At 46.2% G+C, this 144,179-nt stretch overlaps 2 protein-coding genes and 2 long non-coding RNA genes across 7 annotated transcripts; 2 read left to right on the top strand and 2 right to left on the bottom strand.

The window, feature by feature from the left end:
- The first annotated feature begins 20,189 nt into the window (after positions 1–20,189).
- Positions 20,190–40,017, top strand: TRAF5 (TNF receptor associated factor 5). The gene is made up of 10 exons (XM_030872951.2): positions 20,190–20,407; positions 21,392–21,449; positions 23,113–23,214; positions 25,582–25,746; positions 26,379–26,456; positions 26,775–26,849; positions 31,150–31,242; positions 34,919–35,059; positions 36,443–36,611; positions 37,245–40,017. Exons 1-10 carry the CDS (start codon positions 20,190–20,192, stop codon positions 37,820–37,822), a joined length of 1,677 nt encoding a protein of 558 aa, XP_030728811.1. The 3' UTR covers positions 37,823–40,017.
- Positions 22,453–47,705, bottom strand: LOC115861812 (uncharacterized). 2 transcript variants are annotated; one of them, XR_009563070.1, is made up of 4 exons: positions 47,568–47,705; positions 44,728–44,796; positions 25,588–25,740; positions 22,453–25,163 (listed from the first exon to the last, which is right to left on the bottom strand). It is a non-coding gene; the product is annotated as an uncharacterized lncRNA (long non-coding RNA). The 2 variants fall into 2 exon arrangements; XR_009563069.1 differs by having other exon boundaries at positions 22,453–25,230.
- On the top strand, positions 46,476–105,590 carry LOC115861809 (uncharacterized). Of its 3 annotated transcripts, XR_009563066.1 has the most exons (6): positions 46,476–46,633; positions 55,747–55,846; positions 88,250–88,486; positions 99,627–99,714; positions 101,880–103,306; positions 104,954–105,590. It is a non-coding gene; the product is annotated as an uncharacterized lncRNA (long non-coding RNA). The 3 variants fall into 3 exon arrangements; XR_009563068.1 differs by lacking the exon at positions 101,880–103,306; XR_009563067.1 differs by lacking the exons at positions 101,880–103,306; positions 104,954–105,590 and adding an exon at positions 100,047–101,871.
- Positions 85,599–88,813, bottom strand: RD3 (RD3 regulator of GUCY2D). Its single transcript, XM_030872954.2, has 2 exons — positions 88,050–88,813; positions 85,599–85,923 (listed from the first exon to the last, which is right to left on the bottom strand). The coding sequence occupies exons 1-2, from the start codon at positions 88,343–88,345 to the stop codon at positions 85,632–85,634; spliced, it is 588 nt and encodes a 195-aa protein (XP_030728814.1). The 5' UTR covers positions 88,346–88,813; the 3' UTR covers positions 85,599–85,631.
- Positions 105,591–144,179: the final 38,589 nt, after the last annotated feature.

The following is a 144,179-nucleotide window of genomic DNA, read 5'->3' on the forward strand; positions in this document are numbered from 1 at the left end:
AGACCAGCCTTAGGGCGAAGGCTGGAAGGAAGGAAGGTTCTCCTCTCCTGTGAGGAATGGCAAAAAGGCCAGAGAGGCGGGAGAGTAAGGGGTGGGGAGGGAGATAACCTGGAGAAGTGGGTGGGACCTCGGTAGCTCAGTTAAGGGTTTGGAACTGTGAGAGTAACGGGAGGCTGTGGAAAATCTGTGTGAGTGAGAACACCTTGGCTTTTTCAGAGGCTAATCAGGCTGCTGTGTGAGGGATGCTTTGGGGGAGTGAGTGGGTGAGGGGAGGCCAGCCACAGTAGGGGATGTGAGGGGAGACCAGCCACAGGAGGGGAGGGGAGGGGAGACCAGCCACAGGAGGGGAGGGGAGACAAGTAATAGGAGGCTGGTGCAGAGGCCCAGGGGAGAGGGATGTGGCTTGAATCGGGGGTTGGTTGTGAGGGAGGAGAGAGGGCACTACCAGCAATGATACCAGTTGTCTGGTGACAACAGCAAGATAAAAAGCGGCCCTTCACCGAGAGGGACCACTGGAGAGAGGAAGCCACCACATTTTGGATGTGGTGGCTTTGGAGTGCCTGTGAGACATTGAAAAGGAAACACTAGGAAGGCAGTAACATGTGGGTCTAGATGCAGTGGAGAGAGACATTGGGCGTCGTTAGTTCGTATGTGGTCTTTGATGCCAGGACAGTGTGGTTTCAGGGAAGCTAAAGGGGAAAAAATATTTTAAAGTGTGTGTTTGGGTTCGGGATGGGGGTCGGGGTCCCTAACATCAGATGTTTCTGGGAAGCCACTTAAGATGAAGATGGAAAATTGACCATTGGCTTAAGTGACCCAGGAGTCCCTGGGTCCTGGGTGAGAGCAGTTTGGGGGGCTTGGTGGGGTGTGAGCCAGGCCGGAGTGGGCTGAGCGTTGAAGAGAGGCCGGTGGAGATAGTCACTCCGCTGTGAGAGGGGGAGGATGAGTCAGGAGGTTTGGCTGTGAGAGGAAGCAGAGCTCGAACCTTAGAGAAATATGAGAGTGAGAATTTGGGGGGTTGCTTGCATCTCAGGAGAGATTTGTGATTGTGTGAGCGCTGATAGAAGAAGCCAGCTGAAAGGGGGAGGCTGACGGAGAAGCAGCCTCTTCCCATCAGAAAACCCCTGAGGAGGCAGGAGGCTGGGACAGGTGGAGAGCTTGTCCTGGTGCAGAGGCCACCTCTGCGGGGGCCCTGGGGGGGGGGCGGAGGAAGGGCAGAGCAGGGTCCCCCTGCACAGAGGGCCGGATGTGTAGGCCTGTTGGCAGGAAGTGGAGGTATCTCTGCTCTGAAAACTTCTATTTTCTGTGCAATAGGAAATGAGGTTTCCTGGGGAGACGGGGAGTGTGGTCAAGGTCTGTGCAGAAGAGAACGGTGTGAAACAGATGTTGAAAACAAGAGAATGAGCTGAAAGGGAAACTGGCCCAGAACTCTGTTACCTGATGAAGTCTCTGGAAAAGGAATCCAGCAAATGTGATTTTAGATCTCTAGCACCTTGTGAGGCACCTCGCTGAGGGCCCCGTACCTGTTTTTTTTGTTGTTGTTGTTTGTTTGTTTGTTTTTTGCGGTACGCGGGCCTCTCATTGTTGTGGCCGCTCCCGTTGCGGAGCACAGGTTCCGGATGCGCAGGCCCAGTGGCCATGGCTCACGGGCCCAGCCGCTCCGCGGCATGTGGGATCTTCCCGGATTGGGGCACGAACCTGTGTCCCCTGCATCGGCAGGCAGACTCTCAACCACTGCGCCACCAGGGAAGACCCCCGTACCTGTTTTTTGAATAAAAAGTCCTTCTCAAGAATGAGGGGCTCAAGATCTCTATTTTCTTTCTAATCAGACAAATATTTTGCACTGCTCTGTCCCTTTGGTCTTTCCCCACATCTTGCCATGTTGATATTGTCTAGGATTTTAGTTCTATGATAATTATAGATTCAGTTCTATGATATTCTTTTTTTATTGTCCTTAGTCCTTTAGACAATTGTTTCATGATTTTCATTTTCCATACCTCTTATCACATCTTCTTAGATTGAATTATTTGAACACTTCTTCCATGATTGTTTTCTAAGTAGAAGTTTTTGTGGCAAAAGAAGAAAGAAGTCCTTCTCAGCATTTTCTCTCTTTCGCAGGTACCTGGCTGCCCACTGGGACACCTCACCCAGGGGCTAGTTCACATTGGTGGGAGTAAGGAGCACTGTTCAGGCTCCACTCTTCCAGCCCCGGATAGCTAGACCCTCCCCCTCCTTACACTGACTACACCCCCCCCCCCCCAAGTCAGCCATCATTAGCCAGCTTTGCCTTCTCTAGCTGTGACTGGTAGAATTTCAGGACTCAGAATGGGTTGAGATGAAGTGTTAGGCCCTGGGGAGCATGTTCCGTGGGAGAGAGCCTGTCCTGCTTTCTGCAGAAACTGTAAGGCTGCTGTTCAGTCTTCCCATGAGTACTTACTGAGTGCCTATCATATGCCCAGTTCTAAGTACTGCTACCTCAGGAAGCAGAAGAAACATTCTTGCCCTCATGGAGCTTATATTCTGGCAGGAAGATAGTAAAGAAGCAAGCGTATACAAAGCTACATGGTAATAAGCGCTTTGGAGAAAAATGCAGCAGGTGATGACGGGGCTGCCGGGGATGTTGCTACTCTACGTGGGTCGGTGAAGCCCTCACTTGTGAAGTAACACCTGAGCAGGTACCAGAAGTGAGGAATAAGCTATTCAGGTGTCAGGCAGAAGAGCATTCCAGGCAGGGCGGCAGCACGCAGAAGGCTCTCCTACTAGTCAAGAAGAAGCGAGGCTGGTGTCACTGGAGTGTGTGAACAGAGGAAAGCGCTGGGAAATGGGGACAGAGAATGGAGGCCAGATCACAGGACTCTGAGGACACTGGCTTTTACCCTGAGTGAGATGGGGCCTTTGGAGCAGAGGAGTGACATATCTGACTTCTGTTTTTAAAAGGATCACTCTGACTGCTGGGTTGTGAATAGACTGTAAAGGGACAGGGGCAGAGGAAGAGACCAGCTAGGAGACGAGGGCTTTATCCAGTGGGGAGGTGACGGTGGCTTAGACTGGGATGGTTATGCTGACAGTAGAGAGAAGTAGGTAGATATGCTTGGAGGAAGAGCCAATAGGATTTGGTGTTGTGGGATGGAGAGTGAGAGGTGCCAAGGATGATTCCAGAATTCTTGGTCCAAGCAACAGGGTGACTGGCGGTACTGGTTTACTGAGGTGGGGGAAGGCGGTATAGGAGGAGCAGGCTGGGTGGGGCTGGATGTCTTACGTTTGAGATGCTCAGTGAACAAACATGGAGCTATGGACTAGGCAGTCGGGATGACTCGAGTTCAGGATGGGGGTCCAGGCTGCAAATAGGAACCAGGGCATTGTCAGCCTTAGATGGCATCCAAGGCAGGAGCCGAGATGGGCTCACCAAGAGCACAAGTGTAGATGGAAGAGAGCAGAGGTCCAGCACCAGCCTAGGTGCCCGAGAGGTGGGGCAGTGAGGAGTGGCCAGCAAGGAGAAAGTGACCCGGAAGCCGGTACGGTGGTCTAGCTCGGCTTGTCTCACACTGTAACGGGCTGCAAAATCGAACCTGAGAACTCATTAAAAAAGCAGACTTCTAGCTACCGCTGAGAGATCCTGATTCTGAAACATATTAATTAGGCCACGCTAAACTATTGTAACAAATAGTACCCCAAAGCAGAGGTCTGTTTCTCTGGGGTATGGTGTCCAAGCCAGCATTTTTATCATGTTCCAGGGCACATTCTTAGCAGAGCATCCAGGGACCCAACCACTTCGGAAACTGGTGCTGTGCTTTGTGCCTAGACATGCTCCCTACTGGACTGAAAACATCTTGGGAACAGGAACTTGGGGTCCTGTCCCACTTGCACCCCTTCCCACAATAGAATGAGGTTCAGACCTCTGCATGCAGCAGGCACTGAATAAATGCTGGCCAGGAGTGAAGAATGGACAAGCATGAGTATTAAGCACTTATTTTTGTGCCAGACACTGTGTGCTGGTAATTTATGTAGATTAATACGTTTAATATTAACTGAGCCTTAGAGGCAGGTGCTATTGTCCTATTTTGCAGATGAAGAGAGGTGACACAGGTAAGTGAATGGCAGAAAAGATTGAACCCCAGTGGTGAGGTTCCAGAGCTGGTCTCTAACCAGCAGGCTCTACTGCCTCTCATCAAGACCTCCCTTTCGGTACCAGTTGGGTTGTGGTACCTTTACTTCTGGACATGACATGGAGTAAAGAGTACTGGATTTGTAGTCAAAAAGCCTAGATTCAAGTTCCTGCTCCATCACATGTTAGCTGTGTAATTTGGGGCATAGGTGCTTCACAACTTGGGGCCTCAAGTACTTCATCAGAAATATGACCATGATATTCCTATGGGGTTAGTGTGAGGACTGGGTGTGACATTGTATGTGAAAGTACAAATTGCAAAGCACTAGTACATATTATTATTAACTTGAAAAAACCAAACTGTAGAACCCCTACAATTACCCAGAAGAGCTGCCAGAGGGGTGTAGATTGTAGGCAACCCAACAGGCCTTGCTTAACCAGACAGGTTCTCTGTACAAATCCTTTATTTATGGATTTGGTTTTTCTTGAGATTTGGTTTGATAAGTTTCACTGTTTTTAAAAACAACTGTGAAACTTCTGGCTAGCTGATCCCTTAAGTCCTTCCACAGCTGACTGGCTCAGTTGTTGGGGGAAGCCACTCCTCAGATTCTGTCTGCTTTTCTTGGGTCCCCTTCCTGGACTCCCCACCTGCTTTCCCTCTTCTGTCGTCCTGATCAAGCCCATCAGTCCCAATAGCCCAACATCAACCGTTGAACTGAGGGGACTCTAGGCTGCCTGCCCATGTGTGGGCTGGCCGTCTGGGGTGTGCCTGGGGTAACGGACCTCGGGAAGCTTCTCCCCCCAGGGCTGGGGGGAGAGGGCCGCCTTCGGTCCCGTGTGCTTCCTCCCCAGACCTGGGCCAGAGCTGGCCTCACAGCTGGTCAGGAGGGGATTGCCCATCTGCCTTTCCCAGGACATCGACTCATGCCCCAGCCACAGAGTCTTCCAGAGCTCTGGGGGCTGTTGGCAGTCGACAGTACTTCACACATCTGTGGTCAGCTTTGGAGGTACGAACCTAACGCAGTGGGAGGTGTGTGTGAGCCTTGTGGGAAGATGAGGCACAGCTCCAATGATGTTGGCCTTTGGTAGCTAAAAGTCACCAAAAGGTCAAGCCAAGGTTTCTGGATCCTCCTTAGCCCGTCTGTTCTGTAGCCTGCCTAGGGTGGTCTCCGGTCTCTCCCCTTTCCTTAGAGCACCCTTAGGCCATGGAGGGTGGGGCCTGGCTCAGTCCCTGCTTAAAAATGCTTCTGAGTGCCAAGCTAAATCTGAACTGTTGTCCGTTGGCTGTGTATTCCAGCTTCCATGTCACTCCACTTGCAGGGTCTGTGGAATCTCCATCACTTTCTGAGAGCCTCTTTGTGGGAGCAAAAGGCCCATCAGGAAGGGAGACGGGAGGGAGAATGGAGTCTGAGATGGTAGCCCCGTGCCTCGATGAAGCAGGGATGCTCACTCACACTGGGAAATGCAGTCTGGCTGAGGGTGAGGGAGCCTTTCAAATGAGGCGGGTGGGAGCTGTGGCAAGAGAGCTGACCCAGCCTCAGGGGAGCCCTGTGGGGGGAGCCGCCTGGAGGTGTGGTCTGGGCCTCAGGAGAACCAAAAGGTACGTGTCCCCCCCCACCCCCGGGGAGTTTTGAGAAGGACGTGTCAAATGCCACGTAAATGGCCAGAGGGCAACAGTTTAGGAGAGACTAATTGTCAAATCTGATTATGTGGTTACAGTTTAGATCATCAAATGAATATAACTGTGCTTTTCCAAACTACCTTCATGGGGCCTCACCTCCTACCCCAGCACCCAGATGATTTGGGCCTCCGGCTTGTTCAAGGGCAGAGTACAGGTGAACTTGGGAGATGTTTCATTCAGAAACTGGGGATGATAATAATAATGTGTACATCATAGGGTTGCTGTCAGGATGAAAATGAGACAATGCATATAAACTCGCTGGCTCTGAGCCTGCACGTCGCCTCAGTAAGTGTAATCGCGACCCATGTCCAGTTCCAGCCCTTAGGTTCCATTCACATCTTTTCATATCGCCCCCTTGCTGTCCGTCTGCTTCATTCCGATTTGTCCTAGGTTGTCTTCATGGCCCTCCTTCCAATAGCCCTTTTCCACTGAGGCCTTACATTGATCCCGAATTTCCCTTCTTCTGTACCAAATGTTGATGGAGTGATCTGTGCCGGGCCTCGGCTGGCTCTGAAGGTCTGAAGACTAATGAGGACAGCCCCACCCTCGAGCAGCTTGCTGAGCCGAACCCGGACAGCAGTGGGGACTGTGATGGGCGTGGAGCTGAGGCAGAGGGTCAAAGCTTTGACTTGAGTCAGAGCTTCTTATAGAGGAAGCTCTTGCATGGGAAGGTCAGCAGTCTTTATTATTTCCCTCTTGCTCTAACTTCCGAGAGCAAATCTCGGAGGTCTTCTGCAGCATCACCTGGAGCCAGGTGGACTCTGGTTGGTTCTAAGCAGGAGAGAGTTCCCTTCAAGGCTTCCCTGAGTGAGACTGATGTTAAAGCAGCAGCGGCCACAGAGTCAGGAGGGCCTCAGGAATGCCCTTCAGCCCCTGACCCCCCCTTCTCTCCACCAGCAGTGCTTTGCTGCACTCCCAGAGGAAATGAGGAACCAGAGGTCTCCTGACAACTTGGAGAGACATCACACTTCTCTTCAAAGGAATTAAAACCATACCCACATCATTCTCCATCCCGTGTCCAAGAAAACCCTCTCTGCAAAAGTGTAAGGAAAAGAAAAGACACCCTCCTCTGCCTCTGCGACACCAAAGCCAGCCATCGTGTGGATGGGACAGTTGGGTTTGGGGGGCTGTTGTCACATGTCATCTGGCTGTGGTGGGATCACCTGCTCCCTGCATGGTCTCCCTGTCACGTTAGACCTGATGGGAAATGACCTCTTTACACCTGAGTTTCTCCAAGGCCCTTCCTCTTTGTCTAACCTGCATAGTTAAAGGTTGATGAAAATAAAACCAGTCTGTCCTGGAGGTCACACAGTGGTTGTGTTGTTGTGTTAGGCTGTGGGAACAGCGGAGAGGAAGAGAAGCATGAGCGGGGGCAGAGGCCAGCAGTTGTCTTGAGGGGTTTCACCTTTAGGAGCTTTCTGGGCCGTTGCAGACAGAGGCTTTGGTAACAACTTTGGGCCCATCTCCATTCTCTGTGCCAGTGGAGGCAGCGTGCTAGATAAAGGGCTTTTCTTTTTCTTCTTCCTCTTTTGCTACCTCCTCCTCCTCTTCTTCTTTCTTTTCTTTTCTTTTTTTTTTTGTTGTTGTTTTGTTTTTCATTTTTCTGGTAGTAACCATTCTTCCTGGAAGAGCAGCATCTCAGAATTCAAGGACCAGGTGTGACTTTGATAAAGGGAACTTCCTGTCCTTCAACAGGTGGGCATCTGGCCATACCAGCCAAGGCTGTTCTCTATTAGATCACTGCCCAGGGCACAGGTTCGGGCATCTCCCTGAGTCACAGCATCTTGGGATTTCACATTTTAACTTTTCCTCATCAATAACCAACATCTCCCCTCCTTTAATTTAAGCCCAGGACCTGTCACTGGGTCTCGGGTGGGTTTGGGGAATAACATATTTGCACCTGCCCCCTGTTAACGTGAACCTCGGGGAGTCGGCTTCTTAAGGTCCTGGCGAGGCCTGAGCAGAACTGAGAAATGGGTTGTTTGGCTCCTGGCAGCCCACCCTATAACTGGCAGCTTCATGGGCTGGTGTGTTGTTACCCATCTGTTGCCCTTGGCTCAAGGACCATCCTGGGGCACCTGGCCAGCCTTTGTGCCCCCATCTTATCACCCGGGTCTCACCTCCCAAAGGAAGCAATCTCTCTTGACTGTCAGTACCCTTTCTTACAAAGGGGCCTCTGGAAGGGCTACAGGCCTCTCCCACAGTCCTCAGACTCCCCCATCCAGGCACCGAGGTACATTTAACAACACCCCCTGGACCCTAAGAACTGCTGTCAAATCCAGTCATTAGCAGTAGGGATCTCAGACCTAGTAGTGGGTGCAAGGTCACACAGGCTGAATGGGAGTTAACTTTGGGGGAAGCAGCACTGATTAAATCCCAAATAGGGAGAAACACGGGGCTGTGCTGTAGCAGTGGGTGTGATGGGGAAGGACCAGACAGCAGACCCCAGTACTAGCTTCCAGGAGTTCATGCGCTGCTGGCTCTCTGGGATGTCTTATCTCGCCAGACCTTACGTTCCTGACATAGATCTAAGCCTGTTATGTCAAATGTCATCACTAAAATGACAACCAAATTACTTGCAAAGTAAAAAATAAATAAATAAATAAAAATTAGCACCTTGGGCAGTGTTAAAACAATTATTGAGACCACAAAGAAAATGTGGCCATTCCTCAGAATCATATAATTTATTCTGGAAGAGATGTTAGATGTCGGCTGGTCTGAGTCACCCCCATTACTCTAAGATTGTCCCTAAGGCACCCCAACCTGGATATGTCTCCTCCCGGCATCCTTCACTTTCTTCTCTCCTTCATCCTCTCCCATTGGTGCCATGATTTACTCAGCCCTCCAAACTGGAACCTGGGGTCATCCTCCATGTCCTCTCACTCGGCCCTTCCATCAAACCCATTTCTGAATCTATGCATTTTCTCTCAAGAATGCCTCACGAACATAGCTTCTTTTTGCCCCTGCCTTAGATCAGGCTGTCGTCATCCTCTTTGGTCTGTTTTAGTAGCTTCTTCCCCTCAACTCCCCGCCTGGGCCTGTCCTTCATGTCTGTCGTCCCTAAAGAGATGAAAACCATGGAGTGAAAACTGGACTTCCTGACCAGCATACACTCAGGGCTCTTCACAACGTGCTCTTCCCCCCCTTCCACACACACATCTCACGGAGACCTTTCTAGGTGTTCCCAGCTGGGAATTTAGTGGCACAGGGGATAGCAAAACGGGGAAGCCAAACAGGACACTCGGAGTGAGGCAACTCCAAGATGACTCGTAGCGGGAAGCTGCCCACCCCCTCTAGAGCAGAAGGGACCAAGAGAGGAGATGGTGTTTCCAGAGCTTGGGAGCCAGGGACCTGCCTGGTGGAGCTAGTTCACAGAGAGAGGGGCCATTGGTGGGGATTAAAGCCGTGGAGGAGCCCAGTCACTGTTGAGATGCTGCCTGACACTGAGGGATGCAGGAGAAATGGTCTACTACTCCCTGCCTCTTACCCTGCAGTCTCCTGCCCGTGTCTCTCATTGGCTGAATGGAGCCAGAAGCCAGGGGACTATGGAAACACAGTTTTTGGGGGGCCAGCCCCCTTGACGATGCAGACCAGGGCAGAGGCAGGGCAGAGGATGGATCTGAGAGCAAACAGGCGGATGACTGGCGTGTTCCCCTAATTTCACTTCAGCTACAGTTAATCATTAACTGTTCCTGAACTTTGTGATACCCTCTGGGAAATTGTTTTATCTCCTTCATTTAGAAAATGCCTCCTCCTTCTTCAAGACCAGCGGAGATGTTTTCTTCTCTCTGGAATCAGCACAGACACCTCAGAAAGCATTAGCTACCCCTCATCTGGGCTCCAGCAGCTTGTTTAAATCTCTCTTGGGGGGACTAGCCGCGAGGGTATTGCCATATATCATTCCTGGGTCTGATTTCCTCTGCTCCACTTGGAGACCCTCAAGGACAGATGTGTTGTCACAGGTCTCCGCATTCTCAGGACCCAACCCAGGACAAGTACATGCTGAGTGTGTGCTGGGATGTACAAACAAGGGATCTGTGGGAGTGTCTTCCCACGGGTCACAGCTGGTGAGTGGCAGAGCAGGAGCTGAGCCCAGGTCTCTGGCCCTGTACCCTGTTCACTCTGTGATTTGATCTTGAACTTTCAAGAATCAGAACTTGAAAACCCTGAAGACAGTTCCTGAGCTTATGTGCTATGAAGTAAAATATAATACATAAAAGCATTCCTGAGTTTTCCAAACCTTCATTAATCTATACAAGATGCTGGGGGACTGTGGACATAGTGTGGACAGACAGACCTTCCTTTTTTGTGTGTTAAACCTGAGAGTGAATTCTGCTAGACATGTGTCCTTTTTATTGTAACGAAAAGCCAAACTCATGCTGCTTCAGAATGTTAGATTATGTATTATGTGTTCCCCAAAAATGAGTCAGAAGAAATATCTAAGTAAAGAGGGACAGTGGGGTCGGGTTGAGGGCCTAGATATACCAGATATTAAAGTACATGACAAAGCTTCTCAAAAAAAGGAAGAAAGGAGGGAAGGAAGGAAGGAAGGAGGAAAGGAAGGAAGGAGGGAGGGAGGGAATATTTTAAATCGTGACATCCTAGCCTTTCTTTGGAATTTCTAGAAAATTCTCAGGGAAAAGATGCATCAATTTATGAAGCTTAAAAATGGCATTTAAAATAAACTCAAAAAGAGTTCTTAGGTAGCAGATGGGATATGATTTTCTCTTGTCTTTCTTGGTTTGAGTTAATAACTCTTCAGCAGGAGGACCATTATAATTCCATCAATGGCAGGAATAGACACTGTTTACTGCAGTAAGGAGATATACACGCTCTAATAGTAATTTTGATGATTTTTTTTCTTATTTATAAGAACCGAAATCTTTTGCTGTTCCTGTTACATAAGCTATCATACCCAGAGGGGAAAGATTTTAATAAAATGGAGCTCTTATTTCCACTAAATAGCAACCTGGGAATGACAGAGTACCAGCTGGAAATGTTGAATTGCTTAGAGAAATATATTTGTTAGACAAAGAAACGTCAACCTTTATAGTTCTATTATTGGGGCTGTCTAATGTCAGCCAGCGCAGTGCATTGATTCCATTTTTGGAGCTGAGTCACAGGCCTGAAGGAGCTTCAGAGGATGGAGACAGACCCTGCCCTGGGAAACTTCACTGCTCGGTTTCCGTATAAGAACATCCCCCTGACACTTCTCAAGTCCATATTGTAGAGCAAAACACAAGTGCTTATTTTTTTTTATCTAATGAGATAAAAACTCGATTGCATAGAAAACAAGTATTGGACAAAACGACACTGGAGAGTGAACAAGGTCAGCGGATGACTTAGGCCTGCTGACCAGGGCCGGGTAAGACACACAGTGGTAGGGAGAGTGTGGCCGGGCTGTCCTGTCCTCCACTGGCCATCCAGCAGGAGCAAGGAGACTGTCTGTGAGGGTCACATGCTGGGCCTGCCAGTACAAAGACTGACAAGGAGCAGGCCACCGGGCAGCCTGATAGACCAATGGTCCCAAAAGCGGGCTTCAGGGGCCCCGGGGTGCTGGAGCAGGTCTTACTGGGACATGGGTTTCCTATAGCTAATCGGCTCTTGCATCATTCAGGTATGTTCAGGCACAGAATTGACAACTTAGACTTGGAATTTTTCCCCAAGGAGAGCAGACTGTTAAGCATTTACCACCACACCACTGCCTGGGGCTCCCTGAGACCCTTTCAGGGGATCTGCATGGGCAAAACTATCTGCATAATAATACTAAGATGTCGCTTTCCATCTTTACTCTCCTTTAATGAGTATACAGTGGTGTTTTCCAGAAGCTACATGACACGTGTTAATGCAACAGACTGAATGCAGAGTAGATAAGAGAATCCAGCTATCTTCTCTTAAGCCCAAACTGATATGTGCAAAAACGTAAAAAAAAAAAAAAAAAAGCCACTCTTCTCACTAATCTTTTTTCTTTCGGAAAATGATTATTTTTCATAAAAATATTATTTATGTTAACATATAATTGGCTCATTATTATCTTAAAGTGAATTAATAAAGAAATATTTTCTTTAATTCCTCAATTTTACTCTCAGGTATGGTAAATGTTAATAAATATAACTGACATAAGCAAAAACTCTTTGGGAGTCCTCAAATTATTTTTAACATTTTTATTGGAGTATAATTGCTTTACAATGTTGTGTTAGTTTCTGTTGTATAATAAAGTGAATCAGCCATATGCATATGTATATCCCCATATCCCCTCCCTCTTGCATCTCCCTCCCACCCTCCTTATCCCACCCCTCTAAGTGGTCGCAAAGCACGGAGCTGATCTCCCTGTGCTATGCAGCTGCTTCCCACTAGCTATCTATTTTACACTTGGTAGTGTATATATGTCAATGTTACTCTCTCACTACGTCCCAGCTTACCCTTCCCCATCCCCGTGTCTTCAAGTCCATTGTCTATGTCTGCCTCTTTTTTCCTGTCCTGCCCCTAGGTTCTCCAGAACCGTTTTTTGTTGTTATTTGTTTGTTTGTTTTTAGACTCCATATATATGTGTTAGCATATGGTATTTGTTTTTCTCTTTCTGACTTACTACATTCTGTATGACAGACTCTAGGTCCATCCACCTCACTACAAATAACTCAATTTCGTTTCTTTTTATGGCTGAGTAATATTCCATTGTATATATGTGCCACATCTTCTTTATCCATTCATCTGTCGATGGATACTTAGGTTGCTTCCACGTCCTGGCTATTGTAAATAGTGCTGCAATGAACATTGGGGTGCATGTGTCTTTTGAATTATGGTTTTCTCCGGGTATATGCCCAGTAGTGGGATTGCTGGGTCATATGGTCGTTCTGATTTTAGATTTTTAAGGAACCTCCATACTATTCTCCATAGTGGCTGTATCAATTTACATTCCACCCTTTTTTCCACACCCTCTCCAGCATTTATTGTTTGTAGATTTTTTGATGATGGCCATTCTGACCGGTGTGAGGTGATACCTCATTGTAGTTTTGACTTGCGTTTCTCTAATGATTCGTGATGTTGAGCATCCTTTCATGTGTTTGTTGGAAATCTGTACATCTTCTTTGGAGAAATGTCTATTTAGATCTCTGCCCATTTTTGGATTGGGTTGTTTTGATATTGAGCTGCTTGTACATTTTGGAAATTAATCCTTTGTCAGTTGCTTAGTTTGCAAATATTTTTTCCCATTCTGAGGGTTGTCTTTTCGTCTTGTTTATGGTTTCCTTTGCTGTGCAAAAGCTTTTAAGTTTCATTAGCTCCCATTTGTTTATTTTTGTTTTTATTTCCATTTCTCTAGGAGGTGGGTCAAAAAGGATCTTGCTGTGATTTATGTCATAGAGTGTTCTGCCTATGTTTTCCTCTAAGAGTTTTATAGTGTCTGGCCTTACATTTAAGTCTTTAATCCATTTTGAGTTTATTTTTGTGTATGGTGTTAGGGCGTGTTCTAATTTCATTGTTTTACATATAGCTGTCCAGTTTTCCCAGCACCACTTATTGAAGAGGCTGTCTTTTCTCCATTGTATATTCCTGCCTCCTTTATCAAAAATAAGGTGACCATATGTGTATGGGTTTATCTCTGGGCTCTCTATCCTGTTCCATTGATTTATATTTCTGTTTTTGTGCCAGTACCATACTGTCTGGATTACTGTAGCTCTGTAGTGTAGTCCAAAGTCAGGGAGCCTGATTCCTCCAGCTCCATTGTTCTTTCTCAAGATTGCTTTGGCTATTTGGAGTCTTTTGTGTTTCCATACATATTTTGAAATTTTTTGTTCTAGTTCTGTGAAAAATGCCATTGGTAGTTTGAGAGAGATTGCACTGAATCTGTAGATTGCTTTGGGTAGTATAGTCATTTTCACAATGTTGATTCTTCCAATCCAAGAACATGGTATATCTCTCCCTCTGTCTGTATCATCTTTGATTTCTTTCATCAGTGTCTTATAGTTTTCTGCATACAGGCATTTTGTCTCCTTAGGTAGGTTTATTACTAGCTATTTTATTCTTTTTGTTGTAGTGGTAAATGGGAGTGTTTCTTTAATTTCTCTTTCTGATTTTTCAACATTAGTGTATAGGAATGCAACAGATTTCTGTGCATTAATTTTGTATCCTGCTACCTTACCAAATTCATTGATTAGCTCTAGTAGTTTTCTGGTAGCATCTTTAGGATACTCTATGTATAGTATCATGTCATCTGCAAACAGTGACAGCTTTATTTCTTCTTTTCTGATTTGGATTCGTTTTATTTATTTTTCTTCTCTGATTGCTGTGGCTAAAACTTCCAAGACTATGTTGAATAATAGTGGTGAGTGGGCAACCTTGTCTTGTTCCTGATCTTAGAGCAAATGGTTTCAGTTTTCCACCATTGAGAATGATGCTGGCTGTGGGTTTGTCATATATGGCCTTTATTATGTTGACTTAGGTTCCCTCTGTGCCTACTTTCTGCAGAGTTTTTATCATAAGTGGGTGTTGAATTTTGTCAAAAGCTTTTTCTGCATCTATTGAGATTATCATATGGTTTTTATCCTTCAGTTTGTTAATACGGTGTATCACATTGATTGATTTGTGTATATTGAAGAATCCTTGCATTCCTGGATTAAAGCCCACTTGATCATGGTGTATGATCCTTTTGATGTGCTGTTGGATTCTGTTTGCTAGTATTTTGTTGAGGATTTTTGCATCTATGTTCATCAGTGATACTGGCCTGTAGCTTTCTTTTTTTGTGACATCTTTGTCTGGTTTTGGTATCCGGGTGATGGTGGCCTTGTAAAATGATTTTGGGAGTGTTCCTTCCTCTGCTATATTTTGGAAGAGTTTGAGAAGGATAGGTGTTAGCTCTTCTCTAAATGTTTGATAGAATTTGCCTGTGAAGCCATCTGGTCCTGGACTTTTGTTTGTTGGAAGATTTTTAATCACAGTTTCAATTTCAGTGCTTTTGATTGGTCTGTTTATATTTTCTGTTTCTTCCTGGCTCAGCCTTGGAAGGTTGTGCTTTTCTAAGAATTTGTCCATTTCTTCCAGGTTGTCCATTTTTTTGGCCTATAGTTGCTTGTAGTAATCTCTCTTGATCCTTTGTATTTCTCCAGTGTCAGTTGTTACTTCTCCTTTTTCATTTCTACTTCTGTTGGTTTGAGTCTTCTCCCTTTTTCTCTTGATGAGTCTGGCTAATGATTTATCAATTTTGTTTATCTTCTCAAAGAACCAGCTTTTAGTTTTATTGTTCCTTGCTATTGTTTCCTTCATTTCTTTTTCATTTATTTCTGATCTGATCTTTATGATTTCTTTCCTTCTGCTAACATTGGGGTTTTTTGTTCTTCTTTCTTTAATTGCTTTATGTGTAAGTTTAGGTTGTTTACTTGAGATTTTTCTTGTTTCTTGAGGTAGGATTGTATTGCTATAAACTTCCCTCTTAGAACTGCTTTTGCTGCCTTCCATAGGTTTTGCACCATTGTGTTTTCATTGTCATTTGTCTCTAGGTATTTTTTGATTTCCTCTTTGATTTCTTCAGCAATGTCTTGGTTATTTAGTAGTGTATTGTTTAGCCTCCATGTGTTTGTATTTTTTACAGTTTTTTTTCCTATAATTGATGCCTAGTCTCATAGCATTCTGGTTGGAAATGATACTTGATATGATTTCAATTTTTAAAAATTTACCAAGGTTTGATTTGTGACCCAAGATATGGTCTATCCTGGAGAATGTTCCATGCACACTTGAGAAGAAGGTGTATTCTGTTGTTTTTGGATGGAATAGCCTATAAATATCAATTAAGTTCACCTTGTTTAATGTGTCATTTAAACCTTGTGTTTCCTTATTTATTTTCATTTTGGATGATCTGTCCATTGGTGAAAGTGGGGTGTTAAAGTCCCCTACTATGATTGTGTTACTGTCCATTTCCCTTTTATGGCTGTTAGCATTTGCCTTATGTATTGAGATGCTCCTATGTTGGGTGAATAAATATTTACAATTGTTATATCTTCTTCTTGGATTGATCCCTTGATCATTATGTATTGTCCTTCTTTATCTCTTTTGATAGTCTTTATTTTAGTCTATTTTGTCTGATATCAGAAATGCTACTCCAGCTTTCTTTTGATTTTCTTTTGCGTGGAATATCTTTTTCCATCCCCTCACTTTCAGTCTGTATGTGTCCCTAGGTCTGAAGTGCGTTTCTTGTAGACAGCATATATAAGGGTCTTGTTTTTGTATCCATTCAGCCAGTCTGTGTCTTTTGGTTGGAGTGTTTAATCCATTTACATTTAAGGTAATTATCAATATGTATGTTCCTACTACCATTTTATTAATTGTTTTGGGTTTGTTTTTGTAGGTCTTTTCCTTCTCTTGTGTTTCCTGCCTAGAGAACTTCCTTTAGCATTTGTTGTAAAGCTGGTTTGGTGGTGCTGAATTCTCTTAACTTTTGCTTGTCTGTAAAGATTTTAATTTCTCCATCGAATCTGAATGAGGTCCTTGCTAGGTAGCGTAATCTTGGTTGTAGGTTTTTCCCTTTCATCACTTCAAATGTGTCCTGCCACCCACTTCTGGCTTTCAGAGTCTGAACGATTAGCTGTTAACCTTATGGGGATTCTCTTGTATGTTATTTGTTGCTTTTCCCTTGCTGCTTTTAATATTTTTCTTTGTATTTAATTTTTGAAAGTTTGGTTAATATGTCTCGGCCATGTTTCTCTTTGGGTGTATCCTTTATGGTACCCTCTGTGCTTCCTGGACTTGATTATTTCCTTTTTCATCTTAGGGAAGTTTTCAACTATAATCTCTTCAAATATTTCCTCAAACCCTTTCTTTCTCTCTTCTTCTTCTGGGACCCCTATAATTCGAACGTTGGTGTATTTAATGTTGTTCCAGAGGTCTCTGAGACTGTAGTCAATTCTTTTCATTCTTTTTTCTTTATTCTGCTCCCTGGCAGTATTTCCACCATTTTATCTTCCAGCTCACTTATCTGTTTTTCTGTTTCAGTTATGCTGCTACTGATTCCTTCTAGAGTATTTTAAATTTTGGATCATCTTTACGATCATTACCCTGAATTCGTTTTCAGGTAAGTTGCCTATTTCATCTTCATTTATTTGGTCTTGTAGGTTTTTACCTTTCTCCTTCGTCTGTAACATAGTTTTTGTCATTTCTTTTTTTTTTTTTTTGATGGGTGGTGCTGTATTCCTGTCTTACTAGTTGTTTGACCTGAGATGTCCAGCACTGGAGTTTGCAGGCAGTTGGATAGAGTCAGGTCTTGGTGCTGAGATGAGGACCTCTGGGAGGCCTCACTCTGATTAATATTCCCTGGGGTCTGAGGTTCTCTGTTAGTCCAGCGATTTGGACTCGGAGCTCCCACCACAGGAGCTCAGGCCTGACCTCTGGCCTGGGAACCAAGATCCCACAGCCTTTGTGGTGTGGTAAAAAAAAAAAAAAAGAAACAAAGAAACAAAGAAACAAAAGGAGCAGTAAAATATCAAAGAATAAAGAACAAAGTAAAATAAGAAATATAGGGCTTCCCTGGTGGCGCAGCGGTTGGGAGTCCGCCTGCCGATGCAGGGGACACGGGTTCGTGCCTCGGTCCGGGAAGATCCCACATGCCGCAGAGCGGCTGGGCCCGTGAGCCACAGCCGCTGAGCCTGCGCGTCCAGAGCCTGTGCTCCGCAACGGGAGAGGCCACAACAGTGAGAGCCCCTTGTACCGCAAAAAAATATAATAAAAATAAGAAAGATAAAAAATATATTAGGAAAAATAAAAGTATAATTGAAACAACTGGTTGCTGGGGGTTCCTCCTGTGCACTTAGGTGTCTGTGGTCCCTCACCAGTGCCTAGTAGGTGCCCTAGTTGTCCTCACATTTTTTAAGAGATTTTATTTTGTAGAGTGATTTTTGGTTCACAGCAAAATTGACTGGAAGGTAGAGAAAGACAGAGACACAGATGAGCACATTAAATTCTTGTGCTAGGAAATAGGATAGAATGTAGTGGAGGGGAACCCAAACTGAGTTTTGTACATCCTGCTCCCTTGTTCTGGGGGCTCAACAGACCTGCTGCTTTAGAGTATATCTCTGAGGGTCCAAATTTAGATGCTCTGTGACATAGACACAAGTGTGATCTTGAGAGAGAATCCTACAGGGGCATAGGACGTGAATTGTTCTCCTCCCTTGGGACTAGAGGACACAGGACAGATTAGGGCAGTTTGGAATAGGTTCTCCCCCTTCTCTGAGAGAAAGGTGAGTCTTGGTTATTAGGTTGTTTGTGTACATCAAGTGCTGTGCCTCTTCATCATCATAATTAAAACTTTTTTGTTAAATCTCAAGAGTAAACAACGTCAAAGGGGGAACAATCACATCTTGTTCTGCTCACCTACCACCCTTGAAATTCTGCAGGAAACATGCAGGGAGGAAAACGTGGGGCTTTGGTCTCAAACCCCAGGACAAAGAAGAAAATCCCCTGGTCTGCTGGGCTTCTCCAGAGAGCAAGCTTTATTTGCTGAAAGAGGCCAGTTGCTTCCTCTGCTCCATTCATCCAGGCCACAGCCCGGACTCAGCAGCTGACCTGGGCAGAGCTTAGGGTTGAATGGGGCTGCCCATCTCTTGCCTACGTGGTCAGGCCACACAGCTGCTCCCAGGCCCAGCTGAACTTGTCAGCTCCAGGAGAATCATGAGGGATCCCAAGAACAAGCCATCCTGAAGGCCAAGCCTTCCTGTACCACAGCCACATGGAGGGATGTCACCCCCAAGGACCACCCATCCTTTCACTGTTTGCAGACACTGAAACCACGACTCCTGGCACTGTGCCAAAAGTAGCAGCATGCCTGCAGGGCAGACAGACTGTTGTTAACCTGGGGACCCCTGGTGGGGGTCCCAAGGGTCCTTAAGGGTACACATGTAAGACGTGTGTGCTATTTTATAGGGAGAAGGTCTAGAGTTTTCATCAAATTTTCAAAGCCAGGGGAAGTCCTTGCTCAGAAAAGGTTAAGAATCACTATGTTATGACTCATTTATTTTGTAACTGGAAGCTTGCACCTCTTAATTTCCCTCACCTATTAGAAAAGAAAAAAGGATCACTATGTTAGAGGCCAGTACTACTTAGAGCTGCCCGGCTGAGGGTCTCACAAAAAGTCCATTGAATAACTTTAACTCAACAAATAGCTGAGTTGTTCTCCACGCCTGGCTTAGTGCCAAGGGCTGGAAACGCAACAGTGAGCAAGACCAGATGCTATCTGTGTGTCACTGAGGAGCATAGATATAAATAAAATAATCACACAAGTGCGTGTCCAATCTCAAATCAAGCGTTGCTCTGAAGGAATGGAACCTGGTTCTATGACAGATATAACAGTGGATGAATGGGTTTTTGGTTTTGTATATTTTTAAAATATTTGGATGGGTAATATATCCATACTCAAAAATTCAAAAGGATTATAAGCAAAAAATCCACCCCCCCCCCCCCCACACACACTTACCTTTATCCCCTAGCCACTCCCTGGAAGCCTTGCATGTTTTACAGACTGATGAGGAGACCTCCTGCTGTCAGACCAGGGGGAGAAGAAAAGGCTTACCTGAGAATATGAAGCTTGCAATGAAATTTGAAGCATGAATATGAGTTAACTAAATGAGGAGGCCTGGAAGGGGATAGTGGAAGCACGGAGGCAACAGCTCGTGCAAAGGCCCTGTGGCAGAAGGCAGCATGATATATTGGAAGAACTAAAAGAAGGCCTGTGTAGTTGGAGTGCAGGAAGCAAGGGGAGGAGAGGTCCAGGATGCTACTGGGTGGGGAGGATGCATTCTTGTAGCCTGCTTAGCACCACGGGCTTTAACCTAAGAGCGCTGGGAAGCCACTGAATGATGAGGGGAGGTAATCTTCCATCATACTTGTATTTTGAAAATATCACCCTGGCTGTATGGAGAATGGATTGGAGGGGAAAGCAGTTAATGGGCGTTTATTTAGCTCAGGTGAGAAATGGTGTGGCTTAGTGGTGGTGGTGTATTTATATATTTTGCAAGGAATGTACTAGTATACAATTTGTTTCAATTTTCTCAAATGAGTGGAAGAAAAATCCATAACCAGAGTTTACTCAGAATGTAGTTAACACCTGGCTATATTTTGCCCAAGCATGTAGCCACACTGAAGGATAATTTAGCATCCTTTTGATGGACAGTGGGCTGAAGTCTCACTGAATTGCGCTAGAAGTTATCTGGTCCAGCCTCCCGCTGAGCGCCCCAAAGCCACCTCCCCTCTGCAGGAGCCCTCCAGTGGCAGGAGATTGTTACTATGGTTACAAAGTCATAACAGAATGACCCTGTGGGTGATGTTCACTAATCAGGGAACAGATGATTCAAACACCTGATGGCTGTAGTTGCTGTGGTGTTCGCACACTGAATTTTCCTTCTCTTCTCCTGATCCCCCAGAATGGCTTGTTCTGAGGAGCAAGGAGGTGTCCCCTGTGGCTTCATCCGCCAGAATTCTGGTAACTCCACGTCTTTGGACTTTGAGCCAGATGCAGAGTACCAGTTTGTGGAGCAGCTGGAAGAGCGCTACAGATGTGCCTTCTGCCGCTCAGTGCTTCACAACCCCCACCAGACGGGCTGTGGGCACCGCTTCTGCCAGCACTGCATCCTGTCCCTGAGGTGAGCGCTCAGGGCCTGCGCTCCGGCCAGAAGCGGACAGGGCTGTTCCTGGGATCTACGTGTCATCTGTGGCCGCTCAACTGTAATCGTGGTTTCGGGAATTGCTGTGGTTGGCCACAGAACCACGAATATGAGGACGGGCCCTCCCAGCACCCTTCTCTGAGAGCCTGAGGAAGAATCTTCATTTTTTTCCATCTTATTGATAGTCACCTTTTCTGAAAATTCAGACCACACCTGTTTTGCACACGAAGGCAGACCTCAGTGCGCAGTCCATGTGGGGAAGGACCTGTATCTCATGGGGGTCTTTCCTGTAGGCGCCCTGACCTTTCCTTGCCTTGAGGCAGAGGTGGTGTCGCATCTGGAAGGTTCCTTGCCGCCGTGGATACTCTGTCGACTCCCCGGCAGCTGTAAAACGTGGGTTGTGCCATTTTGAGGTGGAGACCAGGAGAGACATGGAAGCAGGCCTTGGGGGTTTATACAGGGACGCCACGGAAGTTGTACCCTCCCAAGCTTGCAAAGGGGGTTATCACAGCACCTTCTCATTCATTCCTGGGTTTGTTCATTCAGCACCTGTGTGTTCCGGACACCCCGCTAAACCAAGCTCTAGTGCACAGAGGTGAAGAGCTGGAGGTCCAGTGTGACAGAGGACCCTCTATGTTCTAGTGAAGGTGCAAGTTGGGGTACAGTGTGATAGCACAAGGCTGCCGAGGGAACGTTGGCAGAGGACATTTGACCCTGTCTGCAGGACTCCCTCTTTGACTCACATCCTGGAGGATGAATGGGAGTTTCTCAGGCAGACTGAGGAGGTGCTGAAGTTGGGGTACTGGGGGGCCCCTTCTGGGAGGAGGGGACAGCATGAATAAAGACAGGGCCTGGCCTGCTCAGGGGGAACTGCAAGGGGGCGGCTGAAGCGCTGCGGCTGCTCTTGGATGGGCTGTTGAGGTCAACCCTTAATTCTGGCTTCATTTTGATTTTTCTTTCCAGAGAATTAAACGCAGTCCCACTCTGCCCTGTAGATAAGGAGGTGATCAAATCTCAGGAGGTAAGACAATCGTGCTTTGGGTTAGCAGTTCTCTGGGTGACGGAGCAGCCAGTGTCCTGGGTTGAATTGGACAGAGAAGTTAGAGCAGAAGAGCGGGAGGGGGACCTTCCTTGGAATCCATATTCCTCTACTGTGGGGTAAGGTGGGACCCCACTCCCACCCCTCTTTGAGAGAAGCTAGTTTGAGTCCTTACTGACCCCCCCAGGATTCTTCTCCCACTTCTTCTTTACCCTCTTCCTGTACTAGCTCCAGTTACCATGAGTCACTTGCAGAAATGAAACACCCTGCTTCCTGGAATCACTTTCTCATCTGTTTAGTCTCTAAAACTTTCTTTTATTATTATTATGTCTAACAATAGCTTTATTGAGATACAATGCATTTACCATAAAATTTGCCTTTAAAGTGTACATGTTTCTGGGGTGTGTGCCTAGGAGTGGAATGACTGGGTCTCATGGTAACTCTGTGTTTAACGTTCTGAGGCACTGCCAGGCTATTTTCCAAAGCAGCTGCACCATTTTACATTCTTACCAGGAAGGTATGAGAGTCCTAACTTCTTCACATCCTTACCAAAATACGTTGTGGTCCATCTTTTTTATTATAGTCTTCCTAGTTGGTATGAAGAGGTATCTCGTGGTTTTGATTCTCTAATGATTAATGACGCTGAGCATTTTTTCATGTGCTTGGCCATTTGGATATCTTCTTTGTAGAGATTCCTATTCAAATCCTTTGCCCATTTTTTAAGTGAATTGTTTGTCTTTTTAGTACAATGTTCATGCTCCTTCTCTCTGCTCTTATGATGCCTTTTCCAAATGCTTAGTTGTACTTGTGTCTGCCTCACGCACTAGGCCAGGGGTTGGCATACTACAACATGGGATTTGTTGGGATAAATCCAGCCTACCACCTGTTTCTGTGTGGTCTGTGAGCTAAGAATGGTTTTATATTTTTAAATCATTGAAAAAAATCAAAAGAAGGCTACACAGGAACTTTGTACTATTTTTTACAACTTCTTGTGAGTCTTTATTTCAAAACAAAAATTTATTTTATGAATCAAAAGAAGGATAATGTTTCGTGACATGTGAAAATTATATGAAATTCACGTTTCAGTGTCCATAAATGACGTTTTATTGGAACACAGGCATGCCCATTCATTTAAGTATCGGGTACAGTAGGGTTGAATAGTTGCAACAGAGAACATTGCAACGTGGTTGGCAAAGCTGAAAATATTTACTCTCTGACCCTTTACGGAGAAAGTTTGCCAACCCCTGGCTTGTGCTGAAAAATAAGTCAGCACAGCTTCAGTGACACCACCTGATGACTAATGCAAACGTTCACCCTGGGACAGGAAGCTGAAAGCATCACCCTCATCCACAGCCCCACCTCTTGACCTTTGAGCATGTGGGGTCAAGTTCACCACGAGATTCTCCTAGCTTCAGCCTACTGCACTAAGCATTAAATTACCTGGCTTGTATGTTTGGTGGCCTGTCAGATGTATCTGAGACAGCCTTTTCTTTTACGGTGGTGAATCTGGTATTTCCATTCCAACCACTGACTGGAAGTTTCCACCCAACTTTTGAGATGTACTTGAAGACCAAATTAATAATAGCTTCCTTCACGTTGCTCTAAAGCTTTGGAGTGTGTGAGACCTACTTTGTTTATCTTTTAGGTGTTTAAAGACAATTGCTGCAGAAGAGAAGTCCTCAATTTATATGTATTTTGCAAAAATGCTCCTGGATGTAATGCCAAGGTTATTCTGGGACGATACCAGGTTGGTATTACTGGTGGACAATATTTGCCTTTGCTATTTCTCCAGTGACATGTACTGAACATTTTTATGTGACAGTTAGTGGGCTAAGCATGGTACGGAGATTCATTGGGTTGCCCTCAGAGAATTCTTGTCTAGAGGTACACTTGGCTACAGTGCAGCCCACCGAGGGCTAAGGTGTGAAATTAATCTCACGTGAAGAGATTCATTTTGTATGGAACACATGGAGGACATACCATGTGTGCTAGACCTCAACTTGTGGGTTAGGGTTATTGATCCAAAAGAGAAGATGTGAGACATGCTGGGCAAAAGAAATGGTCGAGCAAGGACACGTCAGTTTTGGAAAACTGTGAAGGATTGGGGATTCCTAGGATGGGAGCCAGGGCATGACTGCAGAAAGACACAATTGTAAGGGTCCCTGCCTGGAAGCATTTGCAGGTGCTGGGGCGGGTGTCTCCTAGCCGCTGTGGGCCCTGCTGTCTTAGAGGTTGTGATCTAAGGCAGATGACACAGACCAGAACAGAGCTAGAATGTAGTGTAAAGGCGAAGCATTGGTATGAGATGCAAGCAAACGAGGTGTAGGGGAGGTGAAGGGTTGTCGAGTTCCTTTCAGATGAAGCTGTCCTACCTTGCTCTTGCATCCAGAGGTGGAAGGTTGTTAAATGGAAAGCAGGAAACGTGGCTTCGCCACAGCAAGCCCATGTCAGGTTCAATCACACTATGAATGAATACGAGGCAAGCATCTCTAGCTTCCAGGGAATTGCTAGGAGGATGCTACAAGTTTCCCTTCCCAGCCACACATTTTGGAATGTATTTCAGGTGATTCAGTCTTTTCCCCATCGTGCCTCTACACCCCTAGGCACTGAGCTCATAAATGTGTAAATGATTCCCTTGCTAACCCAAGAATTTCTCTGGAAGTTCACAGAAGGTTTTTGTGTTTTCCTAAGACAGTCCCTCGCCACTTGTTTTGATAGTCAGGTCCTAGAGCAAGCAGGGCCTCTTTACCAACTTTGTTGTCACTAAGCCTGTACAGGAAATGAGGCTCATTGATCAGCTCTAGTGACCAGATCCTCAGCTTCTGGAGAACAGTGGCTGGTTTATTTTCACCTGTTTCTTTTGTATTTCCTCTCATTCCCTGTTCTCCTTCACCTTGCGAGTAAGGTGTAGGATCTCACAGGTAGCAGAGTCTTGATGAATGTTGATGGTTTTGATGAGAGCTGAGGGGTAGCATCCATGGATTTTGGAGAAGATGTAGATGTCAGTTGTCACTGTCTCTCATTACTAGAGGCAAAGGAGAAAAGCTATAATATTTATTTACATCCTATAGTAAAACTGTGTGTTCTCTTAAGGGGTCAGCAAACTGTTTCTGTCAGGAGCCAGACAGTAAATATTTTAAGCTTTGCCAGCCATACAGTGTCTGTCGCAGCTACTCAGAGGGAAAGCAGCCATAGCCATTATGTGAGACATAGGTGTGGCTGTTCTCCATAAAACTTTATTTACAGAAACAAGTAGCAGGCCAGATTTGGCCCAAGGGCCATAGCTTGCCAACCCTGTTTTAAAGGATCTTGTGGTGGGGAACAAACTCCTTAGGATTTTGATACCTTGTCAGCACCACAGTAACTTGCAGTGTTATCCACAGGTTCTGTTAAGACATGCCTGCTTTTAAAAATCTGTAACATGAAGAACACTGTCTGAGTCACCATTCTCTAATATTCTGGTCAAGAACATTTCCTGACTTGACAAGGATGACCCATCCCAGCTTCTCCTGGGCCTGTGATCCTGTATTCCTTTATCGTTTTCTTTACCGCTTCTGGAAGAGCTTCCTCTCCCTCCCTTTCTTTCCTTTAGTCCTTCCCCTTCCTTCACTTACTTAGGAGGTAGCCTTCTCTTCTTCCCTCTTTGCCCTCTGTTCCGGCTTTTACCATCTGCTGTGCAGAGATTAGTACTTGGTGCTGGAGGTGGGGATGGAGGGTGCACAAAAGAAATGTCCTTGAGGAGCTGGTAAATTAATTGGCGTGTCTAAGGAAAATATTCAAGAGCTAACCTGAGAATATGAGCAGGTTAATAGGTAATCAAAGATAAACCCGGCATGCTTTCTTCCTCACGCATCTTCCCCTGTCCTCCAAACAAGGCTGGCTGTCACAGCCTCCGTGCAAGCAGCCTTCTCCATGCCCTGTGCTCAGCAGAGGCAGCGGGTGGCCTCTGCAGAGAGCCTGTGACAGAGGTTGTGCCCCCTGCCCCCCACCCCCGCAGTCCTTTCTCCTGCTGCCCCAGGGTCCTCACTCCCTCCCTCACTAGGCCTTGCACCAGGCTTCCCCTCCCACTGCCCTGCTCAGTGGGTCCCCACTGGCTTGTTGTTATCTGTCGCAGGACCACCTTCAGCACTGCTTATTCCAAGCTGTGCAGTGCTCTAATGAGAGCTGTCGGGAGCCAGTCCTTCGCAAAGATCTGAAAGAGCATTTGAGCGCAGACTGTCCGTTTCGAGAGGAAAAATGCCTTTATTGCAAAAAGGATGTGGCAGTCATCAATCTACAGGTAAAAAAAAAAAAAGAATCATCTTTATGGGACTAAATTCTGCCTCAGTGGTCACAGTGAATCAGGTGGGATACCGGAAGCACTTTTCTGGATTTATTTTTATGCAGAAAGAGGTCTAAAGAATAACTTCATCTGAGGGTTCTATAAAAAGCTAAAAACCTTCTTGGTGGGACTCTATTCATGTATCATTGGCAAAAATGTTGTTTGAGCACCTGCTGAGTGTGAGTGGTCCAGGAGTGATGCTAGGCGCTGGGTCCCAAGGAGGTGACCACACTGTCTGTCCTCAGGATGCTCTGACCTAAGAGGCAGGATGCCGGCATAAGACAAGAGCATGGGGTACCCTTTACATGTACCAAAGGAGCCAAGCCAGTGACTCCCATAGTCTGTCCTCTGTCAGTCCCATGTCCTCTGACCTTCTTTAAAAGAATTGGAAAATTGAACTGAATTGAATTCACTTATACCAAGAAGGCAGCCATCTAGAACGCTTTTTGGAACTAGGCCATACCTTCCTACAGAGGGTAAGCCACATAGCATAGATCCCCAAAGGGACATATGTATACACACTCTGAGGCCATACAGGGAGCCTTTGGAAGCAAGGCTGGCTTTATTTCAGCACACTTTTTCTGTTTCAGAATCATGAGGAAAACTTGTGTCCTGAGTACCCAGTATCTTGTCCCAACAAGTGTTTGCAGATTATTCCAAGAACTGAGGTAACTGTAAATAATTCTCTTAGTAGATTTTATGTAAGATAGAGTTTCAGTAATCACTGTAGTGTGTGTTTGATCAAACCCCATAAGCAGGGGCCCAAGGCTTAAATTATCCTCACGATAACCATGGTTCTGTCTTCCCTCCCCTTCTCCCTGAGAATTCTTCTCTGTTTTCATCTTAGCTGTCCTTCCCCCAGGCTTCAGCATGGTGCTTCCTCCCTTCTTCCCAAGCCACCCTTGGCTCCCTGCTTGCTGCAGTTATACCAGGTAGCTGGAGAGTCGGGGATGCATTTCCCTAGCATGAGGCTGTCTGCTTTGTAGGTGGATGAACACCTTGCTGTGTGTCCTGAAGCTGAACAAGACTGTCCTTTCAAGCACTATGGCTGTACTGTAAAGGTATGGAATAATTGTTTCTGTCTACCTTCTACTGTATAATTCATTTGTTGAGTTCATTTTATTCTTGATTCCATTCAAGATGCAGAAGGACATTCACTTCTGAGAAACTTTAAGACTGGTGCTTGTAACTAGTGGCTACCAGTAGGGTGAGGCAAGATGGTGGTAGGGAATTAACAGGTACAAACTACTATGTATAAAATAAATAAGCTATAAGTATATATAATACAACACAGGGAATATAGCCAATATTTTATAATAACTATAAACAGAATAGAAAAAAGAAAAAAAGACTTGTATACAATACATAATACTAATACTTGTATTAGGGTTCTCCAGAGAAACAGAACAAATAATTTATATATACATAAAATTTATAATAGCTAATACCAACTATTTTGAGGTTTGGTTATATCTATGAAAATAAAATGTGACCCTCACATTGACCTTGCAATCCTACTGCTAGAAATTTATTTCACAGATATCCTTTCATAAGTATGCAATGATTACACACATATACAAACACACATGCAAACAAAGATATTTACAGTACTCCCCAGACTTCCGGGAAGATGGCGGAAGAGTAAGACGCGGAGATCACCTTCCTCTCCACAGATACACCAGAAATACATCTACGCGTGAAACAACTCCTACGGAGCACCTACTGAACGCTGGCAGAAGACCTCAAACCTCCCAAAAGGCAAGGAACCCCCCACGTACCTGGTTAGGGCAAAAGAAAAAACTAAACAGAGACAAAAGGATAGGGACGGGTCCTGCACCAGCGGGAGAGAGCTGTGAAGGAGGAAAAGTGTCCACACACTAGGAAGCCCCTTCGCGGGTGGAGACTTCGGGAGGCGGAGTGGGGGAGCTTGGGAGCCGCGGAGAAGAGCACAGCAACAGGGGTGCGGAGGACAAAGCGGAGAGATTCCAGCGCAGAGGATCGGGCCGACCGGCACTCACCAGCCGAGAGGCTTGTCTGCTGGCCCGCCGGGGCGGGCGGGACTGGGAGCTGAGGCTCCGGCTTTTGTCGGAGCGCCGGGAGAGGACTGAGGTTGGCGGCGTGAACACAGCCTGCAGGGCGTTGGTGCGCCGCGGCTGGCCGGGAGAGAGTCCGGGGAGGGGTCTGGAGCTGCCGAAGAGGCAAGAGACTTTTACGTCCCTCTTTGTTTCCTGGTGCACGAGGAGAGGGGATTAAGAGCGCTGCTTGGGAGAGCTCCAGGGACGGGCGCGAGCCGCGGCTAAGAGTGCGGAGCCCGGAGACGGACATGGGACGCTAAGGCCGCTGCTGCCGCAGCCAGGAGGCCTGTGTGCGAACACAGGTCACTAGCCACGCGCCCTTCCGGGGAGCCTGTGCAGCCCGCCACTGCCAGGGTCCCGGGATCCAGGGACGGCTCCCTCGGGAGAGCGCTCGGCGCGCCTCAGGCTGCAGCGTCACGCCGTCACGCCTCTGCCGCTGCAGGCCCGCCCCGCACTCCGTGACCCTCCCTACCCTCCGGCCTGGGTGAGCCAGAGCCTCCGAATCAGCGGCTCCTTTAACCCCATCCTGTCTGAGCGAAGAACAGATGCCCTCCAGTGACCTACACGCAGAGGCGGGGCCAAACCCAAAGCTGAGCCCCTGGGAGCTCTGAGAACAAAGAAGAGAAAGGGAAATCTCTCCCAGCAGCCTCAGAAGCAGCGGATTAAACCTCCACAATCAACTTGATATACCCTGCATCTGTGGAATACCTGAATAGACAACGAATCATCCCAAATTAAGGAGCCCTGTGGATGAAAGGCTCTTGGTGCTGCAGCCAGGAGTCAGTGCTGTGCCTCTGAGGTGGGAGAGCCAACTTCAGGACACTGGTCCACAAGAGGCCTCCCAGCTGCACATAATATCAAACGGCGAAAATCTCCCAGAGATCTCCATCTCAACGCCAGCACCCAGCTTCACTCAATGACCAGCAAGCTACAGTGCTGGACATCCTATGCCAAACAACTAGCAAGACAGGAACACAACCCCACCCATTAGCAGAGAGGCTGCCCAAAATCATAATAAGTCTACAGACACCCCAAAACACACCACCAGACGTGGACCTGCCCACCAGAAAGACAAGATCCAGCCTCATCCACCAGAACACAGGCACTAGTACCCTCCACCAGGAAGCCTACACAACCCACTGAACCAACCTTAGCCACTGGGGACAGACACAAAAAACAACAGGAACTACGAACCTTCAGCCTGCAAAAAAGGAGACCCCAAACACAGTAAGATAAGCAAAATGAAAAAACAGAAAAACACACAGCAGATGAAGGAGCAAGATAAAAACCCACCAGACCTACAGTACTCCCCCCTTGTCCATGGGGGTAGATTCCAAGATCCTCCACGGATGCCTGAAACCATGGTTACTACCAAACCCTATATATACTATGTTTTTCTTTCCTATACATACATACCTGTGATAAAGTTCAATTTACAAATTAGGCACAGTAGGAGCATATCTGAATTGCCAGCGTCATTTGGGGCCGTTATCGACTAAATAAGGGTTACTTGATGACAGCACTGCGATACTGCAACAGTTTATCTGATAACCAAGATGGCTAAGTGACGAATGGGTGGGTAGTATGTACGGCCTGGATACCTGGACTATGGGTTGACTCACCTCTGGGGCAGGACGGAGCAGGAAGGCACAAGATTTCACTACGCTACTCAGAACAGTTCACAATTTAAAGTATGAATTGTTTATTTCCGAAATTTTCTATTTAATATTTTTGGACCATGGTTGACCATGGGTAACTGAAACCACAGAAATTGAAACAGTGGCTAAATGGGGACTACTGTATATAGCCAAAAAAAAAAAAATCCAAAAACCCACAAAAAATGAAAAACAACCTATAAGTCCATCTCTGAAGTACTGCGTATATAATTATATATATATATTTTTCATATTTTGGAATACTATGCATCTGATAAAAAGAATGAGGTATATATTTTAAAAATTACATACAGTATGATCTCACTGTGTATGTATCTTCACTGACTCTGGTAGTGAGATTAGGGAATTGGGTGTGGAGACAGAGAGAAGGGGGCTTTTATTTTTCTTCTACATCTTGCTATATTGTTTGAGATAAGCATATATTTCTCTTATTTTAAAAAACTCTTATGAGAAACCTTTTTTAAAAAATCAGTGAAGAGTCCATAAATGTGTCACATAGCAAACCAGTGATTATCTTGGCTGAAGAAAGGATAGGGTTTACCTTCCTTGTGCACAAAATACAGAATTGTTTTCCACCTCTAAAAGGAATCTCCGTTTTTAAAAAATTTTATTTAAAATATTTATTTATTTATTGACTGCTTTGGGTCTTCGTTTCTGCATGTGCGCTTTCTCTATTTGCGGTGAGCGGGGCTTCCTTGCAGTGCGCGGGCTTCTCATTGCGGTGGCTTCTCTTGTTGCGGAGCACGGGCTCTAGGCGTGCGGGCTTCAGTAGTTGTGGCTCACGAGCCTAGTTGCTCCACGGCATGTGGGATCTTCCTGGACCAGGGATCGAACCTGTGTCCCCTGCATTGGCAGGTGGATTCTTAACCATTGCGCCACCAGGGAAGTCCCTAAAAGGAATCTTCTTTACAGTTAGGCCCAAACTTCCATTTGGATTGTATTCTAGGACTTGCTGGGGATGGCTGGGGAAGTTCTCTGGAGGAGGGGCCAACCCTAAACTGAAGGGAAATTGATGATGAGTGTTTGCTTAGAGTCTATGGGCCACCCATACCATTTGCTTTTACTAGTAATGCAGGCAGTCTGCAATGGAATTTTAATAAGGGAAGAAGTTTGCATTTCTTCTTGCAAACATATAATTTGACTTTGAAGGAAACAAATTTGCATGGGCTGAAATTACAATTAGGTTGCATACCTTCTGCCCGATAAAAGGACAGTGATAGAAGGCGGTAGAGAAGTGTGCTTGGTAGGAGGGAGAACTAATGGAGGCTTAAAACTGATCTGGGAGATAACCCACTAAGGAGGTAAGTTTTACATGGGAATAGTTGAGAGGTGGTAATAACTACACTTAACCCTCAGTCATATACTCCCAGGGCAAGGAACGAAATTAGTGCTGAGAACTTTGATAGTGGCCTGACTCTCTGTAAGTGTGTCATGGGTACTGTAGAATCCTAAAGCTGGAAAAGGGACCTGGGAGGGGTCATTCTCTCTGCAACCCACCATGAGACAAGTAAGCAAAGTTGTTAAAGTTCTGCTTTAGCAGAATATCCCACCACCACCCTCATTTTGGGAGCCTTTCAACAACCTGACTTATTTTTCTCTTCATATTAAAGGATAAACGAGGAAACCTGCAGGAGCATGAGCATTCAGCCTTACGGGACCACATGCTTCTGGTTTTAGAAAAGAACTTCCAGTTAGAAGAACAGGTAAATATTCAAGGGTTCAAGTATAAAGGGAGGCAACAGAATCGCTAGGATTTGTACTTGTTGGTATTTTTATATTCCTCTCTGTTTCAGTATAAGTCAACTGGAGGTAGATGTTTTTCTACTAAGTGGCCAGACTCACAGGCTTGTAGCACATTAAACTGGAAAGTGCCTTTGAGATCTTTGGGTTCAGCCCCCTCAACCAACAGATGAAGTAACTAAGCTCAAAGAAATTTTGATGTGTTTGTGATATTAAGGGACAGAATTCAATCTCAAACCCATGTCCCTGATTCTCAGTCCAGTGCTCCCCGTGTTACACCACACTGCCTCTCTGCAGCCTATCCACACACCTTGTGGTTATTACCTGGCACCTAGTAGGAACCTAGTAGATGTCTGGCGTTCTTAAATGAAATCAGTATTACCATGAAACAACATTTGACTATCTGTTCTAGGCACCGTGGGTTTTATATATTTTGTAATAAGTCTTAACTTATTAACTTTGCAACCTACTCATACGTGCATATTTATTTCACTGCAATCAATGCATACGTACATATTTATTTCACTGGGTTGTGATTATCAAGTGAAATTATGTGTGCAAATGCCAGCCGTAGTCCCTGGAATATTCATAGTGGACCTCAATAAATGCTGATTCTATTGAGTAATTATTCTAAAAGTTCATTATTTTGTTAGGGCATCTCAGAGGATCAGACTTTTCAAGCCCAGGTAGGGAAGAAAACCATCCAGCTGCAGAGAGGGAGCTGAATTTTATGGCTGCAGATTATTTTATGGTGTCTGATTCCATATTAAAGTAGGTGTGTGAGTTTCAGGGTCAGATCGTGGAGAAAATTAGAAAGACTGATTAAACTGTAACTGGTGGAAGGCATGCTGCCTAGGAGCCATTCCCAAGTTCTTTCTGTAGGAGTTGCCTCATTCGTCTATCCACTGATCCAACAAACACGTGCCATATGTCAGGTACAATGCTAGTTGCTAGGGACACTGAGTCAAGGAAGACACAGCACGCACCCTTGAAGAGCTCACAAAAATGTAAACAGATAAGATGCTGTGCCTTGTGGGACGTGCAATGGGGGTGCCCTGTGTTGGGGTACAGAGGCTGCAGCAGTTTGTCCTGTGGGAGTTGCAGAAGGCTTTTCAAGGTAACACATCCGAGCTGCATCATCTTGAAGGAAGAGAAGGTCCGTCAGTTAAAATGTTGTGGAAAGAGGATATTCCAGAAGGGGAAAGTTTATGCCAAGGCAGAGAGGCATGAGAGAGACTGATGGTCCAAGGAAATGGGGTTTGGGGGTAGAGAGACATCCAGGTGTGAGACAGGGAAAGGCTGAAGACTGGTGTGTTGGGTCCAGACTGCATTGGCCTTCCATGTAAGCTAAGAAGTTTCAAATATTTTACATTCAGTGATTTTTTAAATTTATTCATATTCTGCTCTATTTCAGAAAGGATTTAAGGGCCAAAGTTTGGACTAATGTTTGCCAGTAATAAGGATCTAAAAGACGTTTTTAAATAGGAAGATACTTGGTCAGCTAATTGTTTGGCTTTAAAAATACGACAGCTGGTGGTAGCATGGAAGATGGATAGAAGGAGAGAAGAGAATGAAGCCAAAGGGACCAGGCAGAAGGATGCTGCAGTAAACTAGACAGTGTGGCAGTAGAGCCTGCCAATTGTTGGGTGAGGGTCCTGGAGCCAGAAAGGCCTGAGTTCAAGACCTGGCTCCACACATCGGAGTTCGGGCAAGCTACTTAACCTCTGTCTTCCACAATTTTCTCATTTGTAAAATGGGGTCGTAGTGAGGGTCAAATTATATATGTGCACTCTTAGCACAGTGCCTGGCTAACAATAAGCAGTTCAGTATTAGGGGAAGTGATACTGGAGGTGGTAGTGGCTGGTGGTGATGCCGAAGGTGAAGGCTTGACCAAGGCTGTGTCAGTGGGGATGGAGGGAGGGCATTGAGAGACTTTTGCAGGTTGGAGTCACATGCTGTAGTTAAGGCAGGGAACTTGGTAACGTTATTAACTGAGATGGGCACTGCACACAGGAACAGGTTAGACGTGAGGGGGGCGGGGCAAGAGGAGACACTGAGTTTGCTTTTGGTCAAGGATGTCTGGTGCACATGTGGGAGTCAGCTCTTGGGGTATAAGTAGAAGATTTCGGGGCCAGAGATCAGATGGTTATTGCAGCCACTTATGCATTCATTTATAAAACATGTGTCAAATGCCCTCTGTGTGCCAGGCGCTGTGCTGGGCTTTGGGGATCTGGAAATAAGTGAAATGTAGCCTCAGCAATTTAGTGGAGAAAAAAATGACCAAATTAACCCAAAAAAAAGCAATAAGTCATGAAGGTAAGTTATGCTTCTGGAGTATGGTCAGAATGTCATGGAACTTAAGAGGTGGCCTAGGTAGGTGGTACTAGTGTGGAAGTATTTCTGGGAGGATATGCCCTTGAGTGAGGCTTAAAAAGTGGTCACTTCTAGGTGAAGGAGGAAGTGACCGAGAGCAGGGCCTGAAACAGAAGGTGTGTAGTGTGCGAATGGGCATGAGGCTGAAAAGGTGGCCAGGGGCAGATTTTGTAGGGCCCTGTACAGCCTGTAAAAGAAGGCCACTAGAGATGGTTAAATAGGAGGGGTGACCGGCCCAGATTTGTCACTTATTATTCTTCTGGTCACAGTATGGAGTATGATTTGGAGGAAAACAAGGCTAAAGACAGGGGGAGCATTCATTCATTCATCTATTTAACAAACATTTATCAAGCACCTACTGGTGCCAGGCACCAGCCCAGTTGTTGAGGTTCCAGTGGACGGTGGGACTCATGCCAGTCCAGCTCCCATAGAGCTTCTTTTCGGGTATGTGTTTGTTAGGGACAGTGTACGATCTGTTAGGAAGCTATCGTAGCAGCCCAGGTGAGAAATAACGCAGGCTGAAACAAGATGAGATGCAAGGAGAAATGGATGTAAGAGTTGTTTTGTTGTGTGTCAGAAGCTAAAGTTGGCAGGTATTGCTGATTAAGTGGGTGTAGGGATAAGAGAAGAGTTGTCGAGGATCACGCAAAGGTTTTTGGTTATTTTCCTCAAATTGATTATAAATTCTGAGAGGTGGTGTGTTTTGCCTACCACTTGCTAGCGGTATGCTGGGCAGGTTACTTAAACGCTCTGCCTCTGTTTCCTTATCTGTAAAGTGAAACTGATAGTCATACCCAACACATAGGATTCGTTGAGAATTAAAAGAGCTAAGGAATATAAGGGTTTGACAGACTCAGCAAATTTCAGCTATTACTATCGATGCTGTGCCTACAGCATCTAATGTGGTATGGCGATCAGGACTCTGCGGTTGTTTAATAAGTGCATGCTGAATGAAAGAGGAGAACCAGTTCGGCAAATGTAGTCAAGTGGTGTCACTAGCATTAGATGAGCCATCAAAGTGGGTTACATATAGAAAAGGCTGATGAGGAATCTATGGATCTTTCTTTTCTTTATTATTTTTTTTCAGAAGCACCTGCGAACATTTCTTAGAATTATATAGTAATCTACCTGTAAATATTTTCTATAAATATATGTGTGTATATCTTTCCTAGAAATACTTAACCTGCAATATTTTCCTAGAACTATATTTAAATTTTAACTTGTGTGCATACAGTTCAATGACCTCATTTATATTCCTGTTATTAGATTTCTGACTTATATAAGAGCCTAGAACAAAAAGAAAGTAAAATCCAGCAGCTAGCAGAAACCGTAAAGAAATTCGAAAAGGAGTTCAAGCAGTTTGCACAGTTGTTTGGCAAAAATGGAACTTTCCTCTCAAATATACAGGTAAGAAATGGCCTTTCTATTCATAATCAAGATTTAGCCTTCAACTAGCCGTGAGGATTTTTCTTTTAATTTTTAAATGGAAATAATTTCAAATGTCCAAGAATAAGATAGTGCAAAGAACACCTGTATATTCTGCATCCAGATTCACTCATTGTCAGTATTTTGCCCCATTTGCTTCATTCATCTCCCCCCTCCTCCTTCTTGTCCCAAACTCCCCCACCCTGTCCCTGTCACACACACCCCCGCCTCCCTTGGGTATTCTTTCTGAACCCTTTGAGAGTAAGTTGTCTATCTTATGGCCCTTTCCCCCTACATACTTCAGTATTTGTTTCCTAAGAATAAAGGTCCTCTTTTACATAACCCAGTACATTTAGCAATGTTAGTACATGTTTACACTGGTACAGTACTTTTCTATAATTTATGGCAATTAGGGCTGTAATCAATGTTGGGCTGATGTTAGTCACTTGATTTCAGATTCCCTGAGAGCGTCTGTAGTCCTGCATTTTGTAGTCAACAAAGTGAAACTATTAATTCCCCTGGGAAGAAAATGTTTTAAACATCACTAAAACATAGCAAAAATTACTTTGTGAATCATGAATGTTAAATAACCATAAACAAATTCCTAAAGAATAATGACTTTATTGTGATGATAAAATTTACAGTGGAAAATATTTCAAGATGTGATATGGGCAATCTTTTTGAAATCTGGATTATCCCAGAAAATGTAGGCCATATCATTTCCATATTTGTCAGCATACCATATGGATGTGTGTGTGAGTGTGTGTAGAAAAAAGGAAATCCACCATATGTTATTATCTCAATTCTGACCTCTTTCTAACACAAAAACCAGTCAAGAACGAAGGCACTAAGGGTAAGAGTGGAGGAGAAATATAGTTATAGTTTTATTTAGTCCCTTCCATCTAAAGAGAGCAACCAAATGTTCAGGCTTTAGCTCAGGCACTTCTGTACCACCTGTAGTGCTCAGGCCAGAACAGGTGGGCCTTCTTCCAGCGCATTCTCTGCCTTCTAGCAGAGTAGGAGTGAATCAGAAGAGTAGCATCTAAGAGAAGGAAGTGATAAGGCAAGGAGAGAACAGAAATATAAAGATAGGGTAGAGAACCAAGAGGAGAGACACCAAGGGAGGAGTAAAACTCAGATGAAGAACAGTTCAAAGATTTGAAACAGGAGCAGAGACGCTGTGGAGGGGGAGGAAGCTATTAGGTGATTCATCTCTCTGAGATCCTCATTGAATTTTCTCTTCTGGACTGTGCATTTTTCATTTCATTAATTGATTAATTAAAGGTGAAATGTTTGAGTTGAAAGATATAACCTTAACGAACTACTCAAATTTTTTTGACATGATGATCCACTTTGTACTGAAAGGTTCTTGCCAGTCACATTGACAAGTCTGCTTGGCTAGAAGTTCAGGTGCGTCAGTTATTACAAATGGCTAACCAGCAACAAAGTAAATTTGATCTGAGGCCTTTGGTGGAAGCGATTGATACAGTGAAACAGAAAATCACCCTGCTAGAAACCCATGATCAAAGATTAGGTATGTCGAATGTTTTATACTTATCTGTTGGTGATTCATTATTTCTACATGCATTCATGAAACAAGCAGCTGTCCAGGATCAATAATGGCTGAATCTGGTATTTGTGAAACAGAACAGCATGAGGTTCTGGCCACTCAGGCAAAAATGATGAAGGGCCATGAGCGGGAGCTGGAACAAGCAAGGGGTGGAAATGGGCCAGGAAATTCCAAGAACAGGGAGTGATGGTTTTTTAAGGAGAGTAGACAAAAATGAGAAGGGGAAAGATGTGGTGGGAACATTGTTTTAAGTATAGAAAAAGAGACACAGGCTTGGCTGTTTCAAAGCCTTCCCGTTAGAAAGCTGTGGGGCTTACCATGCAGATGCCCGCTAGCTCAGTACAGAGTGCATCTTCTCAACACTTTGGTGAGCCTCAGATCAAGAGGACGCATTTGGGTTTTCTTGGTGCCAATCTTGCCAAGACACAAGAATCACGGAGTTGATATTATTAATAGGAATTGTCCATTGGTGGACATTGAATTCAGTTCATCTTTGGGATGTCAGAATTTTCTTGGTTCTCTTCGGATAACAAAATTCCTCTTTGGGCAAATTTTAAAGACAACTTTAAGGCCTTCAGAGTCTTTTTTTCCTTGCAGTTGTTTTGGAAGGGGAGACTAACAAACATGATGCCCACATTAATATTCATAAAGCACAGCTGAATAAAAACGAAGAGCGATTTAAGCTGCTAGAAAGTGCCTGCTATAACGGAAAGCTCATCTGGAAGGTCACAGACTACAAGCTGAAGAAGAAGGAGGCGCTGGACGGACACACAGTATCCATCTTTAGCCAGCCCTTCTACACCAGCCGGTGTGGCTACAGGCTCTGCGCTAGAGCGTACCTGAATGGGGACGGGTCCGGGAAGGGGACGCATCTGTCGTTGTACTTTGTGGTGATGCGAGGGGAGTTTGACTCACTGTTGCAGTGGCCATTCAGGCAGAGGGTGACCCTGATGCTTTTGGACCAAAGTGGCAAAAGGAACCACATTATGGAGACCTTCAAGGCTGACCCCAATAGCAGCAGCTTTAAAAGACCCGATGGGGAGATGAACATTGCCTCTGGCTGTCCACGCTTCGTGGCTCATTCCACTTTGGAGAATGCCAAGAACACCTACATTAAAGATGACACCCTGTTCTTGAAAGTGGCTGTGGATCTAACTGACCTGGAGGATCTCTAATCACTGCTTCTGGGGTGATAAAAGGACTCCTTGAATCCAGAACCTTTGGTTAATGTAGTGACTGAATGTAGGCTCGACACACACTTGTATTTGGCTCTTTGCCCTTAATGTTTGAAGTCATTTTGAGATTTCTCAAGTGCTGTCTTCTTTTTACATTTTATTCTGTCCCAGTTTGAAACTGACAATACTTAGAATATCTTCTCATTATTTATATTTTTATATCTCTTGAAAGATGCTAATTTTCTTAAAGGTAAGGTCTGGGGCATACCTCTTTTACTGGTGCTTAGTGTGGGGTCTCAGGGTGGGCCCTCTATAATATTAAATGTCATTGAGGACACAGAAGTAGAATTTCCAGTTGAAAATGCTTTGGGTTTTTTTTTTTTTTTTTTTTTTGGTACGCGGACCTCTCACTGTTGTGGCCTCTCCCGTTGCGGAGCACAGGCTCCGGACGCGCAGGCTCAGCGGCCGTGGCTCACGGGCCCAGCCGCTCTGCGGCATGTGGGATCTTCCCGGACCAGGGCACGAACCTGTGTCCCCTGCATCGGCAGGCAGACTCTCAACCACTGCGCCACCAGGGAAGCCCCATGCTTTGGTATTTTATATTTGACCTTTTGATTCTAGACCTGACCGTAAGCCTGCAAAAACTATCTTTTAGGATAGGCTATTCCAGTTAGGTAGATGGGTAATGTACTTCAATCTGCCCAGTTTGGACCAGACTTTTTCTGGTTATATACTGTATTTGTGGAAATTACTACACCTTTAATATTTTCATGAAGTTTACCAGGAGTCAGCAAGCACAGTTTTGCAAGGATGCATAAGAAGTGGTGAATAGAGTAAGCATTTTCATTCCCCCTGTTGAAGTAAAGCAGAAAGCACGGCATAGTTTATACATAAGGAGGTACAGCCATCCAGCTAAAGTTCAGATTTTATTAGGTTCAAGCACATGAAAAAAACATTTTCAAACAAAATGATCAAATGTTATGAGTTTCGTAAGATTCAACTTAATAAATATATGTACATGTATACAAATAGTTTAAAGGTATTTGGTAAGAATAGTAAATTAATATGAGGATGGGCAGAATTTAGTATATGATGGAGAAGAAAATGTCAAAAATGGATAAGAGGAATTTAAAACGAGAACACCATTACAATTTCCTATGGGTGTTCGTATTCCCATCCGAAATTGATGGCTAAAAGCAGTATCTCCTATTCTTTTTGAGAGGAATTTTGAATCCATAAATTGATATGAAAATGGGCACTTATGTAAACTTGTGATGTTTCTTGTCGAAGTCCTGAGTACTTTGTGAAGAACAGAAATGATCGTGTTCTTCTACATCTATCTGTATGGGTCTGGGAGTGTAAATACAAGTCTACCTGAGTCCTTCTGACTCTTGATAAGCCTGAGCTTAACAAGAAACTACCCAGTTTTCCTGAGCCCTAACTCTTGTTATGCCACCGAGCATGGCCGACACTCAGCTGGCTCCCTTGAGCGTGCAAGGGCAAGCTGCTCACTCGGGTGATGACCACACACCTTAAAACTCTTGATCAGTTGACCTCACAGAAGCATATGATTTACACCAGTGGCTTCTGGAATAAATGGAACTTTCTTCATCTCTCCTGTGAAATTTCCAAGATACCAAAGACTCATACTGCACAAATCTTCCCAAAGGGTTAAATTCAAAGACCTAGGTTCACAATAGAAATCTGCTAAAGAACTACCCTGAGTCTGCTGGTGAACTGGGGTACAGCTGACGGTCAGCACATTCCCTCAGACAAACTCAGGAAGTGTTTCTCTAGACCCCAGAGCTGGACGCAGGTGGCGCTGTGTGCTTGTTTTCAATGTTTCTCATCAAGTCCAAAGTCATCCTTGTGTTCCTGAGGAACAGATCACACTGTTGTAACTAGTTTTAAGTCTTTGATGTGAAAAACATTTTAAAAAGCAAATTTATCAAAATACTGATTTTGTGCTTTAACCAACTTCTCTACATAAAAAATGTAAGTCATGGCATGGTTTGCCTTATGAGTTCAGAGTCCCTTCATCATTGAAACAGTGAACACAAAACAAGGTATTCTGAAATAAAAAGCACTTCTTTCTCACAAAATAAGAGTTGTGAATTTTGTTTTAAGGAAGTCGAGCCATGGAAACTTATTTTTCCTTTTTAATGATCTGAACGGTTATTTTTATTCTGTATCTGTAAGATTTAAATTTGTATTTCCATTTTCGTCTGATTTCAGTTCCTGATGAAAAGAAAACAATACACTAGGCATAAAAGGGGAGTCAACAACCTTGAGAAAGGTATGTGCAGGATTCAAATAGGGTGGGGAGGTGGGGTACATACTAATGCACCTTAACAGATCTGAATTCTAACCTCTGGTCTCCAGATGTGATGATTTCAGAGAAACAAGAAATAGTCACAGGGTCAATTCCAAGTGCCAGTCTTGAGTGCACAGAAATGGGACACAGAGCCACGAACCCTTTGTGATGGCCCTTGGACAATCGGTCCACACTGCAACTACCTCTTTTCTCTTGAAAGTGGTTGCAGACATCGGTCTTAATCTTACATAAGAATTCTGGGCTGGAGATAAAGCTTTGATGGATGCACAATAGAGGACCCGGTGGTGGAATCCCCTGGGAACACCACACTTTAGGGCGGAGGAAGAGGAATCTGCAAAGCATTTGGAGAAGAGGTCAGAGGTTAGAGAAGTACCAAGGGAGGTGGGAAGGGAACTGAATGTCAGCAGGGCCAAATGCCACCCTGAGAATAGCAGTCGCTCCCAGGGCACCACCCCCAGCACTCCTGAACTCATTATCTCCCCCAGGCTGCTCCCTCCTCTGTCTGTATCTTTGACCCTGGCCTTTGCCTTAAGCTGCAGACCCCTATATCCAAGTACCTGCTGAACATCTAAGCATGGAAGTCCCACAGGCACTTTCAAGTACACTTCACCAAAACTGAACTGAAGATCTTCCCAGTCTCCCCACCACTCTCAGCCTGTGACTCCTCCCGTTTCTACCACCCCAGTTAGTGACGTCAGCATCCAAGCCAGAGTCCGGACACTATGAATCCCCCCTCACTTTCCCCATCCAGTCACCCACCCAGTATGCCAACGGGACCTCCAAATAATTTCTTAAAACTATTCCTACTACTCTTATCCCTACTGCCTACTACTGCCCTATTTGCTGGCCTACAGTTTTTGCTTCACAACTATTCTCCCTGTTTTCTTCTTTTGCCTCTTTCAGATCCAACCTCACACTGACACCCGGTAATGTCTACAAAGAAAATCTGAGGGTGACTCTCCACCTCACCCCACCCACTGTGGCTCCATCACCCACAGGACAAAGCCCAGCCTCCTTGGTGTGGTGGGCAAGGCCCTGCATGCCTGCTTCTGCCTCTCCAGCCTCACCTCCTGACAGTCCTACTTGGCTTTTAGCAATAGCATTCTAAGCCGTTCTGACATTAGTGCTTGTGGTACATTTTTACCTAGAATACTCTTCTCTACCCTCACCGCCTCCTTTGCCTGGTGAATTCTTGCCCTTTAAGATTCTGCTTTGGCCTCACCTCCTCCAGGATGCCTTCTCAAACTAGCCCCTGCACTCAACCCCTACCCTCCACTAGGCCAAGAGCCCCTGCTCAGGGCTGTATACTTGCTTGTCTATAACTCAGTTCCTGCACTGTTCTTTTTTCCAGAAAACAAATGTTAATTGACTATATTTGTATCAGATTTTACGTTAGGTACAAATAGAACAGATGCTGTCCTTGTCCTCATAAAACATAATCTGGCGGTCACTACAGCGGTGAACCAAAACGCTCACTGTGCGCATGTTCCCAGCTGCCTCTGATAGACTTTGCCTCCTAACTTCTTTCTCCTGAGAAACATGTATGTCTCAGACCATTCTGAATGTCTGTGATGCAAAGTAGAAGAATAGGCAAAAAACATTTGAAGGGAGAGCCCTAGGGGCAAAATTTATGAAGACAAGCTAAACCAATCCACATAAGGATTGGGGAGAATCAAAGAAGAGAGAAAAGAGCAGTTCCTATGGGAACTGTTGGCAATTGTGACCTGGAGCCTGTTTGATGCTTTTATTCTTCCATGAGACCCACGTTAAAGACTAAAATACATGTTTGTATTATTTTTGGCTGTTTGAGTTACACTTGCTAGAATACAGCTCCACGTGGACATTAGACTCTGGCTCCAGGATTACAAATAAGTATATAACAATATAAGTTGTGATCAATGCCTTGAAGAAAATGACAGACTACAGTGAAAGAGTAATGGTGCCAGGTGGGGAGAACATGTACATACTTCGGGTTGTTGGGGAAGTCTTTATGCTGAGGTCACATGATATTCGGTGCTCATGTGACATGCTTCCTGGATGCTTGGCACTTTTGAACACCCTTATAAAATCTGAGCCATTTCCTGTGAGGAAACTTGCCTCCTTGCCCTCCTTTGCAGCACAGGAATGTGGCCCAGGCCCCACCAATCAGGCACAGTCATGCAAAACTTCAACTTGAAAGATGAAGTTGGAAAGATTCAACTTTTTGTTGGAAGAAGATTTGCAAGATGAAGAAAGAAATGTGCCAGACTCTGACTTCCCAGTGGTGAGTAGACCAGAGGCAGAGCTCCTGGAACCCAGTCCTTATTTCTGTAGGTTGTGTTTATAGAAGCTGCGGGTTTGGTGTCAAGTGGCCGCAGCGGTGGATTTTCACTAGTGCCTCTAGTGTGTTTGGGTATCATACCTGGCTTTGCTGTACCTGCATCTGGCCTCTGGTCTTCCTGGAGCTTCTGTGGGCGACATTATATTAATAAAGCCCCTGTAGCAGCTAGAGTGCACTGTGTTGTTTGTAACTAAGCCTGACTAAACCAAGCTGAGACCTGAAAGACGAGTGAGCCGTGGGAGGAGCAGGTGGGATGAGAATTCGGGGCAGAGTGCACTGAGGAATAAAAGAATTGGTTTAAGGAACTGAAGATAGGCCAGTGTGGTGGGAGTCCATTAGAAGAGGGGACAGTGGCACTAGATAAGGTTAGAAGAGGAGGCAGGGCCCAGAATCTAGTGCTGAAGTCATGCTGAGGAGTTTGTGATTTATGTGAAGTGCAATGAAAGTTGACCTGACGTGGGCAGGGGATCGCATGACCTGACTGACGTGTTCTAAAAAACTGCTCTATGTAGCGCATAGATAAGAAGGGGACAAGAGAGGACATGGGGAGAGTATTAAGTTTACACCATCCTGCAGTTGTTCACAGGTCTGTGTCCTTACTAGATCACAAACTCCTCGAAGCCAAAAAGCATGTCTAATTCAAAAGATGCTCAGTGTATTAAACTGAATTGTATATGAACACTAATGCACTGAATCTTTGTAACAAATCTGCTAGGCAGGTGTGATGCCCATTTCACAGATGGAAAAAAAACTGGTGATTGGAGAGAGCTGTGTGTTATGTGCTAGGCACTGTCCTAAGAATTCTACACACCCAATGTATATTAACACGCGAGGGCTTCCCTGGTGGCGCAGTGGTTAAGAATCCACCTGCCAAGGCAGGGGATATGGGTTCGAGCCCTGGTCCAGGAAGATCCCACATGCCGCAGAGCAACTAAGCCCGCGTACCACAGCTACTGAGCCCACATGCCAAAACTACTGAAGTCTGCGCACCTAGAGCCCGTGCTCCGCAACAAGAGAAGCCACCACAATGAGAAGACCAGGCACCGCAACGAAGAGTATCCCCTGCTCACCGCGACTAGAGAAAGCCCACATGCAGCAACGAAGACCCAACGCAGCCAAAAATAAAAATTAATTAATTTAAAAACAAACAAACATGCGAATCCTTGCAGCAATCTTATGGGGTATATGCTGTTTTATCCATGTTTACAGAGAGGCAATGGACACAGAGAGGTTATGTAATAAGCTCTAGGTTACGCAGCTAATAAGTGGTAAAGCCAGGATCTGAATCCAGGTAGGCTCGCTTCAGAGGCTCCACTCTTACTATGCAAGACTGCCTCATAGGGGTACTGATTAACTCTACATGCTTCTATAAAAATATAATTTAAATGAGTTACTATATAATAAGAGTAACCACTCGAATAAAGACCGAATGTATAACTTCCAAACCACTCTAGAGAAAAAAAATTGGAAAAAGAAACTTTATCAAACCAAAGACAGAAAAGAGAAGACAACAACAGGAAGCATGATACATAGATAAAACAAGTTAGAATTAAACCCAAACCCAAATTTATTAAACATAAATAAGAATGACTGAAATTTTACTATTAAAAGAGGAAATACCTCAAATATGGGGGACACATGTATATGCTTTTAAATATTAATCTAAAACAAAGCAGAGCTAACAACTCCTTTACTAGGTATATATTCAGAGACACTCTTGCACACGCGTACCAGAAAACACATACAAGAGAGTTTACCACCAGCACTGTCTGTAATAGTGAAAAACTTGGCGGGGGAAACCCCAAAGAAACAAGGCACAGCATGGATGTGGAGCAACGGAAACTCTCCCACATTGCTGTTGGAAGGGTAAATTGGTACCAGCTCCGGAGAACAATTTGGCAATATCAAATAAAGCTGAGCTGTGCAAACCCTTCCACCTTGCAATTCCATTTCCAGACATATAACCAAAAATTCTTGCCATGTGCCCAATAAGATGTGTACAAGAATTAACTTGTACCATAATGGCAAAAATCAGTAATCATTAAATTACTAGCAAAAGGAGAATGGATAAATTGCTTTATAGTCATACAATGGAATACTATTCAGCACTTAAGATGAAAAAACTAGAACTACATGAATCAACATGGATAACTTGCACAAATATAATTTTGGTGACAAAACAAAGTTACACAATGCTATCATTTATGTTAGGTTTAAAAAGCACATGAGACAATACTATATGTTACTTACATAGCTATATATAGCATGTATAAAAGCTTTCATGAGAATGGCAGATACCACATCCAGGGAAGGAGTTACCTTTGGGGAAGAAGAAAGGGAGAATGAGATTGCAGAAGGGTTCACAGGGGGCTCTAACTGAATAGGTAATACTAAAATCTGAAGCAAATATGGGAAAAATGCTAAAACGCAGTAGTTAGGTGGCTGGTATATAAGTGTTCGTTATATTATTCCCTGTAACTTTATACATGTTTGTTAATATTTCATATTAAACATTTTAAAGAAAATAAGCTTTCAACTCAAGATTCTACAGAAAGAACAGAATAAACCAGAGAAATAAGAAGGAAGAACTTAATGAAGGCATATATTAATGGAAGAGAAAAAACTTCTAAGACAGAAGTTATTAATAAAATCAAAAATTGGTTCAATAAATCTGAAGGAAAAAAAGACTCCAATAAAATATGTAGGAATGAATTAACAATATGAGATCAAAAAAATGTTAATAATACCACGGACAATTTTATACTAAATTTGAAAATGTAGATGTAACAGATACTTTTCCAGGAAAAAAAAAATTTATCCCTTAAAAGGCACCACTTCCAGATGGCTTTAAAGATGAGTTCTTCAAAATGTAAGTAACAAATCATTCACATGCTACGTCTATTCCAGGTCATATAAAAACTTAACCTGACTGATTCATTTTGAGACCTAGCAGAAACTGATATCAAAACTAGACAACTAAAGAAAACCAGAGGCCAATCTCACTTATGAATATAGAAAAAAAATCCTAAATTAAATACACAGCAAATTGCATCCAGCAATGTAATGGAAGAACTAGGATTGTAAGGATGGCTCAACATTAGAAAATCTATTACTGTAGTTCTGTTGTTGTAGAGTAATGGAGAAAAGCTGTATGATCATCTCTAAAACTAATACTGAAAGTACTTGGTAATTCTCAATACCCATTTCTGATTTTAAGAAACAAACAACTTGACAATCTAGGAAAAGAACTAAATGCCTTAATTTTTTAAAGAGGTATCTACCACAAACCTTTAGAAAACATTATGAACAAAACGTAGGATGCAATCCAAATAATTTCTGATAACAATAAAGTACACTTGAGGCTACTACAGCGCTGTACTGGATTCCAGGAAAAAGCCCAAATTGTTATTTACACATAAATGCTCACCTACAAAATCCAAGAGAATTCTTAAAAATACAAAGGTTCAGCGAGGTGAACACATAGATCAATATACCAAAAAAACAAATTATCCTGGGGTATAATAATAGTCCACTAGGAAGAGCAAACAAACTAGAACAGCATCCAAACCGCTAGGGAAAAACCTAAAAGGAAATGTTGCAAAACACCAAGAAAACTGCAAGCCTTCACCTGAATAACAAAGGAACACTTGAATCGACGGAGAAATAACCACCTTGCTCAATGGTAAGTCTCCATATTGCACAAGTATCAAATCTGGGCAAATTAGTCTACCGAAAACTTTGCCATTTGGCGACATCTATTACCGAATTTGAAATGGAATCTCAAACAAGTTGCGGGAAAACGCTGCCATTTGGTGACAATCTGTTACAGAATCTGGCCCTGCTTTGAGGTTCGTGACGTGTGTGAAAGCGCTCAGCGAAGAGTCAAACCGTGACTGAAAACCACCCGGCTACCCGCATCCCCCGCGGAAAACCGCGCGGCCGGAAGAACCACGTCGGCTCCGCCCACCTCGTGTCGCGGCCCGGGCGTTTCCGGTCGGCTGACGCATCCGCGACCCGAGGCGTCGCAGGTCCCACCTCGCGTACCAGAGCGGGGACGGGCGTCTGGCTCCGAGGCGCTGGCCGACCTGGTTCCTCAGCACCTGCGGGCCGGGGCTGCTGAGCCAGCCCAGAAAGGTCGTTTCCCTCGCAGTTTCCAGTAAGTGACGGTCCCAGTCGGAGCTGCGGCTAGAAAGAGGCCGCGCCGGCATTTTCTTACCCTCCTCCCTTAACCCCCCTATGAAGTCCCTCCCTGGCGTCCGGGTGACTCCAGTTCTGTCCGCTACCACTCCCAGCGCTCGAGGTTTCCCGAGAAGATGTGTCCTTTCTCATGAACGCTTCGTTGATCTTAAACGGGCGCCGACCTCTCACCTGTACACTGCAGGGTGTGTTCTTGGTCTGACATTCGTCTCAGCCCTTCCTCGTCCTGCCATAGTGACGGCCCCGCAGTTACACACCATGGTAATGCGCCCACCATCACTTCTTCCCCACCTGCCTCGGGGATATACACTTACTTTCTGCTTCAAAATCTTTCATCTTCTAACGAAAATCGGTTACCAAGGACCAGCCCTCTCAGCGCGGCGCCCCTATTCCCCTCTAAAAAGCCTTTTCTCATTAAATAATTGCAGCAGTTAAGGAAAGAATGCGTTAAGAGTAGGATCCTGACGTAAATGACACGCATTCTTTTATTTAATCATCGCAACAATCCTTAAGTAGATACAAATGAGGAAACTGAGGCACAGAAAAGTTAATTTGCTGGAGGTGACGTAGTTTGCGTGGGATGGAGTTGAAATTTGAATCCATTTTGTAGCTCGCTCCAAAGCTGGTGCAGTCACCCCTTCATCCTTCCCCAATCCTTTGCATCCCCCTTTTCGTTGCTTCTCCTGAGGAATTTTTTTTCTGAATGCTGTCTAGAACAGTGGTCCCCAACCTTTTTGGCACCAGGGACCGGTTTTGTGGAAGACAGTTTTTCCAAGGACGGGGGATGGGGTGGGGGATGGTTTCGGGATGATTCAAGTGCATTACATTTACTGTGCACTTTATTTTTATTATTATTATATTGTAATATATAATGAAATAATTGTACAACTCACCATAATGCAGAATCAGTGGGAGCCCTGAGCTTGTTTTCCTGCAACTAGAGGTCCCATCTGGGGGTGATGGGATGGCCTCAGCTCCACCTCAGCTCTTCAGGCATTAGATTCTCATAAAGAGCGTGCAACCTAGATTCCTCGCGTGCGCAGTTCACAGTAGGGTTCGCGCTCCTATGAGAATCTAACACCCTGCTGATCTGACAGGAGGCGGAGCTCAGGCGGTAATGCGAGCGATCGGGAGCGGCTGTAAATACAGATTAAGCTTCTTTGCCCTCTGCTGCTCACTTCCTGCTGTGCGGCCTGGTTCCTAACAGGCCAGGAACCAGTACTGGTTTGGGGACCCCTGGTCTAGAATATCCCAATTTATGGAAATTTGACCTCTTAAGAACTTTTTCAGAGCTTCTCACTCAGACCCTTGAGTGTTCCATTTTATCAGGCATGTAAGCTCTGAGTTTACACATCCCCAGTGTGTGCTTATGCCTCCTTACTTAAAAATGTACTCTTAACCCAGTATGTACTCATTAATCAGCCTTTCTCCCCTGCCTCAGTGTGACTGTCATTATCATGACCACTGTTCTCAGCAAACATTTGAGCAGCTAGTTTTTGTAAGATAATAAAGATAATTGCAGTTTCAAAGAACTTTAGTTCCTGACCTCAAGGAGACATATGACATTTATTCATAAAAAGTCCAAGAAAATAGCAGATAAACACTAAATCATTTGCACAGAAAGCAAATTCTACAGAAGTAACTTTGGACAAAAGAGTTTAAGTGCTAGACTTGTTTCCTTATCTGTAAAATGTTATTGTTAGGGGAGATTATTAAAAGTGTGTGAATCTAAATTCAGAAATGATTGTTCACTTTGTACTGAAGTGGGAACTGTTGGAGAGGCTGTATAGTGTGTTCTTGATACATTATAGTAGAGATGGAGATTAGTTTGAAGATTTCTCTTAGCACTCTGAACATCTGATAAGGGCTGTAGACCTTGCTCTGGAAATAAATTTCACATTTATACATCGTTTTATACTCAATTTTTAGGAGATTCATGACCCACCTCTTCCCTCCAAAGCCTATGGGTTAAAAAACCCTGATTTAGGGAGATAAAATGAACTGCAGTTCAAAAGGCAAGGCTAAGCCAGCTGTGGAGGGCGTTTATCTTATAGGCAATGGGGAACCATTGGAGGTTTAAGAAGATAAGTCTGGCAGCAGTATGAAGGGTGAATTAAAGTGGAGAAAGGCAGTAAGACTAGTTAGGTGGCAGGTAGAATAATGTAGGTAATTCAGAAGTATTTAAGGACAGTGCCAAGCAGTAAGGGAATGGGGGAAATTGGCAAAGACAAATCAAGAGGAGTTGGTATCTGACTGGATATGGAATTGGGTAAAGACAGGAAAGAGTCAATGATAACAAGGTTTGAGGTCTGTACAGCTGCAGATACATCCATTCTCTACTTTGTCTTCAGTTTTTTATTAGGTCATTCCTATAACATACGTGCTCTAAGAGGAGATATCACTACTGATGATGGACACCAAAAAGCATAATAAGGGAATTCTACACACAACACTATACTCACAAATTCAACAACTCAGATGAAATGGACCACTATCAAAACTACCAAAACTCACTCAAGAAGAAATAGACAGGCTTAATAGCTTTATAACTATTAAAGAAACTGAATTGGTATTTAAAAACCTTAAAAAAAAAAAAAGGAAGCTCCAGATCCATATAGTTTCACTGGCAAGTTTTACCAAACATTTAAGAACAAAATAATAGCCATTTTACACAAGCATTTCCAGAAGATAGAAGAGGAAGGAAAACTTCCCCACTCATTTTATGAAGCCAGCATTACCTGATACCAAAACCAGATAAAAACAGCACAAAAAGAAAACCAAATCAATATCCCTCATGAGCAAAGATGCAAAAATCCTCAAAAAAAATTAGCAAATTGAATTCAGCTACATATAAAAAGAAAAATACTTTTGACTGAGTGTCATTTATCCCAGGAGTTCAAGGCTTGCTCAACATTTGAAATCAATTAGTGTAATACACCATATTAACAGACTAAACAAGAAAAACTACTTGATCCTATTAATAGATGCAAGACAAAACAAAACAAAAAACCAACTGACAAAATTCGCCATGAACCTGACAGGTTCACCTGTATTCCTTAAGAAAAAAAAAAAACACATTTTTTTCTGTTCAACCAAGATGAGAAAAATCATACTTTGAGCCCCAGAGTCTTATCCAGATAGAGGTCATTGGTTCTTTAATAGCTGTAGAAACGTCCTCCATCTGTGACCCAGAGGACCAGCTGGTGTGACTTGCTTCATAAGAGGACTCAGTGACTGGAGCTTCTGACTAGTCGAGCTTTGCCTGGCCTGATTTGGACTTGGTGAGCAAGCAGTCTTGCTTGCTCCCCATCAGAGAAACTACATTGCTGAAATGGCAGAGAGATGGTGAAGCGTGAGGATGGACAGTACCATTTGATGTGGTCTTGGTAGTCTCTCCAAGAGATGGCACTATTTATCTATGCTTTTCTATCTTAAAAAATGTTGCACTTTTACAGACAGCGAACAAATGGAATGTGTACATTAAGTTTCAGAAAGGATGTAACTGTCTTCACATCAATGTTTAATACAAAACAAAACAACTCAGTGAACTAGGAGTAACAGGGAATCTGATAAAAGGCATCTACAAGACCTAGAACTAACATCATACTAAATGGTAAAAGACTGAATGTCTCCAACCCCCAAGATTAGGAACCACACAAAGATTATGTTTTCACTACTCCTATTTCATATTTCACTAGAAGTCCTAGCAATTGCAGTAAGGAAGAAAAAGAAAGAAAAGGCATTTTGATTGGAAAGGAAGGAATAAAATTGTCCCTATTTTCAGGTGACATAATTGTCTAGTAAAACTCTTAGTGCTAATAAGTGAATTTAGGAGGTTGCAGGATAAAAGGTTAACATACAAAAATAAATCATATTTCTGCACTAGCAGCGAACAACTGGAAACTGACCTGCTCCCGTCCCCCACAAGTGTAATACTTAGGTAATGTCTAAACCTAAAAAAACATGTGCAGGATCTATATGCTGAAAACTATGAAACACTGTTGAAAGAAATCAAAGAACGTTCATACTGTGTTCATGGATTAAAAGAATCAGTATAATTAAGATGTCAATTCTCCTTAAATTCATATATGCATTTAATGCAATTGTAATAATAAAACCCAGCAGAATTTTTGTAGATATAGTTGATTCTAAAGATATAAGGAGGGAACTTCCCTCGTGGTGCAGTGGTTAAGAATCTGCCTGCCAATGCAGGGAGCACCGGCTCGATCCCTGGTCTGGGAAAATCCCACATGCTGCAGAGCAGCTAAGCCTGTGTGTCACAACTACTGAGCCATGTGCCACAACTCCGAGCATCTGAAGCCCACGCTCCGCAACAAGAGAAGCCACTGCAATGAGAAGCCCGTGCACTGCAACGCAGAGTAGACCCCACTCTCTGCAACTAGAGAAAGCCGCTCACAGCAACGAAGACCCACCACAACCAAAAAATAAATAAAATTTTTTTAAATTAAAAAAAATAATGAAGTTATAAGGAAAGGTAAAAGAACCAGAATAGCAAAAATATTTTGCAAATGAATAGCAAAGTTGAAGAATTCAAACAATCTGATTTTAAGACTACTATAAAGCTACAGTAATGAAGACAGTGTGGTATTGGTGAAAGCATAGACACATAGACCAATGGAACAGAATAGAATCCAGAAATAGACCCACACAAATATGACCAGTTGATATTTTTCTTAAATAATAAACATTTATTTCTGACAGTGTAGGGGCTAGAAGTCTGAGAGCAGGGTGCCGTCATGGATGGATTATGGTAAGACCCTCTTCCTGGTTGCACATGACTGACAACTGATTTCTCACTGTGTTCCTTACTGGTGGAAGGGGCTAGGGAGATTTATGGGGTCTCTCTCTTTTTTTCTTCCAGTTGTACCGAGATATAATTGATATACAGCACTGTGTAAATTTAAGGTATACAGCATAATGATTTGGCTTACATACATCATGAAATGATTATCACAATAAGTTTAGTGAACATCCATCATTTCACATAGACACAAAATTTTAAAATATAGAAAAAAGTTTTTCTGTGATGAGAGTTTAGGATTTACTCTGGTAACAACTTTCGTGTATAACATACAGTGGTGTTAATTATATTTATCATGTTGTATATTATACCCTAGTACTTATTTATCTTATAATTGGAAGTTTGCACCTTCTGACCACCTTTATCAAATTCCCCCTCCCCCCACTCCCACCTCCGGTAACCAGAAATCAGATCTCTTTTTCTAAGAGTTTATTTGGTTTTGAAGAATAATTGACCTATAACACTACATTAGTTCCTGTTACACAACATAGTGATTTGGTATTTCTGTACATTTAAAAATGATCACCACAATAAGTCTAGTTATAATATGTCACCATACAGAAATATTGCGTAGTTATTGACTATATTCCCCACAATTTACATAGCAATCGATCTCTGTCTACCCTATCTACCTACCTGTCATCTATCTGTCTATCATCTATGATTGTTTTAGATGGCTGACCTCCTAAGATCAAATGAATTTTAACAACCCTACAATTTTACTCCCCCCACCCATGTGTACTGTTTTTGACATCATATTTTACATATTTTTGTTTTGTGTATCCCTTAACTACTTACTGCAAATGATTTTACTACTTTGTCTTTTAACCTTCCTATTAGTTTTATACATGGCTGATTTACTACCTTTACTAATGAGATCTTTACTTTTGTAATTGTCATGTTTCTAGGCCTTTTCTTTTTCACTTAAAAGAAGTCTCTTTAACATTTCTTGTAAACCTGGTTTGGTGGTGCTGAACTCTTAGTTTTTGCATGTCTGTAAAGCTTTTGATCTCTCCATCAAATGTGAATGAAAGCCTACTGGTCAGAGTATTCTTGGTTGTAGGCTTTTCCTTTCCATCAGTTTAAATGTATTGTGCCACTCCCTTCTGGCCTGCAGAGTTTCTGCTGAAAAGTCAACTGGTATCCTTATGGGATTTCCTTGTGTATAAGTTGTTACTTTTCCCATGCTGCTTTTATTCTCTCTTTGTATTTAGTTTTTGCCATTTTAATTACAGTGTGTCTTAGTGTGGTCCTGTTTGGGTTGATCGTCTTTGAGACTCTCTGTGCTTCCTGGACCTGGATGTCTGTTTCTTTTCTCAGATTAGGGGAGTTTTCAGCTATTATGTCTTCAAATATGTTCTCTGCCCCTTTCTCTCATCTTCTGGGATACTTATAATGCAAATGTTAGTACTCTTGATGTTGTCCCAGAGGTTTCTTAAACTGTCCTCACTTTTTTTTTTTTTTTCTTCTGTACGCAGGCCTCTCACTGTTGTGGCCTCTCCCGTTGCGGAGCACAAGCTCCGGACGTGCAGGCTCAGCGGCCATGGCTCACGGGCCCAGCCGCTCTGCGGCATGTGGGATCTTCCCGGACCAGGGCACGAACCCATGTCCCCTGCATTGGCAGGCGGACTCTCAACCACTGCACCACCAGGGAAGCTGGCCACACTCTTTTTATTCCACTTTCCTGGGGTTATCCTTCTTAAACATTTGTTACATATCCTTAGGTTCTTTCTCTAGCAATTGCAGAGAATGAAATAAATGAAATCGATATGTATATATGAATGTATAAGACTACAGTTTTTTTTTTGCGTTACGTGGGCCTCTCACTGTTGTGGCCTCTCCTGTTGTGGAGCACAGGCTCTGGACGTGCAGGCTCAGCGGCCATGGCTCACGGGCCCAGCCGCTCTGCGGCATGTGGGATCCTCCCGGACCGAGGCACGAATCCGTGTCCCCTGCATCGGCAGGCGGACTCTCAACCACTGCGCCACCAGGGAAGCCCGAGACTACAGTCTTATGTTACAGAAATAGATCACCAACTTGCTTCTCTAAAGTTAATGCATTTAATATAATAACATGCATACAAAAGAATATGTATAGGGCTTCCCTAAACTTTGTCACCTCTTCCCGTACATTTTGATAGTAGCTTTTTAAAAAAAATATTTATTTATGTATTTGTTTACTTGGTTGCACCAGGTCTTAGTTGTAGCAGGCAGGCTCCTTAGTTGTGGCACGTGAGCCCCTAGCCGCAGCATGCATGTGGGATCTAGTTCCCTGCCCAGGGATCTAACCCGGGCCCCCTGCATTGGGAGTGTGGAGTCCCAACAACTGCGCCACCAGGAAAGTCCCTTGATAGTAGTTTTATTACAAATGTATGTATCTATAAACATTATTATGTTTAGTTTGCCTAGTTTTGAGCTTTATAAAAATAGTATTATATCATATATAGTTTTCTGTGTCTAGATTTTTCACAAAATATTTTGTTTCTATGATTTATCTTTTCATATAGCTGTATTTCATAAATTTATACTGCTGTATAATATTTCATTGTTTGAATAAAGCACAATTTATCCATTGTCCCATGAATGGACATTTAGGATGTCTCTGATTTTTTTTTATTACAAACAAATATGTTATACATTTTTCCTGGTGCTCATGTGTAAATTTCTTTAGATTACATATCTAAGAATGAAATTGCTAAATTGAAAGGTATGCACAATGTGATACGCACAGTGTTGTTTGTGAACACAATGTGTGTTCAAACTGCTGAGATTCTAGGGTTGTTGTTATTATACTTTAATATAACGTATCCTTGTCTAACACATTTAATTTGGTTGTTCAAATCATTTATTGTCTTACTGGTATTTCATCTGCTTTTTCTACCAATTACAAAAGGTGTTTTAAAATCTTTCATTATGATTGTGCATTTGTCTATTTCTTGTACTTTTTTTGCAATGTTTGCTTCTTATATTTTGAAGCTGTGTTATTAGGTATATTTAAATTTTGAATTACTAACTCTTCTGGTGAATTTTACCTTTTATTATTATGGATTTACTTTCTTTATCTCAAGTAATATTTGTTACCTTAAAGTCAGTTTTATCTGCTAATAATATAGCTACACCAGCTTTTGGGGGGGATTAGGGGTTCATGTTTGTTTGGTATTTTTTTTCATTCTTTTACTTTCAGCTTTTCTGTATTTTTAATTTTAGATGTCTCTTTTAAACAGCATATAGTTGGGTTTTATTTTCTCATCCAGTCTGACACTCTTCATTTTTAAAAAATCTGGCCATTAAGAATTAATATAATTACTGATATATTTCTGTTACACCTACCATTATACTATGTACTTTCTATTTCTCCTACTTTGTATTTTTTTCCTTTTTGCCTTCTTTTTAATATATTTTATATTTCATTTTTTCCTTTAATTTGGGTTTCTTTTAATATTGGTTATCCTATAAATGATAACATACATCCTTGATTTATCAAAGACTCATGTTAGTTGGCACTTTTAACTTCTACTTAGATGAGGGAAGGATCTTAGAACACTTTGACTCCTTTACTCTCCTCCTGACTTTCACACCATTGTATCATATATTTTAATTCTACATAACTTTCAAATTCCAGAAAACAGTATCCCCCTAAGTCAGAAGCTAATTCATTAGAGTAAATATTTTTATTTTAAAAATGAAAGAAATGAACTTTCAAGTCAAGAAATTAGAAAAAGAACAACTAAAACACAACTGAAAGGAATATAGGAGAAAAAAGTAAAGATAAAACCTTTAGCGACTTTTAAGAGACAGGAAAAATAGACTGTAGGTTAATCCAAGAGCTGAATTTTTGAAAAATGCCAATAAAATGGTCAAACCTTGACAAACCTACTAAAAAAAAAGAAAATAAAGAAAATACAAACAAAAGTAAAACAGGGATATATAGATCAATAGATACATAGCTCTAAACACTTAAAGAGAATAATATGAACAACACTATGCTAAGGTATGAGTATTGATCTGTCCACAACACAGTTACACAGGAAATGTAAGTTTATTTTTCTATAATTCATCTCATTTTCTTCTTGAAGCCCTAGCTTATTGGAGAGGATGGAAACCTGATCTCAGCCAGTTTGGAATTTCTTCCTTTGAGTCAAGGAAGGGGACAGGTAGAGGAGTGAGGAGGTGGGAGGTGGTCTTTGTGTTTCCGAGGAATGGGTGAGGGGAAGATACTCACCTGGTCCTCAATGTTATCTGTTCACACAGGTATCTTCTGAGATGTCCATCATTCAGTCTGGTCCTCAGTCATTGATCCATACTATCTGCGACTGAGATGTCTTCATTCCTGTCTGCCTAGTCCTTTCAGGTATGGTGGCTCTCTCCCTGTTACATCCACGTCACATGTAGGAGCATGGGCATAATTCTGCTCCTCACTGCCATGCAGGGGTACTAAATGCAAGCCTCTTTAAAGCTTGGTCAGCATAATCTCCCCTCCCAGTCATTTCTTCTCTGATATCATGTGACTACTGCAAGGCTCAGAGTACAGCTTCTCTTTTCCCCTGCCTTAGGTTACTCATATTTGTGTGGATTTTTACTACTTCCCTGGTACTCTGTGAATCAGGATACAGGGCCTGTCTTTTGGGGATTTATCAATGTCTATATTCTTATTACTTCCCCACAATATCCTCTTCTTCCTTAGTCTGGGGGAATTTCTTTCTAGTCTTGGTGTAGCTCAGGGTGGGGTTCTAGGGAGGTGAGATTGAGTCTAGTTCTTTCCAGTTATATTTCTCCCAAATATTTTATCTATATATTGAACCTTCTCTATTTCCATAATGGCTTACATTTTTAGAAATCAAGTTCAAGAAGACTTCTTTTTTTCTGTTTACTACCCCGGTTTATCCCTTCCCTAAAACAACAAGCTCGCAACTGCCTAGCTGCTTAAAAGGAGTATGGGAGGAGGGATAAGGAAAAAAATGAACTAACAGGTGAAAAAAACAATATTTCAAAAATACCCTGTCACATAAAAACTTGTTGAGATGACAAATTTGTGGAATAATACTTGCTAATATCAAACACTTACTATGTACCATTGTTTTAAGAACTTTACATCTGTCAATCTAATCATCACAATAATAATTAAATAGGTATCATTACTATTCCGATTTTACAGATAAAGAAACTGAGATACAGAGATGTCAAGTAACTTAATTAAGTTTTGTTCAGTAGTGTCAGAGCTTGTACTCAAACCCAAGAAGTCTGGCTCTGTAGTCCGCTTTCTAAACTACTATGTCTTTGGTTCTCAAATGACTCCCCAAGGAACATACGGAAATGCATAGGGGGTGTGATTTAGTGTTTATAAAGACTGAGGAAAGTTACTGGCATTTAGTGAATAAAGACCCAAAATGTTAAATGTCCTGTAGTGTGAGGATGGTCCTGAACAATAAAGAATTGACCCATCCAAAATGTAGATAGAACTTCTATTGAGAAACACTACAGTGTACTGTACTACCTCTAAATTGCCAAGATTGACTCAAGAAGTTAAGAAAAAACTCATATAGATGACTATTCATGATAGAAGTTATAAATGTTATTAAAAAGTTAATAGGCAGATTTTCTACTTAGTTTTTATTTAAGGTTTTCAGGGAATAAGTGAGTTTCATAATATATATAATAATCTCTTCTAGAATATGAAAGGATATAGAATGCCTCTTTTTAAAAAATTTTTTATTTCTTTTAACATCTTTTTTGGAGCATAATTGCTTTACAATGTTATGTTAGTTTCTGCTGTATAACAAAGTGAATCAGCTATATGTATACATATATCCCCATATCCCCTCCCTCTTGCGTCTCCCTCCCACGCTCCTTTATCCCATCCCTCTAGGTGGTCACAAAGCACCAAGCTGATCTCCTTGTGCTATGCGGCTGCTTCCCACTAGCTCTTTACATTTGGTAGTGTATATATGTCAATGTCACTTTCTCACTTCATCCCAGGTTACCCTTCGCCCTCCCCGTGTCCTCAAGTCTATTCTCTGCGTTTGCATCTTTATTCCTGTCCTGCCCCTAAGTTCTTCAGAACCATTTTTTTTTTAGATTCCATATATATGTGTTAGCATACAGTATTTGTTTTTCTCTTTCTGACTTACTTCACTCTGTATGACACTCTGTATGACAGGTCCATCCACTTCACTACAAATAACTCAATTTCATTTCTTTTTATGGCTGAGTAATATTCCATTGTATATATGTGCCACATCTTCTTTATCCCTTCATCTGTCGATGGACACTTAGGTTGCTTCCATGTCCTGGCTATTGTAAATAATGCTACAATATAATGCCTTTTAATTGATTTTATGAAGCTTATAAAACACAAATTAGATTTTTAGAAATATTGCTAGAGACAAAGGGGGACATTTCATTATGATAAAAGCATCAATATATATCTGAAAGATACAACAATTATAAATGTATTCATACTGAAGTGGGTTGAATAGTATCCTCCCCAAAATTCAGGTCCACCCAGAACCTCAGAATGTGACCTTACTTGGAAACAGAGTCTTTGCAGATGTAATTATTTAAGATCATACTGGAATGGGGTAGGGGGAGGGACCTAAATCCAATGACTGGTGGTGTTAGAAGAAGAGGAGAAGGAATACATAAATGAATAAGGAAGAAGACCATGTGACTGCCAAGGCAGTGATACGAGTTATGCTGTGCCCAAGCTAAGAAACATGTGGGGGCACTAGAGGTTTGAAGAGGCAAGGTAGGGTTCATCCCTAGAGTCTGCAGTGGGAATATTGGCTCTGTCAAGTCTGATTTTGGACTTCTAGCTTCCAGAACTGTGAGAGAATAAATTTCTGTTGTTTTAAGCCACTTAGTTTTTGATAATTTGTTATGACAGCCCAGGAAACTAATACACCTAATAACAGAGCCCCAAGATACATGAAACAACAAGTTACAGAATTGAAAGGAGAAATAGACCATTCAAATTGTTGGGAAATATCAGTATCCTACTTTTAATAATTGATGGAAAAAATAGACAGAAAATCAGTAAGGATATAGAAGGCTTGAACAACACTATCAACCAGCTTGACATAAAAATATATCTATATAACACTTCACCCACAGCAACAGAATACAACAAGCTCATAAATTATTCTTCATAAATGTAAAAGGATTGAAACCACTCAAAGTATGTTTCTCTGATCACAATAGAATTAAATTAGAAAAATCAACAATATAATTTAGGGGATCTCCAAATATTTGGAAATTTTAAAACACACTATAAAATAACCCATGGGTCAAAAATGAAATCACAAGGGAAATTAGAAATTATTTTAAGCTTAAAAGAATATAAAAATTTATGGACTGCAGCTAAAGCAATGCTAAGAGGGAAACTTATAGCTTTAAATGCCTATATTAGAAAAGCAACAGGTGTCAAGTCAACAATCTAAGCTTTTAACTAAGGAAACTAAAACAAAAAGCAAATAACCCTAGGCAAGCAGAAAGAAGAAAATGATAAGGATCAAAGCCAAACATTAATGAAATAAAAACCAAAAAAAAATATAGAAAATCAGTGAAACCAAATGTCATTTCTTTGAAACAACAAACTGATTTCAAAAATCAGCAACAAAATTCATAAACCTTTAGCTATTCTGATCAAGAAAGAAAGGAGAGAAAAAACACAAAATAAGGAATGAAAGATAGGGCATGATTACTGACCATATAGAAACTAAAAGTATTATGAGAATATTATGAATGACTTTGTGCCAACAAATTAGACAGTTTAAATGGAGAAATTTTTATCAAGATGCAAATAACAAAACTAAGTCAAGAGAAAATAGAAAATCTGACTAGAACAATAGCAAGTAAAGAAAATGAATTGGTAATTAAAAATCTTCTCACAAGGAAAAGTGCAGGCCCAGATGGCTTCCCTGGTGAATTCTACCTAACATTTAATGAAGAAAGATTACCAGCCCTACGTTTTCAGAAAATAAAAGAGAAACAGTTCCCAATGCACTTATGAGACCACTATTACCCAGATATCAAAATCAGTCAAACACATCACAAGAAAATTACAGAGCAATTATTCCTCATGAATGTATACACAAAATTTCTTAATGAAATACTAGGAAACTGAATCCAGCAGTATTTAAAAAGGATTATACACTGTGTTCCGGGAATGTAGGTTTAGTACCCTCAAATCAATTAATGCAATATACCATATTAATCAAATAAACAACAAAAACCAGATTATCATGCCAGTAGACACAGAAAAAGAATTTGATGAAACCCAACACCCATTATTGATAAACACTTTCAACACACTAGGGATAGAAGGGAACTGCCTCAACCTGATAAAAGGTATCTACATGCTTAATCATACTTTTTGAGGAAAGACAATGTTTCCCCCGCAAAGATGCTTTCTCCCCTAAGGTTGAGAAAAAAGCAAAGATATCTCACATTTCAATATGTGCTTGTGGTTCTAACTAGTGCAGTGAAGCAAGAAAATTAAGTCATGCATATTGGAAAGAAAGACCTAAAACTTTATTTGTGTACATGTTCCTGAATATAGACAATCCTAAGTAATCTAAAGAAATAAGTAAACTACTGGAATAAACAAGTTTAGCAAGATCAATATAAAAAAATCAATTGTATTTCTATATGTTAGCAGTGAATTGTACAACAATAAAATTTAAAAAACAATTCCATTCCCATTAGCATCAGAAAGAATAAAATATATAGGAATAAACTTAACAAAAGAAGTGTAAGACATGCATTTCTGAAAGAAATGAAAGAAGATCTAAATAAATTGAGATATTCTATGTTCATAGATTAGAAGACTCAATATTGTTAAAATGGCCATTCTTCCCAATTTGATCTATAGATTCAATGCAATCCTTACTAAGGTTCCAGTAAGATTTTTTTGTATAAATTGACAAGCTGATCCTAAAATTTGTATGGAATTTCAAAGGACCTAGAATAGTTAAGATGACCTTGAAAAAGAACAAAGATTGAGGACTATTTGATTTTAAAACTTATGAAGCAACAGTAATCAAGATAGTGTGGTACTGGCATAAGGATAGACATATAGATCAATGAAACAGAATTGAGTCCAAGAATAAACCCTTACATTTATGGTCAGTTGATTTTTGACAAGCATGCCAAGGTAATTCAATGGGAGAAATGACATGTTTTCAACAGATGGTTCTGGGACAATATCCATGTGCAAACAAAACAAAACAAAGCTTAAATCCTTACCTCATGCCATATGCAAAATTTAACTGAAAATGGATTATAAGTTTAAATATAAGACCTAAAACTGTAAAACTTCTAGAAGATGACAAGGAATAAACTTTTGTGACTTTGAATTGGATAAATATTTGTTGGATATGACAAGAAAAACATGATACATAAAAGAAAAATGAATAAATTTGACTTCATAAAAATTAAAAACAACTGCTCTTTAAAAGACACCATTAAGGAAATGAAAAGACAAGCCACAGACTGGGAGAAAATATTTGTAAATCATATATCTGATAGAGGACTTATATCTGAATATATAAAGAACTCTTACAATTTGTTTTTTACAAATTTTATAATAAGAAAACAAATAATCCAGTTTTTTAAATGAATGAAATATTTGAATAGACCTTTAACCAAAGAAAACATACAGTGGCTAATATGTACATAAAAGATGCTTCACAACATTAGCTTTTAGTGAAATGCAAATGAAAACAACAATGAGATGTCACTACACAGCCACTAGAATGACTATCATAAAAAGGATTGATGATACCAAGGGTTGGCTGGTGAGGAAAGGGAGAAACTAGAACCCTCATATTTTACTGGTGGGAATATGAAATTGTGCAGCCACTTTAGAAAACAGTTCGGCATTTTCTTAAAAAATTAAACATAAACTTACCATTGGGCCCAGCAATTCTATTCCTATATACCCATCCAAGAAAAACATAAATATATGTATACACAAAGACTTATATGTGAATGTTCACAGCAGTGTTACTTATAATAGGCAGAGATTGGAAACAATCCAATTTCCCATCAGGGGACAATGAGGGAAAAACATTGTCCTTCCACATGCAAAAGACATTTTACCCCTCTCAGCTTTCGTTGTTTTCTTTTTTTTTTTTTTACTCCTCTAAGTTTTAGTTTCTTCATCTGAAAAGTAATATTAGAAACTTCTGCCTGAGATCTAAAATATCTGAGTAGAATTTCTAATATTCCTGGATCCAAATACCCAGTTTTGGTGAAAGTAGAAACAAAACTCAAGTTCATAATATTTCCTTGTTAGCATAGGTACAAGTATGATGGTGACATTGATTAAAATACAAAATTAAGCTACTGTATTTTCCAACTAATGGGGCACAATATTCTTGTAAAAATGAAGCAAGCTTTGGGCAGTTCTGTTGTCCTAGGCTTTCTTACTTTTCTTTTTTAGCAATTGCTGACTAGGAAAGTAGAAACCAACATAGAGAGGGGAGAAAGAATATCTATAGAGTGTGAGTGTAAAGTATGATTGGGATTGTAGAGATACAGGGATAGAGAACAACGCATATGTCCAGCCCCTCTGTATTCCAGGGTGTTCACATACATGCCGTGAACTGGGAAACTGGCATATTCCATAAATTGAGGGGTTTATATTTTTATTCTCATTTTCTAAATTGAGTATGTTATAAATACGTTATAGAGGTGGTCATTTAAAAAAGCCATCCCATGGATTAGATTTTTAAATGCCTTGTATAGAATTAGCAGAGCACTGTTTATGTCATTGATAACATTTGTTGATACCATCATCTCCATTTTTCAGCTGAAGAAACAAATTCAAAATGGTTGTGAGTTCAGGACTGAGTGATTCACTCAGAGCTGGCAGCGCTAGAAATAAAAACCCAGAGCACCTTTACTACTATCTGATTCTCTGCTGACACGCTTCTTAAATGAAATTCACAATTTCTAATAGGGAAAGCAGAGGCTGTAGGAGGAAGAAGGTGGACCAGATGGAGTCTTCTCTCTCTCTCTCTCGTTCTGTGATCTGGGCATTCTGTTCTGTTCCAGGATCATAATGACTCCTACAACAGTCCAGCCCCTCTGGGATTTGAGGGGACTACAGCTTTTAGGTCCCGATTTCTTGATCAGTGCTTGACTGAACATTAGAATCACCTGGGGAATATTTTAAAAATCATCCCCAACAGGCCACACCTGAAACCAATGAATTAAGCTAGGTTCTTCTGTAGTGGGACCCAGCCATCAATATATTTTAGAGCTCTCACGTGATTTCAATGTGCAGCCAAAGTTGAGAACCACTTCCTCTAAGTCAGTGCTTCTCAAACTTAAAATATTACTCATCTAGGGATCTTAAATGCAGGTCTCAAGATGGGGCTCAAGATTCTGCATATCTAGCAAGCTCTCAGATGATGTCTCTGATGGTGGTCTGACTACTGCACTTTAGGTAGCAAGAATCGAGACTACAGGGCTTCCCTGGTGGCACACTGGTTGAGAATCTGCCTGCCAATGCAGGGGACACGGGTTCAAGCCCTGGTATGGGAAGATCCCACATGCCGTGGAGCAGCTGGGCCCCTGAGTCACAATTACTGAGCCTGCGTGTCTGGAGCCTGTGCTCCGCAACAAGAGAGGCCACGATAGTGAGAGGCCCGCGCACCGCGATGAAGAGTGGCCCCTGCTTGCCACAACTAGAGAAAGCCCTCGCACAGAAACGAAGACCCAACACAGCCATAAATAAATTAATTAATTAATTAAAAAAAAAGAATCGAGACTACAGCAGTGATTCACAAGCCATCAAACCACTAGGGAAACTTGGAATAAACAGAGACATCAGTGCCTCACTCCAACCCATTAAAAACAACTTCCTCTGTTGGGTATAATTTTTGTTGTTTATGGACCTCTTGAGATGAACAAATGACCACCAACAAGTTCCAAGTAATCCAGGCAACCTGAGGATGGATGATACATGTGGCCCTACTGCCTCCTAAGATGTTTCAAGCCTGTTTACCCTGTGTGGTCATGACATCTAAGAAAGAGCACATACTTCCTTAGCTGAGGGTGATCCATAACCTGACCCACATAGGATGAAGACATCTCCTTCTGGACTTGGGAGACCTGAACTATGTAATTTTGGCCAGTACTCTTGAACTCTCCATGCTTTAGTTACCTTCTCTTTCTACCTCCCCCCTCCCCCCAGCCCCTGTGTCTCATGGAGGTACTATGAGAGTAAATGACACAGGACAAGGAGATGGGGTGGGGGTGGAGGGCAGAAAGAGGAGAATCACATGACAAATGGTGTGATGAGAGTTCGTTGCCTGGACTGTCTGGCTGTGGTTTGGCAGTTCCATGCCAGCACAACTTCTGCACTGGATCCACTTTCCCGCCATCTGACCGTGCTCCTGGGAGAGGCCCCACCTCACTATGACTCTGAGTTTTTTGGGGGCCAGGTGTCCAAGAGGATTGAGGTTTGCTTGATATGTGGCCTGTGAGAGACTCCTGAGGATGACTGCAGAACCGTGGGCCTCTGGCATCCAGGTCATTGAGGGACTGGAAGACTGCAGACTACATTCCAAAATCCATTGCCAGCTGGTCTAAGTATGGGATTTATTAAGATATCTACCCAGGAGTGGAATTGCTGGATCAAACGTCCCCTCCACCAGGAAACCTACATAAGCCCCAGAACTAACCTTACCCACTGGGGGCAGACACCAAAAACAATGGGAACTATGAACCTGCACCCTGTGAAAAGGAGACCCCAAACACAGTAAGATAAGCAAAATGAGAAGACAGAGAAATAAGCAGCAGATGAAGGAGCAAGGTAAAAACCCACCAGACCAAAAAAATGAAGAAGAAATAGGCAGCCTACCTGAAAAAGAATTAAGAGTAATGATAGTAAAGATGATCCAAAATCTTGGAAATGGAATGGAGAAATTAAAAGAAATGTTTAACAAGGACCTACAAGAACTAAAGAGCAAACAAACAATGATGAACAATGCGATAAATGTAATTATAAATCCTCTAGAAGGAATCAATAGCAGAATAAATGAGGCAGAAGAACAGATAAGTGACCTGGAAGATAAAATAGTGGAAATAACTACCACAGAGCAGAATAAAGAAAAAAGAATGAAAAGAATTGAGGACAGTCTCAGAGACCTCCGGGACAACATTAAACATATCAACATTCGAATTATAGGGGTCCCAGAAGAAGAAGAGAAAAAGAAAGGGTCTGAGAAAATATTTTAAGAGATTATAGTTGAAAACTTCCCTAACATGGGAAAGGAAATAGTCAATCAAGTTCAGGAAGCGCAGAGAGTTACATACAGGATAAATCTAAGGAAAAACATGCCAAGACACACATTAATCAAACTATCAAAAATTAAATACAAAGAAAAAGATATTAAAAACACCATGGGGAAAGCAACAAATAACATACAAGGGAATCTCCATAAGGTTAACAGCTGATCTTTCAGCAGAAACTCTACAAGCCAGAAGGGAGTAGCAGGACATATTTAAAGTGATGAAAGGGAAAAACCTACAACCAAGATTACTCTACCCAGCAAGGATCTCATTCAGATTCAGTGGAGAAATTGAAACCTTTATGGACAAGCAAGAGCTAAGAGAATTCAGCACCAACAAACCAGCTTTACAACAAATGCTAAAGGAACTTCTCTAGGCAGGAAACAAGAGAAGGAAAAGACCTACAATAACAAACCCAAAACAATTAAGAAAATGGTAATAGGAACATATATATTGATAATTATCTTAAATGTAAATGGATTAAATGCTCCAACCAAAAGACATAGACTGGCTAAATGGATACAAAAACAAGACCCATATATATGCTGTCTACAAGAGACCCACTTCAGACCTAGGCACACATGCAGACTGAAAGTGAGGGGATAGAAAAAGATATTCCATGCAAATGGAAATCAAAAGAAAGCTGGAGTAGCAATTCTCATATCAGACAAAATGGACTTTAAAATAAAGACTATTACAAGAGACAGAGAAGGACAGTACATAATGATCAAGGGATCAATCCAAGAAGAAGATATAACAATTATAAATATTTATGCACCCAACATAGGAGCACCTCAATACATAAGGCAAATGTTAACAGCCATAAAAGGGAAATCGACAGTAACACAATCACAGTAGGGGACTTTAACACCCCACTTTCACCAATGGACAGATCATCCAAAATGAAAATAAGTAAGGAAACATAAGCTTTAAATGACACATTAAGCAAGATGGACTTAATTGATATTTATAGGACATTCCATCGAAAAACAACAGAATACACTTTCTTCTCAAGTGCTCATGGAACATTCTCCAGGATAGATCATACCTTGGGACACAAATCAAGCCTTGGTAAATTTAAGAAAATTGAAGTCGTATCAGGTATCTTTTCCGACCACAGCACCATGAGACTAGATATCAATTACAGGAAAAAAAACTGTAAAAAATACACACACACAGAGGCTAAACAATACGCTACTAAATAACCAAGACATCGCTAAAGAAATCAAAGAGGAAATCAAAAAATACCTAGAAACAAATGACAGTGATTTGACCCAAAACCTATGGGATGCAGCAAAAGCAGTTCTAGGAGGGAAGTTTATAGCAATACAATCTTACCTCAAGAAACAAGAAAAATCTAAAGTAAACAACCTAACCTTACACATAAAGCAATTAGAAAAAGAAGAAGAAGAACAACAACAAAAAAAACCCCAAAGTTAGCAGAAGGAAAGAAATCATAAAGATCAGATCAGAAATAAACGAAAATGAAATGAAGGAAACAATAGCAAACATCAATAAAACTAAAAGCTGGTTCTTTGAGAAGATAAACAAAATTGATAAACCATTAGCCAGACTCATCAAGAAAAAAAAAGGGAGAAGACTCAAATCAACAGAAGTAGAAATGAAAAAGGAGAAGTAACAACTGACACTGCAGAAATACAAAGAATCTTGAGAGATTACTACAAGCAACTATATGCCAATAAAATGGGCAACCTGGAAGAAATGGACAAATTCTTAGAAAAGCACAACCTTCAGAGACTGAACTGGAAGAAATAGAAAATATAAACAGACCGATCACAAGCACTGAAATTGAAACTGTGATTAAAAATCTTCCAACAGGGCTTCCCTGGTGGCGCAGTGGTTGAGAGTCCGCCTGCCGATGCAGGGGACACGGGTTCATGCCCCGGTCCGGGAAGATCCCACATGCTACGGAGCGGCTGGGCCCGTGAGCCATGGCCGCTGAGCCTGCGCGTCCAGAGCCTGTGCTCCACAACGGGAGAAGCCACAACAGTGAGAGGCCCGCATACCGCAAAAAAAAAAAAAAAAAAAAAATCTTCCAACAAACAAAAGCCCAGGATCAGATGGCTTCACAGGCGAATTCTATCAAATATTTAGAGAAGAGAAAACACCTATCCTTCTCAAAATCTTCCAAAATATAGCAGAGGGAGGAACAGTCCCAAACTCATTCTATGAGGCCACCATAACCCTGATACTAAAACCAAACAAAGATGTCACAAAAAAAGAAAACTACAGGACAATATCACTGATGAACATTGATGCAAAAATCCTCAACAACATACTAGCAAAAGGAACACAACAGCACATTAAAAGGCTCATACACCATGATCAAGTGGGGTTTATCCCAGGAACGCAAGGATTCTTCAATATACACAAGTCAGTCAATCAATGTGATACACCATATTAACAAACTGAAGGAGAAAAACCATATGATAATCTCAATAGATGCAGAAAAAGCTTTCGACACAATTCAACACCCATTTATGATAAAAATTCTCCAGAAAGTAGGCATAGAGGGAACTTACCTCAACATAATAAAGGCCATATATGACAGACCCACAGCCAACATCATTCTCAATGGTGAAAAGCTGAAACCATTTACACTAAGATCAAGAACAAGACAAGGTTGCCCACTCTCACCACTATTATTCAAAATAATTTTGGAAGTTCTAGCCACAGCAGTCAGAGAAGAAAAAGAAATAAAAGGAATACAAATTGGAAAATAAGAAGTAAAACTGTCACTGTTTGCAAATGACATGATACTATACATAGAGAATCCTCAAGATGCCACCAGAAAACTACTAGAGCTAATCAATGAATTTGGTAGAGTAGCAGGATACAATATTAATGTACAGAAATCTCTTGCATTGCTATACACTAATGATGAAAAATCTGAAAGGGAAATTAAGGAAACACTCTCATTTACCATTGCAACAAAAAGAATAAAATACCTAGTAATAAACCTACCTAAGGAGACAAAACTATAAGACACTGATGAAAGAAACTAAGATGATACAAACAGATGGAGAGATATACCATGTTCTTGGATTGGAAGAATCAACATTGTGAAAACGATTATACTACCCAAAGCAATCTACAGATTCAATGCAATACCTATCAAACTACCAATGGCATTTTTCACAGAAATAGAACAAAAAATTGCACAATTTGTAAGGAAACACAAAAGACCCCAAATAGCCAAAGCAATCTTGAGAAAGAAAAACTGAGCTGGAGGAATCAGGCTCCTGGACTTCAGACTATACTACAAAGCTACAGTAATCAAGACAATATGGTACTAGCACAGAAACAGAAATATAAATCAATGGAACAGGTTAGAAAGCCCAGAGAAAAACTCATGCATATAGGATCACCTTATCTTTAATAAAGGAGGCAAGAATATACAATGGAGAAAAAACAGCCTCTTCAATAAGTGATGCTGGGAAAACTGGACAGCTACATGTAAAAGAATGAAATTAGAATACTTCCTAACACCATACACAAAAATAAGCTCAAAATGGATTAAAGACCTAAATGTAAGGCCAGACACAATAAAACTCTTAGAGGAAAAATAGGAAGAACACTCTTTGACATAAGTCACAGTAAGATCCTTTTTGACCCACTTCCTAGAGAAATGGAAATAAAAACAAAAATAGACAAATGGGACCTAATGAAACTTAAAAGTTTTAGTACAGCAAAGGACACCATAAACAAGACAAAAAGACAACCATCAGAATGGGAGAAAATATTTGCAAATGAATCAACAGACAAAGGATTAATCTCCAAAATATACAAGCAACTTATGCAGCTTAGTATCAGAAAGCAAAAACCCATTCCAAAAATGGGCAGAAGACCTAAATAGACATTTCTCCGAAGAAGATGTACAGATTGCTAAGAAACACATGAAAGGATGCTCAACATCACAAATCATTAGAGAAATGCAAATCAAAACTACAATGAGGTATCACCTCACACTGGGCAGAACGGCCATCATCAAAAAATCTGCAAACAATAAATGCTGGAGCGGGTGTGGAGAAAAGGGAAACCTCTTGCACTGTTGGTAGGAATATAAACTGATACAGCCACTATGTAGAACAGTATGGAGGTTCCTTAAAAAACTAAAAATAGAACTACCATAGGACTCAGCAATCCCACTACTGGGCATATACTCTGAGAAAACCATAATTCAAAAAGAGTCATGTACCACAATGTTCATTGCAGCACTATTTACAATAGCGAGGACATGGAAGCAACCTAAATGTCCATTGACAGGTGAATGGATAAAGAAGATGTGGCACATATATACAGTGGAATATTACTCAGCCATAAAAAGAAACGAAATTGAGTTATTTGTAGTGAGGTGGATGGACCTAGAGTCTGTCATACAGAGTGAAGTAAGTCAGAAAGAGAAAAACAAATACTGTATGCTAACACATATATATGGAATCTAAAAAAAAAAATTGGTTCTGAGGAACCCAGGGGCAGGACAGGAATAAAGACACAGACGTGGGGAATGGACTTGAGGACACGGGGAGAGGGAAGGGTAAGCTGGGACGAAGTGAGAGAGTGGCATGGACATATATACACTACCAAATGTAAAATAGATAGCTAGTGGGAAGCAGCTGCATAGCACAGGGAGATCAGCTCGGTGCTTTGTGACCACCTAGAGGGGTGGGATAGGGAGGGTGGGAGGGATACACAAGAGGGAGGAGATATGGGGATATATGTATATGTATAGATGGTTCACTTTGTTGTACAACAGAAACTAACACACCACTGTAAAGCAATCAGACTCCAACAAAGATGTAAAAAAAAAAAAAAAAAAATTGCTGTGATGAGCTCTGTGCTAGTACCAAGAATGGGAGCTCCAAAGTGCCAGGAAGTCCAGACACTGCTGGGGGGGGCAAAGGACGAACAGTTGCCCAGGACAAAGCCGAAGAGTCTCTTTGTCTTTGAGCTCTGATGCCTCCCCTTATACTCAGTGCCCCTCATGCTCAGGCGCTTCTCCTCCATGATTCCCCAAGGACCAAAGTGACCTCTCTCATAGTCCTTCCAGAATCCCTTCACTTGATTTACTTTATGGAGGTGGATGCCTCCCAGCCTGTGCCAGCCATTTTACATTTGACAGACGTATATTAGTGGTACAGGATCGAGCTATGAAATGGGGCAGGTCTTTTATGTGGCTGCAGTCAGATTTCAGTTGGGGCTGTAGTCGTCTGAAAGCATGATTGGGCTGGACCACGAAGATGGCTCCCTCACATGGCTGACTGTTGAGGCTGGCTGTCATCTGGGAGCTCATCTGGGGCTGTCAACCAACATGTGGCCTGTCCATGAGACTTGAGATTTTCACAGCATAGTGGCTTATTTCTGGGGGAGAGAGAGTGTTCCAAGGTCAAGCATTCCAGGCAGAAGCTACAAGGCTTGTAATGACTACCTTCGGAAGTTCCAGGATGTCACTTTTGCTTTATTCTATTGATCGTCACTATAGTCAGCCTACTTCAAAGGGAGGGGAATTAGACGCTATTTCTTGATGGTGTGTGACGAGACCACTTTGTAATACAGCATGCTGGATGGGTGATGTGGTTGTGACCATCTTTGGAAAATGGATAAAACTCTATAGAACCCTACCTAAAAATGGCTCCCTGTCCTGATGCTTCCCATGTCCCTTTCCTGCTTTATTTTTAAAATGTCTAAGAATACATAGCAAATAGTAGGCACTCAATATGACAACTAATTCCAAAATACGTTGAATGAATCATCAATCAAATAATATCTCAGGTGCTGTAGTCGGCACAGGGACTGTGCACCTAGTACAGTGCTTTGCCCTTTTAGAGCCTCAATACATGTGTGATGGGTTACCAAACTTGAAAATGCATAGAAAATAAAAACATCTCACTGCCTAATAAAAACCAGTCACCGTCAAGAGCTTAGACTGTAGCAGCATTCAATTTTCCTACAGTCCAACATTTCATACATTATGCAGCCCTAAACCACTGTTTGTTTGAAGAACTTGGTCTTTCATACTTTAGCTGAGAGCCAGTGACTTCGATCTGTCATAGAGCAGCAGAGCCACTGGGAAAAATGGCCTGCGCCCAGCCAAGGCCACAAAGCAGAGTGTTTGCGGACCAAGGTCTATGGCATCAAAGAAAGCTAGGTGGTCAGGTTGGGGTGCCCCCTCTTAGCTCAGTCCTCTTGGCCCTGAGGGATTTGGGATGGGTATTGGGAGGTAAAGCACCTCTTTGTGCCTCCCATTTCCTCACCCTTTTCTCAATGGACTTTGGTATGGCCTTTGGAAGCTAGGTCTTCCCATTGGATTCTGCTTTTGTATGTTTAAGTAGAAAAACTTTTCACATGTTGTGTTCAAAAACATATTATCTTTATTCTTAGTTTATGGTTTAATTTTTAATATTTAGGTCAGTAATCAGTTTGGACTTATTTTGATATATACTGGACGAGAATTTAAAAAATCTTTCCGAAATGTTTACCCAAATGTCCTGACACCGTTTATTTAATAATCTATCCTTTCCCATTGATTCATGATGCCATTTTTATCTTATACTTTTTAGTGGTTTTGAAGCAAGAGAACAACAAATCTATGTTTTAGAAAGAATATTGATTGCAAGAGATAGGAGCAGAATACTTGCTGCTAGAGCCACGTCAGATGTTAATTTGAGAAACACAAGGTGTTGGTCGGTTTGGAGCATTTCCTCTGGGGACGGGCACTGGTTCTAGGGTGGAGAAGCAGGGGAGGTTCAAGCAGAAAAGCTGAGCTCAAAGTGTGGACTGTGGACTTACAGAGTCCAAGGCGCTTTCAGGGGCTCTGAGAGATCAAACATTTTCATAAAAGTACTAAGAGGTTATTTTACATTTTCACTGTGTTAACATTTGCACCGATAGTACAAAAGCAGCGGTGGGTTTTTACTTACCAGCAGTTTTCTGCTGATAACTTAGCATGAATCAAGGCAGTGGTACCAAACTGTGCTAATAATAGTCATTGTGTTCTTCGCTGTCATGCGCTCACAGTAAAAGAAAGAAAAAGAAAGAAAGGAAGGAAGAAAGAAAGCCAGTTTCAAGAAGAATGCTCTTGATGAGGCAGTAAAAAGCATTAATTTTATTAAATCTCCATCCTTGTGTATTCATCTTTTTAATATTCTGTGTGACAAAATGGGAACTGCACATAAAGCACTTCTGCGGGCTGAAGGACAACGTTTTCTCAGGGAAAAGCACCGTGTGTTTGTTTGAGTTTCAAGCTGAAATAGCTGCTTTTTCACGGAACACCACACTTACTTCAGGGAAGGACTGACAAACATGGTTACCCAGCCTTGAGTATTTGGCAGATGTTTTCTCTTAAATGAATGAAGCGAGCTTGTCACTTCAAGGAAATAATCTGACTGTATTTGTTGCCACTGACAAAATATGAGTGCTCAAGAAAAAAATCAGAATTTTAGAAAACCTGTATCCACTACTCATTTTCCTCCTTTTTCTTACATCATGGGTTTGACAGTTTCCCCAAACTTAATAACTTTTCTGATGAGATTAATAGTGATATTAATGAATGTGGATTTTTAAACATTGTATAATTAAGTGAGTTAACTTTTTGAAGATCTGTGTAATTCAGTAGACCAGTATTTTTCAGATAATTGGTGCATGATGTTACAAAGTCATGCATGGGTAAAAGAGCCATTTAAAGTGCAAGATAGGCTAATGGATTTTAGCATAACAGAGTATGAAAATTGATATTATTTCAGGTTCCACATTGCAGCTAACATTTTTGTTATCTGAATTGTGGGCAATTTATTTGTTTTTAACTGTAAAATATGCATAACAAAATATGCATAACATAAAATTTATTAACCATTATTAAATGTATAGTTGAGTGGCATTAAATACATTTACATTGTTATGCAATTATCACCACCCTCCATCTCCAGAACTTTTTCATCATCTCATACTGAAACTCCATTCCCATGAAACAATAACTCCCCATTCCCCTCTCCCACCAGGACCTGAAAAAGCTATTAAAATATTGTCCCCCTTTTCTGGGACTTCCCTGGTGGCGCAGCGGTTAAGAATCCGCCTGCCGATGCAGGGGACATGGGTTCGATCCCTGGTCCAGGAAGATCCCACATGCTGTGGAGCAACTAAGCCCGTGCGCCACAACTACAGAGCCTGTGCTGTAGAGCCCGCGAGCCACAACTACTGAGCCCGTGCGCCACAACTACTGAAGCCCGTGCGCCTAGAGCCCGTGCTCCACAATGAGATGCCATCACAATGAGAAGCCCACGCACTGCAATGAAGAGTAGCCCCCGCTTGCTGCAACTAGAGAAAGCCCTCGTGCAGCAATGAAGACCAGACACAGCCAAAAAAAAAGAAAAAAAATGTTTCCCTTTTCTAACTATATGTCTGTGTGAGGTTGGATTTTCTTCGTATACTTCAATTTAGACAACTTATCACAACAGATTGAATGCAGAAGCTGATATAAGGAGTGATCTGCATTAGTTTCCCATTACTGTGTAACAGATATCCACAACCATAGAAACTTAAAACAACACGCATTTATCAGTTTCCAGGAGTCAGGAGTCTGGGTTCAGGTGAGCTTCTCAGGGTCTTTGCTCAGGGTCTCACAAGGCTAAAATCAAGACATTACCCAGAGGTGCAATCTTACCTGAGGCTCAGGGATCCTCAGTCAAGTGCGTTGGTTACTGGCCAAATGCAGTTGGCAAAATTTGTAGCACCAAAGTCCCTGGCTCATTGTTGGCCAGGGACTGCTCTCAGCAACCAGAGGCTACTCACAAGTCCTTGGCACGTGACAGCATTGGTCCTTGCCTCTCACAACACTGCAGCTCACTTCTCCAAAGCCAGCAGGAAAATCTTACTCCAGGGATTTCCCCGGACGTCCAGTGGTTAAGACTCTGCACTCCCAACGCAGGGGGCCCGGGGTCTAACCCTGGTCAGGGAACTAGATCCCGCATTCTGCAACTGCAGATCCCGCATGCCACAACTAAGACCTGGCACAGCCAAATAAATAAATAAATATTAAAAAAAAAAAAACCTTCAGTCTGCTATGATGGAGTCTTGTATAACAATGTAATCACGGGAGTGACTATATCTCACCTTTGCCAGATTCTTTTGGCAAGAAGCAAGTAACAATAAATGGAGTATAACCTTTAAAACTTGTGAATCACTAGGTTGTACCCCTGAAACTTATGTCATATTGTACATCGACTATATACCTCAATAAAAAAGGAAGCAAGTAACAGTTTCTCCCTCATTCGCTTGACTCATTGGGGTCACCTTAGGGTGTGTCCATCATTCCAGACATTAAAGATACGTGCAAAAACGTAAAACAGTGTTACTCTTCTTCCTATTTAAAAAATGTGTAATTAAAAATATGTTATTCATGCTAATATGTAATGAGTTTCTAGTTTTTATTTTAAATCAATTAGTAAAGCATTATACTTCTCAATTTAGTGTCTAATAAAGTAAATATTGATAGATATAATCCACGTAAACACAACTGTTTGGGCTCTTTAATAGATTTTAAGAGTATAAAGTGTCCTGGGAGAACTGTTAATATAATTAATCCTAATGGCAAACAGATTATGAACACCAAATAGCTGGAGTTTTCCAAATGCTTTTGCTGACCCACAGAAATACATGTTACGTTGTGACCCAGTATACATGTACGTATGCATATACATATATACACAGATGCATAACCAAGGCAAAAGTTTCATGAAGTAATACTTATTCTTACGTGTAGTGCACATTTCTACTGATTGTTTGTCTTCTAAAAATTCCTGGTCACAGTCCAACACATTGATTTCATAAACCACTCAATAGGTCAGGACCTGAAGTCTGAAAATTCTGACTGATCATTAGAACCACTTGAAAAGCATTTAAAAATATAGATTTCCAGGGCTAATAACTATTTATATGAACAGGCAAGGTCAAGGAAAGAGTGAATCTATGTTTCTCCTCCCTTGAAACACTGCTGTGAGAACAAGTCTGGGTTGTTATTTTTCTGATGATTAACTGATTTTGACCACCAAAGGACTGAGTCATGAGAGTACATTCTATGTTATTCAGCATCAGACAATAAATTCTAAGCAGAAGTGTCTCCAGGCAAAGAGAAGAGGTTACTGAAGTGTCCAGGGCTGTGCTTCTGGCAGCTCTGAGCTTGCTGCATTGTTCCTGGTGGGTAGGATCCTGCTGGGAAAGAATCAGTTTTCCAGGAATCCAGAGAAGTAGATTAAAGTCACTGCCACAGAGGCGGGAGGCCTCTGCAGCCGATGAGAAAGGGGTTCACATTCTGGTATGACCTTGGAAAAGTCATGAACGATCTAAAACTCTGCCTCCTAATCCATAAAGTGGGAAGAAAGGTGCCTGTCTGGCTGTGTCATTTGTGAGGGTCAGTGAGGTGCTGGTGCCTGGCACACGCTGTAAGTGTCCCAAGACGGCAGGCAGGTGGTTTCCTTGCTGCCCTTGGCGGTGGTTTGCCATTTGAAGTTGGCCAAGTCACTGAGGTCCCGGGGATACTGGAAACAGTGCTGCTGGCTTGTCTACCTCCCAGGGTTGGTGTCTGAAGGTCAAATGAGAAAATGGACGGAAGGAAGAAAATGTGATGTGCTGTTAAGAGGAGGCTCCCAGAACAGAGCTGGAGAACAGAACCTATGCTGTGGCGACAGGCCCTGGGGACCCAGAGGTTAGGTGAGCAGGTGCAGAGCAAGAGCACACACGTGCCACATGTCCCAGCAAGGAGCCTCTGAACACGTGGGGTGGGATGCAGGGAATAACCCCCTTCTGGTTGCAGGCGCTTCGTGTGCCTTAATCTCAACTCATCCCACCACAACAACGTCATGGAAATATTACTACTCAAATGAGAAAACTGAGACTCAACCAGGGTGAATAACCAGCCAAGGTCACGCAGCTTGTAGATGACACGGTAGATGCCCCACTTGTGCAGCTGGGAGAGGATGGGATGCTGCAGCAGCTGCCCAAACTTGCCAATGGGGGTGCCCTAGCTGCTTGGGGCTGGGAGGACCAGTGCACTGCTCACCCGTGGGGACCCGGCAGCCAGCTGGATGGGCCCTCTAGCTGAGCCTCCCATGACCACCAGGGGGCATTCATGGGACCTTCTGCAGATGAGGAGCTCGGTTCCCAGGACTGGCTTGTGTCTGAAGACTGCCCAGTGGATCAGAGTGTGACACCAGTGACAGCAGCTCCACCCTCCCATTCACCTTTGCCAGCTGCCTCATGGTCATGACACTAGTCACAAGAAGAGAAGAAAGGGTCAGTAGCTCCCCTCCCCAGCCACTCCCTCCCGCCTACTAGATTCCAACTCTCTCTCTCTCTCTCTCTCTCTCTCTCATACAGCCAAATGAATAGTTTCTACAACAGACACCAGATAATTGTCATCCTACACAATTGTATTCTTTCAGGTTTATAAGAAACAGTGCTGATTCCATCATCATCTCCATCTTTCCAGCTGCTATAAAATGGTATTTGCAGCACTCTTTACAAGATACATCTCATCTCATCTCCAAGCATCTCCTGATGCTGCTAAGCAAAGATGATAAACATCTATGGATAAGCAACCTTGCAACCATCTGTCTCTAACATAAGATAACATAGGTCATGGTAATTTCTCCAAAGTGCATCCATCTTCTATTGAGATGAAACCATTCAGGCATGTGGTAAATTCAGATAGATTCAAGATGTGACAACAGAGAATTTCCTGAGTCCCCCAGAAAGAGTAACCTAAAACAGTGGTTCTCAGCCTCAGCTGCACAATGGACTCACCCGGAGAGCTTTAGAAAAACTGATGCCTGGGTCCCATCCCGAGTTTCTGATTTACTTGCTCTCGAGTGCAGCTGGGTGCCAGAGTATTTAAAAGCTTCCTGGGTGATCTGATGTGCAGCCAAGCTTGAGAACCACAGATCTAAAAGATTAGGGAAATTGGGCTCAAGAACAATGATTAAAGGACCGGATCTGGTTATTCCAGAGGCAGGAAGGTGACAACTGCTCTTCGGTGTCTCCCATCGACTTTCTGGTATTTGTGCTAATTGAAGGGAAGACTGTCATGAACACCTGTCAGATCTTACATTTGAAAGTTCTTTTATAGTTTGCAAAGCATTTGATCTTATTTTAACCTCTCCACAATCCTGGGAGGTAGGCAGGGTAACCATGCTTACAGGAGAAACAGGAGCCTCAGAGAGCTGAGTGATTTGCAAAGACATAAGTGGGAGAACCATTTTGGGAGAACCATTATCCAGAATTTCTGGCAGCCCAAAAGTCCAAACAGTTTTATTTGCACTATTAAACTCCTTTGTCCTCCCTGAGGCAGAACAAAATCTGTTCATGGGTAAAAGATAGGAAACCTTTTAAGAGAAGATGAAGTGACAGAGAAAAAAACCAACCAAAATGAAAAGTTCCTCAGAAAGCAGATAACAGGGAGCTGTCTTCATATGAGTGACAAAGAGCAGTGGTTATTGCTTTATTTTTTCCTGTGTACATAGGGCAGAAGATTACTATGTCAACAGAAGGTTAGATAAGCGAAGGAACTTTCTAGCTTTCTCATCCATGAGCCCTTCAGCTGGAACCTTATATGTGGCCCTTGAAACAAGAATAAAGTGGGAGGGGGGACTCTGAATTGCCTCAGTATGGGATTGAAGGTAATATTAAGTTCTTTGAAAGAACTAAAATGATTTTACAAGAGTCAGTAACAAGGAAAACCGTTTTTATATTAAGCTATTCAAATTTGCAAAGAAAGGTCTCTGAGATATTAGGTTGCTGTCATTCACAGCTAGAGTAAACTTTGGAAGCTTTTTTTTTTTTTTTTTTTTGCAGTACGCGGGCCTCTCACTGTTGTGGCTTCTCCCGTTGCGGAGCACAGGCTCTGGACGCGCAGGCTCAGCGGCCATGGCTCACAGGCCAGCCGCCCCGCGGCATGTGGGATCTTCCCGGACCGGGGCACGAACCCGTGTCCCCTGCATTGGCAGGCGGACTCTCAACCACTGCATCACCAGGGAAGCCCTGGAAGCTGTTTTTTTGCAAGAACATCTTATGTGTTTTCCCATCCACTTTCTTTTAGCAACAGCAGCCCCCCTTTTCACTTCATGTGATCCTAGTGGAGCTGCATTCTTGTGCTCCAGGCCCTCAGGTGGGCTCATGAATCACCAGCAATGGTAACTGGTCCAGGGGTGGCATGCATCCCAAGCAGGTGCTATCACAGTGTGTGTTGGTCACAGATCAGTAACCCTAGCGTCCACAAAGAAAACCCCCAAATCTCAGTGGTTTAACAAATAAATGTGTATTTGTAATTCACATAAGTCCAATGTGGCCTTCCATGTGGTCATTCAGGGACCCAGGCTCCTTTCGTCCTGTGGCTCTCCTCTCTTTGGGAGCCTCAGAACCCTCTCTGTTCAGCTAGAAAATGGGAAAAGAGGACAGAGAATCACTTTGCGGAGGTTTTTATGGACCAAATGAGAAGTGGAGCCTTCCACATCTGCTCACATTCCATTGGCCAGACTCACTCACATGGCGGGGGAGGCTGAATGCCATCTAGTTGTGATCCCAAGAGAAGGAAGAAGCAGGCTTGGTGACCAGTTAGCCAGGCTCTGCCACAGGGCCTTTCTCTGGGATTGGTATGTGGAGGTTGAGGTGCTAAACTGGGGTCATGTCAGCCTGGAGCACCAGCAGCCATCTTTCCTGGATGCAGAGGGGAAGTGTGACCTCCTAGAAGAAAAGTAAACCACCACACAGAGGGAGGCAGAGCCAGGAGAGGGAGAGCAAGAAAGGAAGCAGAAAGGGGTCAGGCAGGAGGAGGGGAGGGGAGGAGAGAGAATACATTCTGCTGCATGAACTCCTCTGGTCACTAACAACCCTGGAATTCTCAATTATGGATGCCATCAGGACCAGCTACACAATTTGCAGCTACATAAGTGCAAAATTAACCTAGTAGGAGCCCCTATTAAAAAATTATGAATTTCAAGACAGTGACAGCAACGCATTAAACCAAATAAGGGGCCTTTCTGCGTGCAGGGACCTGTATGACTGCACAGGTCACACACCCACAGTGCTGGCCCTGGGGGTTACAGATGCCCTTTGGTGCTTCTGCCAGTTTGATCTGGGTTTCTCTCACCATCAACTAAAACTCCTGATCGCTAGACTCTGTTGCCAAGAGGCTGTAAGCTCTCCAGTTTTGTAAATGATAAGAACTCTGCAGTGTGTTCATGAGCCCTAGGGTGGAGCTCTGTATACAGTGGATGTCGCTAGATGCTGATTGCCTGGAGGCAGTCAGTAGGCAGGGCCCAGCTGAGCTCTGGAGCTTTCTCTGGGTTCTAGGATTCTGTGAATCTACCTAGAGATGTATATGTCTTTTGGCAAGAGATATGTTTCCCAAGTTTGTGTATACTTTAGTTCTTTGTAAATTAGATCCTATTTTCAGTACTTACTCTTTAAGGAACTCCATGGGGAATCGTTTTGTCAGGCCAAGAACCATTCCTTTCAAAAGCACAGATTCTCCTAAATCGAGTTTGCCTAAAGTGGGGCACACGCATGCTGTCACCTAACCCCCTCCTCTCAGTTCCACAACCAATGCCTGCTCCAGAGCCGTCTCCAAAGGCTCCAGCCCTGCCCCAATATCTCTGCATACGACCCAGCCCTCACCTCCAGACAAAATCAAGGTTTCACCAAAGAGGTTGAATCACACATGTACGCCTCTCTCCCACCCCTAATGGAGGTGACTGGATTACATGGCACTCTGTGGCTTCCCTTAGGGAAATGTTCCTGGTCATTTCTGTGTCATCTTCTGGCTCCCAGAAAGAATTAATGTAAGCATTTATCTGGTCAACCTGACTAGAGCTGATCTAGGCCTGAGCACAGGGAAAGGACAGTATTTCTAGAGTCCTTCCCTGATCCTCTCTCTCCACAGAGAATCTCTTTCTAGGAAGGTCCAAATGTTTAGAAGTGTCTCTCTCAAGACCCACATTGAGCAAGGAAGGGCATTGGCAAAATAAGGGATTACAGTCGTCCCTCAGTTTCCCCAGGGGTTGGTTCCAGGACCCCCAGGGATACCCAAATCTGTGGATGCTGAAGTCTCTTATACAAAATGGCATAGTATTCGCATAAAATGTAACACACTTTAAATCATCTCTGGATTACTTATAATACCTAATACATTGTAAGTGCTATGTAACTGCTATGTAAATAGTTGTAAATGAAGGGTAAATGCTGCATAAATAGTTACCAGTGCGTGGCAAATTCAAGTTTCGCTTTTTGGAAATTCCTGGAATTTTTTTCTCCCAGATCCATGGTTGGTTGAACCAGGGGATGTGAAGCCCATGGATCCAGAGGGCCGTCTTTATAGCACTCTGGATTCATTTCAAGACCACACACACCTAGGTCATTTTGATCAAAAGTGCCCTTGGGAAATCTCACCTCCTCTAGGAAGCCTTCCAGAGTAATTCAGAGAAGAGTCAAAAGCTGTTTTGTCTTGTCTGTCTGGAACACCTACAGGTAACCACACCCCTGCCCCATCTCCTTTATGGTGACTACACACAGAGGCTCTCAGTAAATATTTGATGAATGAATGAATGGATTCTTAAGAAGTGTATTGACCACTTACTATGTGCCTGGCATATCTTGGGAGATACAAACTCAAGTCAGACATGGACCCTGGCCTCACAGAACAAACAATCTAATGAATGATGTCGATACATCATAAACCCCTCAATTCTCACTCACAGCTTCACTCAGCCCCTGTCCTGTGTGAGCTCCAAGTTGGTGTTCACATGCACCCATGCATTAAGGCACATTTTAAAGTACGTACTCTGTGCCCAGAAGGTGGTAGAGACCCAGAGATGAAAGACCTGGTTCCTGCACTTAAGGATTTCACAAACTACTGGAGGCAGTGGCCTGGCAGGGAAGGGGAGGAATGAACCACATACACTTCCATCACTGTGTGGTAAGTACAGTGATGAGGATTTTGGGGGCTGTTCTGAGTGCACGTAGGATCTATAACGCTGAGAAGCAGTGAGGCATGTGGAAGGAAGCCTGGTTTCCAGTCCACGTGGGCCACTTGCTTGTAACCTAAGATAAAACATAATGCACCTCACCACAGGGTCACAAACAAATGAGATAAGGTGGGTAAACTGTAAAGGACCATTCAAATGTTAATTATTAAAGGAATTTTCTTGCTGACAAAGCCATTTCTGTCCATAGCAATATTGTTGGACTGGCTCACTTGAATAAAAGATGTATTTCTCCCATCCCTGAAGCTGCACTTTGGAGCAGCTTAATTTCCTACTGGCTTGATTTTTTTTCTACTAAAGGAGAGGCTAACCTCAATCCACTCTGCCCTGTGTTCCAGAGCCTGGATACTTAGTGAGAGCCTCGAAGAGGCCCACAGCCCCAAGCAAGGGCCAGAAGTAGTTCTAAGCAGTTAGCTTCAGGACTTGGCTACACGGAGAGGAATGACTTGTTCCTGGAATGGAATTCTCCCCACACACCAAATGCTAGCTGGGAGGGGAGACCGGGCTAGAGAACTTCCAAGCTTGACTGCAGGGCTTTGGAAATGTTTCATTTGTTCCAGCAAGGGATTTGTAACTGGAACGCAACACAATCAAGTGTGCTAGAAAACACTCCAACTTCTCTTAGCTTTTGAATGCCTTTCTCTGTAATACAAACACTCTTGGACATCTTTAGAAACTTTAAAAAATCATTTTGCTGTTTTTGCCTTGATTATGATAAAGTCATGATTTGTAGTCAGTGTTTTTATTTTTAGATTAGCATCTTACGAAATACAATAATGCTAATTTAATACAATAGGTAGTAATATTCATAAGGAAACAGTTGCCAATCTCTCTATTTAACAAATGAAGCAACATGTTAAACTGATTTAAAATAACTGTCTAAAAATGATTTGTTGTTGAATAAATTTTCAAATAACCTATTGTGTTTCGTTGGGGGACCACATGAATATTAAGACAGACTGAAATTTCACTACGTGTTGAATGATGGCATCAAAAACAGATAAAGTTTTTTCACTACCTACTATATAGAATTCTTGAGATTTCCCTCGAGTTATTTTGATAAATTTTAGTGTTTTGTTTCTAAATGGCAAGAAAAGAGGAGAAGGTTTTCAGTTGCTGTTTGCATGCGTGTCTCAAAAAATAAGACACATAGGGCTTCCCTGGTGGTGCAGTGGTTAAGAATCTGCCTGCCAATGCAGGGGACATGGGTTCGAGCCCTGGGCCAGGAAGATCCCACATGTCACGGAGCAACTAAGCCCATGCGCCACAACTACTGAGCCTGCGCTCTAGAACCCGCGAGCCACAACTACTGAGCCCGTGTGCTACAACTACTGAAGCCCACATGCCTAGAGCCCGTGCTCTGCAACAAGAGAAGCCACCGTGATGAGAAGACCACGCACCGCAACGAAGAGTAGCCTCGACTCGCCGCAACTAGAGAAAGCCTGCACACAGCAACGAAGACCCAACACAGCCAAAAATAAATAAATAAATTAAAAAAAAATAAGACACATAGATGTGAAGAGTATTTTCACCAAATGAAAAGTCAAATTAGATATACTGTCTATATTGATTTTTTTTTTTTTGCGGTACACGGGACTCTCACTGTTGTGGCCTCTCCCATTGCAGAGCACAGGCTCCGGACACGCAGGTTCAGCGGCCATGGCTCACGGGCCTAGCCGCTCCGCGGCACGTGGGATCTTCCCGGACCGGGGCACGAACCCGTGTCCCCTGCATCGGCAGGCAGACTCTCAACCACTGCGCCACCAGGGAAGCCCTATATTGATTTTTGATGTTACTTTTCAGGGTATTAGAGAATTTTGCTTGCTCTGGAAGAAGTTTAATCAAATGAAAAAACCAAGGGTCTGAGTAAAGAGCATCCTTAGGCTAATTTGCAGAATTGTTATCATTTATGTGCAGCCATTAACTTATTGCATACTAACACTCATGTTTCATAAGCCCTCTTTTAAAACAACATTTCATTGTGGAATTAAACACTATATGACCAAGAATAAAACAAACTACAACTTTCTTGTCAATATGTGGGGCTTGATTAGCTCCTCATTCAAAGAAATAAACTGCAAAGATCATTGGTTGGGAATAGGGAAATTTGAATATGGTTTGGGTATTAGATGATACTAAGGAATTACTGTTAATTTTGGGGGGAGTGATAGTATTGTATTGTAGTTACACAGGAAATTTTTCTTATTCTTTTGCAGTGTATCCTGAGGTATTCAGGGGTAAAGTATTATGATGTCTAGGATTTATTTTAAAATACTTCACCAAAAAATAGAAAAGCAAATACGGCAACATGTTAATAACGTTTAAACCTTGGTGATGGGCATATGGAAACTCCCTACACTTTCCCCTCTACTTTTCTGTGTCTGAAAATGTTCATAAGGTGAAACAAGTGAATAAAAAAGAAACCACAAAGCAAAAGAAAATGTAATCATGGAGTGGTCCCACACCCACTGGCTCCCTCTAGTGGCCAGTGGTGTTGAGCTGAGAGCAAACAGACTACCCAGTTTGGCGCGCTCAACACATCCCCTCCAACTGCCACCAGCCACTCTCACACTGACAAGGAGGCTCTCAAACTGTTTTGTTCTTTCATTTGTTGTTATTGGGCTTGTAAGACTAGAAATTGAGGCCTCATTACTCCCTTTAATGACCTGAATCCAGAGGAGTAACCTCATGGGTTTGAGTGCCACCAGCTGGGATTCCCTGCAGTAGGATGACTGGAGTCTGAAGCTGGTGGGGGTCTGTCTGAGTTGACTGAGGTGGGCAGGAAAGGCTTTCATGGGAGGCCAAAATTTGTTTATACCAGTTGTTCTTGTTGTTACAGTTAAAGTACACACCAGCCAATAAAACTTAAGTGCAGAGCTCCTGTCAGACAACCCACACATGTCACCAAAAAAGTGAACACAGCTTGCACCTACATTAAAAGTTTGGCAGTTGAATGAACTTATTTGTGTCTTAGAATATATGAGATGTTTAAGGTGTGTATGTTTATTTAAGTGATTCTCGACTTTCACCAATCATGTTAATGAGCCAATCAACTCCTTCATCATGATGGCGTTGGATGAGAGGTTGTCCACCATCCTATGATTCTCTGTCCAGATATGAGTGAAAATATCCAAAACAAGATCATTAAAAAAAATTTTTTTCCTACTAAGCTTTGTCAGGGAATATATAGATTTTCCCCCTGTTGATTTGTCTCCTCCTGGCATTTTATTTAGACTAACATTAAGACTCACTTGCATTTTCTGAGCATGCACTGAGAGTTGGGGGCAGACATGCCTGCACCCATCCCCCCACACCCAGCTTCAGCCCAGAGTGTGTGGGGATGCCGCCTGGTCTTCTAGATTTGCCATTGTTGATCCACACATTGGATAATCCACATGCCCATCATCAAGATCTAACTTGTTAGGGGTTCCCTGGTGGCTCAGTGGTTAAGAATCCATCTGCCAATGCAGGGGACACGGGTTCGAGCCCTGGTCCAGGAAGATCCCACATGCCATCGAGCAACTAAGCCCGTGTGCCACAACTACTGAGTCTGCACTCTAGAGCCCACGAGCCACAACTACTGAGCCCATGTGCCACAACTACTGAAACCCACGCGCCTAGAACCCATGATCTGCAACAGGAGAAGCCACCACAAAGAGAAGCCACCGCAGTGAGAAGCCTGCTCACCGCAACGAAGTGTAGCCCCCACTCGCTGCGAAAAAAGATCTAACCAGTTAGAAATGGAAGGACAGTGAAGCCTGTAAGGAGGTTCCAGACATTTCACTTCTGTGCCTTGAGGTCATTAGAGCTTTGGGCATCACTTTCTCTGAAGAAAGTCAAAGAGCAGGCACAACCAGATAGAGAAGGGACCCTGGAGTCAAAGACCTGGCTCTCTGGAGGAGTGAGTCAGAAGGCCTTGAAGCTTAGCTTCTGGAAGCAGCTGCTGGGGACTGGCCACCTCCCATGTGATGACACTGTGGAGTGGGGTAATGGCAACCCCCTCTGTCCCCAGCTACTGCAGACCTCCACACCAGTGCCAAGGAGAGAGACGGGTCAGACCACAGGCAGGTGGAGATTAGCCACTGGACCTGTCCCATCACAGCCCAGGACTCAAGGACTCAGGAGCAGAGACTTACATGTATGGGAACAGTCTCACCACCCGTGGGATCTGGCTGCAGTTAATGGTGGCAGAAGCCTGACCCTCTCTGAGCCTCAGTTTCCTCATTCACGAGTTGAGGAGAGTGGACCTGTGATCCCTTTCAGCTCTGCCCATCCACCAGGCTGTGACCCACCTGCGGCGGTGAGACAGACCAGTCACCAGCAGAGAATGGACACCAGCCAACAGGTCCCCTCATCGTTACCCAGGGAGAGGGGGTGAATGGGACATCCCTAAGTTGGGGTAAGAGCTCATGACTTGGCAAAAGGCAGGGCAACTCTTCCCATTCCAGACAGAAGCTGAAGATGGGGAGCAGGTGGTGGTCTGTCTGCCCAGACCCTGAATCTCTGCGGGGCGGGGAAGGGTCCGCTCCAGCCGACTGGTGCAGGGGAGCAGGAGATTGTTGCTGCAGCTCCAAGCCCTGACTCTAGGCCTCGTGGTCCGTGGGAGAGGGCGGGCGGGGAGGGGTTGCTCCATTTTGAGGGAGTGTCCGGGGACGGGGCGGTCTCTTTGGCCCCGCGTCAGGGGCAGGGCGATGGGGAGGTTGCAGGACCCGGGATGACCCCGGCTTATCATGCCCCGCCCGCCCCCCCCCCCAGAGGTGGCTCTGCTCCCGGGCAGGAGAGGCGGGGTCAGTCCTCTTTTTGTGCCCGGAACTCGGGCATGCTCCAGGTCCGGTGCAGCGGCGGCGCGTCTCGCTCCACGTCCTGGGAGATGGTGCGGATGTCGCTGGCGAAGGGGGTGATGCGCGCGCGGCTCCTGAAGGTGGCCAGGCTGCTGCGGGGCCGCAGGCTCCACTGACGGGTCAGCTTGTGCGCCTCCTCCTCCTGCTTCATCCTCTCCAGGACTTCCTGCAGCACCGAGCGGAAGAGCCGGGACACCTCCTGCACCTCAGGCTCCTGCTCTGCCATCAGCTGCCGAAACCTGGGTGCGGAGGCGGGGAGAAGAAGAGGGGAAGCGGCGGGGCTATCGCCCGGGCGTGGTACGTGGCCGGTGTCTCACCCCACGGGCGTCCCTGGACACCCCCGTGGACAATTCCTGTTCCCTCCGCTTCCCCACTTCCTGTGAAGTGGATCAGAACCCACCCCACCTCCGTCGTGCTCCAGCCCATCCTGAGTTCCAGCTCTTCCACTTCTGGCCTCCATGAGACTCCTTGAGACTCAGCTTCCTCATTTGTAAACTGGGGTCATCATAGCCACCTTTCTGTGAGGTTTAATGCGCTAACATCTGTAAAGATCCTGGCACTCACCTCGGGTTATCGATGCAGTAGTAGCGACTGACGCCCACTGCTCTCTGGGACTTTTCTGGCTAACACTCTCCCACCCTTCTGCCCTCACTGGCCAGCATGATCTCTCTGAAATGTATGTCCGATTATGTGATATTCCTTCTATAGCTTCCCGCCACCTCCTGGGTGAGGGTGAGCTGTTTGGCCAAGCACACCGGGCTCCCTGCTACTTCCCTTGTCTGTGTTGCAGCCAGGAGTGTGGCCCCAGGTTCTCCTGGATGCCAAGCTGTTTCCTTTGCCAAAAATGTCTCTGGCTTGGAGCTCCAGAATGAAGGATAGCTAGCAAGTCCGTGTGATACCTAATTTCCTCCACCATATTAAGAGTCAGGACTTCTCAGACCTTTCAGCAGTGAGACAGGAAATGTGATGGGACAATCATCATATGAGCTTCCCCAGCCTCCCCCTCATGTATGAGGTTTGGTTGCTTTGCCAGCCTAGATTCTCGCAGCACCACTCCCATGACCATCCCCACCTCTGTCCCCAGGGTGCTTCTGGAACTGTATACATTTGGGGGGCTTCCATGGTGCAGAATAAGAAAAATGGGGGAGGGTAAGATTCCCAGCCTGAAGGAAGAAGCGGGGGGTGGTATAAGACTACAAAACCCAAAGGAGTATGAATAGGACTGAAGAAGGAGGAGATTTTAGGGAAATTTTGAAGAAGAAGGTGTACAATAGATGCATCTGTTGGTTAAAGAGATGAGTGAGGGAAGATTTGGGGATACTAAGGGGGACTTTAAGATGTTTTACTGTGGATCTGTATTCCTTTACTAGTGTTCGAGAAATGCAGGTAAAGAACTTTAGTTTTGAAATTACTTTTGGCTCTTGGACTCTGCTTCCTTGATTTCAACACGCATCCAACTGAGACTGGACCGTGTAGGTCACAGCTTTACTAAGGTTACACTGATATGCAGCAACATGATTGTACTCAAGCTCTAAATGTCCAGTGCCCTAGGGCTCTGAAACCTTCACACACAAGCGTGCGCACACAGGCACACACACACACACATCCCTTAGACGAGCTAGTGTGAAATAAGATAATTGAGAAACCAATTTTGGAGAGCTTATATGGGGAAACCTCTCTCAGAAGGTAACATGGAAGATGAACTGTTGAAAGAGGGGGAGCCAGCCACATTACAACCAGGATGATAACAGTCCAGGGAGGGAGAACAGAAAGCTAGAAGGCCTGGGGTTCTCTCCTATCAAAACTCACGTGTTGTTTTTGTTTGGGAAACATATTGGTTTGGTTATTTTTTGCACTGCTGGAAGCGAGAGGGGAGGCGGGCTGGGCGCAGGCTGGGATGTGGGTGTTTTGGCAGGAGATGGGACACCCTCTAGCAAGGCTTCGGACCTGGGGCCTGAGATTAGCTGTGAACGCTTGGGGGCCCGATGCACGTAGGTCAGGGATCTGGGGGTTCTGCAGCTAGTGGTGACCCCAAACAGAACACAGACTGTACATTTACCAGTAGGTTTGTTTTTTAGACCACGGTTTCTACTGCAAATAAACCTGAGTTCTTTTCTGCAAAAAAAACCAAAAACCTCACGTGCCTCCGGGAGCTGCCTCCCACCTCCCTCTGAGCCCCGAGTCCTGGCCTGGCCTTCCATGGCCTCTTTCAGATTCTTCCCCCTTTCTTGCTCCTTTTAACAGATACCTGTCCCATCCAGGCCCCAGGCTCCAGTCCTGGTAGCCTCAGGCCCCTGTCACTGCTGCCACCCTCCCTGGAGCCTGCAGCCCAACCGCTGGTCCCTGTCCCAGTGCCAGGAGTTACCTGAGGATGACGGGCCCACAGTAGGATGGGTGGATCTTGGCGCAGACGTCCTCTAGTTGCAGCCTCTCCCCGGGGCTGAGGTCGTAGGTGGGCCGGGGCGCGCTGGCCAGCCAGCTGTAGTCCACTCCGGTGCAGATCTTCCTGACAGCATTGCTGCGCTCCCACTGCTGCCTCTCAGCCTCTCGCATCTGCCCCTCCAGCTCCACCATGAGTGTCTCCAGCACCATCTGAGCCGGACTCCGAGACGACAGCCGTGGCGGAGACTCGTTCCACCGGAGCCATGGGATGAGGGACATGGCCCCCCCAGGCCCTGCCGAGACAGGGCAGGAATGTGTCTTCCTTGGGCCCCTCTGTCACTTAGGGTGGCGAGAACAAGGGGGAGGAAGCTGAGACCCGAGTGAGAAGACTGCTGCCCCCTCACAGCTGGGTGGCCTCAAGTAAGTCATTTAACCTCTCTGAGCAGTCATTTCTAATTCTGTAAGACAAGGTAATCTTGCTGTGAGAAGCAGTTGTGAATAAACTTGGGAAGTTCCAACACCACATAAAAGTAAGATAATTTCATGGTTATAAAAATCCATAAAGCATCCAGATGATTGAGACTCCTGAATCCTTGCTAACTCCAAACAAAGACGGAAACAAACTGTTAAAAACAAGACAACAGGTCCAAAATGGAGTCACTTATGCTAAGCCCCACATCACCAAACCAAGACTTAATTACAGTTGCAGCTCTTCCAGAAATGGAATCTTAAACCAGTCAAGTAATCTGCCTGATAGACCTCTGCCATCCCCTAAAGGAAAGCAAAAACCGACCCGCAATTTTTTTTTTTTTTTTTTGCGGTACGCGGGTTTCTCACTGTTGTGGCCTCGCCCGCTGCGGAGCACAGGCTCCGGACGCGCAGGCTCAGTGGCCATGGCTCACGGGCCCAGCCGCTCTGCGGCATGTGGGATCTTCGTGGACCGGGGCACGAATCCGTGTCCCCTGTATCGGCAGGCGGACTCTCAACCACTGCGCCACCAGGGAAGCCCCAACCTGCTTTTTTTGCCTAGTGTAATGTCCTTGTTCTCACTCCCTTCTGCCTATACAACTCTCATTTTGTATAGCTCCTCAGAGCTCCTTGATATATGCTAGATTGGATGCTGCCCAATTCAAATCGATTTTTTGCTCAAATAAACTCTTAAAAAAATTTTAATATGCCTCAGTTTACCTTTTAACAATAGTGTATGGCTGAGCATAATCTTATCTCTATGATTTAAGGGGAAATACATACACGCACGCACACACACACACACTCAGAACATATGCCTACATCCTGTATCAACGTAACAAGAAAACACCCTAAGTTTCTAAATGTCCCCAACCTGTTGCTGAAGGAAGCTTAGGATATTATCCTGTAAATGATACAACTTAGCCACCATTCGTTCATTCATTTATTCATCATACATCAATCAGAAGCATGAATTAAGCACAGTGTACATATCTGTGGAGGAACACAAACGTGAAATCATGTCTGGACCCTGCTCTACAGCAGACACGAGACTTGATGTGTAGAAACCATAACAGTAGTGGAAAGAAATAAATGTGACTGGCGAGGCATAGAGTCAGTATTGCTGGGGTGGGGGAGGGGAAGGAGTGACTCTGGATGATGAAAGGGGTCCTAGAAGCCTTTGCGGATGAGAGAAGCCTGATGGGTAAGTGCAGGCTTCAGACGCACGCACTGATGGAGGTGTCCCAGGTGGAGGATCCAGCCATGGTGCAAGGTGAGACGTGTGCAAGAAGCATCAGGTGTGACTGCAGGGACCCTAACTCATCATAGTATTCCCACAGGGTCTTGCTCAGTACAGGTTTGGTGAATGACTGATTGACTAGATGAATGAATGAGTGAATGAATGGATGGATGGATGGACAGGTGAGCGAGTGAATGGACTGCCATCTCAGGCATGCCCTACTGCCTGCCGGAAGTGGGTTTGTGCCTCTGACAACAGTGAAGGCAAGCTCCATTCCTGGGCTAAAACCTGAAGTGGGTCTTTGAGGTGATCGCCCTCCCCCTCCTATACCCTTCCCCCCTTCAAGCAGCTCCCCCTTCCATGAGCCAATGGTCCTCTTCCTGCCTAGACCCTCCAGTTGCAGAGAATAGAGATTCAATGAACTCAGTCTCAACAACATGGCCATGAGGCATGTGTCACCTCCTGGGGACATATGCATTTTTAGGCAGCTCTCCCACCACCCTGCACCCATGATGCTTAGCCCAGAGAAATGAACTGTTAATGCTGGAGAATCAGACACAAATGGGAAAATTATTATGAGGTAGCAGTAGCTTTCTGGAGTGGCACAAATCAAGCTTCCGACTTACACATGGAGACTTGAAAACAACCAGTTTCCTTAGCAACCATGGTACTTAGAAAATCTAATAAGGTTCATCCTCCACTTAGTCTGAGCATATCACCAATGGAGGCCTCAGATTATACCCCGACTCCTTTCTGCGAGGTTGGGAGGGAAGGACAGACCATCAGACCCTGCTATTGGGGTCAGGGGCAATTAGGACCTTTTCTTCTCAGCCTTCACTGCTTCATGTGTCCAGAATAATGTATTTGGGCAATAGTGTGGGGAAGGGGCTGGGAGATGGAGGTGGGCTCTGTCTCGTCCTGAGAGCCGTGAACCCCAGGAACCTCTGCCTAAGGCCAAGGGATCCGATCAATCAGGCAGAGAGATGTTGTAACTGAATATGTTGTTTTTCCCGGACCGTTTGTGTTTTTAAAAGAACACAGGTCAGGTGGATGCTTGACACCAAAAGAGTGAATGGTGTCATTTCAGGTGTTCATTCAGCTCCACCGACGGCATCTCAAAATATGGCTCATGGTCTCAGCAGGGGCTCCTGACTATGCTGGGCCATTTCATAGCTCCATGCCTTGGTCAGTGCCCCTCCTTAGCATAGACATTCAGTTTTAGGGTCAACTCCCCTCTGAAGCCTTTGCTGATACTCCCACCTCACAGGTAGACGTGACTACTCTCTACCTTGCGCCCTGACTGAGCTCGGCATAGACATTTTTCATAGCCCCAGGAACACTTTATGGAGTGTGACTATCTACCTCCCCTGACACTGTGTGTCCTATGTAGGCAGGGACTGTGCTCCATTCACCCTTCCATCCCTGGTGCTGGATACATAGGGCAGTAGGTTCTTAATAAATGCCAAATGAATGAGTGAATGAATGCATGATCAAAGAGCAAGCCCCATGGCTCTGACCTACCCCAAATAAGAGAGCATTTGTCAGGGGTCAAGGGAAAGACAATCTCTCCTCTGGCCCTCATGGCTCCACATTCTCCCCGACACCTGGAGATTCCACCAAGATCTTGTGAATACCTGATGGGGGCCTTGGGCAGCCCTGTGACTTAGCTATGGGGTCACACTCCTTGGTCTACCGGCCACCTGTCTCACTTCCTGGAGACACCATCTTGGAACTCGTGTGGGTGCCCTACCCTAGCCTTCCTTGAGTTGTGGCTGTTCGCTGGGGCTCTGTCAGAGGTGGTCTCCTCATTTTAATGACCCTCATCCTTTCACATGTTTCCGATTACTACCTGAATGTTGAGAGTTCCCAAATCAAAATCCATAACCCAGTTGTCCTCCAAGCTCCAGGTCAGGGTCTCCACATGCCTCCTGGACACCTCCCCTTGTAGCTTCCACTTGCATTTCAACTCAAGCTCCCCATCTCCCTCCCCACTGACTGCTGCTTCTCCCAGGTTGCCAGCTTGGTGGGGGGTATAGCTTCGTTGCCCAACCTGATGCACCATCCCTGTCATGTCCCTTTGCCTCATCTGTCAAGTCCTCTATGCAATTCCTATTGATTCTCCCAAATCTGTTCACTCTTTCTCCCTTCATTATTTCAAGCCTTGACCATCTGCCAGATATATTACAGCTGCCTCCTAGCTGGAAACCCAGGGCTGATCCTCCCAATCCAATCTCCACTCTATTTTCTTTCCACTATGGTGAAAAAAAAAACCACCATAAAATTTAGCAGCAGAAGCATTTTTAAGTGTGCAGTACAGTCATGTTAACAATGTGTTAGTTGTTGTGCAGTAGAACTCTGGAACTTTGTCACCTTGCAAAACTGAAATCCTATACCCATTAAACAGCAATTTCCACTCTATTTTCTGAAGTGTGATCTTTCTAATTCATAAAACTGATCATGTCACTATCTTGTTTTCATTTGATACCATAACACAGTGCACGGGATCTGTGAGCTGTATAAGGGCCCCCTATACAGCTGCCCCCTACCCCCCAAAAGTGTCATTGGCTTCAAAATAGAAATAGAAATCTACTTGAAATTAATAAATTAATAGTAATTCCAAATCCGAGTTATAAAACTCCTTTCAACATTTTTGTTAAAAAATAACTGTAATGTGGGTTCATTTGATGATGTTTGATGCGATGTGAAGCAAGGCCTTCAATAGTAAAGGCGTCTATGGCCTGTGAACATCTTCACATCATCCTATATTTAAGCCCTGGGATGCTTAAAGGCTTTCAATGATTCCCGATTATCCTCAAGATTAGACTCAGACCCCTTAAGTGGCTTCAAGGCCCTTTACCATGTGGCTCCTGTTTACGTCTTCAGTTTCACCTCTCAGCAAACTTCCCCTCCCCCAGTCCTCCCCCAACACGCTCTCGCACCCCACCCTCCATTCCCCTAATGCATCCGGCTCTCTCTCGCTTTCAGGCCTTTGCACATCGCTAGAACACTTTCGGTCTCCTCAATTAGTGAATAAATCCTAGCTCAGCTCTTAGCTCCTACTCTGCTTCCTTTAGGAGACTTCCCAATCCTCCCTGACCAAGCTCCCAGGTTGCTCTGTGCTCACCCCGTCACGGCACAGTCACAGTGAACCATGATTGCCTGTGTGTCCATCTCCCTCTCCAGCCGGAGCAAGGAACCAGGTCTTGAGCAGCATCCTACCCAGGCCCCAGCACCAGGCACAGGGTCTGGCCTATAGCAGGTGCTCAATGGACATCCATAAATAAACAGAGTGATACTATTTTCTAACTTGTTTGGATAAATACCAGAGTGATGGATAACGTTGCCATGTGGTGCTTTAGTCCTTGCTCTGTGTGTGTGTGTGTGTGCGTGTGTGTGTGTGTGTGTGTGTGCAGCTGGGCCAGAAATCTACCTAGGCAATCCCTTCCCATTCCAAAATTTCTCACCCTTTCTAAGCCCATTTTGAGGGATTCATCTTTGGGTCAAGTGCTGCCCTCCTTAAGGACCTTTATTTCTTCTTAGTCTGGAATTGTATTTAAGCTGAAAGGAGGCAGCAAGAGAATGGTTTGGTGTTGGAGGGTCTTCCTGCAGCTGGGAGAAATATAGAAGAAAGAGGAAGTGGGAGGCCTGAAGACAACTTTTGTCTCTAGGGAACCCGACGTCCTAACATCCACTCCAGGCCTGGTGGGGGGCACTGGGCTTGCGTAGCTGGCCCACGGCTCACATGTGCAAGGGACCTGGAGCAGTGCTGTAGATAGAGACTCACGTACCATATATTTAAATATTCACAAGTTACAAATTAAGCTAACAAACTATTCAATAAAATACCTTCTGCTTCCTTCCTTGTTAAATACACCTTTGTAACAACTGGGAGGGTCTGATTCAAGCTGAGAATTCTTGGATGCCAAAGGGTTCTCCACACCTCATACATGGAGGTGTGTGTTGAGCCAGCTGCTGGCCCTCAGCCTGTCCCCTCTCTCTAGTCACACCATGAGGGGCCTTGCAAATACGCAGAGGGTGCCCCAGCTTCACGTCCAGGGCCCACCCACACCCCTACCAATGGTGTCTCTTTGGCCCCCTAGCCCTAGCGTTGCTCGCACGGTGATGTCATCCACCCTCAGAAGACTGGGCCCAGGGAGGTGGCCTGCTCTGGCTCTGGAAGTGGGCGGGCGACCGTCTGGGCAAGGAGTTCTGGATCTCAGCACCTAAGACCTGACCTGGAGGGCAAGTGACCTCAGGGTGGGCACCTCTCTGTAATACCCGAGACTCCTCATCCCTGCAGGTGGGGGAAGCCAGAGCGCAGCCGGGGGTGGGAGGCGGCCTCTTCCCAGGTGGAAGGCTGTGCTCTTCACCCGAGCCAGACTCTGAGATGGGTGCCCAGCCCACGACAGATGGCAGAGCCTGGGGCGGTGATCCCACCTGAATCCTGGGCTCTGTAGGCTCTGAGCTTCTCTGGCCCGGGGAGGTGGGCTCTCACAGGGGCCGGACGGGGGTGTGGTGTTTGAAATGTCTCCTTCCCCCAGTCACTGCCTCCCAGCCCGGGCTGGAGGCTTTGACAGAGATGAGGTTTCTGCCCGAGCTATTTCTGTCTCTGGTGCCAGCTGTTCTCACGGAGGCTCTTCAGCAGGTCTGATTAAGTTCTTAAGGGCCAAGGAGGGAGGGAGAGATGAAGGGAGGGAGGGAAGGAGGGAGGGAGAGGTGGAGGGAGGGAGAGAAGGAGGGAGGGACACAGGGACAGAGAGGCAGGTGGGCCAGAGGATGCCAGAGGTGGTTGGCTTATCCCAGGGCCTCCTCAGGACCTAAGTGAGGCCGTGTGAGTCTGTGTTGGGAAGCACCTGATTGGGGTGGGGTGGGGGGGTCTGATTAAGACTCAAGACGCCCAGAAGGCTCATCAAAACTGCTGTTGGGTGGTCTCCTCTGGGTGCTTTGCACAGTCGGATTCTGCCTTTCCCTTGCGTTGGATCAACCCTTGCGGCAGAGCCAAGCTCCTCAGTTTAGCTAAGGCCCCTCACTCCTGCTCACCTCCTGGCCATGGTGACTCCAGGACCTTCCCATTCAGGCAACAGCACCTACAATCTGCCTCCAATACATGAACATTGATTGAATCCTTATTTTTAAAAAATTAGGACATTTGGGGAAATATGAATATGAGCTGTTAGGGAATGAGTGTTGATTTTCTTGGGTATAAAAATGGTATTATGGTGATAGGGGAATCTTGACAAATAGCCCAATCTTGGGAGGCGATGCTGACGTCTTCCTGGCTAAAGTATCACGATGTCTTCAAAGTCTTACATCTGAATCATTCAGAAAATGTTGTGTGGGGCTTCCCTGGTGGCACAGTGGTTGAGAGTCCGCCTGCCGATGCAGGGGACACGGGTTCGTGCCCCGGTCCGGGAAGATCCCGCGTGCCGCGGAGCGGCTGGGCCCATGGGCCGTGGCCGCTGGGCCTGTGCATCTGGGGTGTGTGCTCTGCAGTGGGAGAGGCCACAGCAGTGGGAGGCCCACGTACCCCCCCCCCAAAAAAAGAAAAGAAAATGTTGTGTGTATATACATACACATGCATCTAGATGGGGCAAAAATGGCAAAATATTAACAATCATTTTGTCCGGGGGTATTTATGGCTGTTTATTGCACATTTCTTCCAACTTTATTGCATGTTTGAGCAATTCGTAATTTAAAAGTTGGAACAAAGCTAGCTCGGAACTCATTTTCTGCAGGAAGCCTTCACGATTCACTCTACCTGGTAGGCTTGACTTGCCCCTCAGCACCTCTGCGCATGGTTTATATTGTACTCGTGGGTAGTGCCGTGGCATTTCTCCACAGGTGGGTTTGGTGTTGAGGTAGCAAACAGTGGCGTGCGCTGGGTGGGTCTGGGGTGGAGAGGCTGAAGCCCAGGCCCAGTTCTGACACATTCACAACTCAGCAAACACAGTGGGGAGTGTGTGCAGTTTACCTGTCACTCTGCAGGTCTGGGGCTCCCTCTAGGAGCATGCACTCAAGACAGGGATGGACACAAGGAGATAAGCGATCTCAGGGCTGCAGTGGTGCCGTTCCACTGTCTGGAAGGGCGCTGACACCCAGTACAGCAAACAGCAGGCCACTGCTCTTTGGTTCCTCGTCAGTTCAGAGGAGGAAGGCCCATGTCGGTTGGGCGGGTGGGGTAGTGGAGAGCCAAGGTTTTAGCAGAGAAAACCTAAGTTCAACTCCTATGCCCTTCCCTTCCTGCCCAATGCTGCCTGTCCAAGTCACCTTCATTACTCCAAGCCTCAGTTTCCCTATCTGTAAGATGGGGTAATAAGGTACCTACTACAAGTTACTGTGAAGATTGAATAAGGTAACGTCCCTGTACGTGCTTTATAAACTAACAAGAAGTGGGTTCATCTAGGTCTGTGACTGTCTGTCCCTTGGGGCAGGGATTTGTACCCTGGGACCCATAGGGAGAATTCAGAGGTTTATAAACTTGGATAGGAAAAAAAAAAATCAATATTTCCACTACCTTTAACTGAAATGAAGTATTTCTGTCAGTTATGAATGCAGGCCCCCGACCATGAAAGTATCAGTGCACCTGTGGCTTTATCTCCCACAGAGGTCACGGATCTTTTCATAACACTCTGAAATTGTTATTCTTGAAATATCATTTGTGCTCGTCACTACTACGAAATCATGGTACTTATTAGCCCCGTCACAGATTTTATTATTTTACATGTGAATTATTTTACATGTGAATATTATTTTACATGTGAGAGGCACGTATATTACTATATCTGAAATTGTTTTTTGATAGGGGTCTGGTTTCAGAAAAAACAAATTGATAGCTGCATTTCAATATAGTGATTTCTTCTGTAATCATACGAACTTAATTGTATGTGTTTAGAAACATTTTGCCGAGAATGTGTCCACAGGCTTTACATACTTCTAAAGGGTCAAGGACCCCTTGGCTTGGTGTAAGCCTGACCCCAGCCCTGCTCCTGGCCTTGCTGGGCCCTCGGGTCCCAGCGACCTTAGGAAAGCCTTCGCATGGTCTATTGCTGCCCTGTGGCGGCCCTCGTCAAGTCCTTTCTCCTCCATCCTTTGCTTTTCTTTCTCCTTCCTTTCCCCTTCATTACCCTCCTACCCGCACATGCTCTGAGCCTTCCCTGCAGCCTATTTTTGAACATCTTTGGATGTCTTTTCCTGGCTCCCTGGGCGACACTGTCACCAGCTGTGGCTCGTTAGATGCGCTAAAGAGAAACCAACCCCATCCCTCAAGGGCAGGAGGAGTCTGGTTCAGGCAGTTAGCACTGGAGGGGACCAGGGGCATCTCAGCAGTGAGAACAATGCGGGGGGGGGGCGGGTGCCTGCGGAGTAGGTAGCAGGGCTCTGACCCCCGCCGGAGGCATGAGAGGTTCATCTGCCTCTGGTGGGTACCGAGGCCACCAGTCTCCCGCCATCGAGGGAAGGACGGTGCAGTCCCTGTGAGGAGGCTGTTTTCTCTGTACAAAGCAGCCCCACCCAGGATCCACCTCTGAAGCTGGGCCCTAGCAGCTGAGCTGGGCGTCTGCAGGTCAGGGCAGGGGCTGCCCTGTGTGCCCGCCAAAACCCAGGAGCCCAGAGCAGCACCTCCGTGGGGCTGTCCCAGAGTGCAGGCAGTGTGGCTCTGCAGAAGCCAGACCCTGGGGGGGGTCGGGGGCTGGGGTCGGGGCCAGGGGGCCGGGGCCGGGGCCGGGCTGGGGGAGGGGCTGGGGCGGGGCAGAGGCCTCAAAGCAGGTGCGGAGAGTCGGTGCTCCCCACCCCACCACCACCCCCCCGCCGCCTACTGACCTTCCTCCCAGCCCTGTTTTTCCCAAGACCAACTTTACAGATTACAAACTGACCTATTCCTCTTTGGCATCATAGAAAAACAACCTGTCATCCACGAAGCCAAGTGGGACTCAGCCTGACCTGTGGGCCTCCGCCCAGCTGAAAACATCTGCTTATCTTTTAAGACCCACCTCAAGGGTCAGCTCCCCCTGCAGCCTGCCCGTTACTGCCCCGCTGAGGTAGAACGGCTCTCGTCACAGTATCTGTAACACACACATTTCTCCCTTTTGGGGTTAGATTTCTCTTTCCCCGACTCGGCTATGAGCTCTGTGAGGGGAGATGCCCTGGTCTCTGTCTCAAGGGAGATGCCCTGGTCTCTGTCTCAAGGGAGATGCCCTGGTCCTTGTCTGAAGGGAGACACCCTGGTCTTCTTCTGAGAGAAGCCACAGTGGTCCTTGTCTGAAGGGAGACACCCTTGTCTCTGTCTCAGGGGAGGCTCCCAGGACTCTGTCAGAGGGGGGAGCCCTGGCCTTCAGATGATAGAAATCCCCCTCCAGCTGACCAGTAGGAGGGGGCTGATCCCACGGTGGCCACCAGACGCTCCTTCCCAAGCCTGATCCTCTCCCTGAAGCCCCTCCCCGCTCCATCTAGACCTGCTTTTCCGGGCGTGTTATGGGGACTCACAGACGGCTCTGTGGCCAGAGGGACTGAGGCCCACACATCACCCACGTGTCTTGGTCACTGTTGTGACCCGCGAGCCTGCTCTGAGCCTCTCACTTCATGGTGCTCGAGTCACAGTGCTCAGATCAATGAGAAAATCTCCGATTTGCGTTTGCCCTTGCTTTCCCCTGCTTGGGTCCTCCTCGTAAAAGCAGAGGGGAAAAGGCGCAGGCTGGGTCCTCCCAGACGGGCTTGCTGCCTCCAGAGCCGACAGAAGCTGTGGCTTCCCGTGAGTTTATAAAGCAGGGACCAGGCCACGGCCCCGAGGACGCTGGAGAGTCCGCCGCCTCTTGGGGGACCAATGGGGACAGGTGGGGCCTCCCTGTGGCCATCTGGGCCCTGTACTTGGCCGGCTCAGTGAGCCGTCCCCATCTGCCCCAGCCCCGAGGCCGCCGGGCCCAGCGCAGTCTCTCCCGGCCTCTGCTCTAACCTCTAAGGGCGCGACTGCTCTTGGGATGCCGGTGGGGTAGCTGCTGTCCCCTGGGGAGGCGACCCTCTTACCTGGTTTTCTGAGGTCCGGCTCTGTGCAGGTGAAAGGTCCCACGGGGGTCCTGCTTTCTGCTTCCCGGTCTAGGAGGAAAGAGTGTCTGGATCTCCAGGGAAACGCAGAAGTTTCGGCAGCCACAGGAGGACAGGGTAGAGGGAAGACTGAATCTAAACGCCTCCTTCCTTTTTCTCTTGTGTTGCCGGTTGCTGCCTCATGCTTTTTCCTCTCTTTCTATCTCTCAGAAGTTGTGCTGAGAGAAAAAAACACTGGCCAGAGAAGGGATGCACCCTGGACTGGTGTTTGTGGTGTGGTGTGTCGTGTGTGTGTGTGTGTGTGTGTGTGTGTGTGTGTGTGTGTGTGTGTGTGTGTGTGTGTGTCCCTAGAGGCTGGAACCACACAGTTCCTCTGATAACCCTGGAGGCGGCCTAGGTCCTGATTGGCGGTTGCCATGGAGACCCACCTAAGCCTCTTTCACCTGAGCTGTATTATCTGAAGAGGGAGCCTCTCTGACCTGACAGTCACCTGAGAAGACCCAGGGGGTGAGAGCGGGCCTGTGTCCAGACGGCATTCTCCACCCTGTCCTCCCCCAGCGGGCAGCTGGGGTGGCACAAACTGGGGGAGCCAAACCTCGCTCGCTGCACCCTCTGTAGAGCCCTAGGTGGACCTGCTCGGGGCAGATGTTTCCAGCTACTTGGTGAACGGTTCCTGGCCGGAACCCACTCTTTCCACCCACTCCCTCCACCAGGAGAGGAGTGATTCAGGAACCGAGGGGAGGGGCCTTCACCTTTAATCACCGCATCCTCACCTGTCTTCCTCTTTGCTAATCGAAACTCTCTCCTTCCCTCAAGTCAAGCTCAAGTGCAGAAAGTTCTCCTGACGTTCTGGAGGAGGGGCGAGGCTGAGGAAATAATCCAGGGACAGGAGGAAAGATGGACTGTGAGTATTGAGTCTGAGGTATTTGAGCTAACACGAGGGGCTGGCGGGAGCCCTCCCGTTCCTGTTCTCCCGAATCCCACATTCACCTCTGGGCCTCCTGCCTGCCTGTGCCCTGGACACTCTCACTTGCAGGCTATTCTGGCTACGGGCCCACGTGGGCCAGACTGCCCCCAACAGACATCAGAAACCCATGCATGCTGCCCTGTAGGGGGCCTCGGGGATGCTCGAGTGGGTGCTAAGCTGCATGGCAATAGACGCAAGTGATGCTGTACCAGGTACCAGGTGGGAGGGTGACTGCTGGATACATCTTGTCCTGATTGTATTGAAAATAGAGCAGAAGACATCGCCAAGAAGAAATTAAACCACGCCTGATGAGCTGCCTCACACTGCGCACCCGCCCACCTGCAGCTCTGACTGTGTTCCTGGGTGAAACGCCACTTCGCGCTTCCTCTGTGGCTGGTTCCATTAGGCTTATCTGCCCTCCCTCCTCATCCAGCCACTCAAGCAGGGGTCTTGAGTCAGGAGCTGGGCCATATACCTCTCTTGACCAGTTCACAGCCCAACTGTCCCAAAGACTGGGAAGGTCTCTTGGGGACGGGAGACTCCCATGTTTTGAGGAGCTGAAGTTGACCTCTTTGCACTCACAGTTCCCTGGTGGCCTCCACCCCAGGACCAGCTAAGGCCAGAGCAGCCTGGGGCAGGTAGCCAGGAGTCCCCACCTCTGAGCATCCCGCCGCTATCCTGACATCCTGACGCAAGGGCAGCAATTCCAAGGCATTTCCATGCTGGGGAGAAGGGAAGAGCGGGATTTGGGGAAAGTTGCTAAAAAGTGGTGAGAAGAGGTCAGTGACTAAGTCACCAATTCATTCATGAAGCACATATGTCTAGAGCACTGTTGTGTGCAGTCATAGCAGTTGCTGGCTGAGGGCGTGTGATCCCATTCCCCTCCCCCTCGCTCCACGCTTCCCAGCCAAGCCCCCATGAGGCTGGGTCGGATGAGTAGAAGGTGGAATTCTTGCAGGAGAGTGGGGAGCAGAGACAGTATTAGGGTTCAGAGCTAAATGCCTTTATCTTCCTACTCTATAATCTTGGGTCCACCACAGACCATTCTATTTGCATGAAAAAATTCATCCCATGGATTAGTCTTAAAACCTCACCCTCGGATTGGGAGGGAGACGCAAGAGGGAGGAGATATGGGGATATATGTATATGTATAGCTGATTCACTTTGTTATAAAGCAGAAACTAACACACCACTGTAAAGCAATTATACTCCAATAAAGATGTTAAAAAAAAACAAACCTCACCCTCAAATACACACACACACACACACACACACACACACACACACAATTAACGTAAAAGAGATCATGCAGGTTCTGAGCCGTCAAAGGAAGCTCCCTCCGCAGCAGTGTGCGAAGGACTCCTGACCTGTGCCTCTGGGGAACATGCACATAGATGACCAGGTTCTTAGCATCCTCCCTCTCGACACAGCTGGCCCCTTCCCTGTACTTTTTTTTTTTTCCTTCCCTGTACTTTTCAGTGATGCCTTCAACCAGGAGAGGGGGGGTCCTCGCCTCCCTCCTCCCTCCCCCACCTGCTGCCTCGACACCACAAAGAGGGCTCAGTGTTTGTGTTGACTGCTCATTTCTTTTCATCTGTTAGCCTGTGGAGGCTCTGTGATTATCCACGCTGAGTGTGAGTTTGTACTAGGGAGAGAAGGCTGTTGTAGTTTTTTTTCTCTCATTTGGCATCAGTGGAGGTTGTCAAAGCATAGGTAAATATTCAGCAACCATTCCATTCAAATGGAGAAACACCAGTGGGGCCCGTGACATGGCCTCACAGGTGGCGTTGGATGAATAAATTGGAGATGTGGAGCTACTAAGCCATGGGGTGCAGGGCTGGATTAAAAACTGTGAGGAAATTGGAGGAGAGCCCTGATGCCAGATGTCAGGCTGCTCTTGTCGGGTGCTTTTCCTGTTCCCTCCTCCTTGGCTTCCTTCCAGGCTGTGGGAACCAGTCCAAACCATTCCTAAGCACTCGGTCATTCATTGGGTTTTCAGAGCCCTGCAGAAGATTTGTGTAGCCTGACTGAGAGTGAATGAAATTGACACAGGAGTCATAGGTACAGACCAGACTTGCACTTACCCATGCTCTTCTCTCCAGGCAGCCCTCCTTCCACTCCTGTGGCCACATTTCCTTCTCCAGCCAGAGGAAGCATTGCAGCTGACTACAGGAAAATGAGAACCTCACCGTCTCCCAGCTGGCTTGCTTAAGCCCCTGCTGCTTCTCTCTCTCTTTCTTTTCCCTTTCCCCTCTCTTCCATTTAGCCTCATTCTGTTATATATATATTCTGTTATATATATATAATTCATTTATTCACTAGGTGTTTATTGACCATCTATTCTGTGCTAGACGGCACCTTCATGCCCCATTTCTGTAGAATTCACTCACCACTGACTTCTTTTAGGTTCTGCCCTATGGTTTGACTGATCTGAGAGCCTGGGCAAAACCGGCCAGCTGTCCATCAGAGAGTCCTGACATGTCTTCCGGACATGTCCCCTCTGGTTTTTCCATCTTCATCCCAAGGAAATAATTACTCCACCCCATCTTGTCTGATGCCTTTGTGCACGATGGACGCTTTGCCCCAAATGCCCTCTACCTGGGTGGGGGGGTGGGGGGAGATGGGTCTTACTTATCTCTGGAAATCTACTCTAGTGATAAACCTCAGTGAACTTTGCCCAGCTGTTCCCTCCTCTCCAGTCTCTGAAGCTTCATTCTTCTCTCTGTATATACAAGCAATCCTCATTACTCACAGTTGCAAAGCTGTCTATTCACTGAAATGTATTTGTAGTCCCCAGACCAATGCTCGTGGCAGTTTTGCGGTCATTCTGGACATGTACAAAGTGTTAAAAAATTCGACATTCCCAGCCGAAGTGGAACGACGCAGTCCTCTGCCTTCCTGTTTCGACTCTCAGACTGTAAACAAATGTCCTTCTCCTGGTCTATTTAGTGTCCCACTTTTCCCACTTTGTGCTTTTTGCTGGTGATTTCACTGTCTAAAATGGTCCCCAAGTGTAGTGCTGAAGTTCTATCTACTGTTCCTAAGCGCAAGAAGGCTGTGATGTGCCTTATGGAGAAAACATGTGGGAGGGTTAGATGAACTTCATTCAGGCATAAGTTTTACTGCCGTTGGCTGTGAGTTCAATGTTAACGAAACAACAGTACATATGAATAAGGTGTCTTTGAACAGAAACACACATAGAACAAGGTTGTGTATTGACTGGTTGACAAAAATGTCCTGACCAGGGGCTAACCTGGAACCTAACTGTGTATGTCCCCCGCGAACGGTGGTTCAGTGACATTCAGAACATGACAACTGCAGATAATGGGCATCAGTGGAGCTTCGCCCTGTCGGCTGAGTCTCCAGGCAGAATAAGGCCGCTTCAAGGGCTAGGAGCCCAAGCCCCGGCACGTGGTGAAAGGTCGATGCGCTTAGAGAAGGCAACAGCCAGGGCACCCCGAGCCTGCTGTCTGTGCTCAGCGGAGGTCCTGGACCCGCCCCTGCCCTCCTGAGCCTGCAGGAGCCTGAGGTGAGCTGTCACAAGCTCGAGGACCCACAGACCACAGACATAAGCCAGACAGGAGTGGACTGTGAGGGGCTGAGGTCACCCACGGGCGACGGTGTGCACAGGCCAGCAGGAGCGGGTGACGGGAGGGCTGTGGGAGGGTGGCCCAGGAGCCTGGACACTCTACAGTGTAGGATGCCAGTGCGGGTCCAGGGGGTAGGAAAGCAGGGGAGCCCCTTCTGCTCAACCTGGAAATGCTTCTGGGAGGAGGCCAAGTACCGGCAAATCAACGGGAAGAGGGGGCCGTGATGTGGCCCGACACTAGAAGAACAAAACCTGAAGTGATACAAGCTGCTGCGGGCCCTCTGGCTGGGTACTGACATGGGGCCACAGAGGGGACGCCCTGGGCCTGGGAAAGAAAAGAGGTGGTATTAGTGAAAGACGCAGGAGCAGGTGTGACGTGCCGGATGAAACAAATTGTCACACGTGGACCTGAATGTCCCACGTGAATCTTAATAGATTCTGAAATCAGTTTCCAAAGAAGAATGCTGGTGAGTCCAGGGCAATGGTAGCAGCTTGGTAGTTAGTAGGCTGCCTGGCTCCTGGGGGAGTGCTCGGACTGGGCACGGGGAATGAGGGGGAGGGTGGAATTGTCTGGGATTTCTGACTTGGTGGTGGTGAGACACGACACCCGGGGGGAGGGGCAGACTGGAGGGGAAGCTGGGCTTGGCTTTGACAGTGTGGACGGGGAGGGGCAGACGTCTTTGTGACTCCCAGGAGGACAGGCCCAGTGACCAGCCCCACACTCAGAGGATGGGTTTGGCTAAAGACAAAGATCTGGGGGTCGTCAGGGTCAAGGTAGATGTTCAACCTTGGACACAGGTGAGCAACTCAGATCACACAGGGCCGGAAGAGAAGAGAGCCCGGGACTGACCCACAGGGCCAGCAGGGAAGCAGGCGGGAAAGGGCGAGGGAACCTCGTACCGTGTGCTTGTTTTAGCTGCATTCCCGCCAAAGTCTGTACTAAGGAACAAAGAAGAGCTAGATAAGCATTGTTTGGTAATGTGTCTCCCTAGTATCCAGACATGATCCTGGGGCCCAGGCAACATTCTAGACTGGATTAAACAGGCAGTATGTGAACAGTTAGAAAAGGAAGTGCAGGTCATGCAGAGTTAGCCGATGCCTGCTGACAGCAGGTCAGGGGAAAGACCCCAGAGAGACTGAAGAAGGGACGTCAGGGTCAGCGGTGGTGCCTCTGCTGTCCCCATCCCCAGCGCATCCCCATGGTCCTCATCTGCATCGAGGGCAGCTCTGGCAGGCAGTTCTATTTGAACTCAGAGGCTTCTTTAATTGACAACGTCCCAGCCCAGGCTCACAATCCCCTGAGGCCCAGAAAACACACTGGGCCCACCTGCAAGTGTTGTCCCCAAGTGTGAGGCAGTATCACTGGGGACAATCTTCAACCAGTGGGGGCTGGGAGCTGGCAAATCAATGCTCCAGACGCCCACCCACCAGGTGAACGGTTCTTGAAGGCATGCCATCCCAATTCCCCGGGGGTTCCCAGGGGATCTTACCCTGTTGCCCTCAGCAGTGGCCTTGACAACACACCCTTAGGCTGGTTTTCCCTCCTTCCTATCTGACTCTCCTTGTGCCCTCACTCCTGTTTCCCAGATCACCTCCCAAGTCCTGGGATCTGCACCCAAGTCCTCATCTCAGGCTCTGCTTCGGGGATGGCCAGAGAGGAAAAGCCAGGAATGTACGTGTGGTCTGTGATGTTCAATACTACCAAGATTTCAAGTAGAATGATGTCCAGGAAGAACCGTTAGCAGCAGGGAGGTGGCGCAAGTCACTGGGGGACGCTGCCATTGGAGCATGGTGGGGGGACAAGTACCCCGGGGGCTGCCACCCCAGCGTGCAGAGTCTGTTCTTGCTCTGTGTGGGCTTTAACACAGGGCTTAGTGCCTCCCTCCATCTCCAGGAAGAAGCATTCCCTAAACCAGTGTTTACTGAAGACTCTGTAGACAAGATGAATAAAGGGGTTTTCACTGCACCCTGCACTGCAAAGTCTGTCAATTTCCTTTGGACAACTGATTCTGCTCAGCCCCTCTCACCAGCCACCACCAGATCCCCCCTTTCTGTTGGCTCCTGTCTCCCAGTCCTGGACACCCCTCCTCCACACAGCCCGGCTGCCTCTCTCTGGGCTCATACGTTCAGTGATGCTGGGAGGTGAGCCCAGCGTGAGGCCTGAGGTGCTGAGTGTCCCTGTCCCCCCGGGGTTCCCACAGCAGTAATGTGTCTCCTCCCACAGCGGCCTTTTATAGAGAAGACATGCCAAGGACAAGAGTACGGCTGATCTAACGCAATCTTCCCCACTCTTCAGAGTGGATGCCTTGCTGTTGCTTTCGAAGGGCTGAGAACAATTCTTTCTGGAAGTCCTTCCCCCAGGATGTTCTCTGATAGACTCATAAGTGGCTAGAATTCCCTCTAGGAACTCCAAGTGCTTGGTTTTTCCTTCACCACATCCTCTCTCCCCTGCACATCCCAGCCCTCATCCATTTCCCCAACAAAGAATTACTAAGCACGCGTGTTGTGTCAGCCCCAGGACTGGGTGTCAAGGCAGGAGGTGCAGAAGGCAGGTTGTCTATGGTCTGTGTCCTCGGGGGCTCCCAGCCACAGGAGGGGAACCGGGATGCAGAGATCCAGAGACGCACACCCACCCAGAGCAGCCCCTGGCTTCCCGCCTCCCACTCCTCTCCCATATCATCCACACCTCTTTCTTGACCCTGGGCTGCTCTACGGAGAATCCCAGAGCAGCAGGGGGCTTGACTGCCCTTTACTCCTGCACCTGCTGAGATGAGTTCAGAAAGGGCAAGCAACTGGCTCATACAGCACAGCAAGTGAATAACAAAGCAAATCCAGGAAAAAACATTCTCTTTTCTTCCAAACCACTGCCCTGCCCATTGCTGCATCCACAAACCAGACAGAAGCCCCTGGACATGTATCTTCTAAGCCTTAGTTATGACCATCGAATACATCTCATTTTTTGTGTGTAACAAGCGCATTTATCTGGAGGGGCTGAGGTGGTGGTGGTGGTGGTGGTGGTGGTGGTATGTGTGTGTGTGTGTGTGTGTGTGTGTGTGTGTGCGCGCGTGTGTGTTGAGTGGAATTCCACGTTACTTACACTTCTCATAATCCTGGAAGGCTGCTTGGAAGAGGAGGTATTTCAGCCATCTTCAGAGACAGAAAGGTGGGGGATTGGACCTGAAATCTGGGGCTGATGAAGGAGTCAGGATATGTGGTATCACTGCAAGCCGAGGCTGAGCACCTGTCCTGTGTTGGACCCTTTGTTGGCTGCTGGAAATTGCCAGAAGGCAGCAGCAGGCTCTTCAGAGTTTCTTCACCAGTGCCCTTGGTTCTTTTCCCAGAAGATAAACCAAAAGCACTTTAACCTCCTGCTGCTAAACAACCAATCAGGAAAGAAGAAAGACCAGAGCCATCCAAGCAACCCCAAGAGAAGCAAAGCTGGCTGCAACCCAGCGTCAAAGCACCAGCATGTGCCTCGCTGGGCCAAGAGGCCCCTTTCATTTCTCGGTGGAAGCCAAGTGCCTTGTTAGAGCTGCCAGAAGCCTAGAATCTCTGGAAACTTCACGGAGAGGAAACTGGAAAGAAGAATTGAAAAAGTTAAGATTTAGAAACGTGCACTGACCCATACCGGAAGCAATCTAGCTGTCCAATAGTTGTGGGGGATGAGGGTGGGGGAGGGGTACTTACAAATTATGGTACCTCAGTGTCCCAGACTTTAACAAGCCATGAGACAATAATGATGACAAAACTTGCTTCTAGCTTCCCACCCTGTGAGAAACGGTAGGCTCCACCATGGTGGTCGGGCCCGGGGATGAAGCAGGGAGGTTAAGAGCATGGAAGAAAACACCTGGGTTGAGGTGGAATTACCTTATTAGCCTGAGTGAAGACTATGATTTTACATCTGCTGGGATTCTTTCCAAAATGTTCAAATTGCGGTCTCGTTAGCCTTTTTTTTTTTTTTTAATTTATTTTTTGTCGTTGGGTCTTCGTTGCTGTGTGCAGGCTTTCTCTAGTTGTGGCGAGCAGGGGCTACTCTTCATTATGGTGTGCGGGCTTCTCACCACGGTGGCTTCTCTTGTTGTGGAGCACAGGCTCTAGGCGTGCGGGCTTCAGTAGTTGTGACACGGGCTCAGTAGTTGTGGCTCACGGGCTCTAGAGCGCAGGCTCAGTAGTTGTGGCGCACGGGCTTAGTTGCTCCACGGCATGTGGGATCTTCCCGGACCAGGGCTGGAACCCGTGTCCCCTGCATTGGCCCGCGGATTCTTAACCACTGTGCCACCAGGGAAGTCCCCCACTGCCTTTTAAAAACCAGAGTATAATATAGAAAAAGGACTGTTGAAGGAAAAGAGAAGCTTATCCACTTATTTCCTATCTGGCAGCTTCTCCGATTCCATTAAGTTCACATGTTTTCTTGACATACATGAAGCTCAGAGAAAACTGTAGAGCTTCTTTTGAGCCTGCACATTTCTTCAAAGGGTGGTTGAATTCAGACTCCCTGCCTTTCTGTGTTTTCTCAGCAGGCTAAAAAAGGACATGCACATAATCGTTCAATCCATAGGAACAAAAGCCTCTTCTTGGATCTGAAGTTGGGAAGTATCTCTTGGGGAGCATGTACTGCTAACTCTTTGGCCTACGCTATGCAAGGGTGAAAAGTTGTACAAGACCGTGATTCTGGGAATTGACTAATCTGTTTTGTGACTTCACCAAAGAAGGACAAAACATAGAAATCCAACCTCCTAATTCAGTGGTAGAGTCATTATGCCCATGAGGGAAAATAAGTTGCAGTCAACTTGCATTTGCATTGCCCCTGGAAATTTACAAAACATTTTCACATCCTCTGTCTCATTAGCAAGTACCGCTCCTCCCCTCACATGAGCCTGATGAGGAGGGCCTGTAGAGTCCTGTGTGCTGGGGCTGTGAGGAACCCTCAGGGCTCACCCTCTGATTTCTGGAAGTCTCAGGAGCCATTTGCTCCCTGTTGTCTATGATGAGTTACCCAGATCCATGCTGGTCCTCCGGGGAGTGCAGCCTAGAGGCAGAGGGCCTCATGGGTGAGAAGTGGGGAGCTCTTTAAAGTTTCTTCTCTCTAGTTTCAAATCTAGGCTGAGCACTTGTGTGCTGTGTGACCCTAGCTTTGTGTCCCAAGTTCTCTGAGCCCAGCTACAATTTGAAGCTAATAATACCTTCCTTGTAGGGTTGTTGTGAGGATTAAAGGAGATATATATGGAAAGCATCTTGTGCAGTGCCCAGCTCAGAATAGCCCTTCAGTGAACACCAGCTAGTCCCAGATTGGCCACCCCCAGGCTCAGTTTCTCTGTATCACTGCACTGGCACATTCAGGGGCAGAGTCCTTGGCCCCAGTCTCCTTAATTCTCTCTAACGAAAGATACCCCAACAGTGCAGACCTTAGTTCTGGGGGAGACAGCAAGGAGGTGAACCAGCTTCCTCATTCCCATGCCCCTCCCCAGATGCTGCTGGAGTCACTCAATGAGGTGCTGCTGGAGGGGAACTCAGCTCTGTCTGCAGGGGCAGCTTCTGGCTATGGTGAAAGACTAAGTCAGGGTCTCACTGCTTCCCACTGACCTGCTAGGCCAACCCCTGAGACCCCAGACGGTGTATCTGGAGAGAAGCTTTGCTCCCTGGGCTGCTTTCAGGGCCAGACCTAGGGGCTCTGTGAGACTCGGGGCAGGGAGGCTCGGACGTCCCTCAGAGTCCTCCCTGAATCTTGGGGAGACCGTCACTCTGGCCCTTGTTTGTCTGTGCAAACCCAGCTATGACAGGGTGAGGCTGGCAGCCACGTCTTGAATGCCCTTAGGCCCGCTCCCTCTGCTTTGTCCCCTCCTATCTTCTTATAGCTGCTGCTTCACACACAACCAGTATTTGCCTGGCTCCCGGAGGTGTCTGACTTTACAATTCCTACACAGAGCCCCACGGCCGCTTACCTAGGTGCTCAGTCTCTCTAATATGATAACAGGAGGAAGAGCCTGGCCCTTTTTGAAACCCATCTCACTCTCACAGTAGCCCCCTAACGAACACTAGGTAACGGTGTTCTTACTACCCCCATTTTGCCAATGAAAAAACTGAGGCTCAGGGAGTAATTGTTGAAAGTTTCAGAGCTGAAATTGGCAAACTCTAAAGGCCAGGCCCTTTGTGTTACACCAGGGACCCGAGCTATCACCCGTGGTTCTAGCGAGGGCTGCAGTGAGACAGAGGCCCCCTCAGGCTGATGGGACAGGGAAGGAGCCTGGTTCTTATGGAGCCTGGACCTGTGGCCAGGGCCTCATTCCCATGGCTTTCGAGAAGTGGAGCCAACCCTAGGCACGCACTGCCACCCCATGCACCCTGACCCAGAGCCCTGTTGTCCACAGAACTGCCCAGCGAGCTGCCCTCAGGCACCCTGTTAGGGCTTCACCTCCTACCTCTATGCCTCTTCTTCAATCCTTATTCACTGGGGCAAACTCAACCATCCCCAGCTCCCTTGTCTGAGGGACGGGAGCAGAGCAGGGTCAACTGCAGCGCTCAGAATTCTCTGTCGGCCCCTGAGGCTCCTACCTGTTTATGCAGAAGCCGGGCGCCACACCTGAGAGGCTGCTCAGAGAGCTCAGCTGGGCTCCCCCTGCCGCCTCAGTCCCCGGGGCGCCTGAGCCGGCAAACATGGCAGCGAGAATCACCCGCCCTCGTTACCTGGCACCATCCTGCACTGAAACTTCCCTTCCTCACAGCCAAGTAGACACGGAGACACTCAAGCCTGGGCTCCAGCCAGCAGACCAGGCTGTTCTACTAACATGCAGAGTCATTCTGTCCCCGAGAGTTCACTGAAGCCTCACTTCCCAGATGTTCTAGCATGGCTTCCTCCACCTTGGGGTCCTGAAATTTGGTGCAAATGATGCTTTTTTTTTTTATTGGAATATAGTTGCTTTAAAATGTTGTGTTAATTTCTGCTGTACAGCACAGTGAATCAGCCATGCATATACATATATCCACTCTCTTCTAGACTCCCTTCCCATATAGGTCATTACAGAGCACCGAATAGAGTTCCCTGTGCTCTACAGTAGGTTCTTGTTAGTTATCTTTTATATATAGTAGTGTGTATATGTCCATCACAATCTCCCAGTTTACACCCCCCATTCCCCCGTGGTAACCATAAGTTTGTTTTCTACATCCATGAATCAATTTCTGTTTTGTAAATAGGTTCATTTGTACCATTTTTTAGATTCCACATATAAAATGATACTTGTTTATAATCCACCTTCTTCCAGAGACTGCGTTATACATAGTAGACACTATAATACATTGGTTAATGGAGAAAAAATATATTTATATTTAATTATATGCAATACAAGATCAAATTAAAATTTTTAAAATAGATACTAAGACCCAGGCTGTGGTCTTGAAATTCCATTTATCCCTGAAACTAATGACAGTTTCTTAGAGAAGAGGCTGATTCCAGGTCCAGGCAGGAAACGTACAGGTGAACATGGAACTTTGTATAGTATTGGCTTAGCCAAAAACTTCGTTCGGGTTTTTCTGAAACATCCTATAGAATGAACTTTTTGGCCAACCCCATACATAGCAAGGAAACAATCAAAGATGGCTAGGGTCTACAGACTGGATGGTTGTTGGACCAAAGCTGGTTTTATGAAGTACCTAGCCATGTTGGGGAGATGCACATAGCAAGGAGCTGTGGGCAGCCTCTCAAAAATGTGGGCCACCCCTCAGAGCTGATGGGGGATTCCAGCCAGCAAGAAGCCAGGTCCCTCAGTTCTAGAACCTCAGAGAAATCTGTCAGCACCTTGACTGAGCCTGGAATCAGAGTCTTCCTCAGTCAAGTTTCCAGATGAGAACACATCCTAGCTGACACCTGGATGGCAGCCTGGAGATTCTAAGCAGGGGACTCAGCTAAGCTGTGTCCAGACTCCAGGCCTGCAGAAACTATGAGATAATGTTATAAATATGTATTGGTGTTTTGAAAATTTTATTTATTTATTTATGGCTGCGTTGGGTCTTCGTTGCTGCGTGTGGGCTTCCTCTAGTTGCGGTGAGCGGGGGCTACTCTTCATTGTGGTGCGCGGGCTTCTCATCGCGGTGGCTTCTCTTGTTGCGGAGCACGGGCTCTAGGCACGTGGGCTTCAGTAGTTGTGGCTCGCGGGCTCTAGAGAGCAGGCTCAGTAGTTGTGGCGCACGGGCTTAGTTGCTCCACGGCATGTGGGACCTTCCCGAACCAGGGATCAAACCCATGTCCCCTACATTGGCAGGCAGATTCCTAACCACTGCACCACCAGGGAAGTCCTAACTGTGTATTGTTTTAAGTTGCTAAGTTTGTGGTCCTATTTTTACATAGCAAAGGAATACTAGTTGGAGACTTTCATTTCCGTCACAGGCCATGGGTAAGGAAAGCCACACACCCTTTCCCCCATCTACCCTTGTCCCAGTATACATATTCCCAGCTGAGCAGACACCGAGGACCATGGCGGCTTGGACCCAGCAACTGCGGGAGGAGATGAGAGGGGGCTCCTGTCTCCTCAAGCCCCCTGCCCCCGGGAGGCTGCACCACCTGCCATAGCCTCTCTAGACAAAAAGACAGCAGAATTATTCCTCACTGCACAGGAAGAAGCCAGGGGCTGCCTGGGGATTAGCAGTAGGGCCACACCAGGGCAGACAGTACATCTGTGACATAGGTCAGCTCATCCCCCTCCTCCAATGCAAAACTGACCAGGCCCCTCACTTGTAACTTTTCCGGACAAACTGGGGCTATGGAGTTGGAATCACGAAATGGAGACAATCCCGAAATCAGGAGGAGGTGAGGAATGAGGAGGCTGAGGGAGGAGTTTATTTTATTTCTGTAGAGACGAAGGGACCACTGAGATGCCCTTGGATGCTTTCTTGCTCCTGGCTCCTCCCAGCCTCCTCCTGCCCTTGGGATTTGCTAACTGTGATCCCACTCAGGGCCTCCACCCTTGTTGTTCCTGTAGCCTAGATCACAGGCTGGTCCTGTCTGTCTGCTCAAAAAGAAAAAAAAGTCACTTCCTCCCTGACAGTCTCTAACACAGGTACCCACCCGCTGCACCCCTCCAAGATATCTCTATTACCATGTTTTTATTTTCTTCACAATACTACCATCTGAAGTTGCTATTTATCCTTTTCTTCATTATTTGTCCCACTAGAATGCAAACTCAAGCCTTGTCTGTCTCATTCATGGTTGTTTCCCTGAGTACCCAGCACAGTGCAAGCCTCCAAGAACTTTTTGTGGAATGAATGAGTTCTTAGTCAACGCAGTCACCATTCTAGGTGGTTCTGTATCACAGTGATGCTTGTAGGGCCACTTCTCAGCCCTGCCTGCTGGCTTTGGGGTAATTTCACAGGCTCTGAGCCTAACTGTTGAGCTTTGAAGCCCTGGTCTGCCTCTTCCTGTGTGACCTCGGAAAAGTAACTTAACCTCTCTAAACCTTCATTTCTTCATCTGTAAAACACGATCATAATAAAACTACCTACCTTGTAGGTTACTATGAGAATTAAAGGAGATTAGCACAAAGAGCCTGGCACAGAACAAACAATAAATCTGAGCTTTTCTAACCTCAAATCAACAGCACACCAACTTGTAACAACAGATGACAGTTTCTTGTCCTGCTGGCTACCCTCTCTCTTGGCTTTATCTTTTGCTTTATGTTCACCCTACTTTTATTTCTCCTTTGTCCTGCTGTTCTGCCCTATCTATTTAGAAACGTTTTTATTGTGATTTAGAATATATAAGACAAGGGCATAAAGCCGAACTATGCCATTTAACAAATAATTAACAGTCTCATGATCTTTCTGTGTTCAGCTTCATCTGTAGGGATGAGCTTTTTCATTCTTGATACTGGCTTTCAGTTTGATGTTGGATTTTTTTTTTTCTTGATCAGTATCAACAGAGGTTTGTCATTTTTACTGGTCTTTTCAAGGACCAATTTCTAGATTTGCTTATCCTCTCTCTCATGTCTATATTTTCCCTACATCCTTTTTAATCAAAGCATGGTTTACACATAGTAAAGTGCACAGACTTTAAGGATACTGTTCTCTGACTTTTAATGATTGTATTTACACTGTATAACCACATCTGAGTCAATATATAGAAACATTTATCACCCCAGAAAATTCCCTCTTGCCTCTAGTTAATTCCCCACCCTCCCCAGAGGCAACAACTGTTTTGATTTCTATCTCCATAGATTCGTTTTGCCTGTTCTAAAAATTCATATAAATGAAATTTCTTTTGCTCAATAAATTGGTTTTCAAAAAATAATTTCAAATTTAAAGAAAAGTTCCAAGAATAGTAAAAGAACTCCATATCCTTCCTTCTCACCCAGATTCCCCAACTGCTAACATTTCATCTGCTCACTCCCTTAATCTTTCTAGTTTTATATATAATCCATTATCATTTGTCTCTTTCCTGTGTCATTTGAGAACAAACTTCAGACAAAAATGCCCCATTAAAGTGAGAGAGTGGCATGGACATATACACACTACCAAATGTAAAACTGATAGCTAGTGGGAAGCAGCCACATAGCACAGGGAGATCAGCTTGGTGCTTTGTGATGACCTAGAGGGGTGGGATAGGGAGGGTGGGAGGGAGATGCAAGAGGGAGGAGATATGGGGACATATGTATATGTATAACTGATTCACTTTGTTATACAGCAGAAACTAACACACCATTGTAAGGCAATTATACTCCAATAAAGATGTTTAAAAAAAAAAAAGTCCCTTTACCCCTAAGTACTCCAGTGTGGGCATCCCCCAAAACAAGAGCCCTCGCCCCCAGGCTCCAGGTATGAACACGAGGACGTGGGGACAAAGTTGGGGTAGGGGGCCACCTGGCATCTGTCACACCAACCAGAGCTTGGAGTTCATGAATAAATATAATTGCCCTCGCCATCCATGATGTGCTTTTTTTTTTTATTACTTGGGATTTATTTTGGGTTGGAGAATGACCTCTTTCCCCTGTGTATACAGTCTTGATTATTGACAATAGTCAGTGAGGCATCCTGGTCTTCTCCAGCCAAGGCTGTCCCGATACCACAGCTGGACAACTGAACACACCCTCTCCAGGGACTTTGAACCTGGACAGAGTGATGCAAGGGATGGAAAACTGCATTGTTGGTACAGGGGTGAGCATACTGACTTTGTCTCTTTGTGGGAGTCAGGGCATGTCAGTAACTCACACACCTCTTCAGGGGGTTGCAAGGAAATGCATAGGGGGCTCTCTATGTAAACAGAGGCTTCAGGTCAGAGCTGAATTAGAACCAAAGAAAGAGCCCAAATTGGGCTGGGTGGGGGATGGGGGGCGGGGAGGGGGGAATGGCAGGCAGAGGGGCAAGACCTTAGGGGCAGCAGGGCCTGCAGGGCGACCTATATCAACAGTTCTCAAACTTGAGCATGCCTCAGAATACCCCAGAGGGCTTGTTAAAAACACAGAGGGCTGGGCCCACCCCCAGGGTATCTGTCATTGGGACCGGGCGTTGGTCCAGCCCAGTGCCCTCTAATTGTGAGCAGCAGCGACATCTTGTGGTGAGGAGGGGAACGAACCTTGCGTTCCCTGAGAACCTCAGCCCCGGCGGCGCCCTTGGGTCCAGGACGGTAAGGGCCAGGGCAGCACGGCCCAGATAGAAGCCAGTAGGCCCAGATAGAAGCCAGTAGGCCCAGTCCTTGCCCCAGAGTGTGCGGGCACCTGAATGCCTCATTTTACTCTAGAGACGGGGAAACCTACTCTTGTTTCCTGGAACTTTCAGCTTCATTTCAGAATACTTCCATCTTGATCTTTGTAAATAACTTTTTTCCCTGGTCTTTTCACCCCCAAAAGGCCAAGGCCTGTGAACCAACACCTTGAAGTCTCAGCCACACATGGGGCGGTTCCCGAGTCAGGAGACTGACTTTCGGAACGAAGTCCCTCACTGAACAATTGCTTTCAGCCCAAAAGAGCATTGGATGACAAGAGCTATTATTATCCCTGGTAGCTTGACATCAATCTTTGGCAGGATTTTCTAACTGATTAAGGTTGTAGTAATGATGTGTGAGTGGGTGGAGAAGGGAGCCTGTAGGCCTGGGCAGTGCCAACCTCTGTTTCCTCTGCTCATGTAGGTGGTAACCTGGTAGACTGGGGCGTCAGAATTTCTGGAGTTGGGCAGACGCTGGGGAAGTGAAGCAATGCTGGGCTTATGTCTGAAAGAGCTGGGTTTGATTCCCGGCTCTGCCTCTGCGCTGTGAATCCTGGAGCACCTGTCCTCTGACCAGCTGAGTTTGTTCATCCGGAAAATGGGGGGCATGACATCAGTCGCTCATGCAAAAGTGCCCTTTGTGGCACTGGATGGACTCTGGGTAAGAGAAGGTCAGCGTGTATCATCTGGAGGCGGCGTGAGGGGTCCAGGAGGGGAAAGAAGTGAATGGTTCCCTCCTCCACGCCCACCTCCATGCCCCCACCAGGCCCAGGCAGGCATCTCTGACCTCCAGCCTGGCCTGGGCCTCGGCTTCCCAGGCAGAAGGAGCAGTTGGATGAGGCTCGGAGCTGCCTCCCCGTCTGCGTCCTGTGGAACTTTCGCTTCGTGACAGGAGGAGAAATTAATCATTAACAGCCAGGTTAAGCCAGGTTAACAGGGCAGCCAGGGCGTGGAGCTGTGAGGTGCCGCCCCCAGTCCGGGTGGCCCCAGAGGGAAGAGGGGCACAGGCCGCACGCACAGCTCCCCACTCTGCGCTGCGCCGGCCGGGCGCCGGGTGCTGAGTCCCTGTGGCTTCACCAGCTCCCCCCAGTCTGACCTCCCCCTGACTGGCTCACTCAGCTCAGTCCGCCAGCATCCTTTGCACCCCTCACGCCCACCTGCCTCCCGTGGGCCTGCCCTGGGGCTCCTTGGCGCCCTGGCTGCAGAGCCTGGGGGGGGTGAGGGGTGAGAGTGAGGGAGGAGGGGTGCCTTCCCCCGAACCATAGCCCTCCCAGCTGAGAGGACTGGGCCACCTCTGCCTCAGCCCCCAACACCCCCGCCCTGCCCTGGACTTGCTATTTCAGAAAGTGAGGGAGCGGAGGTCAGGAGGTGGGGAAAGTCAGCCTCTTGCCCAACCCTGTCCTGTGGAACTTTCTGAGACGCTGGAAATGTCCCATATCTGCAGGTCCAGTACGGTAGCTAGGGAGCACTCCAAATGCTTAACCTGTGCAGCTGAGTTTTTTTATTTCATCTCATTTTTATGAACTTAAATTTATTTAGTTGGCTGAGCCACCTGCTTGCGGGATCTCAGTTCCCTGACGCCTGACAGTGGGAGCGCTGAGTCCTAACCACTGGGCCGCCAGAGAATTCCCTGAACTTACATTTAAATAGCTGCATGTGGCCAGTAGCTCCAGGCATGCCCCATCACTCCTCCATCAGCCCCTCTCCCCAAAAAAATTGTTCTGGAAAAGGTCAGTTAAATTAATGACGACAAGAAGCGTGTAACTGGGACTTCCCTGGTGGCACAGTTGTTAAGAATCCACCTGCCCATGCAGGGACATGGGTTCGAGCCCTGGTCCGGGAAGATCCCACATGCTGCGGAGCAACTAAGCCCGTGCACCGCAACTACTGAACCTGCGTGCTGCAACTACTGAAGCCCACGCACCTAGAGCCCCTGCTCCGCAACAAGAGAAGACAACGCACAGCCGCAACTAGAGAAGAGTAGCCCCTGCTCGCCACAACTAGAGGAAAGCCCGTGCACAGCAATGAAGACCCAACCCAGCCAAAAAAAAAAAAAAAAAAGCGTGTAACTAACACAATGTAAAACATCATTACCCTTCTTCCACGGGGTCGGGAACTCATGCCAAAGGAACAGCTGCCCCGGGACTGGTAGTAGGGTTTGGAGGGGCAGGACGCTCTGCCAGCACCTCCAGGCTGTCTTCTGTGAAGGCCACTCCTGAGGTTAAAGCCTTCTTGGGTGCCAGGAGATCTGTAAGACCACCAGTGGAGATGCTCCAGAATTCCAGGGCCTCCCACCTCCAAATCCCAGGGAATTCTCCTTTCCTGAATTGCCCAGTCATGAGGTTGAGGAGGTCACTTAACATTTAATCTGGCACCGACCTGCCAGCAGGTAAGGGGTCACTGCTCCAGCCAAGTTTCACTTTAACTGCAGTGGAGGCTCTGAAGCGACTACACTGGGCAGGCTGACCCCAGGTGCTGTCTGCACTGAGTGGAGTGGAGTGAAATGGGAGAGGCCCCGCAGGAGGCTGTGGTCCCGGGGATGAGGCCACAACAGAAACCAGAGAGAGCAGCCCAGATGGACTGTCCCCACAGCCCAGAGCCTGTCGGGTGCAAATCTGCCCACATAATCCCCATACCTTCCTCCAGTCTGACCCTCTGAACCCCAAGGGATAGCTGAGAGCGTGCAAGTGGGTGCAAGGGACAGGCAGTGGGCATTAGTGCAAAACTGGGGTCGTGGGTGCTGAGGGGACAGGGTTCTGACCCTTGCTGGTCACTGCAAACCTATGTGATGACACATAATTTCTCTGTGTCTCAGTTTCCCCAGCTGTAAATGTCACTAATCATAACCATCTGGGTTGCTTCCAAGGGCTGCGCTAGGGTTGAAATCAGATAACAGATGTCATTCATTAATCTATTCATTCACTAAGTGTTTATTAAGGACTTGCCTGGAATATGGCAATCTATCTTCTCAGTGGCAGCAGAAAGATCCAGAGCTCCTGCCTACAGCACTGTAAACACCAAAGCCGGGCAATCGTGCACACAGGCTCAGCACAAGCCTTCCTCAACCTGTGCGAGACAAGGCCTGCTTAGCAAAGAGGAGGAGGGATGAAACTGGAGGGAGCAGGGAGGGCTGTCTGCAGGGGTGGGGGGAGGCAGAGGAAGGGGGATGGGAGGACGCTGCGAGCTCACCAATCCCAGCAAAGCAGCCCAGTTGCTCCCGGCAGGTCCCGGGGAATAGTTGAGCTGGGTGTGACCTGAGAGCCCACGTCTGCCCAGCCCGTGCACGGGCCTCTCAGCCCTGTCTTCTCTGGTCCTTGCCTCCATCTCCACTCTCTTCCTCAGCCCCAGCCTCACTGTCACTTTCTCCCCTACCTGCCCCTCCCAGCCTCAGCGAGGTGGGTTTGGAAATGGAGAAGCCTGCGGGCAACCCACCTAAAGGGCCCCAGCAAGAAGCAGCCTTACTCCACATTTCCAGCCCAGGCTTCCTGGGGTCTCTCCCTCTGGCAGAGACTCCACCACGAGCGCCTGGACCAGCCTTGCCTGATGGCCGGTCCTTGCATGAGACGCTGGGCCAGTGGGGTCCTCTCATAAGAGGCAGGTGCTAGGCCGGGACTCCTGGGCGCAGTGGGTGGTGGACCAGGCTATGTGGTCAAAATGGGCTGGGACCAGGAAGGCAGAGGTAATGGGATGGTCAGGGGAGGCCAGCCTCATCTCTGGTACTAGGTGGTTAGCAGGTGTCCTCTGACAGAGGCTGGCACACCAGCCTGATGCCCCAGAGCCCAGACTCAACCTGTCTTGTTACATTTCTCCCATCAGGCTGGGAACTTCCCAAACACACAGCCATGTTCCTTCTTCATCTCACACCTCCCACGTGAAAAGTTTATCCCTTAGGGTTCGATCAGCACTCACTGAGCACCTGCCAGCCTGCAGGCCAGGCCTGCTGGGAGGGGAGCAAGGCGTCAGGTGCCCCCTGGCATCCTGAGCAGCTGGCCGAGCCACCCTGGGCCCCAGTCGTACCAGTTATCAAGCGCGGCCTCCTGGGCACACTGTGTTGGGAGAACCTCATGGGCAATCTTCCATGCAGTTCTCCAGACATCACTGTCCACCCCGCCATCACCTTCTGGGACATACGTGGACCCAGAGTCCCTCTCTCTGGATGTTCAGATGAGCCTGTTGGCATAGATGGAAACTGATGGTGGTCCTGCAGCTGATGTGGGACCTAGAAAGGTCCTGCTGCCCAAAGCTTCCCTCTGCCTGCTCCCCAGATGGTTCCAGCCAGAGGTCAGCCAGTCAGCTCTGGGGGTTGAACACCTACTGTGTGCAGAGCGACTGTGTGCTCAGTGCGTGGTGGTCACCTTTCGTGTTGCTGCCCATCATCCCTTCCCCCTTATTCTGGCAAAAGCCTTCCAATTCTGAACCACCCCCCTGTAGTCTGTAGGATTCCTGTAAGTCCCATTGCCAGGAGGGAGCGTGTAGTCCACGCCTGGCTAGTAAGAGATTTCACCACACCCTCACCTGGCCACAGCAACTGGTGCGGAGATCAGCATCAAAACGTTTGCTGTGGAGCTAGTGGGGGAAAAACTCTCTCTGCTGGTAGAACATGTGAACCGGGGACGGCTGGTGAGGATCTGGCCACCGTGCGAGGAGAGCGAAGGAACAAGAAAGACCAATTCCCAAGGACATCCCCTGAGGTCCTAAAGCGACCTGGAACCGTCAAGCATCTACATTTCCTTTTTAACTTAACTTAACTCAAGTTGGATTTTCTGTCACTTGGAACTAAAAGAGAGGAGGGTGCAGGGAGAAATAGAGGAAGTGAAGTGGTTTCTACCTTCAGAAAGGCCCCAGGCTGAGAGGAAATATGGTTTCCTTTCTAGGGTCTCTGAACACATGATCTTTCATTTTTAAACCTGTGTGTGTGTGTGTGTGTGTGTGTGTGTGTGTGAAATATACATTCAGATAAGTTCTTGTACTTTTAATTTCTCTACCAAGTAATACATATTCATAATGAAACATATACCAAAAAAGAAAAAAAAAAAAAGGAAGGAAGGTCAGTTGTAGGCCACTGTTATTTTTTCTAAGTGTTTAAAAATGACAGTAGCTTTGGGTACTGTGGTCCAGCGGTTAAGACTCCCTGCTTCCACTGCAGGGAGCATGGGATCGATCCCCGGTTGGGGAGCTAAGATCCCTCATGCTTCAGTGCAGCCAAAAAAAAAAAAAAAAAAAGAAAGACGGTAGGTCATACGGTACATATCACTTTAGTCTATTTTCCTCCCCACCTACCAGGACATGGTGATCTTTAGGAACACGAAAAGGAAAACATTAGAAGATAAGTTTCACAGCGCGACTGAATTCACATGCATCTCACCACCTAGCCTCCCACGTTGTTGCAGGAAGAGACACAGGAGACCCTCTCTGGACAAGAAGTGGTGATTTTTCTCCACTGTGTCACCTTCAGAGGAAGTCTTAAAAACAGAATATTCATTAATTCACTCATTCAAAGAGTAAATATTTCAGTGCCTCCCATGTGCCAGGCACTGAAATATTTACGTGTTCAGGGTATGATGAGCAAAACCAGATATGGTCTCTCCTCTCATGGAGCTTACAAGATGGTGAGGAAAAGTCATTCATCAAATACTAACCAAACAAATGTAACACATGAGCTGGGACAGCTGCTCTAAGAGCATCACAGAGGAGGATTGACCCCCTCAGGAAGGCTTTCCTGAGGAAGTGGGGTTTGGGCTGGGATCAAAGGGATGAAAGGTGTGTCAGCCAGGCCACGGAAGGGAAGTGAGCATCTCGTTCAGAGGAGCAGCACGGGGAGGGTGCTGTAGCTGGAGAGAGTGTGGCGAACGTGTGTGAAGGTCAATGTGGCTGGAGTGGAGGAAGGGAGAGCGTGTGTCATGTGACAACAGAGCCGGTAGCAGAGAGAAGTAGGAGCCAGAGGATGTGGGACCTTGGAACTCACATTAATAAGTTTTGTCTTTATCCTAAGAACCAAGGGAAGCTACTGAAGTCTCCTCTAGCAGGTGTGTGTGACAGGAGTAGGTCTGTGTTCCGTTAATGTCATGTGACTGCATTGTGAGGAATGGATTGGGTAGGTCCAAAATGGGCTCAGGGGTAGCAGGTAGACGGCTGTTGCAGTAGTTGAGATGTGAAAGGTCAGGGTACCTTGCACTAAGGTAATGACACAGAAAGTGAGAAAAGAGGGGAGATTGGAGAAGTATTTAGGAAATAAAATCAGCAGAACTTGGTAACTGGATATGGAGGGTGAGAGAGAGTGTGCGTGTCAAGGGAGAGTCCTGGGTTTCTTCCTGGCTGACTCAGCTGGGCAGGTGGGGCTACCAGCCAGCAAGCCAGGAGACGCTATAAGAGAACCAGGCTGGGAAGAAGATTAAGTGTTCCGTCTTAGTCACCTTGAGTTGGAGGAACCTTTGACACATCCCAAAAGAGATGTCAAGTAGGCAGCTGGATATCTCAGTCAGGAGCTCGGAGATAATACGTGTGTCATTTGCAAACTGTGTGCACCGACCCATCAAAACAACCAGCTGGGGTGGGTTCTCATCCCACTTACCATGCTTCAGGGATCAAATCACTGACTCCTCTGGGACCCAGTGTCCTCAAGTATTTGGTAACCTGAACCTGTGAGCATATGGGGATGATGCATTGCCCAGATGTCCCGGAATCCCCCCACCAAAACCAGAGAAAGAAGTTTCCCAGTTTGGAGAGTGTTCCTGGCTCTGTTAGATTGGCCATTGGGACGTTCTTGTTGTGACCCTGGCTGTCCCTTCCCTAGTCAGATCATAGACCATCCTAAGCACCTCAGATTCCTATTCTTGGAATAGGAAACCCCTGGCCCCTCATCCTTGTTAGAATGGAAGAGTGAATTGGATGAGCTGCCTTGGCCCATGGTGAGGCAGATTCTCTGAGGAACGTTAAGGTCAAAGGGTGTAAACTGTGAACAAGGATGATTCTTACCACAGAACATCCAGGGCACTTTCCCCAAGATTTTGTTTTCCTTCCTTGCCCCCGACCTACTCTCGTCTGAACTTTCTTCTCTCTGTACTTTTCCCAAAAATGTGTTTCTGGGTCTCCACGCTGTTTGCTTATTTCACAAACAACCCAGTTCTTGATGACGTCCCAGGGTCTGAGGACCTTGCTTGGCCAGAGTAGCCCATGGAATAATGCCTTCCTGGAAGAGTGTCACTCTTTGACACCCAACCCCCTCCCCTGGGTCCTGGACAAGGGCTAAGAACCAGTCAGGGCTCATTATTAATGTCTATTGTGTGCTTAGGCACTGGAGAGATAAAATGAACAAAACCCAATTCTGGCTCTGGAGAAACCTCCCTCCCAATGGTTTTGAAGTGTGATCTGGGCTATTTTTCCCTAAATTCATTACCAGCCTTTTCACCATATTAAAGTCTCCCTTCCATTCACTCACTTAGCTTTTGAGTTTGTCCCCCCAAATCACTGATACACTGGTTACCATTTATGAAGGCTTATTATGTACCAATCTTCGTGCCAAGCTCTTCACATCCCTTTATTTCATTTAATCTTCAAAACAACCTGTGAAGTAGGTTCTGTGTCTCCTACTTTTCCCTCGATGGCCTGAAAGAGGTGAAGTTGCTTTTCTGAGTTCAAACAGCTGGGGTTCAAACCCAGGTCAAACCCAGGTGTGGTCTGACTTGACAGTGCCCATCTCTCATTACTCGGCCACCTTTGTCTGGATGGCTGAGTGTTTCCCGCCTGAAAACTTGGTGTTAGCCATGAAGTGCTAGTTTAATTAGAATGGAGGCCCCAGGAGTGCAGGAACCTTGTCTAACTCAGCTCTCGTCCCCAAGCACCTAGAACAGTGCCCGGAAAAGATTTGTTGAGTCAATTTGAATGAAGGAAACAGTTTGAAACCCCCTCTCCTCACCCACTATCACCAAACACAGCTTTGACAACTATCAACTGCAGTGTAAGTACATTAATGACATAATGAAAGTGAATCTCTAGTGGGGGGGGGGGCGGGGCTCGGGTACCCTCCAGGTTAAAGGCCTAAAGCAGAAGCTGATGAAGCCATCAGTAACTGGATAGGTACTTGCACTTCTCAGGTATGTTTGATTGTCCACCTTTAGACCAAGGAGCCTAGCTCTGTGCCAACACTTGCATTTGCCAGTGACCTTTAATAAAGGTAAAAGTTTTCTTAGCAAACAATGAAGCAACACTTTTGAGAAGAAAAGAGTAAACTGAAGCAAAGGTCATTATGTTCTAAATTTGCTTTTCTGCTGAGAACTTTGGGTGTTGGCATGGCTCTATTCAAAGGCTCCCAGCCCTTCAGGTCAAATCCCACCCTTACTACACACACATCTCATCCCTGTCTCCCCTCCGGCCCACGTAATCCCTAGCGACCGTGTCAGACTTTCCCTCACCTCCTGGTCTTTGTCCTTGCTCTTCTCTCAGCTTGAATCTCCTTTCCCTTCCTCTTTGCCTGGCTGAATCTTATTCATCCTTCAAATTCTAGAAAGTCTTCCCGAGTCCCCCACCCATACCCCCCAACCCCACCTCCCTGCACACACCATCTGGGGTCAGTGACTCTCTCTATGTCCCTATGACACCAGCCACATAACACAGCAAGATATTCTTGTCCTTATCCCACATTCCACCTCCCCAGAACCACCCCCACTCTGTCCTAGTCTCCACAGCAACAAGCATAGAGCCTGGCCCATGGTAGGTATTAGGAAATCACACTGTGGTCAATTGCTTAACCACCTTATCAAATAGTTGTATGTTAACCAAAAATTAAGCAGTCAACCTAAAGAAATGGGAAAGAAATGGAAAGAGAAATGGAAAATTTTATTTGAGCCAAATTTGAGGAATATAACCTGGGAAGAGCATCTCAGAAAGCTCTGAGAAGTCTTCTACCTGTTAGAAGTCAAGGCATCGTGATGAAGATTTTTGAAACAGACAGCTGTACATCAAACGTATTATTGACAGTTTACATAATCCGGATCTAAGCATCATCGTGGTGGGTCATGTGACCCCTTACAAGATCAAGAAGGAGCGCTCTCTTTTAAGGATTTGTCTTGTTGATTCTTGTTGATGCTGGGAGAATATTGCTGTTTATGGTTGAGCAGGTATTTCTGCTGGTGTGGGAGGTTTGCTCCATGCATTATATAGATACACAATGCTCAGTGGAGGGGGGAGAGGAGGCCAAAGGGCAGAGAAGTGTTTTTGTTTAACTTTTTCTTGTCTTACCTTAAAATATGAATTTTATTTCACATGTAGAAACACTTATTTAGTACCTACTGTGTGCCAAGCCTCTAATGTGTGTCATTCATTCCTAAGCCTTACAACAACCTTGCAGAGTAGTTTTGATCACTCCTCCTTTTAGAAGATGGAAGCTGGAGCTCAGAGAGGTTCCGTAACTTGTCAAAGGACACCTACTTAGAAAGAGGCAGAGTCTGGATGTGAGTTCAGACCTTTAGGACAATCTCCCATTCCTGCTAGCTCCCAGGCTTCAGGTTACCCAAATCTCTGTCATCTCCAAATTTCAAACTCTATAACACAAAAGATAATTTTCTTATCAGCTATGTGAGCTTAGATAAGTCCCTTGACCCCCCCCCCTGGTCTCAGTTTTGTCAAGTGCAAGACGGTGGGGGGGGGGAGGGGGGCACATGAACTCCAAGGTGCACTATGGCACAGAGGTGGTGTAATTGTGCAAATCAGGAGTGGGTGGAGCTTCACCTAAAGGCAAACAACACTGGGGCATAAACCTTGCTAGAATCTGCCTCTGTTTTCTCATCTGTGGACGTGCACAGGGCCTCAGGGAGTGTGTGCAGATCCCATACAGACCTTCCAGCTCCCGGCAGCATGAACACAGCCTGTAAGCATTCCAGACTGCGTGTGCAAAGACCTCCTGAGTCTGCCAGGCCTGTGGGTGTTTGCTTTCTGCCTCTGGGCATTGCCTCCTACTTCTTCTAGGCTGGCGTCCCCTCAGGAGAGATGAACTCCAGCCGTTCCCAAGGAGATGAATCGACAGCCTGTCGTGCGTGGGCTGCTCTCACCAAGCTTGGCCAGGCCATTCCTGCTTTCTGGGCCCTACAGGGGCCTCACCCATGTGCCAAGCCTTCCCCAGCCCAACACGCTTCCTCTTGTTCCCCTCCATCCAGCTGTCCCACTGCCCCATCTGCTTCTCAGGTGGTGGAGCCGTGTCTGCAGGAGCATAAGGCGGACCCACTCCCCACCCAGAACAGAGGGAGTCTGTCAGCAGCACAGTGGAAGAGGCTGGGATAGCAGAGGGAAAGTGCCCTGGAAAGGCAGCAGGGCTAAGGGGTCATAATTATATGTTCATGATAAACAAAAATCACATGGATGGCAAGAGAGTGAGCAAAGAAAACTGAAAGACAGAAAGAAGAAGTGCAGAGGGGTAGGACCTCCACAGGCCAGGATGGGGCTGAATTCTCTCCAGGTTACCCAGAGTCCTGTCCTTGACCAATCAGAAGCCAGCTGGGGTTCAGGTACCCCAGAGCCACTCAGGAGCCCTATTCTTGTTTGATCATGAACCCAGCAGCCACTGTGAATGCACGTGGGAGGGATACAGGGCCCTGTCCCTGATGGCCCCCTCCCTCCTGCCCTGAGGCCCCAAGATGAACAGATGAGTTGTGGCTGAAACAGGGCAAGGGGGGTGGGTGGTAGAGTGCAGAGTCTCTGGAAAAGAAAGGCGTTTGATGTCAAAGCCTGCTTTGCAGCAGGAAACACAATTTCACAAGGATTCAGGGGGAGGTACCTCATCTGGCTTCCTTCCTTCCGGCCTTGGTCTAGAAAACAGCCTGAAGCCAGAAAGCTCCTTGTCCCCACACACCCCGCATCCCTCTACCCCCATCGTCCCAGCAGGGGGGCTCCCTTCCCCCACTCACCCTCCCCGACCCTACCACAGGGAGAGGGGCGGCTGGGTTCCATCCTCTGTTCAGATTCAGGACACAGGGTCCTCACCCCTGCAGTCCCTGCCCAGCCAGGGCTGTGATGGAGGGGAGCCCAGCCCCCTTCTCGCCCACCAGGGCTCCTGGGCCCCAGCACCTTAGAGAAGGAGGGAGGGGAGATGGGCCCGGGGGAATCTCCCTGGGCTGTACTCTAGACAGTACATGAAAAGCATGCAAATACGGTGCAAAAATAGCATGCAAATCAACACACCTTCCACCAATTCTTCCTTTCTGTTCCCCTCTTTCCCCAAGGGTCCCATCATCCTTTAGGCCGCGCGGAGGAAGAGGTTTTGTTATTCTCCCCACCTAGCAGCCTCAGGCACTTTTATTCTGCTTTCCCTTCCCTACAGCTAACCCCAGTCCTTCCTTATCTTCACCCCACCCCGCCAATGGCCTGCCTTCAGTAGTTTGAGAAACAGGGTGCTTGCCACCTACCTGGGCTGCGGAACCTCCAGGAGGGGCCTCGTTGTGGGTTCAGACCCTAAAACAGGGATGGGGTGGAGCAGAGGAGGAGCCTCGCTGGGGAATCCACTCCTAGCTTCTGACCCCTAGGCACTTTGCCAAAGTCTAAAGACTCCAGAAGGGGTGCGGCAAGGGTGTGCTTTGCCTCTGGCCCTTTACCCAGGCCAGACCCCCTGTTATTATGATTACTGCTACTATTGCTATTTTATCATTAGGAAAGAGTCCCTGGACCCCAGAGAGTGGGATTCAAGAAGCAGAGAGAAATTTGATTATGGTAATCGTTACACAATGTGTATTGTACAGAGATTGTACAGAGACTGTATACTGTACAGATTGTACAGAGATTGTATACTTTAACATAGATTGTACACCTTAAATATTTACAATGTTTAGCTGTCGAAAAAGAAAAAAGAAGGAGGAGGGGGAGGGGAAGGGATGGCTCTCATCCCTGAACTGAGATAATCAGGCAGGTTTAGAACTTACGCATTTGGAGAGTTGAATGTAAAACAGTTGCCTCAGGCTACCTGGAGTAGTTTCACAGACACAGGTTCTTTTAGAGAGCCGCCTGGGGCCCAGGCTGCCTTTAAGGGACAGAAATGGAGCTCTGTCCCCTGTTCTCAAACTGCCCCCATACCTGGTCCATCACTGACCCCAGCAGGGCAAGCTCAGCCTGGCCCTGCCTCTTGCTGGCCCTTCCACAGTTCAACTGGAAGGAAGGCCCTCACCCTCCCAAGCTTGGCCCAGACTCAGCCTGGGCCTGGCAACAGCTCTGGGGTAGGGAGGAAGCCCAAGGACCTGTTAGCTTGACCCGGCCCAGGACAGGAAAGGCTTCAGCCAGTTTCAAAGGCTCTGTAGCGAAGGGAAGGAAGCCACTTGGGGTGGGTTCCAAGAGCAGACCAAGGTCCTTCCAGAGTGGGGAATAAACGAGGATGCCAGGCATGGAGCCTTGGGAAAAGGGTCCCAGATCCCGCCTGTGGCTGAGCTATAGAGTCCAGAGGGAGCAGAGAAGAGGACTCAGATCTGCCCTTAAACTCAGCACTCATGAACAATTGAACTCGCAGCTCCTACACTAGCTATACCTTCATGGCCTGGCTTCCAGAGGTGGGAGACAAGTGGCTATAAGTGAGCCCACCTCGGGATATCATTCCCGTGACACCAAGTAGTACTCTATCCCCAAACCCCAAGGGGTGAAATTCTCTCCTCCATTCAAAGACTCTTATTTATTTATTTATTTAAATCGAAGTACAGTCGATTTACAATATTATATTAGCTTCAGGTGTACAACACAGCCATTCAACATTTTTATAGATTGTACTCCATTTAAAGTTATTAGCAAATATTTGCTATATTCCCTGTGCTGTACAATATATCCTGTAGCTTATTTTATACACAGTAGTTTGTACCTCTTAATCCCCTTCCTCCTCTTGCCCTTCCCCCCATCCCTTTCCCCACTGGTAATCACTAGTTTGTTCCCTGTATCTGTGAGTCTGTTTCTGTTTTGTTATATTCATTCACTTGTTTCATTTTTGAGATTCCACATATGAGTGATAACATATAATATTTGTCTTTCTCTGCCCAACTTATTTCACTAAGCATAATACCCTCTAGGTCCAGTCATGTTGTTGCAGATGGCAAAAATTCATTCTTTTTATGGCTGAGTAGTATTCCATTGTATACATACACCACATCTTCTTTATCCATTCATCTGTTGATGGACACTTAGGTTGCTTCCATATCTTGGCTATTGTAAATAATGCTGCTATGAACATTGGGGTGTATGTGTCTTTTCAAATTAGTGTTTTCATTTTCTTCCGATATATACCCAGGAGTGGAATTGCTGGATCATATGGTAGTTCTATTTTTAATTTTTTGAGGAATTTCTCCCCAGTAAATTCACCAATTTACATTCCCACCAATGGTGTACAAAGGTCCCCTTTTTTCCACATCCATGCCAACACTTGTTATCTGTGGTCATTTTGATGACAGCCATTCTGACAAGTGTAAGGTGACATCTCATTGCGGTTTTGATTTGCATTTCTCTGATGAATAGCAGTGTTAAGCATCTTTTCACGTGTCAAAGACTTTTAGAACAGTGACTCTGCAGCTTACCTTGGTGCACACCCTTCAGTTTATGTCTCACTGTAGTGCTTTCAGCTGCAGCCTAAGTCCCTTTTTCCTCATTGTTATCAGGAAAGAGAGTACTGAGTCTGAAAGGGATCTTGATAAAGTCAGGCAGGTGGTCTCCCCATCCCACACTGACCGCCTCCTGGGTCAACCCAGACAGGGCATCCCAGGGAAGTCTGCCTGCTCACACCTGAATTCTCACTTCCAGCGCATAAGCAGCTCACGAGGCCCCGCCCTGAGCTTTGCTAATGTCATTATGTACTTCGCCTGTTTACTCAGCAGAACATCCCTGGGAGGTATGTGCTCTGACAAGCCACATTTTACAGACAAGGGCATTCAGGCTTGGAAAGCTCTGATACCTTGCTCAAGGCCTCGTTGTTAGTAAAGGACGGAGCTGGGACTGGAATCCGGGTTTGACTGGTTCCTTAATGACCACTCGGCTCCCTTTTCCACTCATGCTCCCCACGTGCTCCTAGATCATGGTGGCAGAGGTGAGCTCACCGAGTAAGGACTTACACTGACCTTTTTATTTTTTTGACTGTGGGCACCATCACAGCCTCACAACATCACATCACGTGAATGGCAACAACAGGGCAAGTGTCCCTGGAAGACAGGTCTTACAGTTAATTGGGGCAAAAGCCCCTCTTCCATTCAGCCTTCCCCATCTTCCGTCTTTGTCTGGATCCTGCTTCCTCTCCCAGGAGTCCAAGATTTTTAGTTCTTCCGCCTCTTCAGTGGGGGCAGCAGACATCATGGAATATCTCACCCATCTCTCCCCTCTCCCTTGGACCAGAGTGCTTGTCTCATCTTCTCGGAGCAGCTATTAATTCTGATAGAAAGGGAGGAAGTAAGCAGCTGAGTGGAGAATCGGGGACGAGGGAACAGGACCAGATTCTACCATGGTAGGTGGGTTTCCAGGCTTAACTTCATTCCAGAATAAATAACACTACCCACCTTTCATTTGTGGGCATCTTGGAGATGTCACCCTGACACTAGCACCACCCACTGGGGTCTCAGAAGCACCTGGACTGTCCCACAGGCCAACCCCACAGACCCCTACCCAGCCCCCTGGCTACCCACAGCTCCCCAGCCCCAGGCCTCCTGGGTCCACGAGGAGCCCTTGATTCCCTGCTGAGAGCTTGACCAAGACATAGGGATTTGGGCTCCAAAACCCAATATTTCCAGTCCTATCTTCTGGGCAATGGCCAGGAAAGTTGAAAGGGGATAAGGTGTCATATTCCTGATGTTAAAAACTCTCCAATCTCCTACACTGCTGGTGGAAGTATAAATTGGTACGACCTGGAAAACTTGTTGACAAATATACTAAAGCTAAACGTAAGCCTACCTTAGCAAGGTTATTTCCTGTATATAATCAATAGAAATTAGTGTTTATGGTCACCAACAGACATGCGCAAGAGCGTTCATTGTAGTTTTATTCATAATACCTCCAAACTGAAAGTAACCCAAATGTCCCTCAATAGGAGAATGGATAAATGAGTTGAATATACGCTGTATAGCAATGAGAAAGAAGGAACTGCTACATACAGCAACAAGCAGGAACCTCAGAAGCCAGACATATAAGTGCTTATGACGTGATTCCATTTCTGTGAAGGTCAAGAAGAGGCAAAATAAAATATAACAGCTACCTCTGCCTAGGGCGAGAGTATTTTCTGGGAGAGTGCATGAGAAAGCTTCTGGGGCGCTGGAAAGGCTCTCCACGTTTATCCGGGTTGGGGTTTCACAAGTATACACGTATGTTACGTATGTAAAGATCCATGTGGCTGCACACTCAAGATCTGTAACTCTTGTTATGTACGTTATGTCTACCCACCTACCCACCCCCCCAGCACCCCCAAAAAAAAGAAGGCAGTAAAAATATTAGATGATTTTGTTTTGATTTAGTTTGGGTTTATTTGTTTTGTTTTGTATCTGATTCATTTCACTGCTGGGAAAAATCAGCTGGTTGGCTCAAGTCTAACCTAAGTCCATCTTATTATAGATAAACGCTATCTCATCATTTATGGCCCAGGTAGAGAATAACTGTGCCCCGATGTCTTGGCTAAGTCAGAGACTGGCTTCCTGTGAGTGAGTGAGTGTGCGTGTGTGTGTGTGTGTGTGTGTGTGTGTGTGTGTGTGTGTGTGGTGTCTTACGTTATGTTCAATTACACGATGAACCACCATAGGGCAGGGATGGTATGTGTGAAATTCCCTTTAACACTGCACCACCCACAGGGAGATTTATTTCAACAAAATTTATGGGTTCCTACTATGCACTATTCTGGAGACTGGGGTGTAGCAATAGAACTGACAAAAATCCCAGTTCTCGTGGTACCAATTAAGGCTTGTGGGCAGTGATTATGGGGGGAGGAAAGATCTTGGGGGCGCTCCCATCCTCCTCCTTTTCCAATGAAGAACAGGGAGCTGCCCCTCTGTGGGCTGGAAGGGAAGGTGGGATGTGCACCAAGAGATCTGTCGACCGCAGTTGTTGCCAGTGTTTGCAAATGGCTAGAGGCGGTTTTAGCTGCGATGTAAGGTGGGTCATCTCCCCAGAGCAGGCAGGGACAGTCCCTACCATGTCAGGTCATTAAGGTGGCAAGTGTAATGGAAGGTTGATGAGCTGCAGAGCGGACAAATTTTGATGGATTCCTGGTCCTATCACCTCTTCTCCATGTCACTGTGGGCAGGTCACTTCATCCTCTGCACCTCCTTTTTCTCATCTGTAAAATGGGATGGTCATACCTACCTCAAAGAGCTATTTGTATAGATTAAACAAGATAGATCAGTGCTTGCTTGGTGCACAGTGGTCGTGAAATAAATAGCAGCTATTCAAATTACAGCTGATCCTTGAACAACAGGGTCGGAACTGCATGGATCCACTTAGGCGCAGATTTTTTTCAATAGTAAATAATACAGTACTGCACCATCCACGGTCGGTTGAACCTGTAGATGCAGAACTTTGAACACAGAGGAACCGGGGCTACGAAGCGCCAGCTGTAAAGTTAAAGTCAACTTTAGGTCAAATGTAGGAGGGTCGGCGCCCCTACCTCCCACATTGTTTAAGGGTCAACTGTCATTGGAGAGACAGAAGGTACACATGCAGATGAAGTCCTTCACCCATCTCCCACTCTGACCTAAAGGAGGCTTATTCCCACTTCCTCAGCCTTGCACCCAGCAATTCAAACTCCTACACTCTCTGCCAAGTCAGGACACTTCCACCTTCAAATCCCAAGACACACCTTCTTTAGCAAGCTTTCCCGAACTAACTTGTCCCTTCATGGCAAGTATCCCCACTGCAGACCTCCATATATATCTCTGCCGCCCAGTGAGATGCTGCCTTTATGGTTGAACTCCTATTGTTTTGCCCATGAGACAAAGAGATGCTTGTAGGCAGGGGCTCTGTCTCCCGATCAGATTAGGATCCAGACACCAGCCACTTTGGAGTCCTCCATGCAAATATCTTCAGAAGCCACACTCCTTTCCACCTCAGGGTCTTAGCATGTGCCACTCTCTGGCCCTGGAATGCTTGTTACTCAGCCCCTCTCACCCCCTACTCCCAGCAAGTTGCCCAAGGAACTCTTAGATACTCTCCAGGACTCAGCTTAAACACCACTTCCTCCAGGAAGCCTTCCCAGACTACAATTCCTTATTTTACCCTCTTTTGGCAACCAGTAATTCTTCAGAGCACTGACAGCTAAAACTAGTTAAATACAAGCAAGGCTCCCCTGAAAAACTGAAAGTTCAATGAAGACAGGTACCTTGTTTTCCCTGGTATAATCTCAGCTCTTAGCTCTGTTCGTGGTACGTAGTAAAAGGGCAATGAATACTTGTTGAATGAGTGAATGAATGAATGAATATAGCCTCTCCCCACCACTCCCAGGTCCCAGCATAAATCTGTCCACAGAACATCCTCAGGGGCCAAAAAGAAGGACAGGCTTAAAGACCTTCTGCTTTCAGCCGAGGTCTATTTCTCTGTGGCAACTTGTTGCCTTTTCTTGGTTGAGCCTTGAGTTTCCAGGTTTTCTGTACATCGAAATCCCCCCATCCCCTCAAGGAATACATTCCCCTGTCAGAGGAAAACACTCCAAAGTGTCTCCCCCACCGGGAGGGACTGGCCTGCAGCTGGTACCACAGCAGCAAAACCACAGGCTAAATATACCCTGCTTTGCATCCTGTTTGCTTTGAAGCACACCTGGCAGACACGCATCACAGGCTGGGAATTGTGCCTCACCCGCTCACCACTCCAGCTCCTGGAAGCAGCCCACAGGCCTCCACTGAAAGAGCCCACTGGATCCTCGGGTCCACACCTCCCCCACCCCGTGCCTGTGTTTTCCTTTGCTCAGTTCTAAGAGGTGGAGGGTTCCCACTAAAGCCTTGGGAAGCAGCCAGAACCCATGGGGTTACACGGCGTGGATTCCCACCCCAGCAGACCGTGGCCCAGAAAGTGCTGACTCAGGAGGGTCTGGTTACTGTCTGCTCCTCCAGCTGCAACGAATCACTTCACTTCGCTGAGCCTGGCCCCTCATTGGTAAATGGGGGTGGTGGTGTGATCGTACCTGCGCTTCCCGCCTCCCAAGGTGGTCATACAAGCCAACCAGGGACATGGAGAAGAGGGCCTGCAGTGGGCTAGCCACCATACAGGGCGCTGAGGAAATAAAGATGAAAGAGGCCAGTCCCTGCCCTCAGAGAGATTAAGCCAGCGATAAATGAGCAAAGAGACACTCATAATACAGCGTGACTGAGGAGTGGGAGGGGTGCCACCAATGGGCCATGATGAACACAAGCAGAGCAGATGCCAGGGTCACAGACACCTGTGGAGTGTGTAAGACTGTCAGCTGGGCCAACCAGATCGCAACTCTTGCCCACTAGCTGTGTGACCCTGGGCAAGTTACTTACCCTCTCTGTGCCTGTTCTGGGCCTCATAGACGCGTGGTGAAGATGAGGGTATGTAAATGAACCTGTGTAAAGTGCTTTGATCATTTCTGGGGTAAAGTAGGTGTTAAATAAGTATTAGCTGTCATTATTGTTATCAGTATTAATTCATTCAACAAAGACGCACAAAGCTCTATTTTAGGCACGGGGACATGCCAGTAAACAAAACAGACTGGAAAGACCTGCCCTCATGGAGCTTACATTCTGGAAGGGGAGCGGGACAACAGACCAAAGAAGCATGCTACTTAATACATTTGATGATGAAAGAGCTTTGGAAAAAAGAAGGCAGCAAGAAAGGGGAATAAAGAACCCGCAGGCGTGGGGGAGGGTTTCCATGTTAAGTGCGGTGGTCAGGGAAGGTCAGGTGGGAAGGCGAGGGTGAGCAGAGGCCTGAAGGAGGTGAGAACAAGCTGAGCCGTGAGGAGCCGGGGTCCAGACAGAGTGGCAGCAGTGTCTTCTCCTGTGCTGCCACGAATACATCTTTAGCTGCAAGCAGGTTTAGTGAGGATGAAATCAGAAAACAGATGGCAGACGTACACTGGACGCAGGATACATGTGAGCTCCTCTGCTCCCCCTTATGTCCCACAGGGCTCTCTCCGGTCATTAGAGAATTCGGGTTACCCAGAGCAGAGAATGCTTCCTTCCCAAACACCTCTAAGGCCTTTTCGCCTCTGCCTGGGGCCTTCATGGGCCGGATCTGAGCTGGGAGCTGAGTGTCCTTGAGAAGACTCAGGAGCCTGGGCCTGGAGGTTGGAGGGTGAGTGCTGGCCCGTCGCCTTCTAGCTGTGGGATCTCAGCCAGGGACAATAATAACAGCTGTCACTTGTGCCCGCCACGTTATCATTTCATCCTTCCACCAGCCCTGGGAGGCAGACGAAGAAGGTGAACCCCAGAGAGGTTCTCACAGCCAGAAGGTGGGGAAGCTGGGGTCTGAGCCTAGCCCGTGGGACTCCAATGCCCCAGCTATCAGTAGGGTTGCAAGATTTACCAAAAATAAACAAATAAAAGCAAAATCAAAAACAGGGCGCTGGGTTAAATTTGAATTTCAGATAAACAAGAAATCATTTTTTAGTATAAGTCTGCCCAAATATTGCATGGTACATATTTATCCTAAAAAATTATTCATCACTCATGTGAAATTCAAATTTTTATTGTTTTTAAGGCCATGCCATGGGGCATGCGGGATCTTAGTTCCCTTCACTGGGGACCAAACCCATGCCCCCTGCAGTGGAAACACAGAGTCTTAACCAGTGGACCGCTAGGGAAGTCCCTGAAATTCCAATTTAACTGGGCGTCTTGTATTTTACCTGGCAACCCTAGCTCTCAGCTGCTCTATCACTCATCTCCCAGCATCAGAGGTCACTGTCTCTCGAGGGTGGTGGAGAAACTAGAGGTGAAGGCACTGAGAAGGCCAAGAGGGTTCCTGAGCGCCCCTTGCTTGAGGTGAGCTCTCAGTGGGAAGGTGTGCAGGCACTCACCCCAGCCTGTCAGTAAACAGGCAAAAGGCCCCTGCTCTAGCTCCTGAACTAGGGAACCCAGATCTGACCATCTCCTGGCCAGAAGAGTCTGAAGGGCCAAGATGGGTCCCCCTGCGCCCCGCCGCATACAGTACTGCACCCTGCAAGTCCCTGCCCAATGAGCCCACTGGGAGGGTCCCTACCTGAGCCTACTGAGGGCCGGCCATATGACCGGTGGGAGCGCTCCTGGCTAGAACTGCCTGATAAAATACAGGATGCCCAAGTCTGGATGGGAGGGGAGTTTGGGGGGAAACGGATACATGTATACATATGGCTGAGTCGCTTTGCTGTGCACGTGAAACTATCACAACATTGTTAATCAGCTACACTCCAAGATCAAATAAAAAGTTTAAAAAAAGAAATACAGGACGCCCAGTTGCATTGAATTTCAAATACACAAGGAATAATTTTTTGGTATAAGTATGTCCCAAATGTTGCAACTTTTCCCTGGGTCCAAGGAGTGGCCAGGGGCTACTGTTTGGCACAGTGTAGCCCTGCAGGCAGGGATGTCTTCCTAGGCACTCGTGGCACTGGTGGTCCCTCGAGATACGGGACAGAGCCGAGAGTGGGAAGAGAAGGGAGGTGCGCCGCTGTCTGGGAACATAGCTTTGTTCTGCGCTGAGCCCCACACAAGCCAGCGGAGCCTACTCATCTCTGCCTTCCCCGCCCTCCCATCTCTAGGTCAGCAGCCCCACAACCCCCGGAGGGACTGAGGGGGCTGGCCAGTTTCTCCTCCCTCCACTGGGGGCCCTCCAGTGACTCACCTTAGACACCAGTCCCAAAGCCCCTCCCTCCCTATCCCAACACCACCCCCAAGACTCCCTCTGCTTCCCTCCTGTGGCCTCCCCTGCCTCCCAAAATCTGCTTCCCCCAGCAGGGCCCCGAGGGCATCGGCCCCAGAGATGCGCTGGAGAGATCGGTAGTGGTTGCTCTGATCTAGAAAAGTCGGATCCAGCCAGCCCCAAGCCGGGAAGGTCGGACACTGGCCAGCAGGGAGGGCAGCTGGTGCAGGATGTGGACATGAGTGAGTGTGGGAGCTCGGACGGCCTCCTTGACTCATTCTAGAACACTGCCGAAAATACTGTTCTCTCTTCTGGAGGAGCTTCTCACCAGGATTGAGGTGAACGGTGAAGACAGTGAACACCCACCCCTGGGCCCCAGGCTGCACAAGGGGCTCTTCTGTGGATGCCTCCCATGCCCTAACCGTCCCTCAATCCTGGAGCTGAGCTGGTGCCTGTAAATTGCTTAGAACGGTGCCCGAGGCGCAGAACACTCAGCATGCTGGCTGTTATCGTCATCGTCACTCCGACTACGAGTGGCACCTGATGACCCACTGTTAAGCTCATCTTGCCCACGGATGGTGAATTCCTAAGGTCGGCGTTTTGTTCATTTTAGTGGTCCCAGTGTCTGGCATGAACAGCTATGTGCTCGGTAAATGTTAGTCTAAGGAAAAGGATGGAGAGTCTTCGATCGTTCCTATGTGCCTGAATTTCCCCCAGTCCTCCCCAGGCTATGGGTGCAGGTGGACCACAGTAAAATGTCACTGATTTGTATTTTTATTGCGCCCCTTTTCACAAGGCCTCAAACCCCTGCCAACTCTCGACAACCCCCATGCCCTGCCCCGACCCCAGACGCCTCTACCTGGATTTCTGCCTCCCAGGTGTACAGCACTGGGTGTCACCAGGCACAGCTACCAGTTGCTTGGAACTTGGGCGCCGTTGGTTCTGGACTGTGAAGGTGGATACGTCTCCCCTTGGGGTTACACTTGACTGGAGGGGCCAGAGCCTTTGTGGGAATGGTCTTCCTGTTTTATTTAGAGTTCCCTCCCTGGGGCTCAGACAGCATCGGGCTGGGCTGTCCCCTCCTGGGATGACATGCAGGTCACTTCTCCCCTCTAATGTTGGGGACTTGCCTCCTTGCTGGGGTAAATCGTCTCCACAGTGGTTCCAGGAACTCGAGACAAAACTTCTATAGGTTGGGGGAGGGTGGGATGAACTTGGGAGATTGGGACTGACATATATACACGAATATGTACAAAATAGATAACTAATGAGAACCCGCTGTACAGCACAGGGAACTCCACTGTACAGTAGAAACTAACACAACATTGTTAAACAACTACACCCCAATAAAAAACAAAAGCCTTCTATACCAGCCAGACACCTCTAAATGCTGCCTTAGGGCCCCTGCACGGGGAACCCTTGCCATGGCTACCCTGAGGAGTCATATGCACACGCACAAGCACGCACACTCACTCACTCTCACACCCTCACCCTCACACACTTGCTCCCACACTTGCACCCTCATCCCTCCTGATTTCCTCTACTGCCAGCAGCTCACAGATAAGCTACAATGTGACCTACCCACAAGGCACATACTGTAGTGAAGTTGTTTACTGCTCAGGAGCCCCAGTTAGTGGGGGTCATTGAAGTTTTTAAAATCTCTATTTTCTCCTGTTTCAAGATCAGCCCTGCCCCTCTACCTCCCCTTCTTCTAGACCCCTGTGTCCCTCTGCTCCCCCTCTCTCAGCCCACAACTTCTTGCTTGTTGTGCCCCATCAACACCCCCAAAGATCCAGAGCTGGGGAGACCCAACCCTGAGCCCCAGGCCAGACGGAGGGGGACAGAAAGGCTTGGCATGTCCCCCTGCCACCTCTGGTTGCTCCACTGGACCAGTGAGAGCATCAGAAGGACACGTGCTCAGAAGCAGAGGCTGAGGGCTCCCTTGCTCCAAGCATCTGAGCACAACTTTGGGGCCTGCCCTGCTGGGCACACAAAGATCTCTGGGTCCCAGGCTCAGCCTGGGCATTGCTGTGAGCCCCGCATGCTGCCTCGCTCTCGGTCTCTCTTTCTCTGGCCTCCTCCGTCTTCTCTTCATCTCTCTGCCCTGGCCCCCCTCTGACCCCGCAGGTCCACTTTTGCTCTCCCCGCCCCCATTGCCTCCCCTCCTGCCCCTGGCCCTTCCCGTTTCTCCCTCTCCATCTTGCTGGCCCCATCCCTCCGAGTTACTTGCTCCCCCTCTGTCCTCTCCTGGCCTGGCAGCTGGTGGCCCCCTCCCTGTCACCTGAAAAACAGGCCCTTTAAGGAATCCCCTTCTGAGAGAGCCACCCTCAGGCCTGGGGACAGGAGGGTCAGGTGGGAGAGGGATAGAGAGCTGAAAGCTCTTTATCTGAGCCTGAGGGAAGCCAGGACCAGGGAAGAGCAGGAAGGGTTCCGAGGCCAGAGAAGAGGATGAAGAAACTGCTACCTGGGTCTGTGCCTGGAGTAGGTCCCTGCAGGGAGCCCCTGGCCTTTGAATGCCTGGGATCTGCAGCTGATCACTGGAGCAGTGGGGCCTCGCGGGCACCTGGGCTCAAGACTCCTAATCAGGGTTTGCAAGAGCAGGTGATGGGCCCCAGGACACTGAGGTGGCCCTCAGAACAGTCAGACCTAGGTTCACGTATTCATTCCATTCTCCATTCCCGGTTACCTGGTGCCCGCAGGCACAGCGCTGCGGCTGGGGGCCTTGCTGTCTGGATGGCCCCAGGGGACCCTCTCCCGCAGCCTCCGTGTGCCGCACCCGGGCCTCGCTCCAACAGGGCGCTAAGCAAACAGGGCCTCATCCCGCCTCCACGGGGCTCAGGGTGCAGGGCTGACAGAGGACTTGCTAACCAGGCAATCGCAAGGCGGACAGACAGAGGCCGCGCTGGGGAAGGTACGGGGTGCGGCGGGCCCCAGGGCTGGCCACTAACCCAGGTTTTGGTGGCCTGGTTCTGGGTTTCCAGAATATGGTCGCTGTGTAATCTGATCCCACTCTACCTTTCTTGCCGACCTCTTGCCCACTGTCCCTGTGCCCCCAACACATACTCCAATTCACACAACTCTTATCAAACTGGTCCCATCCGTCCCTGTGGACCTCTGTGACATCCTTCCCTTCAAGTGAACATCCTGTCCCTTCTGCCCACCCAAATCTCCACATCCTTGTGGACCCACCCAGGGCCCCACCCTCTGTGCAGGTTGGACTGTGGGAAGCTCTCCCCGGTCCCCCGGCCCCTCAGTTCCAGCCCATGCCCTGCAGGCAATGATGGATGTCCGTTATTCCACGTGCGTCCTCCCCAGCTGCTGCGACGCTGCCCAACGACAAGGACGTGTCTTAGATATTTTTTTCCAGAGACGTAAATCAGCACCATCATCATGCTTATTATGATTTTATTTACATTAACATTATCATGTGTATGAATTCTCCCACAGAAAGAAACTCTCATTTGGTAAGAGCTTTCAATGTACCTATGACTCCGGGACATTATTTCATTGCATCTTCATTTCACCCCTGGAGAATGGACATTGTCATTCCTATTTTACAGGGGAGGGGAATGGCAGCTCCATGCAGAACAAAAGCAGAGAATAGATTCAGCAGCACTTGATACAGCTGGTCCCTCCCTCCTTGAAGGTCTCTCTTCATGTGGCTTCAAGGACACCAGTCTTCCCTCCTACCTTCCTGTCTCTCCTTCTCTTCTCCTGGGCTTCTCAGCACCGGAGTCCCTGAGGCCCAGCCCTTGTGCTTTTGTCTGTCTGCACTCCTACTCTCCAGGATCTCATTCAGGCTCCTGGCGTTAAGCACCATCTATGGGACACCAGTCCAAGATGCATTTGCAGTCCTGACTCCTATGCCTATCCACCTGCCTGACTTGTGCTGCAGGGGTGATGGATATCCCTAAGGCTGTAGCTCTAAGCCTTACTCCTGAGCTTCCCTGTCCCCGCCAAAGCCTGCTGCTCCCTCTTCTTCCCGTCTCAGCTGGTGCAAGCTCCATCAGTTGCTCAGATAAATGCCCTGAGGTCTTCTCTGTCTCCTGGTTTCCTCCCACTCCCTAAATCCAAACCTACTGACTCCTCCCTCATCTGTATCAAGAATCCAACTTCTCCACCTCCACTGCATCTGCCCCTCTCGTTTCTTGCCTGCACATCCCACCAGGCTCTAGCTGGTCTCCGTTTCCACCTCTTCCCTGCACAGCATCAAGAAGGTCTTTTACGCATAGAAGTCCGCTCACGTCACTTCTCTGCTCAAAAATGGCCTCCATTCTCCAGCCCTGGATTCCCCCCTCCCTGATCCTCATCTCTTTCTACTCTGCCCATCACTCACTCCAGTTCCTGCCCTCTGGCCTGGAACATGCGTCCCCTGGAACTAAGTGGGAACTGCTGCAGTTCCCTGGCTGCCCTGTTACAACTGCGGCCAAATCTATGCCAGCCCTAGCCGCACACGCACTCCTGGTCCCCCTTTCCCGCTCCGCTTTGCCTTTACTTCACAGACCTTATGATCGGATTTACTTCTTTCTTACGGTTGTAACATATTGTCTCCTCATTCCCCACCAGAAGCAACCTGGGGGCAGGGGTCTCTGTCTTTTTAGTTCTCTGCTGTATCCCAAGCAACTATGATGGTACCTAGCATATAGTAGAGGCTCAATAAATACAGATGACAGAATGGACAGATGATTCCTTTCTCCTCTTTCACTTCTCTGTGTGCAGGAACTTTATGAGGCTTCTCTGGAAAGCTGGCCAGGTAGACAGCCTGCATTTTCTTAGCCCAGTGACTTAGGAACAAGGAAGAGAAGACCTTAGAAAGCCAGGAAGCTGCTGGGGCAAGCTCGGCTGATCTTACTAAAAACAACAGCTGCTCAGGTTGGACTGAGCTCTGTGACCTCTGCCTGGGGTCCCTCCCTCATCACCCTCCTGTCCTGAGCTGGAGGGGCCCAGATGAACTTGTCACCCTCCCTGCCCATGTCACCCAGCCTGTCGTGTGCCCCACCCATCACCCTAACCTGCTTCCTCTCATTCACTCCTCACAGCTTTTCCAAACCCCTCCCTCCCAGGGGAAGCTGCCTCTCGAGTTCCAGTCACACACATGCCTCTTTGATGTGGATGCCCTCACCACTGGGTACAACATAAATACTGCCCCAGCCCTACACATATACACCCCTAGAGTGTTTGATACCACAGGACCTGCTATGGAAGGAAGCTGATTCCATTCAAATCCTAGCTCCACTACTAACTAGCTTTGCGAGTGTGGACAAGTCTACTTAATTTCCTCACCGGTAGGGAGGGAATTGCTGCTGCCTCTTAGGGTTGTTATAAGGGTTAAAAGAGGCTATATTGGGGCTTCCCTGGTGGCGCAGTGGTTGAGAGTCCGCCTGCCGATGCAGGGGACACGGGTTCGTGCCCCAGTCAGGGAGGATCCCACATGCCGCAAAGCGGCTGGGCCCGTGAGCCATGGCCGCGGAGCCTGCGCGTCCGGAGTCTGTGCTCCGCAGCGGGAGAGGCCACAACAGTGAGAGACCCGCGTACCACAAAAAAAAAAAAAAAAAAAGCAGTTATATCTGCAGAGAATCCAGTGCTGCACCTGGTACCCAGTGGGTGCTAAATAACAGCTACTACTCTCATGAATACCTACTTCTTGGGTGTCTATTGTATGCCAAGCACTGTTAAATTCACCTGGCCCCTTGGAGGGGAAATCGTCCCTCTTAATGGGCAGTATCAAGATGAAGGGCTGCAGCCCAGAATTGCTGCTGGAATTCTGCCTTGGATGGCAAGCAGATGGAAGACATGGTGTATGTGACTTGCGGCTGGACGGGGAGAGACCCCCAGAAACTCTCCTAACTCCTTGCCCTCTGAGAAATAAGTGACGTTTATTAGGGAGAAATATCAACTGGCAGTGGACGAAGACTTGAGGCTAATCTGCAAAACCCATGGAGAGAGAAAGGGTTGGGAGTCAGGCAACTCTGGTTCACACCTCAGTTCCATAGAAAAAAGACTAGAAGGATACGCACGTCTCTGCGTAGGGCTTGCTTTCTCTCCCCAGACCTTTTATCCACATGCTGTTGGCAATGGTTTCCCAGTAGGCTGCCACCCCTGCGTCCCCAGCATCTCTGACATCAGTGGGCAGTGTGGGAGGATTGCTGGTCACCGGTGAGGGCTGCATATTGACGTCATCGTCACTGGAGGCGCCTTTGCGCTGTGTCTCTGCTTATGGGCACCACACTCCATACATTTGTTACGCTATAAAACTTCTGACTCCCCAGTTAGCTGAGCTAGGCGAGCTCTGCCTGAGAAGGTCAACACTTCCAGATGTCTTTAAAGCAAGAAATGGAAAAACAAGAATCATCTCTGCTGCTATGAAACTCCAGGCAAAGTCAGGGAGGCCAAGCCGCCCTTCGCACCCCTGCCTGGCTTCCAAAACTCTGGCCTCACTCTCTCCATCCCCAGGATCTGCATCTAAATCACATATTTAAATACTCACAGTTTGGCCTGAAATAGACTAGAATCATGAAGCTTGTAATGTCTCCCAGGGATTACCAAAATCCCTTAATCCCCCTCTTTCCTATAGTATCATATAGGGGAACTGATTATGACAAATGTATTTTTAAGTTGCACAATCGTTTTCAAAAACATGCCTCTAGAGTATGTCAAGGAACGTCTTCTGTACCAAAGAGTCAACCATAGTCGGACTTTTGCACCAAATTGTGCGTGTGTGTGTGTGTGTGTGTGTGTACGTGTACGTTTTAATCCCAGCTGCCTCACTGACCTTGGGACCTAGTAGAGGTGCTCAGCACCTCCATCCTCACCGGTAATAGCCATTTGACATTCCTTTAAGAATCCACTGAGCCCCTTTTTTTGGCAGGCAATTCTCCAGGCCTTGGGCACAGAGCAAACAAAACAAATGAGACTTAATCTTTTGCATGGGGGAGCCAGTCAATTATGCACCTCAGATCACTTTAAGCACTTAGAAGAAAAATAAAGCAAAGTGGGGGCACAGTGACATGCCTTTTAAGCTGCTGTGTGGATCATGCTAAATGCCAGGCCCTCTGTGGGTGTCTAGTTTCCTCGTCTCACCCCATGATCCCCTGCAGCACTCTGACCAGATGTGAGAATGCCCCACCCACGCTCCTCACATTATGATGTATTTTTCCTTTTTCTCCTTGTCAGCAGAAACCAGGATAGAAATGGCAGTGGACATGGGGATGAGCATGTGAGAAGATTTCAGGGATACTTTTCTATTTCTTCCACAATTATTTATCAAACCTACTATGTGCCAGGCAGTTGGTCTGAACAGTCTTTTTAAAATTGGAACGTTTTACATAAACAGCTTTAGCTCTGGACCCTCTCGACAAATTGGAAGCTCTGGCGGTACTGGGCATGCTTTCCCTCAGGACAACGATTAGCCAGTGCCAAGAGGTAGCTGCTTCCTTCAGAGAGCGTGCATCTTCTGGTTCACTGGCCCTTATTGTCTCTGACTCCTGGCCAGCTTCACTCCCTGGCCCTGCTGGCTGTGGCAGTCATTGATTTGAATTTGCAAGCCCAGACTCAAGCTCTCACCATAATGAATACATACAAACTAAAATAAGAATACTGAAAGAAACAACTGTCAACTTTTTGACATTCTGCCCACGGAGAAGTGAAGTCTGTGTCCCTCCCTCGAATCTGAATGGCTTGTGCCTGCTTCAGCCAACAGAGTCAGTGGAAGTATCCACATGTGACTTCAGAGGCTAGAACATAAAAGGCCATGCACTTCTGCTTTCTTCACTGGAACGCTCACTTCCGGAGCCCTGAGCTATCATGTAAGAGGTCCAATTGCCGTGGCAATGCCACGCTGTAAGGAAGCCCAAACCATACGGAGAGTCACTTGCTGGTCTTCTCGTCGATAGCTGAGCCCGGCCTTTGAGCCATCCCCGTCCAGGCACCAGACATGTGAGTTAAGACGTCTCCAGATGATTCCAGTCTTCAGCCATTCAAGTCATCTCCAGATGTTCAAGCCTTCTAGGCTGAGGCCCCAGACATGTGGACCAGAGACAAGTCATCCCCACTGTGCCCTGTCCAAATTTTGACCATACTAAAATGTTTGTTTTTTATATCACATTTAGGATAGTTTGTTATGCAGCAATAGATAATTGGAACAATGTTCATTGGGAAGTATCCGTTGAGCTCAGAGCTTAAGTATAACTGGGTAAAGAGTGGAGAATTGGGGCAGAGCATTTCAAACAGGGGGGACAACAGGTACAAAAGCCCTCTGGTGGGAGGAATCTGGCAAATTAAAGAACAACAAAAAAGAAAAAGAAAAAAGGGAAACAACCACAACAAAGAAAGCAACCAGAAATCTTTCCAGGTA

The sequence above is a fragment of the Globicephala melas genome, chromosome 1, assembly GCF_963455315.2.
Source record: "Globicephala melas chromosome 1, mGloMel1.2, whole genome shotgun sequence".
NCBI lineage: Eukaryota > Metazoa > Chordata > Mammalia > Artiodactyla > Delphinidae > Globicephala > Globicephala melas.

What these genes read in the sequence shown, in the direction of transcription:
- RD3 (XM_030872954.2), bottom strand. Translation starts at nt 88,345, where the DNA reads ATGTCCCTCATCCCATGGCTCCGGTGGAACGAGTCTCCGCCACGGCTG. An exon ending in TGTGGGCCCGTCATCCTCAG is followed by an intron (nt 85,924 to 88,049) that starts GTAACTCCTGGC and finishes CTCCGCACCCAG; the next exon opens with GTTTCGGCAGCTGATGGCAG.
- TRAF5 (XM_030872951.2), top strand. Translation starts at nt 20,190, where the DNA reads ATGGCTTGTTCTGAGGAGCAAGGAGGTGTCCCCTGTGGCTTCATCCGC. An exon ending in TTATTCTGGGACGATACCAG is followed by an intron (nt 23,215 to 25,581) that starts GTTGGTATTACT and finishes TATCTGTCGCAG; the next exon opens with GACCACCTTCAGCACTGCTT. An exon ending in ACTATGGCTGTACTGTAAAG is followed by an intron (nt 26,850 to 31,149) that starts GTATGGAATAAT and finishes TTCATATTAAAG; the next exon opens with GATAAACGAGGAAACCTGCA.